Genomic DNA, 111691 nt, shown 5'->3' with positions numbered 1-111691 from the left:
CTTATTGAATGGCAGAGCAGGCTCGAGGGGCCGTATGGCCTACTCCTGTTCCTATTTCTTATGTTCTTATGTTCTAAATGGGTATTAGGCACACACAAGACCTTGGCTCGGTGACAGCTGGTGGCTCACTTGCTGCCACCCTCACCTCTGAGTGGGTTCTAACACCCCTCCAGAGACGAGCACAAAAATCTAGGCTGATGCTCCAGAGCAGTACTGAGGGAGCGCTGCACTGCTGGAAGTGCTGTCTTTCAGATGAGACGTTAAACCAAGGTCCAATTTGCTCTCTCAGGTGAACGTAAAAGGCCCCACGGCACTATTTCGAAGAAGAGCAGGGGAGTTATCCCCGGTGTCCTGGCCAATATTTATCCCTCAACCAACTTAACACAAACAGATTATCTGGTCACTAGCACATTGCTGACTGTGGGAGCTTGCTGTGTGCAAATTGGCTGCTGTGTTTCCCACATTACAACAGTTATTACACTCCAAAAGTACTTCATTGGCTGTAAAGCATTTGGGACGGCCAGTGGTCGTGAAAGGCGCTATATAAATGATAGTGTTTCTTTCTTTACACAAGCACTTTAGATATCAGAAGACAAGGCATGCTTTCTCCTCAAAGCACGTCAAACTCTTCCTGTTTATATTGGAAAGTCTGTTCCTTCAAGACACAAAGAAGTTCGACTTTTAACCCTCATCTCCCCAAGAAGTTCTGCATCCAACACATCTCTCCAGGATGTCCAACATCAGCCATTAAAACATAAAACAACACAGTGCATAGTGCTGAAGAAATAATTTTTATTGTTTCATAGTATAGCCAGATGGCCAACATTTGAGTATAATTAGAATTAAATATTAAACAATAATTAGAATGTGGAAAACGTGAAAAAGATCTTGTGTGGCAAAAGAGCTTAACAATTTATCAGTGCATCTATAAAATGGTATGTTGTAAAGCTTGCTGTTATAGTAGCTTAAAGCAGTTGATCAAGTAAGCCTCATAACTGCACGGAATGCAGGCTTAAGGTTGTTGAAGATGTGTTTTATCCTGCATATGAATATGGTGGTATTCCCTTCACCCCAAGTCCAGTAATCTGAAACAGAAAGGAATATGGACTCAACGTTAATTTTTATGTCCAGTTACCTCCTGTCTGCCGCTACAGATTCTGATTTGCGCTGGATATTGTTCCATGGGCATCGCTGCCCTCCATGACCTCTCTGATCATTATTTATGTCTGAGCAGAGATAGTGATAGCGTCGGGACCGAACCAGATCGACACATGCATTTTACAGCATCGATTATGTAGGGGAGGACGAAAACCCCCTCATTTTACCCAGAAGGAAAAGGGCTGTGGGATCAGTCTGTGCTGTGAATTGAAACCGATACAGTTTGACCTTGGCAGAGCAGTGATTGGACGGGGGAGGACATCGGAGGGCCAATGGTGAGACAGAGTCAGCCCGAAGCATGGGGCTTTCAAGCCAATGGGAGAGCACTTGCTCGAAAACTGGGACTGACTCACAGCCATTATTGGGCTATTGTCTTCCCCATGTTTACACTATGGAAGGAAATTATGCAGATCTTCAGAAAACTACGGAACCCAAAACAAACCAAGGGCCTACACAATGGCTACAGGAGGCCAACCCAATCAACCCCTACTCAAACCTTGAGTAGGTTAGAAAACCTGAATTGGAGGAAAATTATGCAGACCTTCAGAAACCAGGGAACCCAAAACAACCCAAGGGCCTACACAATGGCTACAGGAGGCCAACGCAATCAACACCCATTCAAACCTTGAGTAGGTTAACATCAGTGGAAAAAACCCGCAATAATCTAAAACTGCTGCATTTTTCAAAATCACAAAGCCCACCAATGGGAAGAATCGATTTCAGCAGGAGAGGCGGACTGTATAATCTGGCTATAAAAAGGGGTTTCTGACGTAGTGTGTGTGGTTCCGTGCTTTTGTGATCCAACAACCAGCAAGCCTCTCGACACTGAAGGAAAACCAGTGTCCGAAGACACCGAAGATAGAAGAAACAAACCACCAGACTGCAGAAAGGCACAGGAGTGAGTATAACCTCTGGTCCCCGGAACTCCCAACTCAGTTAGGCCAGGAAAGGTGGGAGGTTGGACATTGTACTGCTAAACTTGTGTAAAGATTTTCGTTGTGTCCGTTTAGTAGGATTTAGGGGGATTGTTTTGTTGATGTATTGCTGTTTGTTGAGATACACCTTGTCAAATAAATTGGAAGCCTAAAGTTCCTCTTGGAATCACCTTGTCTCAGTTCTATTGTATTACATCTCCTGATCGTGAGTCTTATGTCAGAACAGTGTAAGGGAAGCTAGGAGCAGCTCGAAAACGCTCAATTGTGTGTCACAGGCTAGGGAAGAAGGGGTTAGGAGTGTTTGACACTCACAGGTGCCTCACAGGCTAGGCATAAGCTGTGGGGATGCACGAATCTCAAAACCCCCCTTCATAAGCTGTGGACACAGTCTCTCCAGGGGTGCTCTTGCAGCACTCAGGGTACCTCACAGGCCAGGCATAAGCTGTGAGGGCAGAAGCCCAGAGAGAGACACCCAAGGCACAACAACACTCCCTGGGAACCCCTTACAGAACATGGTGACCGCGGCAAGACATAAGCAAACAGGAGATGTTAATATAACAGATGAGGTGATAAGAGAGGAAACTAAAATGGAGGAGAGAATTTCCTCATACATTTTTGGCAAGGTGAACCTCACCAAACCTTGGGTGCAAGCCCTCACTCGGGCAGAGCGCCCAGTGGATGCTGCTGCTCAGTGGACAGCAGGGAAGGACCACAACCACAGGGTGGAAAAGGCCATTTGGCTTATCTGCCTCACCCGCCAAGTCCGAAAGCTTGGAACAGAGTCCTCAGAAATCAGAGGAGCTCTCTGCTATCCGGCCTGCGGTTGGGGACAACCTGCTGGCCGAATTAGCTGAGGAGCAGCAAAGGAACAGGCAGTTGGAGGAGACCTTCCGAAATAGCCAGGACTATCTTCAGTGTCAGGTCACTGAGGCCAAGGGTAGTGAGGGGTCCCTCCGGGAACAGAACTCTCGGTATACCCAGAAAATTTGGGAACTCGAGAATAAAGTAAAAGATGTACAGACAGCCTATAAAGTGGCTAGTAGCAGTGAGTTTACAGATCACGGTACCTGCCAGGAAAGGATTAAAACTCTCACCCAAGCTCTATCCCAGGCAAAGGGGATGGTCGCCCTGATAGGACCCGGAGGGTCCACAGGGGACAAAGGAAAGTATTGGGGGGTAGAATCCAAAGGCAAGAGACGCCCGACCACCTCCTGAGGCACCGGTGGTTTGTCCGGTAGGGTACCAGGAGGAGCGGGGCACGCAGGTAGTAGCATACCCAGGGCTGGGGGCAGGACCAATGGGTCCCGCTCGGCAGCAGGGATGTGAGGCTCCAGCCGAGGATCAGTTAAAGGCTGGATCAGGCGACCAGGCACTGTCTGCTGCACCGGGTATGGTGGGACAGCCGGAGGTAGAGGGACCAGCGCAGAAAGATCCTGAACAAGGGCGGATGTGCCCGGTCAGGCAGCGCAAGTACGGTCCTCCACAGGGAGGTGGCCAAGGTCGGGGAGCACTGGAGAGCGACTTTATTGTTCCCCATGGAGTTCAATCACTCAGGGCCATGGTGGCCCATTTGGCCAAACTCACTAGCAGTGGGGACCCATCTATCCACTTCATGGAGGTGATGCAGGCAGTGGAAATTAATGGGTGCGATGAGGAAGAGACAGCCAAGCTGCTGCTCTTCTCTCTGGACAGCAAATTGTACCAGGCCCTACCGGCAGAATGCCGGAGGGGACAGCGTACATTTACTGAGGTCCAGAGGGCCGTCCTTGAGGCTATGGGCTTCGATGACGGCAGTCCTTTCGAACGGGTCGAAAGGACAAGGCAGCTCGCAGGGGAAACCCCGCAGGCGTTTGCGGACAGGCTGTGGGTGGTATACCACGCAGCCTGTGGGGAGCTCCTCGACCGGGCGAATCTTTCTGCGGTACAGACTGGCCACTGGCTGAGGATGCTGGTGGCAAACTGCTTGCCCCGGCTCAAGGCCAGGGCAGAACTGTGGTTCGATTCCTGGGACCCCAACCTCACCGAGGAAGCAGTGGTCAGGCAACTGGCACTGGTCCAACGGAATGGAGGAGGGGAGGAGGAGAAAACCTCCAAAGGTAGTGTAAATGAAGTAAAACCCAACTCCATTCCCAAAAGGGAATGGCACAAGGAGAGTGGTCGCTCGATTGATAAGGAGGGAGTGTGCTACGGGTGCGGGAAAGCTGGGCATTTTAAAAGGGATTGCAGGAGCCCAGTAAAGAGATATGGGGGGAGAAGTTCTTTAGGAGCCGCCCAGAGTGGGGGAAGTAGAGGGAGCTCCTCACCATCCCTTGATGAGATAGTAGCTGCAGTGAGGACAGCGCTGGAGGGGACTGGGAAGGTAGCCACGGCAATAGGCAGGGAAGCACCAGCAACCCTGCCAGTACAGAGGCCATGACTAGCCCAGACCCAGCCTATATACCCGTGCCCATTAGAATGCCCTGGGGACGGCCCTGGGTCAAGATGGAGGTTGAGGGTGTATTGGGTGCTTACCTTTTGGACACTGGTGCTTCCAGCACGATAGTCCATTCGGAGGACCCCGCAACCTCACCTCTATCAAACGGGGTGCCGTATCAACTAGTTGGGTTCACAGGAAATGAGAAGGCTGGGTTTTTCTCAGTCCCGCTCGCAGTTCGTTTAGGAGCACTCCAAACACAATGGAAGTGCGTCCTGATGAACTGGGAGCAGGTGGGAAAAGGGATCTTGGGGGCTGATTTCATCATCGCTCGCCAGATCCTAGTAGACTTGAGGAATCACTGTCTATGTGGCACAGTGGGCACGGGAGCAGAGGGAGAAGTCATGGTTATTGATAAGAAACAGGGAAAAGGGACTCTGTGTACAATGAAGCCAAAAGTGGGTTACGACCTGGAGGTTCTGGTCGGTAACCCCCGGCCGAGTACCGGGCCTATGTGCAAGCAAATCTTGCAGCATTTGCCACCCATAAACACGATTGTGGGAGAGTCACAGGAGTGGAGGTTAGAATAGATGGGGATCCCATGTCCCGCCCGCAAATGCAGTATGACTTTCCCCGAGAGGCAGAAGCAGACTTGGAGACAGCTTTAAGCTCACTTGTCGAGCAGGGTGTTTTGAGACCCATAGCCACCCATGTCAACTCCCCGCTTTGGCCGGTTAGGAAACCGGACAATTCTTGGAGGGCTACGGTGGATTATAGGGTGCTCAATAAAAACATCCCAGCTTGTGCTCCCACAGTAGCGGCGGTTGCGGATCTGATAGGGGAAATCCCTGCATCCGCAACCACGTTCACAGTGTTGGACATATCCAACGGGTTCTGGTCTATCCCTGTACGGAGGGAAGACCAGTACAAGTTTGCCTTCATCTTCCGGGAACAGCAGTATACATGGAGCTGCCTCCCACAGGGCTTTCATAATAGTCCCAGCATCTTTCACCAATGCATGGCGAACTGCTTAAAAGGCTTCAGCCAACCACACCAGCTGGTCCAGTATGTGGACGACCTGTTGTTGTTCACAGACAGCAGTGAGGAACACGGTCCACTGCTGGCCGAACTGCTGGTCTTACTGAAGGAAGGGGGTTTTAAAGTTAACCCCAAAAAAGCCCAGATAGGTCTAATGGAGGTAAAATTCCTGGGCCTGACGATAAGGGCAGGAGAAAGGGCCATTGATGAGGCTAGAAGAAAGGCAGTGCAGGAACTCCCTGTCCCTAGGGATGTGTCGGGGGTAAGTTCTTTCCTGGGAATCACTGGCTACTGTAGGGACTTCATCGAGGACTATGCAGCCACAGCCGCCCCTCTGCTCAGACTCCTACATAAGGGGGTCGAGTGGGAATGGGACGAGGGCTGTGAGGCAGCATTTGTCCATCTTAAGAGAGACCTGCAGGTAGCACCAGCCCTAGGGGCAATTGATGGGGGGGAGGAATTCTTCCTGGAGGTGGCAGCTAGTGGCGACAGCTTAAGTGCAGTGTTGCTCCAGGGGCGAAACGGTCAGCTGAGACCAGTGGTGCACTCTTCCAGGGTCCTCACGGAGGTAGAAAAGGGATACTCCAATTGTGAGAGGCACTTGCTTGCCACCCACTGGGCAGTAAAGAGAGCTTAGATCTTTACCGGAATATCCCCCATTACACTCCTCACCCACCATACCCCGACGCAGATGCTGTAGGACGGGAGGATTAAGGACGGGACAGTGAGCAGTGCTAGAATCACTCGCTGGACCCTCCTCCTCTCCCAAATGACTTTAAAGGTCAAGGGCCTTTGTGAGCCCAGGCTCGCAGAAAATGTAATCTATCCAGGGCAGCCGCATAGATGCTCTGTGGAGGGGGTATGGGACATCAACTTTGGATTTCGGACAGGGATATACCCCACAGGCCGCGAGATCTACATTGATGGCTCCAGTTCAGTGTCCGCGGGTACAAGACTCATGGGCTGCGGAGTTTGGGATCCCAAGGCAGGGATTGCCTTGGCTCTTAAACTCCCATGCACCCTGAGCGCCCAGCAGGCGGAACTCTCGGCGGTGATGTATGTGGTCACACACCCCGAGGAATTCCCTACCCCATACACGATTTGCTCGGACAGCATGTTCACTTGCAATTCGTGAACAGAGTATCTGGCGATTTGGTCACGCCGGGGGTACACCTCTGCGGATGGGAAGCCCCTTGTGACCAAACCCCTGCTAGAAAAGATCGTGGCTGCAGTGGGAGAAACCGGGGATGTATATATCCATAAGGTAAAGGCCCACTCCAAAACTGAGCCACGGGGGGAAGGTAACCAGCAGGCAGACCTGCTGGCAAGGGAAGGTGCTCGTACAGGTCGCCCATGGGACCCATACGAGGCAGGCAGGATAGCAGCAGCAAGAAGCAAGCCAGGGACACAAGGGAGCGTAGGGGCGGCTGCGGCCCCAGATCTTAAAGTAGTCCAGATGCAGGATCCGATCCTGAAGGCTGCCTTGGCTGCTATCAAAAAGGAGGAAAAGGCGGAGGGCCCATACAGTGCTGCAGATATTGCTGTGCGGGAAGGCATGTTGTTTAAAGGGGACAAATGGGTAGTGCCGCCACAACACCGGAGGGAATTCCTTCAGCTGGCCCATGAGGGTCAGGTGCGGGACACCCCGGGCCGGAATCTACCTGGCAACGGGTAGAAAAGGCAGGGTGGTGGCCAGGCCTCCGGGAAGACGTCCGCAACTTCTGTGCGGGCTGTCTGGTTTGCACTGCAAACAACCCTCAGTCCTCAGGCCCCGTAGAACACCTGAACCGGACCCTAAAGGAAAGGCTGCGGAAGGAGACGGGAGACTCACCGAACAAGTGGGTGGAAGTCTTACCGTTGGTCCTCATGGGAATCCGGGCCAGTCAGTCAAAGAGCACAGGGTACTCACCCCATGAGCTGATGACAGGCCGGATCATGAGAACCCCAGTGCATGTGTTGGCGCCGGTTCTCACCGAAGGGCAGCTTCGAGAAGTGAACCGGGACCACTTCGTCAGGAATCTGTTTGAACAGCTTCAACAGATTCACTGGCAGGCGGCCAACAACATGGGTAAATAGCACCGTGCCAATCAGGGACGGGTGGCGGTGTATATATTTTCCCTTCCTGTTTTGTTACTTTGTGTTCTGTGCATATGTGTTTAGGTAAGGCAGTGACGGTTGGGTACAGCATGTTATGTTCAGAACATGTTAAGTGGGCCGAGCCTGGAGAGGTCTCTCAAGGCAAGGCCATATTCTTCTTGCCTTTCAGATGTCAACACCTCCCTACTGGACGTTAGTGATGCTGGTATCGCTAAGGATCTGCACCGGGCACCGAGGGGACACCGAGGACTCCCTGGTTTTCGGATGCTCCGGGGGCAAAGCGCCGACAGTGACCACAGGAGAAAGGACTCCGGCGGCAGATGGCCGGGTCACCTACTCCCACGAGGGGAGATGGCCTGGGTGGTTGGGATCGAACTCCACCAAGTACTCCAACCATAAGGACTTTACCTACGGAGAGGTCTCCATCCAATTCCCGGAGATCACTGTGGCCACTTCCAGAGTGAGAGTGTCAGAAGGCAGGAAGGTATGCCTAACTTGGCAAGGGGACATACCTCTGAGACGGTGGTGGTGGCTCAGAAAGCTCAAGAGGGACGAGGGAGACCGACACTCGGACTGGAAACGTCTGGATAATGATACCTACCGAACCATCATGGGGTCATCTGGCGGGGTAATGGTGTGCTGGGAGAAATGGTGGGCGTACGACCAAGGAATTTATTTGTGTATGTGGGGATCCACTCGCGTGTGTTCAGAGGGGGTCTCCATTGCTTTCTATAGGTGGTGGCAGGATGTCGGGGATGGGGTGGTATGGGCGATTCCAAGAGGTCCCACCTTATGTCACAATGTGGGAGCACACTGTGACAGGTACAGACCTCTCGGGTTGTCGGAGCAGGGGAGCACAGGTAATCCTGTGCCCCCAGCACTTGAACGCTTTTGCAAGGCCACAATGCGGATTCAGCACTGCTGGGGCAGAGCCTATCAATTGCACAATGGAGTTAATGGCCCCTAACCACATGCCTCCACAGGTAGCATATGTAGGCGATGGGACATATTGTGTCACCACAAGTGCCCAATGGTATGAACACGGACTGGGAAGGTGGTGTCCAATACCGTACAGCAGCTTTTGCTTTAAACCCAGGGCAGAGGTTCAAGTGGCACACACCAGAATCACACCCATCCCTGAACCTTCCACGATTCACCTCACGGTACAAAACAACCTCAGCCACCTACAACAATATGCCGCCCAGTTTGGCTATCCCACTGCCCCACTACCTGAGAAACTTACAGCCCTCCTCCAGGCAGTGGATTTGTCGCAAAAACATTTTTACACCATGGAGCAGAAAACTGAAATTCTAGCAGGGGAGATTGCCCAGATTAAACCCCCAGCATGGTGGGATTTGGGGATACGGGCAGACATACCTGCATGGATCCGGGTGGGATCGCATGCCTTAGTAATCGGCCAACTCCTGATTGTAGCATATCTGCTAGTTACAAGCCGTAAGCTCAGGAGAAAAAGAAAAAGAAAGCAGTTCCTCAGGCTACTACACAGACAGGAGAGCCGTTGCTAAACACTCAAGGCGTGTAAACAAAGCTTGACCGTGACACTTAGGCGGTTTTGTTATTCCCAGGGATGACTGCGTTTTCATACATGGCCCCTGGGGAGTCAGCACATTTGTCAACATCAACATGTATCCATGAGATAACAGTAGTACTGTTATGTAGGCTGTTAATAAATTAGATCTACGCTCCTCAAATTCTGCCCTCTTGAGCATCCCTGATTATAAGCACTCAACCATTGGTGGCCATGCTTTCAACTGCCTAGGCCCTAAGGTCTGGAATTCCCTCCCTAAACCTCTCCGGCTCTGCTTCTCTCTTTCCTCCTTAAAATCTACCTCTTTGTCCAAGCTTTTGGTCATCTGCTGTAATTTCTTCTTATGTGGCTCAGTGTCAAATTTTTGTCTGCTAACACTTTTGTGAATCGCCTTGGGACGTTTTAATGCGTTAAAGGCGCTATATAAATACAAGTTGTTGTGTTGTACATGCACAATTTGGTAAAGTATCCTTTGCCAAAAAATATTAGAATCATAGGATTTTACAGCACCGAATACTTATCAAATTTGTATCCACATCCTTTTTAAAAGCTATTGTGGAGTTGTGTCCGAAGGAGTTCTAGAGCTAGCCGGGAAATTCTACCCAGTCGGCCCTCCATATGGTCTGGGCGGAACTCTCGCCAGCTGAGAGGGGAGTGGCATGGCAGATCAGAAAGTTTGCAATTGTGATTCACAGCTCCAGCACTATCGCGATATTATCGGCAATTATCGCATTCTATCGACCGACCTTAAAAATGCCGCCTGCTTGCGGCTGTCTCTGTTTCCATTCTTCATCCATCCCGTCCACAGCTGATGTTACATAAAGTTCGGAGTAATCCTTTCCTCCGAAGCAGCAAGATGTGGTCATGTCAACGGGCAGCTTCACTGTCTGGATCCTCTTACCTGAAGGAAAGATTCTTATCTGTGATTTCTGGGCTTTAGACTTCACTGTCGTTGTGAGCAAAACGACTCCCAAAGCAAGCGCTCTATTCGGAACTCCGACACGGCAAGCGAGCCCCAGGTGGGCAGAGGAAACATTTCAAGGATGCCCTCAAAGCCTCCTTGATAAAGTGCGACATCCCCAGATATACCTTGGAGTCCCTGACCAAAGACCTCCCTAAGTGGAAGATGTGCATCCAGGAGGGCGCTGAGCTCTCGAGTCTCGTCGTCGAGAGCGTGCAGAAATCAAGCGCAGGCAGCGGAAGGAGTGTGCGGCAAACTAGTCCCACCCTCCCTTTCCTTCAATGACTGTCTGTCCCACCTGTGACAGAGACTATAATTCCCGTATTGGACTGTTCAGTCACCTGAGAACTCACTTTTAGAGTGGAAGCAAGTCTTCCCTCAATTTCGAGGGACTGTCGATGATGATGACGATGAGCAAAATGAGGATTTGGATGGATTCAGACTGGATTCAGAGTCTCCTAGCATTGGATTTACTGAGTGTGGATCTAAGGGTGAAGGGGGAGGGGAGTTGCACTGGGTTCTCCCATGCTCCACCGTAACATAGGTGTAATCCCGAAGAAATATCATGAAGTGCCATTTTTAGATATTTATGTTATTTCAGTGTTAGGGGGAGATCGGAAGAGTAACCACGGAAATTCCAGGTGCAAAATTCTAAAATGGAGCGCAAACAAGGAACGAACTTTCTTTGACTGCAATCATCTGCCATAATAAGTTACTAGAGAACTCCGTTGTCTAGCTCCTTAAGGTAGACCTCATGTGATTCCACTGCAACCCGACATCTTCAGCAATGGCTTCTCTTCCCACCTACCACTTTCATCTCTTGAATCCTATGAGTAGCTTCCCTTGACCCTCTCCTCATCCTCATCTACATGCTGCCCCTCGGTGACATCTTCCTCAGCACAGAATCAGCTTTCATTTATATGCTGCTGATGTCCAGCTCGACCTCTTCACCACGTCTCTTGACTCCATAGCAGCCAGACTGTTCACCATGAAGTCATTGATGAGTCACAGCTTCCACCAACTGAGTATTAGTGAGTGATTGTATTCACCCGCTCCTGCCACAACCTCCTTTGCCACTGATTCCATCCCCTACCTCAACCTCTCACTCTGGTTAAGTCAGACTGAGCAAAATCTTTGGGCTGGATTTTTGGTTGGAGGCTTCTTCGGGCGCTAATGTCGGTGGGTCGGTAAATTTTGCGGCGAGAAATTGTTTGCGACGGCAGCCAGAAAATTCGGTTGCTGCGCCCTGATTCTGGAGCGGAGCGCTAAGGGAGGCGTTCCACACGTCTCTTAGGACGCTAGGCCGGGTGAGCAACTGAAAATCTGTTGCTGAAGAGCCAGCTTCGGACCGTCCGAAGAGAGGCCTCCCTGCGAGAAAAAAAAAATCGGGACAAAAAACACATAAAACATTCCCGACGAACTACTCCCCCCAAATAAAGGTGGATGGCAAAAAAAAACACAAAGCAATATCAATTTCACTTATCTTTTGCAATCATTTCTTCCCTTAGCGCCCCAGGACAGCTCGGACCGCCTGCTTTCTCTGGCGGTGTCACTAGGGAGCGCTACGAGTGCCGCTCCAAATAAATATCGCATCGCTGTCAAAACTGGGTTGTTGCAGAGCGGCGTGACACTCCTGGGCGGTACTGCTCAGTGCAGCCGCAAAACCGCCACCAAATTTGCCGGTGGGGTGCTGGAAGCTGGCCGTCCAGGTGCTCAGCATTTTGTGACCCATTACCGCCCCCTCTGGGGCGCAAACAGAGGCGCAATCAAAATGAAAATCCAGCCCAAAGTGTCTGTTCAACACAGAGCTGAGCTTCGAACCCTACCTCTTAACCATTACCAAGACCACTTAATTCACCTCTGCAACAATGCTCCATGTCAGTCCTTCCACCGAAACACTTATCCTTTCATCACTTCCACATTTGATTATTCCAAAGCCCTCCTTGTTGGTCCCCCATCCTTTAACATCCAGAAATTACAACTTATCCAAAACTAAGACACCCATCTCCTGTTCTAGAATATAAGAACATAAGAACATAAGAAATAGGAACAGGAGTAGGCCATACGGCCCCTCGAGCCTGCACCGCCATTCAATAAGATCATGGCTGATCCGATCATGGACTCAGATCCACTTTCCTGCCCGCTCCCCATAACCCCTTATCCCCTTGTTGTTTATGAAACTGTCTATTTCTTTCTTACGTTTATTCAATGTCCCAGCTTCCACAGCTCTCTGAGGCAGCGAATTCCAAAGATTTACAACCCTCAGAGAAGGAATTTCTCCTCATCTCTGTTTTAAATGGGCGACCCCTTATTCTAAGATCATGCCCTCTAGTTCTAGGCTCCCCCTTCAGTGGAAACATCCTCTCTGCATCCACCCTGTCAAGCCCCCTCATAATCTTACACGTTTCGATAAGGTCACCTCTCATTCTTCTGAATTCCAATGAGTAGAGGCCCAACCTACTCAACCTTTCCTCCCCTCATCCTCAGAATCAACCGAGTGAACCTTCTCTGAACTACCTCCAAAGCAAGTATATCCTTTCGTAAATATGGAAACCAAAACTGCACGCAGTATTCTAGGTGTGGCCTCACCAATACCTTGTACAGCTGTAGCAAGATTTCACTGCTTTTATACTCCATCCCTTTGCAATAAGGGCCAAGATACCATTGGCCTTTCTGATCACTTGCTGTACCTGCATACTATCCTTTTGTGTTTCATGCACAAGTACCCCCAGATCCCGCTGTATTGTGGCACTTTGCAATCTTTCTCCATTTAAATAATAACTTGCTCTTTGATTTTTTTTCTGCCAAAGTACATAACCTCTAGTCCCAATCTCCCCATTTTTGCTGGCCTACATTGGCTCTCGGTCCCCAATACATTAAATTTAAAATACTCATCCTTATCTTCATATCTTTTCCATGGTTTTTCCTCATCTTCTCTCTGCAACGTCCTCCAGTCTTGTAACCCTCACATATCCTTCAGCCCTCTGACTTTTGTAGCCTTCGTCTACCATGGTGGTGGAGTTTTAAGCCTCTCAGACCTTCTCTCAGTATCTCCCTCCCTAAACCTTTCATTTTCTCTCTCCGCCTTTGAAAACCTTTCTTCAACCCATCTTTTTTTAAATTATCCTTCCTAATCTTCTATGGCAAAGCATCCATTCCCCATAGCGACTTCCATTTGTGAAATGTCTTCAGACATTTTTTTCATTAATGGCACTTATATAAATCCAATTTTCATGACTGACTTATATAATGAACGACATGTTTTACCAATTATCTTTTCTTCCTGCATTTGAGGACGCTGTGGTACTCGGTATTGCAATCATGCAGGAATTGGCAAAATATACCCAATGCAGACAGTCAAAACTGGGGTTAAAATGGCGATCCTATAGATTATGATCTTAAAGTAGGGCAAGGTCTATAGATATATATGCATGAAGTAATTCTGATGAACTACAAAAGGCATTGTTGTTGTAATTGTAGATTTGCCTTGTCTGGTAGTACGGAGGGATGTATGAAACTACCATGGTGTGGTAGAACTTGGGTTAGAATCCACAATAGCCCACACGGTGAGTTAATGATCTCAGCCAAGTTAACCGGAGAAGTTTCCTAGTGGGGATGATGGGAAGAGATATTGGACATTGACATGTGGTTCAAAAGTGGCTTGTGAGTGGCTCACCCTCAGCACTAATAACATTCTGCATCAGACCAACAGATGCATTGCTGGCTAGAGAATGTTATGCAGAAGATTAAAGGAAAAAGATAACAATAAACTGGTGTAAAAAATATAATAATGAATTCTGATACTGGTATTGAAGTGTCAAAATGGGAAATTATAGTTTTTTCAAGCACAAAATTGGACATCGCCGTTTACATATTTAATTGATTTACCTGTTTCTGGGTCAATACGCAGGACTCGTCCACCCTTGTAACAGGCAACCCAAAGTTTTCCCTCTGCATCGATGCACTGTCCATCTGGAATAGCCTCCGCTTGTTCAAGCTTGTACATAAGTCTTCGATTTGCTATACAGTAATGTAAAAAAATAAAGTCTTATTCATTACGAACGCACATCCCTTCCTTTAAAGAATTACAATCTGAAACATGGCATCCATGAACAAGGTGGCGATGAGCAATGTTCCTGTTAAGCTGTGCGGCCGAGCAGTGCTCTGCAGGTCCCATGCAGGTCGCTTGCCAGCTTCACAATGGGAAAAGCTGTGCATGCGTGGAAATTTGAATGGGCTACTTGCCCACAAAAAATAATTAAAGGGAACATAGATGACAACAACAACAACTTGTATTTATATAGCGCCTTTAACGTAGTGAAACTTCCCAAGGCACTTCACAGGAGTATTATAAGACAAAAAATTTGACATCGAGCCGCATATGTACAAATTAGTGCAGGTGACCAAAAGCTTGGTCAAAGAGGTAGGTTTTAGAGTGTCTTGAAGGAGGAAAGAGAGGGAGAGAGGTGGAGAGGTTTAGAGAGGGAGCTCCAGAGCTTGGGGCCGAGGCAACAGAAGGCACGGCCACCAATGGTCGAGCAATTATAATCAGGGATGCTCAAGAGGGCAGAATTAGAGGAGCGCAGACATCTTGGGGAGTTGTGGTGCTGAGGGGAGAGATAGGGAGGGGCGAGGCCATGGAGGGATTTGAAAATAAGGATGAGAATTTTGAAATCGAGGTGTTGCTTAACGGGAAGCCAATGTAGGTCAGCGAGCACAGGGGTGATGGATGAACAGGACTTGGTGCGAGTTAGGACACGGGCAGCCCAGTTTTGGATCACCTCTAGTTTACATAGAGTAGAATGTGGAAGGCCAGCCAAGAGTGCGTTAGAATAGTCAAGTCTACAGGTAACAAAGACATGGATGAGGGTTTCAGCAGTGGATTAGCTGAAGCAAGAGCGGAGACGGGTGATGAGACGGAGGTGGAAATGGGCGGTCTTAGTTATGCTGCGGATATGTGGTCGAAAGCTCATTTCAGGTTCAAATATGACACCAAGGTTCCGAACAGTCTGGTTCAGCCTCAGACAGAAGTTGGGGAGAGGGATGGTGTCAGTGCCTAAGGAACGTAGTTTGTGGTGGGGACTGAAAACAATGGCTTCGGTCTTCCCAATATTCAATTGGAGAAATTACAAGTTGCCTCCTTCATGGGGGTAGAAATGCCCGTGTATTATTTTGACCATTTACCGTCAAATTCCTGTGCGTGCTACGGGTTAATGATGTTATTAAAATAACGGACACGAGAGCTTGATGTAAATGCGTTAACTGGTGCACTAATTATACGATGTAACTATTTGTACTGCACCTTTTTGACTGAGAGGCGACAAGCCCCGCCCCCTCAAACTCCGCCCCTCCCCCCCCTCCACCTCCCGGCCTGAATCATTCCATGCGCATGGTGCCGAGAAGCAGGACCTGAAGCTCTGACTCAACCCACCACCCCGGCCGGCCTGGGCCCGCCAGCGAAAGAGAGGCTGGGGGGAGGAGGAAAGAGAGGCTGGGGGGAGGGGAGAGAGGCTGGGGGTAGAGAGAGAGGCTGTGGGGGAGAGAGAGGCTGCGGGGGAGGGGCGGGGGGGGTGGGGGACGAGGGGAGAGAGAGGCAGGGGGGTGGAGAGAGAGGCTGGGGGGGAAGAGAGAAAGAGAGGCTGGAGGGGAGAGAGAGACTGGGGGGAGAGAGAGAGAAATACTGGTGGGGGGGTTGGGGGGGTGAGACACAGGTGGGGGGGATGACGGATCACGTTCATCCAAACCTCTATAAGGGACATCGTTGGCGTGGATGATATCCAGAAGTCATGACACTGTCACTATTCACTTCATACCCAATAAACCTGTTAACAATCCGTACACAATGCCTGCCCATCAATGTTGGGGTGGAGGGGGGCAGGAGGATGCACTTGCACTGAGATAAGGCACTTTGGCTGGCCCTTGCTGTCTTCTGGGGAGCTCTGTCCCCTGTCGCTTCAGAAAGTCAACGTGGATCGAGTTACAATTTGCAAAGTCAGTGAGATCTTGGGATGGACAGTTCCAGTTACACATTCCTGTGAAACCTCAGGGTGTGGCTTATCTTCCAAGGGGACCAATCAGAAACAAAGGGTGGAGCATGTTGGCCATTTTGCAGTACAAATAAGCACGTCGCTAATTATACCGCGTAGAAGAATTTCAACCGCCGTTGTCACATCAGCAAACACAGCGGCGCAATCTGTTTTAGTGATGTTGGTTGAGGGATGAAAGTTGGCCTAAACTCTGGCAGAACTGCCTATTCTTCTGAGATTAGTGCCATGGAGCCATTATCATCTACCTGAACCACTGGAACAAACAAGACAGGATTTTGGTTCAACACCTAATCAAAGGATAGCACCGCTGGAAGTATAGCACTCCCTCAGTCCTGCACTGGAATCCCAGCCTAGATCATATACTAAAGTCCCGGGCCCACAACCTGAGATACGAGTGCTACTAACGGAGCCAAGCTGACATAACATGGCAGGGCTGAAGTGGGGGCAAGTAAGCAAAAGAAACTTCAACAAAAGTTTGTCTAAAAAGTGTTTACATGTATGTGTCTGCTGTGGCTCAGTGAGTAGTGCACTTACCTCTGAGTCAAAAGGTGGTGGGCTCAAGTCCCACTCCAGGAACTTGAGCACTTAAAGCTAGGCTGACTCTCCAGTGCAGTACTGAACGAATGCTGTACTGTCAGAGGTGCCAGATGAGATGTTAAACCGAGGCCCCAACTGCTCTCTCAGGTGGATGTAAAAGATCCCATTGCACTATTTCAAAGATAAGTAGGGGAGTTATCCCTGGTGTCCTGGCCAATATTTATCCCTCAGTCAACATAACAAAACAGATTATCTGATCATTATCACATTGCTGTTTTTGGGAGCTTGCTATGCGCAAATTGGCTGCCGTGTTTCCCACATTACAACAGTGACTACACTTCAAAAGTACTTAATTGGCTGTAAAGCACTTTGCGATGTCCGGTGGTCGTGAAAGGCGCTATATAAATACAAGTCTTTAGTTAAAACCCTATTGCCATTAACAAAAGATGAACATTAGTCATGGACCAAATCAATGAATATAAGCAATATTAGGGAGCAGCACAGGGTGCTGGAGTCTCAATGTGCTGCCTGAGATCGGTAGGACTCAGGTTCCTACACACTAACCTTGCATTGTTGACTTCCCTATCTCAGCTGTGTCACTATAGCGAGACACCAAGAGGCAATCGGGCATTTCTCCCTGGGCATGGAGGGGCAAATCAGAGGAAGAGTCAACCCAGTGCTTTTCCCACACACACCCTGTCAGCACAGAGAGAGGCTCAGGAATAGCTTTGCCCATTTGTCCTTGCAGCCAACTATAATTTATTGCACAGCAACAGAGAGGCCAAGAATATACCTTTCTAGAAAAAAATGTACACATCACAAAATGGCTCATTCCAACATGTGACCAAGTACGTTTTAAAATATACTTACAGATCTTTCCTGAGTGTAGGTCATAGTCAAACGCATCCACAGCAAAAGATAAGCTGTCTATATAATAAAAGGTCTTGTGATCCAGTGACCAGTCCAGACCATTAGAAATGTCCACTTGGTCAAAGTGCTTGACCACAGAGTGATCAGACTGCAGAGCATAGAGAGATCCCTGCTGCCTTTCGACTTCAGCTGGACGAGTCTCAATTGCCATGGTCCCTGTAGCAGAAGTCAGTGTTAGCCCTGTAAATACTAACCATTGAAGTTTTCCTAATACATTAATAGCACATGCAAAGAGTATGCAGTAATTTCTGATATTGAGAATATAGGGATGATTCCACAATTCCATGCTTCCAATAGAGGAGTCACATTCATAGGGAGTGTGAGGTAGAGATAATATAAGTTGGGATCACAGAATAACTCCATTATATTCTATAATATGTCATAATCACAGAAACTGGCCATTCGGCCCAATCAGTCCATGTCGGTGTTTATGCTCCACTCGAGCCTCCTCCCATCTTTCCTCACCTAACTCTATCAGCTTAACTCTCTATTCCCTTCTCCCTCATGTGCTTGTCTAGCCTCCCCTTAAATGCATCTATACTATTCGCTTCAACCACTCCCTGTGGTAGTGAGTTCCACATTCTCGCCACTCTCTGGGTAAAGAAGTTTCTTCTGAATTCCCGATTGGATTTCTTGCTGACTATCTTATACTGATGGCCTCTAGGTTTGCTCTTCCCCTCAAGTGGAAACACTTGCTGTATCTACTCTATCAAAACCTTTCATCATTTTAAAGACCTCTATTAGGTCATACTAGGTCACTTTCAAGAGAAAAGAAACCCAGCCTGTTCATCCTTTCCAAATAGGTATACCCTTGCATTTCTTGATATATCAAAAAGGGTCATATCACCACCAGCAAAAAAATGGATTCAAGACTTAAGAACATATAAAAATTAAATTAAATCATATTTTGTATTCATTCACGGGATGTGGGTTTTGTCAACAAGGCCAAAGTTTATTACCCATTCCTAATTGCCCTTGAGAAGGTGGCAGTGAATCACCTTCTTGAACATAACCGTGTGGCTTGGTAGGCCATTTCAGAGAGCAGTAAAGAGTCAACCACATTGCTGTGGGTCTGGGGTCACCTACCTACAACCTCTTGCAAATCCACTGGGAGGGTAGGTAAATCAACGTCAGTGTTCTCAATCAGGCCAACATCCCCACCATCGAAGCACTGACCACACACGACCAGCTCCGTTGGGCGGGCCACAATGTCCGCATCCCAACACGAGACTCCCAAAGCAAGCGCTCTATTCAGAACTCCTACATGGCAAGCGAGCCCCAGGTGGGCAGAGGAAACATTTTAAGGACACCCTCAAAGCCTCCTTGATAAAGTGCAACATCCCCACTGACACCTGGGAGTCCCTGGCCAAAGATCGCCCTAAGTGGAGGAAGAGCATCTGGGAGGGTGCTGAGCACCTCGTGTCTCGTCGCCGAGAGCATGCAGAAAACAAGCGCAGGCAGCGGAAGGAGTGTGCGGAAAACCAGACTACCCACCCCACCCTTTCCCACCTGTGACAGAGACTGTAATTCCCATATTGGACTGTACAGTCACCTGAGAACTCACTTTTAGAGTTGAAGCAAGTCTTCTTCGATTTCAAGGGACTGCCTCTGATGATGATGGGCCAGACTGGGTAACGACAGCAGATTTTCTTCGCTAAAGGACATTAGTGAACCAGATGGGTTTTTACAACAGTCCAGTAGTTTCCTGGTCACCATTACTGACATTCACTTTTTATTCCAGATTTATCTAAATTTAAATTCCCCAGCTGCCGTGGTGGGATTTGAACTCATGTCTCTGGATCATTAATCCAGACCTATGGATTACTAGTCCAGCAACATTACCACTATGCTATCGTACCCCTTGTGTGTATGATACCTTTTTTTAAGTTAAAATATCAGAACATAATTTCAAGTCTGTCACATAATCTAGTTATTAGTCTAGATATTCATAGTCAATGGGTAGAAAATCTAGCAAGCTTTGTAATTTACTTGATCTTCAGAGTTGTGCTTTAGGAAATCACTTGTACCCTTTCATTACTGCCTTTTAAATTGGACTGTTCAGTCACCTAAGAACTCACTTTTAGAGTGGAAGCAAGTCTTCCTCGAATTCGAGGAATGTCTATGATGATTAAATTCTATGGATAAATCTTCGAAACCTCTTGATTAGTTTACTGCCCAAACCGGCAACCTCCACCATCTAGAAGGACATGGGCAGCAGGTGTATGAGAACACCACCACCTTCAAGTCACACACCTTACTAAGAAATAGGAGCAGGAGCAGGCCATAGGGCCCCATAAGCCTGCATCACCATTCAATAAGATCATGACAGATCTTCTACCTCAACTCCACTTTCCCGCACTATTCCCACATCCCTTGATTCCCTTAATGTCCAAAAATTTATCGATCTCTGTGGTGAATACACTCAACAATTGAGCTTCCACAGCCCTCTGGGATAGAGAATTTCAAAGATTCACCACCCTCTGAGTGAAGAAATGTCTCCACATCTCAGTCCTAAATTGGTGATCCATTCTGCCGTCATCCAACTGCCTTTTTAAGTCTAAAGTACCTTACCTAAGGTAGATTAAAGTAGACCTGATCAACACAAGGGTAAAATGGTGAAAGCCAATTTCAGCAAAGCTGTATGTGGACAGAGATGTAAAATGCAAAATTGGTTGTGACTAACCTGCAAAGAAACGTCCAGCAGGGTCCACTTTGCCATCATTAAATCTGTTGTTTGCTTTATCTTGGTCGACCAGGGCTATGTCAGTAACGGTTTCCTTTTCAAAGTCGAGAAAGGCAAACCTTTTTCCAACTGCTAGAACATATCCCCCTGATCTCCGAGGGACCACTGATCCAACAGGAGCATCTGAGGGAAGATAGACGTGTACAATTCAATAACGTGGCTCATCCTGCAAATACTGATGCTGTTATAGATGCAGCAACATCACTCAAGGTGCAGACGATTAAGAAGCAGCCCCGATCACAATAGACAATGGCTCGCATGCAGACTGTTCGTCTGGTGCACAGATTGAACAAAGGAACAGCCATCTCGAAACCAGACAATGCTGTTGAAAGCGAGACATGCCTACAGGCTACAGCCAATTCAAAACTGCCAACAGAGACTACCAGTCGTGCTCTAACAGGTTTTGGTGCCGTCGCCATAGGGAGCCATCAGGTGAAGCAATTCAGAGATTGCAATTATAAAAACAGAAAATGCTGGAAATACTCAGCAGGTCAGGTAGCATCTGAGAGAAACAGAGTTAACGTTTCAGGTCGATGACCTTTCATGAGAACTGGAAAAAGTTAGAGATGTAACAGGTTTTAAGCAAGTCAGAGCAGGTCTCCAATCGGCTTAGAAACATAGAAACATAGAAAATAGGTGCAGGAGTAAGGCATTCGGCCCTTCTAGCCTGCACCGCCATTCAATGAGTTCATGGCTGAACACGCAACTTCAGTACCCCATTCCTGCTTTCTCGCCATACCCCTTGATCCCCCTAGTAGTAAGGACTACATCTAACTCCTTTTTGAATATATTTAGTGAATTGGCCTCAACAACTTTCTGTGGTAGAGAATTCCACAGGTTCGCCACTCTCTGGGTGAAGAAGTTTCTCCTCATCTCGGTCCTAAATAGCTTACCCCTTATCCTTAGACTGTGACCCTTGGTTCTGGACTTCCCCAACATTGGGAACATTCTTCCTGCATCTAACCTGTCTAAACCCATCAGAATTTTAAACGTTTCTATGAGATCCCCTCTCATTCTTCTGAACTCCAGTGAATACAAGCCCAGTTGATCCAGTCTTTCTTGATATGTCAGTCTCGCCATCCCGGGAATCAGTCTGGTGAACCTTCGCTGCACTCCCTCAATAGCAAGAATGTCCTTCCTCAAGTTAGGAGACACAATACTCCAAGGCCTCACCAAGGCCCTGTACAACTTATAGTAACACTTCCCTGCCCCTGTACTCAAATCCCCTCGCTATGAAGGCCAACATGACATTTGCTTTCTTAACCGTCTGCTGTACCTGCATGCCAACCTTCAATGACTGATGGACCATGACACCCAGGTTTCGTTGCACCTCCCCTCTTCCTAATCTGTCACCATTCAGATAATAGTCTGTCTCTCTGTTTTTACCACCAAAGTGGATAACCTCACATTTATCCACATTATACTTCATCTGCCATGCATTTGCCCACTCTCCTAATCTATCCAAGTCACTCTGCTGCCTCATAGCATCCTCCTTGCAGCTCACACTGTCACCCAACTTAGTGTCATCCGAAATTTGGAGATACTACATTTAATCCCCTCGTCTAAATCATTAATGTACAAAGTGAACAGCTGGGGCCCCAGCACAGAACCTTGCGGTACCCCACTAGTCACTGCCTGCCATTCTGAAAAGTACCCATTTACTCCTACTCTTTGCTTCCTGTCTGCCAACCAGTCTCAATCCACGTCAGCACACTACCCCCAATCCCTTGTGCTTTAACTTTGCACATTAATCTCTTGTGTGGGACCTTGTCGAAAGCCTTCTGAAAGTTCAAATATACCACATCAACTGGTTCACCCTTGTCCACTCTACTGGAAACATCCTCAAAAAATTCCAGATTTGTCAAGCATGATTTCCCTTTCACAAATCCATGCTGACTTGGACCTATCATGTCACCTCTTTCCAAATGCGCTGCTATGACATCCTTAATAATTGATGCCACCATTTTACCCACTACCGATGTCAAGCTGACCGGTCTATAATTCCCTGTTTTCTCTCTCCCTCTTTTTTTAAAAAGTGGTGTTACATTGGGTACCCTCCAATCCATAGGAACTGATCCAGAGTCAATGGAATGTTGGAAAATGACTGTCAATGCATCTGCTATTTCCAAGGCCACCTCCTTAAGTACTCTGGGATGCAGACCATTAGGCCCTGGGGATTTATCGGCCTTCAATCCCATCAATTTCCCCAACACAATTTCCCGACTAATATGGATTTCCCTCAGTTCCTCCTTCTTACAAGACCCTCTGACCCTTTTGATATCCGGTAGGTTGTTTGTGTCCTCCTCAGTGAATACCGAACCAAAGTACTTGTTCAATTGGTCTGCATTTCTTTGTTCCCCATTGTGACTTCCCCTGATTCTGACTGCAGGGGAACTACATTTGTCTTTACTAACCTCTTTCTCTTTACATATCTATAGAAGCTTTTGTAGTCCGTCTTAATGTTCCCTGCTGCTTCCTCTCGTACTCTATTTTCCCTGCCCTAATCAAACCGTTTGTTCTCCTCTGCTGAGTTCTAAATTTCTCCCAGTCCCCGGGTTCGCTGCTATTTCTGGACAATTTGTATGCCACTTCCTTGGCTTTAATACTATCTCTGATTTCCCTTGATAGCCACGGTTGAGCCACCTTCCCTTTTTTATTTTTACGCCAGACAGGGATGTACATTTGTTGTAGTTCATCCATGCGTACTCTAAATGACTGCCATTGCCCATCCACTGTCAACCCCTTAAGTATCATTTGCCAATCTATCCTAGCCAAGTCACGCCTCATACCTTCAAAGTTACCCTTCTTTAAGTTCTGGACCATGGTCTCTGAATTAACTGTTTCATTCTCCATCCTAATGTAGAATTTCACCATATTATGGTCACTCTTCCCCAAAGGGCCTCGCACAACGAGATTGCTAATTAATCCTCTCTCATTACACAACATCCAGTCTAAGGTGGCCTCCCCCCTAGTTGGTTCCTCGACATATTGGTCTGGAAAACCATCCCTTATGCACTCCAGGAAATCCTCCTCCACCGTATTGCTTCCAGTTTGGTTAGCCCAATCGGTATGCGTATTAAAGTCACCCATGATAACTGCTGCACCTTCATTGCATGCACCCCTAATTTCCTGTTTGATGCCCTCCTCAACATCACCACTATTGTTTGGAGGTCTGTACACAACTCCCACTAACGTCTTCTGCCCTTTGGTGTTCTGCAGCTCTACCCATATAGATTCCACATCATCCAAGCTAATGTCCTTCCTAACTATTGCATTAATCTCCTCTTTAACCAGCAATGCTACCCAACCTCCTTTTCCTTTTATTCTATCCTTTCTGAATGTTGAATACCCTTGGATGTTGAGTTCCCAGCCCTGATCATCCTGGAGCCACGTCTCTGTAATCCCAATCACATCATATTTGTTAACATCTATTTGCACAGTTAATTCATCCACCTTATTACGGATACTCCTTGCACTAAGACACAAAGCCTTCAGGCTTGTCTTTTTAACACACTTTGTTCCTTTAGAATTTTGCTGTAATGTGGCCCTTTTTCTTTTTTGTCTTGGGATTCTCTGCCCTCCACTTTTACTATTCTCTTTTCTATCTTTTACCTCTGTCTCCCTTTTATTTCCCTCTGCACACCAGCCACCACACGGGCTTGACAGAGCTAGGCCTTGGTCGAATGGCAAGGATTACCCTGTACTATGTGGGAAGTCAGGGACGCTGACGACTACATATGCGGGAAGTGCATCCGCCTGCAGCTCCTGACGGACCGCATTGCGGCACTGGAGTTGCAGGTGGATTCATTCTGGAGAATCCACGATGCTGAGAATGATGTGAATAGCACGTTTAGCGAGTTGCTCACACCGCAGGCAAAGGGTACTCAGCCAGATTGCAAATGCGTGACCAGCAGGAAGAGCAGTGTAAGGAAGATAGGGCAGGGGTCCCCTGCGGTCAACCCCTGCAACACAGATACACTGCTTTGGGTACTGTTGAGGGGATGACTCATCAGGGGAGGGCAGCAGCAGCCAAGTTCATGGCACAGTGGGGGGCTCTGCTGCACAGGAGGGCAGGAAAAAGAGTGGGAGAGCTATAGTGATAGGGGATTCGATTGTAAGGGGAATAGATAGGCATTTCTGCGGCCTGCATAGGTTCCCATCCCCCTGCCATATTAGTTCAACTCCTCCCCAACAGCACGAGCAAACACTCCCCCTAGGACATTGGTTCCGGTCCTGCCCAGGTGTAGACCGTCCGGTTTGTTCTGGTCCCAACTCCCCCAGAACCGGTTCCAATGACCCAGGAATTTAAATCGTTCCCTTCTGCACCACTCCTCAAGCCACATATTCATCTGAGCTATCCTGCGATTCCTACTCTGACTAGCATGTGGCACTGGTAGCAATCCTGAGATTACTACTTTTGAGGTCTTACTTTTTACTTTTGCTCCTAGCTCCCTAAATTCGTCTCGTAGGACCTCATCCTGTTTTTTACCTATATCGTTGGTACCTATGTGTACAACGACAATTGGCTTTTCACCCTCCCTTTTCAGAATGTCTTGCACCCACTCCGAGACATCCTTGACCCTTGCACCAGGGAGGCAACATACCATCCTGGAGTCTCGGTTGCGGCCGCAGAAATGCCTATCTATTCCCCTTACAATCGAATCCCCTATCACTATAGCTCTCCCACTCTTTTTCCTGCCCTCCTGTGCAGCAGAGCCCCACACGGTGCCATGAACTTGGCTGCTGCTGCCCTCCCCTGATGAGTCATCCCCTCAACAGTACCCAAAGCGGTGTATCTGTGTTGCAGGGGGATGACCGCAGGGGACCCCTGCCCTACCTTCCTTACACTGCTCCTCCTGCTGGTCACGCATTTGCAATCTGGCTGAGTACCCTTTACCTGCGGTGTGAGCAACTCGCTAAACATGCTATTCACGTCATTCTCAGCATCGTGGATTCTTCAGAATGAATCCACCTGCAACTCCAGTGCCGCAATGCAGTCCGTCAGGAGCTGCAGGCGGATGCACTTCCCACATATGTAGTCGTCAGCGTCCCTGACTTCCCACATAGTACAGGGTAATCCTTGCCACTCGAACAAGGCCTAGCTCTGTCAAGCCCGTGTGGTGGCTGGTGTGCAACGGTCACCACACGTTAACAAAAATCCACGCACAAGCATCTTCCATCCTTCAAGATTCAGTTCGGGATCTGGACTATTAGGTCCTTCATTGAAACACCTGTGAACTTTTTGACGTGGAAGCAAGTCATCCTCGATTCGAGGGATTGCCTATGATGATAAGCAAGTGTACAGAGGCAGGGAAAGTGGGGAAGGGAAGGAAGGCAGGAGTGATTAAATAACAAAAGGAATGATGAGGCAAGCATCGATTAAGAGGCCACAGAAATAGTGGAGTCTGTCAACAAAAAAAGGTGATTGAAAAGAATGATTGGGCTGTAGAAATGTGAAACAGAGGCAGGACCTACCACAAGAGCAAAATACTGCGGACGCTGGAATCTGAAATAAAAACAGAAAATGCTGGAAATCTCAGCAGGTCAGGCAGCATCTGTGGAGAGAAACAGAGTTAACGTTTCGGGTCTGTGAGCCTTTTTTCAGAACTGGAAAAGTTCGAGATGCACAGATTCTTAAGGAAGTGCAGGGGCAGGGAAAAGGAGAGGGGAGGAAAGAACAAAAGGGAAGGTCTGTGATAGGGTGGAAGGCAGGAGAGATTAGAGAGACAAAAGGGTAGATGGGTAAAAATGAGATGGTAATGGCACAAGTTAGGCAACAAAAGATGAGTCAAGAGGGGGTGTGAATGGCGAAATTATCACCTGCTGCCCCAGGAAAGAGAATAAAAAGATGGCGTTTGTAAAAAGAAAAGAGGAATGGGGAAAAAAATATGGGAAGTAGTTCTGGTTTGAAATTGTTGGACTCGATGTTGAGTGCCTAAACGAAAGATGGGTTTGACATGTCAGTTTGATGAGTCACATGGAATTGGTGCACCAGGCCTCAATCGCCTGACCTGTCAACCATTTAAGGTAAGCTCATGATCGAAGCCTACTCTACCAATCATTGAGGCAGAACGAATGGTACTCACGCCCCAACCAGGAAGAATGTATAAGGAGAGGGCGTCGGGGACGAAAGAGCACTGCAGTCGGAGGTTAGAGCGGCAGGAGAATGGAAGAAGATGCAAGAGCCTTGAGTACGACGGACTGATCGCCCGGTGGAACTCAAAGACCACTCTCTGCTTCGGAAATGTGTGAAATCGGTTAAAGTTTTTTTTAAAACAGAAAATGCGGGAAACACTCAGTACGTCAGGCAGCATCTGTGGAAAGAGAAACAGATTTAATGTTTCAGCTCGATGACCTTCCATCGGAACAATTCTCTTTCTCTCTCCACATATGCTGTGCATTTACAGCATTTTCTGTTTGTATTTCAGATTTCCAGCATCGGCAGTATTTTGCTTTCGTATTTAAAGAAAGATGTTTAGCCTTAATCTGATTTGTTTGTGTAGTACTTGTCCGAAGTTACCCGACCAGAGATTATCAACCCTTTATAAGGGCTGGTATTTGGATTGTGAAGACAAGCCCTACAGTTGGTAACGGTTTCCTTCTCCCCATCTAGCAAGGTAAACCTTTTTCCAACTGCCAGAACATATCCCCTGATCGCCGAGGGACCACAGAGCCAACAGGAGCATCTGCGGGACGATAGACGTGTACAATTCTATAACGTGACTCATCCTGCCCTCTTCCCCACCTCATGTTCTTCCCTTTCCATGGGTATTGGCAGCCCTCCAGAACCTCGAATTATGTCAGCAGTGGCTCAGTGGGTAGCACTCTCGCCTCTGAGTCAGAAGGTTGTGGGTTCAACATAGAAACATAAAAACATAGAAAATTGGTGCAGGAGCAGGCCATTCGGCCCTTCGAGCCTGGACCACCATTCAATATAATCGTGGCTGATCATGCAACTTCAGTACCCCACTCCTGCCTTCTCTCCATACCCACTGATCTCTTTAGCTGTAAGGCCCACATCTAACTCCCCTTTGAATATATCCAACGAACTGGACTCAACAACTTTCTGTGGTAGAGAATTCCACAGGTTCACAATTCTCTGGGTGAAAAAGTTTCTCCTCATCTCAGTCCTATATGGCTTACCCCTTATCCTTAGACTGTGACCCCTAGTTCTGGACTTCCCCAACATCGGGAACATTCTTCCTGCATCTAACCTGTCCAATCCCATCAGAATTTTATATGTTTCTATGAGATCCCCTCTCATTCTTCTAAATTCCAGTGAATATAAGCCTAGTCGATCCAGTCTTTCTTCATTTGTCAGTCCTGCCATCCCGGGAATCAGTCTGGTGAACCTTCACTATCAAGAACGTCCTTCCTCAGATTAGGAGACCAAAACTGCACACAATACTCAAGGTGTGGTCTCACCAAGTCCCTGTACAACTGCAGCAAGACCTCCCTGCTCCTATGAAGGCCAACATAACTGCCTGCCGTACTTGCATGCCTACTTTCAATGACTGATGTACCATGACACCCAGGTCTTGTTGCACTTCCCCTTTACTCATCTGTCACCATTCAGATAATAATCTGCCTTCCTGTTTTTGCCACCAAAGTATCATCTGCAAATTTGGAGATATTACATTCAATGCCTTCGTCTAAATCATTTATATATATCGTAAATAGCTGGGTTCAAGCCCATATACCCACACTCTGCATGTTTAATAATTATGTTACCTACTTCTCCATGCACGATTTACTGCTGTTTTGTGAATATGAAATTTCAACCAATCAGGTGCCAGTGTGACACAAAATGAGGATATAAAAAGTTTGATGGGAAAAATGCATTTTAGATGCAATACTTTTATCGTCTAGCAGCTATAGAGAGGAGAGAATTCAATGGAGAGAATGTCCCAGGCAGTTTGGTTAGTCCTCCTATTCTTCATTTTAGAGGGAAAAAAATCTAAATTTCTATCACGGGCAATAACTGGGCTCCTATATCTCACCGTGTCCTGGCCAATATTTATCCCTCAATCAACATAACGAAAACAGCTTATCTGGTCATTATCACATTGCTGTTTGTGGGAACTTGCTGTGCGCAAATTGGCTGCCGCGTTTCCTACATTACAACAGTGACTACACTTAAAAAGTACTTCATTGGCTGTAAAGTGCTTTGGGACATCCGGTGGTCGTGAAAGGCGCTATATAAATGTAAGTCTTTCTTTCTTTCTGAAGGTGACGGTTTATGCACATTTTAATAAAAGGAAATAACAATTGCCATATATAAGGCTAGGAATGGAACTGTCCCATGTTAAGACAACCTTTGCTTACCAACGTGTACGGTTTTTACTTGTTTAGTGGCTGCATTCCAGCAGCACACCTTCTGTCCTGTGATATCCACATACACAAGGCAACCGTGCTTTTCTTCCCAAACTGGGCTCTCTCCAATTCTGCTCTTGTCCTTCACGACACACTCGATCTTAATGGAAGCCATTGCCTGTGAAAAATATTTAAAAAGTCACTTAATAATCAGGCTCCTTTTCAGCCAGCACAGACACAATGGGCTGAATCATCTTCTTTGCACCAATCATCTTCTGTGATACTAGAAATGCAAGATTATACCTATCAAGAAAGGATGAACAGGCTGGGTCACTTTTCTCTTGAAAAGAGAAGGCTGAGGGGTGACCTAATAGAGGTCTTTAAAATTATGAAAGGTTTTGAAAGAATGGGTACAGAGAGAATGCTTCCATTTGTGGGGACGAGCACAACTAGAGGCCATCAATATAAGATAGTCGCCAAGAAATCCAATAGGGAATTCAGAAGAAACTTCTTTACCCAGAGAGCGAAGAGAATGTGGAACTTGCTACCACAGGGAGTGGTTGAAGCGAGTAGTATAGATGCATTAAATGGGAGGCTAGACAAGCATATGAGGGAGAAGGGAATTGAGAATTATGCTGATAGATTTAGATGAGGAAAGATGGGAGGAGACTCGAGTGAAGAATAAACGAGTCATGGACTGTTTGGGCCGAATGGCTTGTTTCTGTGTCGTATATCCTACGTAATGAAATGGAGGAATCTACTTTTCCACGAATCCAGCACAGACTTAATTCTGATGATCCTACAGTTAGTGTTCCAGGTGTGGCCTTTCAGTAAATAGTTTGTGAGTACGTTTAGGACTAAAATTGGGTGCATTTGCACCTCCCGTTAACACCCCCGGGAAGGGGTAACGGGGCGCAAATGCCTTTGTGACCAGGCGTGGCGCTGTTAACGACTCCCGCCATATCGGGCGTGAGTTTAGCGACGGCGCTACAGCGTTGCGCCCCGATCTCCTGCGCCCGGAGATCGTGAAATCACCGGCGTGCTCATCGTCCCGTTAGCATCCCGGCCCCAAAATTCACTTCCGCCCCCTGCAGCAGCGCCGGTGAAAACACCGACAGCTGCAGGAGTCGTGGAGCGGCCGGCCACTACCGGGGCGATGGTTAAAGGCGAGGTGGCCAAGGTAGGTAAAAAAGAACGTGCATTTGTTGATACCGTTTTCTTAGCGGGTTCCTGCCCGCGATCGTTCTGCTTGAGTGGGGTTCCACAAGGCTCAGTACTAGGTCCCTTGCTTTAGTGCTATATATCAATTAATTAGACATCAATGTAGGGGGCTTGATAAAGAAGTATGTAGATGATGCAAAAATTGGCCATGTGATTGATAGTGAGGAAGAAAGCTATGGACTGCAGGAAGATATCAAGTGACTGGTCAGGTGGGCAGAACAGTAGCAAATGGAATTCAATCCGGAGAAGTGTGAGGTAATGCATTTGGGGAGGGTCAGCAAAGCAAATGAATACACAATAAATGGTAGCTAAGAAATTTAGAGGAACAGAGGGACATTGGAGTGCATGTCCACAGATCTCTGAAGGTAGCAAGACAGGTATACTTTCTTTTATTCATCATGGCATAGAATATAAGAGCAGAAAGGTTATGCTTGAACTGTATAAAACACTAGTTAGGCCACAGCTAGAGTACTGGATGCAGTTCTGGTCACCGCATTACAGGAAAGATGTGATTGCACTAGAGAGGCTAGAGAGGAGATTTACGAGGATGTTGTCAGGGCTGGAGACTTTTAGCTGTGAGGAAAGATTGGATAGGCTGGGGTTATATTCTTTGGAACAGAGAAGGCTGAGGAGAGATTTAATTGAAGTGTATACAATTATGAGGGGCCTAGATAGAGTGGATAGGAAGCTCCTTTAGCAGAGAGGTCAATAACCAGGGGGAATAGATTTAAAATAATTGGTAGGATGTTTAGAGGGGATTTGAGGGGAAATGTTTTCACCCAGAGGGTGGTGGGGGTCTGGAACACACTACCTGAAAGGATGGTAGAGGCAGACACCCTCACCACATTTAAAAAGTATTTGGATGTACACTTGAAGTGCCGTAACCTGCAGGGCTATGGACCAAGAGCTGGAAAGTGGGATTCAGCTGGATGGTTCTTTTTTGACCGGCGCGGACACAATGGGCCAAATGACTTCCTTCTGTGCCTTAAATTTCAAAGAGTTTATGATTTCTGAGTCCTGACCATTGATATCAGTCATAACATAGGTTAGTTCTATTATTTTCATGGATGCATCTACAGACTTATTCTTTTCTGTACATGTAAATATATATGTCGTTTATGATACGTCCCGAGACCATACTGTGTAGCCTTTTAAGCTTCTGACACCACGAGAAAGTTTGGCTTAGAAATTGGCCTCCTTAGTGCCTCCCATTACCGCCTCCGGGGGGCGCTAACAGGACACTAATGACCAACCGACCGGGCGCCGTGAGATGAACAACTCCCGCTAACTTCGGCGGGAAATTAGCACGCGGCGGGAGGGCGTTGCGCCTCGATCTCCTGCGCCCGGAAATTGTGACATCATTGCCTTGCGCATCGCCCCGGTAACACCCAGGACCCGAACTTGGGTTCCAGCCCCTGCAACAGCGCCAGGCGAAAACACCGGCAGCTGCAGGAGGCATGGATCAGGAGACCGGGTGCTTTGGGGTGAAGTTTAAAGGGGAGGTGGCCAAGATACGTGGAAAAAATGTTGAACTTCTGTTTTTCACTTTATGGGGGATTTTATTTTGGCCGCGATCCATCCGCCCGGTACTCTGCTGCAGTGCCTGGGGCTGATCAACCTGGCACTCTGCTGCAGTGCATGGGGCTGATCAGCCTGGCACTCTGCTGCAGTGCATGGGGCTGATCGGCCCGGCTGCAGTGCATGGGGCTGATCAGCCTGGCACTCTGCTGCAGTGCATGGGGCTGATCGGACCGGCTACAGTGCATGGGGCTGATCGGTCCGGCACTCTGCTGCAGTGCATGGGGCTGATCAGCCTGGCACTCTGCTGCATTGCATGGGGCTGATCAGCCTGGCACTCTGCTGCAGTGCATGAGGCTGATCGGGCCGGCTACAGTGCATGGGGCTGATCGGCCCGGCACTCTGCTGCAGTGCATGGGGCTGATCAGCCTGGCACTCTGCTGCAGTGCATGGGGCTGATCAGCCTGGCACTCTGCTGCAGTGCATGGGGCTGATCGGGCCAGCTACAGTGCATGGGGCTGATCGGCCCGGCACTCTGCTGCAGTGCATGGGGCTGATCAGCCTGGCACTCTGCTGCAGTGCATGGGGCTGATCAACCTGGCACTCTGCTTCAGTGCATGGGGCTGATCAACATGGCACTCTGCTGCAGTGCATGGGGCTGATCAGCCTGGCACTCTGCTGCAGTGCATGGGGCTGATCAACCTGGCACTCTGCTGCAGTGCATGGGGCTGATCAGCCTGGCACTCTGCTGCGGTGCATGGGGCTGATCAGCCTGGCACTCTGCTGCAGTGCATGGGGCTGATCAACCTGGCACTCTGCTGCAGTGCATGGGGCTGATCAGCCTGGCACTCTGCTGCAGTGCATGGGGCTGATCAACCTGGCACTCTGCTGCAGTGCATGGGGCTGATCAGCCTGGCACTCTGCTGCAGTGCATGGGGCTGATCAGCCTGGCACTCTGCTGCAGTGCATGGGGCTGATCAACCTGGCACTCTGCTGCAGTGCATGGGGCTGATCAGCCTGGCACTCTGCTGCGGTGCATGGGGCTGATCAGCCTGGCACTCTGCTGCAGTGCATGGGGCTGATCAACCTGGCACTCTGCTGCAGTGCATGGGGCTGATCAGCCTGGCACTCTGCTGCAGTGCATGGGACTGATCAGCCTGGCACTCTGCTGCAGTGCATGGGGCTGATCAGCCTGGCACTCTGCTGCAGTGCATGGGGCTGATCAGCCTGGCACTCTGCTGCAGTGCATGGGGCTGATCAGCCTGGCACTCTGCTGCGGTGCATGGGGCTGATCAGCCTGGCACTCTGCTGCAGTGCATGGGACTGATCAGCCTGGCACTCTGCTGCAGTGCATGGGACTGATCAGCCTGGCACTCTGCTGATCGGGCCGGATCGTGGCTGCCGTCGGGGACCAGCTCACTGTGCCCAATACAGAGCTGGCAGCAATGGGCCTTCCCTTTAAGGGAGGGAAGCAGCCTCGGAACACGACAGCACTGCACGGCCCATTGTGCAGCGCTGCACCATGACCGCCCCGCCTGCGGCCTGTAGCGCTCCAGGATGGAAGTGGATGGCTTGATTTAGCGCTCCACTTCCTTCCTGGAGCGCAAACACCTCATTTTTTTTCAGTTGAAAATCATTAGCGCCTGCCGCTAATTTTTTCAACTGTTAAAAGTTGGTGCTCCAAACGGGGCGCTCCCGAATTTCTCCCCTTAATTCTTTGTTATGTTGTGCTAATAATACTGAATGCAAAACCAAGAGTGGCGGTCATGGAGAAAGCCTTTTAGCTGAGCTTAAAAAGCACGACCATTGTAAGGAAGTGAGGGAAATCGAGCAGGTGCTGTCTTGCAGCTTGGGCTCAGTGACTGGAAGGTGTGAGTCTCCATGATGTTGTGGGCATCATTCATTATAAAACATGAACAACTAAACCTCTGCTTTTAGAACCTTAACTCCTGGCAAAGGGACAATGGTCTCTCCAGCAGTGTTACCCAACAATTGGCACCTGCAGTCAGAAACATCGAAACATAGAAACATAGAAAATAGGTGCAGGAGTAGGCCATTCGGCCCTTCGAGCCTGCACCGCCATTCAATGAGTTCATGGCTGAACATGCAACCTCAGTACCCCATTCCTGCTTTCTCGCCATACCCCTTGATCCCCCGAGTAGTAAGGACTATAGAAACACTATAGGAACTCGTGTTATTCAGATGGGAGACATGGAGGAAAGCACAACCTCAAGATGTTACGAAAGCAGGCGAAGTGCTTTGAACCAACTGTTGTTGGGTCCACCACTCTCCGCGGTGAAGGTTTTACATTTGAAATATTATTAATATTATAAAATGGCCACTTTGCACGTCAAAACGTGAAATCAACTTTAGCATTTAAAAGAGAGAACTTGATTTTAGGAAATAAATAAATATAGTGATTAATAAATATAAAGGTTTAAGGTGCCAGCTGTGGCTCAGTGGGTAGCACTCTTGCCTCTGAGTTAGAGGTCGTGGGTTCAAGTCCCACTCCAGGGACTTTAGCACATAAATCTAGACTGACACTCCAGTGCAGTGCTGAGAGAGTGCCGCACTGTCGGAGGTGCCGTCATTTAGATGAGATGTTAAATTGAGGTTCCGGTCTGCTCTGGAGGGAAAGGTAGAATAGTAGTTTTGTTATTGGACAGTAATCCGGAGATGTATGTTCAAATCCCATCATGGCAATTTGTGAATCAGTACTGGCACTGGAGTCAATCACCGCAAATCCCAAACCAAATTCAAAGTTTTCAGGTCATAGCCTTACCGTTAATTAAACAAACCCCCGAGGCAGGCAGCTGAGCTCTCTGGGTTGCCCGAAAGGCTTACACTTGCAATGTGTTCAGCCCTGGAATCCAATCCCCATTGATATCGCAGAAGCTGATCCGAAATCCTGGAACTGTGAGTTGGATTTGGAGGCCAGCGTTTATACCAGAACAACTGCACGTTTGAAAGATTTTGTACATTCACAAATACCACAAAGTATTTTTCTTGACACCGCAATTCAAGCTGCAGACTTTCTGCGATGATGATGGAGGGGTGGAAGGGAAGGTGAAGGTTCATATCACAAATCACTGAAAGTTAACGTGCGGGTGCAGCAAGCAATTAAGATGTTCGCCTTTATTACAAGAGGATTTGAGTATAAGAGTAAAGACATCTTACTGCAATTATATAGGGCCCTGGTGAGACTACACCTGGAGTATTGTGCACTGTTTTGGTCTCCTTACCTAAGGAGGGATATACTTGCCATCGAAGGAGTGCAACGAACGTTCACCAGACTGATTCCTGGGATGGGGGGATTGCCCTATGAGGAGAGATTGCGTTGACTAGGCCTATATTCTCTAGCTTTTAGAAGAATGAGAGGTGATCTCTTTGAAGCATACAACATTCTTACAAGGCTTGGCAGGGTTGATGCAGGGAGGATGTTTCCTCTGGCTGGGGAATCTGGAACCAAGGATCACAGTCTCAGAATAAGGGGTCGGTCATTTAGAACTGAGACGAGGAGAAATTTCTTCACTCAGAGGATGGTGAATCTTTGGAATTCCCTGCCCCAGAGGGTTGTGGAGTCTCAGTCTTTAAATATATTCAAGAAAGAGATCAATAGATTTTTGGATATGGGGATAGTGCAGGAAAGTGGAGTTGAGGTAGAAGATCAGCCATGATCTTATTGAATGGCAGAGCGGGCTCGAGGGACCGAATGGCCTATTCTTGCTCCTATTTCTTATGTTCTTATGTTGTAATAATGTGAAAAGGGCAGCTTTAACAAACAGAACAAAATGACATCCCTGATGGCAATCAGCACCAGTAGCAACCATTTACCTTTACCACTGATTCAACATAGCATGGCTAGCAAAGTTGGCAGAGAAAAAAATCTTTAAAATAAAATCTCCCACCTTGTAATAGACCCTTTACATTTGAACCCCTGCCCCACCCCATCCACGGCCTTAATAACACTGGATGTCAGTAATGGGCAATATGTCGGATGATGTATTCCCATCATTAATATATAATTTTGAGTACCATCAAGATAAAACAATACAGTGCTCTGGTCAGACTGAGTGAGTACTGTGTCCAGATGTGGTCACCAAGAAATAAGGGAAATGGTAGAGAGAATAACCACAAGGCTGACCCCTAGTTTCAAAGGTCTGAGTCATGAGGATAAGACAGAAGAAACCTACAATTTTCAGTCTGGAAATGAGATGAAGACATCTTATAGAGGTATATAGGATAAGGGAATACGATCATACACACAATGACAGACAGGTAAAGACACTCTGGCCCATTGCGATACCTTGTGTATCACAACATATACCCTCTACCCCACCTGAAACCATGTGATCTCCTGGGAGAGGTGAAAAACCAGATAAAAAACCCAGGCCAATTTGGGGGCGAAAAACTGGGAAATTCCTGTCCGACCCATCTAGGCAATCGAAACTAGTCCAGGTGATCAATCTGAATGGAAAAGGTTAATCCGGAATACTATTTTGAATTCAACTGTGGGAAAAGCATAAGGAGGTAGCGGTTCAAGCTAGGAAAAGACCAATTTAGGACTGATATCAGAAGGTCCTTCTTCACTCAAAGAGTGATCTATGAGACAAAAACTTTGGGATCTTTTGAGAAACAATCAGATGCTACAGTGGGGTTGGAGGCTGTAGCGTCTTTTTGGATTATGATAGGCCAAATAGCACTCCTCGTGTGTCAGCTGTGGCTCAGTGGGTAGCACCCTCGTCTCTGAGAAGATTGTGGGTTCAAGTCCCACTCCAGGTACTTAAGCATATAAATCTAGGCTGAAACTCGAGTGCAGTGCTGAGAGAGTGCTGCACTGTCAGAGGTGCTGTCTTTCGGATGAGCCATTAAACCAAGGCCCTGTCTGTCCTCTCAGGTGGATGTAAAAGATCCTCTGGCACTATTTCGAAGAAGAACATTGGAGTTATCCCTGGAGTCCTGGCCAATATTTATCCCTCAATCAGCATCACTAAAAACAGATTATCTGGTCATTATCACATTGCTGTTCGTGGGAGCTTGCTGTGTGCAAATTGGCTGCCTTGTTTCCCACATGACAACAGTGACTACACTCCAAAAGTAATTAATTGGCTGTAAAGTGCTTTGAGATGTCCGGTGGTCATGAAAGGTGCTATATAAATACAAGTCTTTCTTTTTTCCTTATCTGTATGTATCTTATGATCAGAGTGCCCAACAGCATCTTGAATGACTCCAGAATGCTGGCCTTTATTGCCCTACTCAGGGAAGTCATTCCCGGTATTTGTCAATCAACCCGGTTCCCTTCTCTCTGAAAGAAAGGGAAGTATTCACAGTTCATTTCATAGGGAAAACAGCTGCTATAGAATGAGTGATCTGAAAACAGATTAAACTGCCTCTACTCATCATCATAGGCAGTCCCTCGGAATCGAGTAAGACTTGCTTCCACTCCTGAAGCGAGTTCTTTGGTGGCTGAACAGTTCAATACGAGAGCCACAGACTGTCACAGGTGGGGCAGAGAGTCACCGAGGGAAGGGGGTAGGTGGGACTGTATTGCCGCACGCTCCTTCCGCTGCCTGCGCTTGACCTCTGCATGCTCTCGGCGTTGAGACTGAAATGCTCAATGCCCTCCCGGATGCACTTCCTCCACTTAGGGTGGTCTTTGGCCAGGGATTCCCAGGTGTCAGTGGTGATGTCATACTTTATCAGGGAGGCTTTGAGGGTGTCCTTGTAACATTTTCGCTGCCCCTTTGGCTCGTTTGAGAGTCTCGTGTCTGGCATGCGAACTATGTGGCCTGCCCAGCGAAGCTGATCGAGTGTGGTCAGTGCTTCAATGCTGGGGATGTTAGCCTGGACGAGGATACGGATGTTGGTGCGCCTGTCCTCCCAGGGGATTTGTAGGATCTTGCGGAAACATCGTTGGTAATATATCTCCAGCGACTTGAGGTGTCTTCTGTATATCGTCCATGCCTCTGAGCCATAGAGGAGGCGGCTATTACGACAGCGCTGTAGACCATGAGCTTGATGGTAGATTTGAGGGCCTGGCCTTCAAACACTCTTTTCCTCAGGCGGCCGAAGGCTGCACTGGTGCACTGGAGGCAGTGTTGAATCTCCACATCAATGTTTGTTCTTGTTGATAAGAGGCTCCCGAGGTATGGGAAATGGTCCACGTTGTCGAGTGCTGCGCCATGGATCTTGATGACTGGGGGGCAGTGCTGTGCGGTGAGGTCAGGCTGGTGAATGACCTTTGTTTTACAGATGTTTAGCGTAAGGCCCGTGCTTTCATATCCTTCAGTAACTACATTGACTATATCCTGGAGTTCAGTCTCAGAATGTGCGCAGAAACAGGCGTCGTCCGCGTACTGTAGCTCAACGACAGAGGTTAGGGTGATCTTGGACCTGGCCTGGAGGCAGCTTGGTTAAACAGCTTCTCACTGGTTATGTAGTTTAATTCCACTCCAGCGGGGAGCTTGTTGGCAGCGAGGAAGATTGAGAAGAGGGTTGGGGCGATGACGAAGCCCTGTTTGACCCTGGTCCGGACGTCGATTGGGTCTGTAATGGATCCGTTGGTAAGGATCACAGCCTGCATGTCATCGTGGAGCAGGCGAAGGATGTTGACAAACTTTTGGGGGCATCCGAAACAGAGGAGGATGCTCCATAGACCCTCGCCTTTGTAAGGTCGAAAAAGGCCGTGAATAAGGGCTGGTGCTGCTCCCTGCATTTTTCCTGCAGCTGTTGCGCTGCAAAAATCATGTCCATTGTGCCCCGCAGGGGACGAAATCCACACTGTGACTCCAGGAGGAGCTATTCGGCCACAGGGAGAAGGCGGTTGAGGAGAACTCTAGCGACAACTTTCCCAGTGGCTGATTCCCCTGTAGTTGCCGCAGTCGGACTTGTCCCCCTTTTTTAAAGATGGTCACGATCACTGCATCTCTGAGATCTCCTGGCACGTTCTCCTTTCTCAGATGAGAGAGATGAGGTCATGTATCCGCGCCAACAGCGCCTCTCCGCCATTTCGCACCTCAGCAGGGAATCCATCCACTCCCGTAGCCTTCTTATTCTTGAGCTGTTTTATGGCTTTTCCTACCTTGTGCAACGGTGGGGTTTCACTGAGGTGGTGGCGGGTCGCATGCTGCGGGATGGAGTTGAGAACACTCACAAACACTCACAAACAAATACATCGTCATCATCATCGGCAGTCCCTCGAACGAGGATGACTTGCTTTCACATGAGTTCACAGATGTTTCAATGAAGGGCCCGATATTCTAGTCCTGAACTCCAATTGAAGGAGTGGAAGATGCCTGTGCGTGGATTTTTTTAACATGTGGTGACCATTGCACATCAGCCACCACACGGGCTTGACAGAGCTAGGCTTTTATTCAGTAGCAAGGAATAACCAGGACAACTGGAAACCTGCTCTGCTGCAAAGACCTAGTGCGCACACATATCGCAGTGTGGGCTGGCCTGTGCTGCCCCTGGGCCCTCGGCTCTTCTGGGCCCCATACCCTCATTCACCGCACCTCTGCCATGATCTCTCACCGCACCTCCGCATCAAACATTCGCCGAACCTCTGTCACGATTACTCGCCGAATCTCAGCCATGACCTCTCTCCGCTCCTCCGCCACAATCTCTCGCCATATCTCTGCCACGATCTCTCGCCATTCCTCCGCCACATAAACATTCGCTGCACCTCCGCCACGATCTCTCACCACACCGCCGCATCAAACATTCGCCGAACCTCCGCCACGAACACTCGCCGAATCTCAGCCACGATCTCTCATCGCCCCTCCGCCTCAATCACTCGCCGTACCTCCGCCATGATCCCGCACCGCTCCTCCGCCTCAATCACTCGCCGTACCTCCGCCATGATCCCGCACCGCTCCTCCGCCTCAATCACTCGCCGTACGTTCGCCACAATCTCTCGCCGCTCATCCGCCCCGACCTTCCCGCTGTTCCGCTGTTCCAAGGCTTCACCAATGTTCCTGCCCACGCTCCAAACGGCGACCTGGGTTTTGATGACATACACACACAGTGGCAAAGAGGCCGTCCTGAGAGCTTGGACCTGGCCCCGAATCTTCCTTGGAGCCCAGGCCACCAATGCGGAACTCCCTTTTCAAGAGATGGGGGCTGCCTTCAACCTCCCTTGTTCGAGACACTCAGAGATTTGCTTTCAAGTCCATTGGGCAATTTTACTGTTGTTTAGTTGTGACCCCAGCCAGAGAATAGACACTGCCTCAGCCCACCAGTATCCACACAGTAACATTACAAGGGAAACACATGGGGAAACATGCCCCTGAACATTTACAGAAGGGGAGGAAAGAAAACCGAAAAGATAATGGTAAGTACCTGGTGGCTGTACGTTTCCTCCGCTGCTTTAGATCGATGTGAACAGATTTCAGTTGAAAAAACAAACCCATGAAGAGGTTGGTCAATCATTAATGGGAATATTTTGTTACGTTTATCCCTGTCAGCACTTTAGATTATCTTTTAGACATAGGTGACTTGGCCTGATTCTATGTCTGTCTGTGCTGGATCTCCGTAAATCTCACAGCACATTTATTGTCCAACTGGAACTGAAAAGACTTTTCTTATAAATGTAATTTTACACATTATCCCATGTTTGGAGCTTGAATTGTCTGGAATTCCCTCCCAACCTCTCCGCCTCTCTCTCCTCCTTTAAAACGCTCCTTAAAACCTACCTCTTCAACTGCCCTCATATCTCCTTCTGTGGCTCGGTGCCAAATGTTATTTACTAACGCTCCTGTGAAGCGCCACTGGGACGTTTTGCTACGTTAAAGGCGCTATGTAAATGCAAGTTATAGTTGTTGACCACATGACTCTGGAGTGCAAGCACACTATGACCGGTTGTCCCAGTAACGCTCCAGGTAACCAGTGAGTACCACACGGGATTGACTATTTCCTCCAACCTGAACTGACACTTGTGATTTTAGTTATTCGCCCCGAGACTCCATTCCCAGTGTGGAATCAGACCCGACGGCAGTTAACTGATCAGATAATCCCACAACATGGAGCTTACCATGCCTGATTTGAAGTATTTGCAATTTCTGGTCATTAAAAGGAATAGGGCATGCTGATCTTCCACCCTTCCCAGTCTTGCAATTTCGGAGCTGTCGTACATTCATAAGAAATAAGAAATAGGAGCAGGAGTAGACCATTTGACCCCTCGAGCCTGCTCCGCCACTTAATAAGATCATGGCTGATCCGATCATGGACTCAGCTCCACTTCCCTGCCCGCTCCCCATAATCCTTTATTCCCTCGTCCTTCAAAAATCTGTCTATCTCCGCCTTAAATATATTCAATGACGCAGCCTCCACAACTCTGCAAAGAATTCCACAGATTTACAAACCTCCGTTTTAAATGGGCGGCTTCTTATTCTAAGACTATGTCCCCTAGTTTTAGTTTCCCCTGTGAGTCGAAATATCCTCTCTGCATCCACCTTGTCAAGCGCCCTCATTATCTTATATGTTTTGATAAGATCATCTCTCATTCTTTTGAACTCCAATGTGTTTAGGCCCAACCTACTTAACCTATTCCTCATCTCTGGTATCAACTTAGTGAACCTTCTCTGAACTGCCTCCACTGCAAGTATATCCTTCCTTAAATACGGAGACCAAAACTGTACGCAGTGCTCTAGGTGTGGCCTCACCAATACCCTGAAAAGTTGTAGCAGGACTTCTATGTTTTTATACTTTATCCCAAATGTAATAAAGGCCAACATTCCAATTGCCTTCCTGATTACTTGCTGTACCTGCATACGAGCTTTTTGTGTTTCATGCACAAGGACCCCCACGTCCCTCTGTACTGCAGCACTTTGCAATTTTTCTCCATTTAAATTATAATTTGCTTTTCTATTATTTCTGCCAAAGTGGATAACCTCACACTTTCCCACATTATACTCCATCTGCCAAATTTTTGCCCACTCACTTAGTCTGTCTATGTCCCTCTGCAGATGTTTTGTCTTCTCCTCACAATTAGTTTTCCCACCCATTTTTGCGGGGGATTTTAGTTTGAGCAGACTATCTTTTTATTGGTGTCCTGATTGTTTGGAGGAGGTGGGGCACTTGTAGACATCCATGGTGACATTGGATTGTGCCTAATAAATTACTGGTCTAATACTCACTGAGAAGGCAGTAACCTGGCTAAAATAATTTACTGAACCAAATATGGACAATCCTCCAACATCAAGCCATCCAGTCTACAGCTGTTGATATATTATATCTCCATGATCACAACACAGTATGTGCACTTCAGCAAGCAACTTTTTATCTTATCTTTATTTGCACATGTGCTTAGGGTTTAGTATTTGACTTTTTGTACATTTTCTCGTTTGAGGCCTCCCTATGAATTGGATTTGGTTTGAAACCAGCACAGGCTTTAAAAACAGGAGTTAATAGATCTCAAATGTATGAGGACACAAAAAATCTGCAAAAGGACATAGACAGGCTAAGTGAGTGGGCAAAAATTTGGCAGATAGAGAATAATGTTGGAAAATGTGAGGTCATGCACTTTGGCAGAAAAAAATTAAAGAGCAAGTTATTATTTAAATGGAGAAAGATTGCAAAGTGCCACAGTACAGTGGGACCTCGGGGTACTTGTGCATGAAACTCAAAAGAATAGTATGCAGGTACAGCAAGTGATCAGGAAGGCCGAAGGTATCTTGGCCTTTATTGCATAGGAGATGGAGTATAAAAGCAGGGAAGTCTTGCTACAGCTATACAGGGTATTGGTGAGGCCACACCTGGAATACTGCGTGCAGTTTTGGTTTCCATATTTACGAAAGGATATACTTGCTTTGGAGGTAGTTCAGAGAAGGTTCACTAGGTTGATTCCGGGGATGAGGGGGTTGACTTATGAAGAAAGTTGAGTAGGTTGGGCCTCTATTCATTGGAATTCAGAAGAATGAGAGATGATCTTATCGAAACATATAAGATTATGAGGGGGCTTGACAGGGTGGATACAGAGAGAATGTTTCTACTGATGGGGGAGACTAGAACTAGAGGGCATGATCTTAGAGTAAGGGGCCGCCCATTTAAAACTGAGATGAGGAGAAATTTCTTCTCTCAGAGGGTTGTAAATCTGTGGAATTTGCTGTCTCAGAGAGCTGTGGAAGCTGGGACGTTGAATAAATTTAAGACAGAAATAGACAGTTTCTTAAATGATAAGGGAATAAGGGATTATGGGGAGCGGGCAGGAAAGTGGACCTGAGTCCGTGATCGGATCGGCCATGATCTTATTGAATGGCAGAGCAGGCTCGAGGGGCCGTATGGCCTACTCCTGTTCCTATTTCTTATGTTCTTATGTTCTAAATGGGTATTAGGCACACACAAGACCTTGACTCGGTGACAGCTGGTGGATCACTTGCTGCCACCCTCACCTCTGAGTGGGTTCTAACACCCCTCCAGAGACGAGCACAAAAATCTAGGCTGATGCTCCAGAGCAGTACTGAGGGAGCGCTGCACTGCTGGAAGTGCTGTCTTTCAGATGAGACGTTAAACCAAGGTCCAATTTGCTCTCTCAGGTGAACGTAAAAGGTCCCACGGCACTATTTCGAAGAAGAGCAGGGGAGTTATCCCCGGTGTCCTGGCCAATATTTATCCCTCAACCAACTTAACACAAACAGATTATCTGGTCACTAGCACATTGCTGACTGTGGGAGCTTGCTGTGTGCAAATTGGCTGCTGTGTTTCCCACATTACAACAGTTATTACACTCCAAAAGTACTTCATTGGCTGTAAAGCATTTGGGACGGCCAGTGGTCGTGAAAGGCGCTATATAAATGATAATGTTTCTTTCTTTACACAAGCACTTTAGATATCAGAAGACAAGGCATGCTTTCTCCTCAAAGCACGTCAAACTCTTCCTGTTTATATTGGAAAGCCTGTTCCTTCAAGACACAAAGAAGTTCGACTTTTAACCCTCATCTCCCCAAGAAGTTCTGCATCCAACACATCTCTCCAGGATGTCCAACATCAGCCATTAAAACATAAAACAACACAGTGCATAGTGCTGAAGAAATAATTTTTATTGTTTCATAGTATAGCCAGATGGCCAACATTTGAGTATAATTAGAATTAAATATTAAACAATAATTAGAATGTGGAAAACGTGAAAAAGATCTTGTGTGGCAAAAGAGCTTAACAATTTATCAGTGCATCTATAAAATGGTATGTTGTAAAGCTTGCTGTTATAGTAGCTTAAAGCAGTTTATCAAGTAAGCCTCATAACTGCACGGAATGCAGGCTTAAGGTTGTTGAAGATGTGTTTTATCCTGCATATGAATATGGTGGTATTCCCTTCACCCCAAGTCCAGTAATCTGAAACAGAAAGGAATATGGACTCAACGTTAATTTTTATGTCCAGTTATCTCCTGTCTGCCGCTACAGATTCTGATTTGCGCTGGATATTGTTCCATGGGCATCGCTGCCCTCCATGACCTCTCTGATCATTATTTATGTCTGAGCAGAGATAGTGATAGCGTCGGGACCGAACCAGATCGACACGTGCATTTTACAGCATCGATTATGTAGGGGAGGACGAAAACCCCCTCATTTTACCCAGAAGGAAAAGGGCTGTGGGATCAGTCTGTGCTGTGAATTGAAACCGATAACAGTTTGACCTTGGCAGAGCAGTGATTGGACGGGGGAGGACATCGGAGGGCCAATGGTGAGACAGAGTCAGCCCGAAGCATGGGGCTTTCAAGCCAATGGGAGAGCACTTGCTCGAAAACTGGGACTGACTCACAGCCATTATTGGGCTATTGTCTTCCCCATGTTTACACTATGGAAGGAAATTATGCAGATCTTCAGAAAACTACGGAACCCAAAACAAACCAAGGGCCTACACAATGGCTACAGGAGGCCAACCCAATCAACCCCTACTCAAACCTTGAGTAGGTTAGAAAACCTGAATTGGAGGAAAATTATGCAGACCTTCAGAAACCAGGGAACCCAAAACAACCCAAGGGCCTACACAATGGCTACAGGAGGCCAACGCAATCATCACCCATTCAAACCTTGAGTAGGTTAACATCAGTGGAAAAAAACCGCAATAATCTAAAACTGCTGCATTTTTCAAAATCACAAAGCCCACCAATGGGAAGAATCGATTTCAGCAGGAGAGGCGGACTGTATAATCTGGCTATAAAAAGGGGTTTCTGACGTAGTGTGTGTGGTTCCGTGCTTTCGTGATCCAACAACCAGCAAGCCTCTCGACGCTGAAGGAAAACCAGTGTCCGAAGACACCGAAGATAGAAGAAACAAACCACCAGACTGCAGAAAGGCACAGGAGTGAGTATAACCTCTGGTCCCCGGAACTCCCAACTCAGTTAGGCCAGGAAAGGTGGGAGGTTGGACATTGTACTGCTAAACTTGTGTAAAGATTTTCGTTGTGTCCGTTTAGTAGGATTTAGGGGGATTGTTTTGTTGATGTATTGCTGTTTGTTGAGATACACCTTGTCAAATAAATTGGAAGCCTAAAGTTCCTCTTGGAATCACCTTGTCTCAGTTCTATTGTATTACATCTCCTGATCGTGAGTCTTATGTCAGAACAGTGTAAGGGAAGCTAGGAGCGGCTCGAAAACGCTCAACTGTGTGTCACAGGCTAGGGAAGAAGGGGTTAGGAGTGTTTGACACTCACAGGTGCCTCACAGGCTAGGCATAAGCTGTGGGGATGCAAGAATCTCAAAACCCCCCTTCATAAGCTGTGGACACAGTCTCTCCAGGGGTGCTCTTGCAGCACTCAGGGTACCTCACAGGCCAGGCATAAGCTGTGAGGGCAGAAGCCCAGAGAGAGACACCCAAGGCACAACAACACTCCCTGGGAACCCCTTACAGAACATGGTGACCGCGGCAAGACATAAGCAAACAGGAGATGTTAATATAACAGATGAGGTGATAAGAGAGGAAACTAAAATGGAGGAGAGAATTTCCTCATACATTTTTGGCAAGGTGAACCTCACCAAACCTTGGGTGCAAGCCCTCACTCGGGCAGAACGGGTCGAAAGGACAAGGCAGCTCGCAGGGGAAACCCCGCAGTCGTTTGCGGACAGGCTGTGGGTGGTATACCACGTAGCCTGTGGGGAGCTCCTCGACCGGGCGAATCTTTCCGCGGTACAGACTGGCCGCTGGCTGAGGATGCTGGTGGCAAACTGCTTGCCCCGGCTCAAGGCCAGGGCAGAACTGTGGTTCGATTCCTGGGACCCCAACCTCACCGAGGAAGCAGTGGTCAGGCAACTGGCACTGGTCCAATGGAATGGAGGAGGGGAGGAGGAGAAAACCTCCAAAGGTCGGGTAAATGAAGTAAAACCCAATTCCATTCCCAAAAGGGAATGGCACAAGGAGAGTGGTCGCTCGATTGATAAGGAGGGAGTGTGCTACGGGTGCGGGAAAGCTGGGCATTTTAAAAGGGATTGCAGGAGCCCAGTAAAGAGATATGGGGGGAGAAGTTCTTTAGGAGCCGCCCAGAGTGGGGGTAGTAGAGGGAGCTCCTCACCATTCCTTGATGAGATAGTAGCTGCAGTGAGGACAGCGCTGGAGGGGATTGGGAAGGTAGCCACGGCAATAGGCAGGGAAGCACCAGCAACCCTGCCAGTACAGAGGCCATGACTAGCCCAGACCCAGCCTGTATACCTGTGCCCACTAGAATACGACCCCTGGGGACGGCCCTGGGTCAAGATGGAGGTTGAGGGTGTATTGGGTACTTACCTTTTGGACACTGGTGCTTCCAGCACGATAGTCCATTCGGAGGACCCCGCAACCTCACCTCTATCAAACGGGGTGTCGTATCAACTAGTTGGGTTCACAGGAAATGAGAAGGCTGGGTTTTTCTCAGTCCCGCTCGCAGTTCGTTTAGGAGCACAATGGAAGTGCGTCCTGATGAACTGGGAGCAGGTGGGAAAAGGGATCTTGGGGGCTGATTTCATCATCGCTCGCCAGATCCTAGTAGACTTGAGGAATCACTGTCTATGGGGCACAGTGGGCACGGGAGCAGAGGGAAAAGTCATGGTTATTGATAAGAAACAGGGAAAAGGGACTCTGTGTACAATGAAGCTAAAAGTGGGTTACGACCTGGAGGTTCTGGTCGGTAACCCCCGGCCGAGTACCGGGCCTATGTGCAAGCAAATCTTGCAGCATTTGCCACCCATAAACACGATTGTGGGAGAGTCACAGGAGTGGAGGTTAGAATAGATGGGGATTCCATGTCCCGCCCGCAAATGCAGTATGGCTTTCCCCGAGAGGCAGAAGCAGATTTGGAGACAGCTTTAAGCTCACTTGTCGAGCAGGGTGTTTTGAGACCCATAGCACCCATGTCAACTCCCCGCTTTGGCCGGTTAGGAAACCGGACAATTCTTGGAGGGCTACGGTGGATTATAGGGTGCTCAATAAAAACATCCCAGCTTGTGCTCCCACAGTAGCGGCGGTTGCGGATCTGATAGGGGAAATCCCTGCATCCGCAACCACGTTCACAGTGTTGGACATATCCAACGGGTTCTGGTCTATCCCTGTACGGAGGGAAGACCAGTACAAGTTTGCCTTCATCTTCCGGGAACAGCAGTATACATGGAGCTGCCTCTCACAGGGCTTTCATAATAGTCCCAGCATCTTTCACCAATACCTGGCGAACTGCTTAAAAGGCTTCAGCCAACCACACCAGCTGGTCCAGTATATGGACGACCTGTTGTTGTTCACAGACAGCAGTGAGGAACACGGTCCACTGCTGGCCGAACTGCTGGTCTTACTGAAGGAAGGGGGTTTTAAAGTTAACCCCAAGAAAGCCCAGATAGGTCTAATGGAGGTAAAATTCCTGGGCCTGACGATAAGGGCAGGAGAAAGGGCCATTGATGAGGCTAGAAGAAAGGCAGTGCAGGAACTCCCTGTCCCTAGGGATGTGTCGGGGGTAAGTTCTTTCCTGGGAATCACTGGCTACTGTAGGGACTTCATCGAGGACTATGCAGCCACAGCCGCCCCTCTGCTCAGACTCCTACATAAGGGGGTCGAGTGGGAATGGGATGAGGGCTGTGAGGCAGCATTTGTCCGTCTTAAGAGAGACCTGCAGATAGCACCAGCCCCAGGGGCAATTGATGGGGGGGAGGAATTCTTCCTGGAGGTGGCAGCCAGTGGCGACAGCTTAAGTGCAGTGTTGCTCCAGGGGCGAAACGGTCAGCTGAGACCAGTGGTGTACTCCTCCAGGGTCCTCACGGAGGTAGAAAAGGGATACTCCAATTGTGAGAGGCACTTACTGGCCACCCACTGGGCAGTAAAGAGAGCTTAGATCTTTACCGGAATATCCCCCATTACACTCCTCACCCACCATACCCCGACGTAGATGCTGTAGGACGGGAGGATTAAGGACGGGACAGTGAGCAGTGCTAGAATCACTCGCTGGACCCTCCTCCTCTCCCAAATGACTTTAAAGGTCAAGGGCCTCTGTGAGCCCAGGCTCGCAGAAAATTTAATCTATCCAGGGCAGCCGCATAGATGCTCTGTGGAGGGGGTATGGGACATTAACTTTGGATTTCGTGCAGGGATACACCCCACAGGCCGCGAGATCTACGTTGATGGCTCCAGTTCAGTGTCCGCGGGTACAAGACTCATGGGCTGCGGAGTTTGGGATCCCAAGGCAGGGATTGCCTTGGCTCTTAAACTCCCATGCACCCTGAGCGCCCAGCAGGCGGAACTCTCGGCGGTGATGTATGTGGTCACACACCCCGAGGAATTCCCTACCCCATACACGATTTGCTCGGACAGCATGTTCACTTGCAATTCGTGAACAGAGTATCTGGCGATTTGGTCACGCCGGGGGTACACCTCTGTGGATGGAAAGCCCCTTGTGACCAAACCCCTGCTAGAAAAGATCGTGGCTGCAGTGGGAGAAACCGGGGATGTATATATCCAGAAGGTAAAGGCCCACTCCAAAACTGAGCCACGGGGGGAAGGTAACCAGCAGGCAGACCTGCTGGCAAGGGAAGGTGCTCGTACAGGTCGCCCATGGGACCCATACGAGGCAGGCAGGATAGCAGCAGCAAGAAGCAAGCCAGGGACACAAGGGAGCGTAGGGGCGGCTGCGGCCCCGGACCTTAAAGTAGTCCAGATGCAGGATCCGATCCTGAAGGCTGCCTTGGCTGCTATCAAAAAGGGGGAAAAGGCGGAGGGCCCATACAGTGCTGCAGATATTGCTGTGCGGGAAGGCATGTTGTTTAAAGGGGACAAATGGGTAGTGCCGCCACAATACTGGAGGGAATTCCTTCAGCTGGCCCATGCGGGTCCAGGTGCGGGACACCCTGGGCCGGAATCTACCTGGCAACGGGTAGAAAAGGCAGGGTGGTGGCCAGGCCTCCGGGAAGACGTCCGCAACTTCTGTGCGGGCTGTCTGGTTTGCACTGCAAACAACCCTCAGTCCTCAGGCCCCGTAGAACACCTGAACCGGACCCTAAAGGAAAGGCTGCGGAAGGAGACGGGAGACTCACCGAACAAGTGGGTGGAAGTCTTACCGTTGGTCCTCATGGGAATCCGGGCCAGTCAGTCAAAGAGCACAGGGTACTCACCCCATGAGCTGATGACAGGCCGGATCATGAGAACCCCAGTGCATGTGTTGGCGCCGGTTCTCACCGAAGGGCAGCTTCGAGAAGTGAACCGGGACCACTTCGTCAGGAATCTGTTTGAACAGCTTCAACAGATTCACTGGCAGGCGGCCAACAACATGGATAAACAGCACCGTGCCAATCAGGGACGGGTGGCGGTGTATATATTTTCCCTTCCTGTTTTGTTACTTTGTGTTCTGTGCATATGTGTTTAGGTAAGGCAGTGACGGTTGGGTACAGCATGTTATGTTCAGAACATGTTAAGTGGGCCGAGCCTGGAGAGGTCTCTCAAGGCAAGGCCATGTTCTTCTTGCCTTTCAGATGTCAACACCTCCCTACTGGACGTTAGTGATGCTGGTATCGCTAAGGATCTGCACCGGGCACCGAGGGGACACCGAGGACTCCCTGGTTTTCGGATGCTCCGGGGACAAAGCGCCGACAGTGACCACAGGAGAAAGGACTCCGGCGGCAGATAGCCGGGTCACCTACTCCCACGAGGGGAGATGGCCTGGGTGGTTGGGATCGAACTCCACCAAGTACTCCAACCATAAGGACTTTACCCACGGAGAGGTCTCCATCCCCTGCCCGGAGATCACTGTGGCCACTTCCAGAGTGAGAGTGTCAGAAGGCAGGAAGGTATGCCTAACTTGCCAAGGGGACATACCTCTGGGACGGTGGTGGTGGCTCAGAAAGCTCAAGAGGGACGTGGGAGACCGACACTCGGACTGGAAACGTCTGGATAATGATACCTACCGAACCATCATGGGGTCATCTGGCAGGGTAATGGTGTGCTGGGAGAAATGGTGGGCGTACGACCAAGGAATTTATTTGTGTATGTGGGGATCCACTCGCGTGTGTTCAGAGGGGGTCTCCATTGCTTTCTATAGGTGGTGGCAGGATGTCGGGGATGGGGTGGTATGGGCGATTCCAAGAGGTCCCACCTTATGTCACAATGTGGGAGCACACTGTGACAGATACAGACCTCTCGGGTTGTCGGAGCAGGGGAGCACAGGTAATCCTGTGCCCCCAGCACTTGAACGCTTTTGCAAGGCCACAATGCGGGTTCAGCACTGCTGGGGCAGAGCCTATCAATTGCACAATGGAGTTAATGGCCCCTAACCACATGCCTCCACAGGTAGCATATGTAGGCGATGGGACATATTGTGTCACCACAAGTGCCCAATGGTATGAACACGGACCGGGAAGGTGGTGTCCAATACCGTACAGCAGCTTTTGCTTTAAACCCAGGGCAGAGGTTCAAGTGGCACACACCAGAATCACACCCATCCCTGAACCTTCCACGATTCACCTCACGGTACAAAACAACCTCAGCCACCTACAACAATATGCCGCCCAGTTTGGCTATCCCACTACCCCACTACCTGAGAAACTTACAGCCCTCCTCCAGGCAGTGGATTTGTCGCAAAAACATTTTTACACCATGGAGCAGAAAACTGAAATTCTAGCAGGGGAGGGATTTGGGGATACGGGCAGACATACCTGCATGGATCCGGGTGGGATCGCATGCCTTAGTAATCGGCCAACTCCTGATTGTAGCATATCTGCTAGTTACAAGCCGTAAGCTCAGGAGAAAAAGAAAAAGAAAAAGAAAGCAGTTCCTCAGGCTACTACACAGACAGGAGAGCCGTTGCTAAACACTCAAGGCGTGTAAACAAAGCTTGACCGCGACACTTAGGCGGTTTTGTTATTCCCAGGGATGACTGCGTTTTCATACATGGCCCCTGGGGATTCAGCACATTTGTCAACATCAACATGTATCCATGAGATAACAGTAGTACTGTTATGTAGGCTGTTAATAAATTAGATCTACGCTCCTCTAATTCTGCCCTCTTGAGCATCCCTGATTATAAGCACTCAACCATTGGTGGCCATGCTTTCAACTGCCTAGGCCCTAAGGTCTGGAATTCCCTCCCTAAACCTCTCCGGCTCTGCTTCTCTCTTTCCTCCTTAAAATCTACCTCTTTGTCCAAGCTTTTGGTCATCTGCTGTAATTTCTTCTTATGTGGCTCAGTGTCAAATTTTTGTCTGCTAACACTTTTGTGAATCGCCTTGGGACGTTTTAATGCGTTAAAGGCGCTATATAAATACAAGTTGTTGTGTTGTACATGCACAATTTGGTAAAGTATCCTTTGCCAAAAAATATTAGAATCATAGGATTTTACAGCACCGAATACTTATCAAATTTGTATCCACATCCTTTTTAAAAGCTATTGTGGAGTTGTGTCCGAAGGAGTTCTAGAGCTAGCCGGGAAATTCTACCCAGTCGGCCCTCCATATGGTCTGGGCGGAACTCTCGCCAGCTGAGAGGGGAGTGGCATGGCAGATCAGAAAGTTTGCAATTGTGATTCACAGCTCCAGCACTATCGCGATATTATCGGCAATTATCGCATTCTATCGACCGACCTTAAAAATGCCGCCTGCTTGCGGCTGTCTCTGTTTCCATTCTTCATCCATCCCGTCCACAGCTGATGTTACATAAAGTTCGGAGTAATCCTTTCCTCCGAAGCAGCAAGATGTGGTCATGTCAACGGGCAGCTTCACTGTCTGGATCCTCTTACCTGAAGGAAAGATTCTTATCTGTGATTTCTGGGCTTTAGACTTCACTGTCGTTGTGAGCAAAACGACTCCCAAAGCAAGCGCTCTATTCGGAACTCCGACACGGCAAGCGAGCCCCAGGTGGGCAGAGGAAACATTTCAAGGATGCCCTCAAAGCCTCCTTGATAAAGTGCGACATCCCCAGATATACCTTGGAGTCCCTGACCAAAGACCTCCCTAAGTGGAAGATGTGCATCCAGGAGGGCGCTGAGCTCTCGAGTCTCGTCGTCGAGAGCGTGCAGAAATCAAGCGCAGGCAGCGGAAGGAGTGTGCGGCAAACTAGTCCCACCCTCCCTTTCCTTCAATGACTGTCTGTCCCACCTGTGACAGAGACTATAATTCCCGTATTGGACTGTTCAGTCACCTGAGAACTCACTTTTAGAGTGGAAGCAAGTCTTCCCTCAATTTCGAGGGACTGTCGATGATGATGACGATGAGCAAAATGAGGATTTGGATGGACTCAGACTGGATTCAGAGTCTCCTAGCATTGGATTTACTGAGTGTGGATCTAAGGGTGAAGGGGGAGGGGAGTTGCACTGGGTTCTCCCATGCTCCACCGTAACATAGGTGTAATCCCGAAGAAATATCATGAAGTGCCATTTTTAGATATTTATGTTATTTCAGTGTTACGGGGGAGATCGGAAGAGTAACCACGGAAATTCCAGGTGCAAAATTCTAAAATGGAGCGCAAACAAGGAATGAACTTTCTTTGACTGCAATCATCTGCCATAATAAGTTACTAGAGAACTCCGTTGTCTAGCTCCTTAAGGTAGACCTCATGTGATTCCACTGCAACCCGACATCTTCAGCAATGGCTTCTCTTCCCACCTACCACTTTCATCTCTTGAATCCTATGAGTAGCTTCCCTTGACCCTCTCCTCATCCTCATCTACATGCTGCCCCTCGGTGACATCTTCCTCAGCACAGAATCAGCTTTCATTTATATGCTGCTGATGTCCAGCTCGACCTCTTCACCACGTCTCTTGACTCCATAGCAGCCAGACTGTTCACCAAGAAGTCATTGAAGAGTCACAGCTTCCACCAACTGAGTATTAGTGAGTGATTGTATTCACCCGCTCCTGCCACAACCTCCTTTGCCACTGATTCCATCCCCTACCTCAACCTCTCACTCTGGTTAAGTCAGACTGAGCAAAATCTTTGGGCTGGATTTTTGGTTGGAGGCTTCTTCGGGCGCTAATGTCGGTGGGTCGGTAAATTTTGCGGCGAGAAATGGTTTGCGACGGCAGCCAGAAAATTCGGTTGCTGCGCCCTGATTCTGGAGCGGAGCGCTAAGGGAGGCGTTCCACACGTCTCTTAGGACGCTAGGCCGGGTGAGCAACTGAAAATCTGTTGCTGAAGAGCCAGCTTCGGACCGTCCGAAGAGAGGCCTCCCTGCGAGAAAAAAAAAATCGGGACAAAAAACACATAAAACATTCCCGACGAACTACTCCCCCCAAATAAAGGTGGATGGCAAAAAAAAACACAAAGCAATATCAATTTCACTTATCTTTTGCAATCATTTCTTCCCTTAGCGCCCCAGGACAGCTCGGACCGCCTGCTTTCTCTGGCGGTGTCACTAGGGAGCGCTACGAGTGCCGCTCCAAATAAATATCGCATCGCTGTCAAAACTGGGTTGTTGCAGAGCGGCGTGACACTCCTGGGCGGTACTGCTCAGTGCAGCCGCAAAACCGCCACCAAATTTGCCGGTGGGGTGCTGGAAGCTGGCCGTCCAGGTGCTCAGCATTTTGTGACCCATTACCGCCCCCTCTGGGGCGCAAACAGAGGCGCAATCAAAATGAAAATCCAGCCCAAAGTGTCTGTTCAACACAGAGCTGAGCTTCGAACCCTACCTCTTAACCATTACCAAGACCACTTAATTCACCTCTGCAACAATGCTCCATGTCAGTCCTTCCACCGAAACACTTATCCTTTCATCACTTCCACATTTGATTATTCCAAAGCCCTCCTTGTTGGTCCCCCATCCTTTAACATCCAGAAATTACAACTTATCCAAAACTAAGACACCCATCTCCTGTTCTAGAATATAAGAACATAAGAACATAAGAAATAGGAACAGGAGTAGGCCATACGGCCCCTCAAGCCTGCACCGCCATTCAATAAGATCATGGCTGATCCGATCATGGACTCAGATCCACTTTCCTGCCCGCTCCCCATAACCCCTTATCCCCTTGTTGTTTATGAAACTGTCTATTTCTTTCTTACGTTTATTCAATGTCCCAGCTTCCACAGCTCTCTGAGGCAGCGAATTCCAAAGATTTACAACCCTCAGAGAAGAAATTTCTCCTCATCTCTGTTTTAAATGGGCGACCCCTTATTCTAAGATCATGCCCTCTAGTTCTAGGCTCCCCCTTCAGTGGAAACATCCTCTCTGCATCCACCCTGTCAAGCCCCCTCATAATCTTATACATTTCGATAAGGTCACCTCTCATTCTTCTGAATTCCAATGAGTAGAGGCCCAACCTACTCAACCTTTCCTCCCCTCATCCTCAGAATCAACCGAGTGAACCTTCTCTGAACTACCTCCAAAGCAAGTATATCCTTTCGTAAATATGGAAACCAAAACTGCACGCAGTATTCTAGGTGTGGCCTCACCAATACCTTGTACAGCTGTAGCAAGATTTCACTGCTTTTATACTCCATCCCTTTGCAATAAGGGCCAAGATACCATTGGCCTTTCTGATCACTTGCTGTACCTGCATACTATCCTTTTGTGTTTCATGCACAAGTACCCCCAGATCCCGCTGTATTGTGGCACTTTGCAATCTTTCTCCATTTAAATAATAACTTGCTCTTTGATTTTTTTTCTGCCAAAGTACATAACCTCTAGTCCCAATCTCCCCATTTTTGCTGGCCTACATTGGCTCTCGGTCCCCAATACATTAAATTTAAAATACTCATCCTTATCTTCATATCTTTTCCATGGTTTTTCCTCATCTTCTCTCTGCAACGTCCTCCAGTCTTGTAACCCTCACATATCCTTCAGCCCTCTGACTTTTGTAGCCTTCGTCTACCATGGTGGTGGAGTTTTAAGCCTCTCAGACCTTCTCTCAGTATCTCCCTCCCTAAACCTTTCATTTTCTCTCTCCGCCTTTGAAAACCTTTCTTCAACCCATCTTTTTTTAAATTATCCTTCCTAATCTTCTATGGCAAAGCATCCATTCCCCATAGCGACTTCCATTTGTGAAATGTCTTCAGGCATTTTTTTCATTAATGGCACTTATATAAATCCAATTTTCATGACTGACTTATATAATGAACGACATGTTTTACCAATTATCTTTCCTTCCTGCATTTGAGGACGCTGTGGTACTCGGTATTGCAATCATGCAGGAATTGGCAAAACATACCCAATGCAGACAGTCAAAACCGGGGTTAAAATGGCGATCCTATAGATTATGATCTTAAAGTAGGGCATGGTCTATAGATATATATGCATGAAGTAATTCTGATGAACTACAAAAGGCATTGTTGTTGTAATTGTAGATTTGCCTTGTCTGGTAGTACGGAGGGATGTATGAAACTACCATGGTGTGGTAGAACTTGGGTTAGAATCCACAATAGCCCACACGGTGAGTTAATGATCTCAGCCAAGTTAACCGGAGAAGTTTCCTAGTGGGGATGATGGGAAGAGATATTGGACATTGACATGTGGTTCAAAAGTGGCTTGTGAGTGGCTCACCCTCAGCACTAATAACATTCTGCATCAGACCAACAGATGCATTGCTGGCTAGAGAATGTTATGCAGAAGATTAAAGGAAAAAGATAACAATAAACTGGTGTAAAAAATATAATAATGAATTCTGATACTGGTATTGAAGTGTCAAAATGGGAAATTATAGTTTTTTCAAGCACAAAATTGGACATCGCCGTTTACATATTTAATTGATTTACCTGTTTCTGGGTCAATACGCAGGACTCGTCCACCCTTGTAACAGGCAACCCAAAGTTTTCCCTCTGCATCGATGCACTGTCCATCTGGAATAGCCTCCGCTTGTTCAAGCTTGTACATAAGTCTTCGATTTGCTATACAGTAATGTAAAAAAATAAAGTCTTATTCATTACGAACGCACATCCCTTCCATGAACAAGGTGGCGATGAGCAATGTTCCTGTTAAGCTGTGCGGCCGAGCAGTGCTCTGCAGGTCCCATGCAGGTCGCTTGCCAGCTTCACAATGGGAAAAGCTGTGCATGCGTGGAAATTTGAATGGGCTATTTGCCCACAAAAAATAATTAAAGGGAACATAGATGACAACAACAACAACTTGTATTTATATAGCGCCTTTAACGTAGTGAAACTTCCCAAGGCACTTCACAGGAGTATTATAAGACAAAAAATTTGACATCGAGCCGCATATGTACAAATTAGTGCAGGTGACCAAAAGCTTGGTCAAAGAGGTAGGTTTTAGAGTGTCTTGAAGGAGGAAAGAGAGGGAGAGAGGTGGAGAGGTTTAGAGAGGGAGCTCCAGAGCTTGGGGCCGAGGCAACAGAAGGCACGGCCACCAATGGTCGAGCAATTATAATCAGGGATGCTCAAGAGGGCAGAATTAGAGGAGCGCAGACATCTTGGGGAGTTGTGGTGCTGAGGGGAGAGATAGGGAGGGGCGAGGCCATGGAGGGATTTGAAAATAAGGATGAGAATTTTGAAATCGAGTTGTTGCTTAACGGGAAGCCAATGTAGGTCAGCGAGCACAGGGGTGATGGATGAACAGGACTTGGTGCGAGTTAGGACACGGGCAGCCGAGTTTTGGATCACCTCTAGTTTACATAGAGTAGAATGTGGAAGGCCAGCCAAGAGTGCGTTAGAATAGTCAAGTCTACAGGTAACAAAGACATGGATGAGGGTTTCAGCAGTGGATTAGCTGAAGCAAGAGCGGAGACGGGTGATGAGACGGAGGTGGAAATGGGCGGTCTTAGTTATGCTGCGGATATGTGGTCGAAAGCTCATTTCAGGTTCAAATATGACACCAAGGTTCCGAACAGTCTGGTTCAGCCTCAGACAGAAGTTGGGGAGAGGGATGGTGTCAGTGCCTAAGGAACGTAGTTTGTGGTGGGGACTGAAAACAATGGCTTCGGTCTTCCCAATATTCAATTGGAGAAATTACAAGTTGCCTCCTTCATGGGGGTAGAAATGCCCGTGTATTATTTTGACCATTTACCGTCAAATTCCTGTGCGTGCTACGGGTTAATGATGTTATTAAAATAACGGACACGAGAGCTTGATGTAAATGCGTTAACTGGTGCACTAATTATACGATGTAACTATTTGTACTGCACCTTTTTGACTGAGAGGCGACAAGCCCCGCCCCCTCAAACTCCGCCCCCCCCCCCCCCCTCCACCTCCCGGCCTGAATCATTCCATGCGCGTGGTGCCGAGAAGCAGGACCTGAAGCTCTGACTCAACCCACCACCCCGGCCGGCCTGGGCCCGCCAGCGAAAGAGAGGCTGGGGGGAGGAGGAAAGAGAGGCTGGGGGGAGGGGAGAGAGGCTGGGGGTAGAGAGAGAGGCTGTGGGGGAGAGAGAGGCTGCGGGGGAGGGGCGGGGGGGGAGAGTGAGACGAGGGGAGAGAGAGGCAGGGGGGTGGAGAGAGAGGCTGGGGGGGAAGAGAGAAAGAGAGGCTGGAGGGGAGAGAGAGACTGGGGGGAGAGAGAGAGAAATACTGGTGGGGGGGTTGGGGGGTGAGACACAGGTGGGGGGGATGATGGATCACGTTCATCCAAACCTCTATAAGGGACATCGTTGGAGTAGATGATATCCAGAAGTCATGACACTGTCACTATTCACTTCATACCCAATAAACCTGTTAACAATCCGTACACAATGCCTGCCCATCAATGTTGGGGTGGAGGGGGGCAGGAGGATGCACTTGCACTGAGATAAGGCACTTTGGCTGGCCCTTGCTGTCTTCTGGGGAGCTCTGTCCCCTGTCGCTTCAGAAAGTCAACGTGGATCGAGTTACAATTTGCAAAGTCAGTGAGATCTTGGGATGGACAGTTCCAGTTACACATTCCTGTGAAACCTCAGGGTGTGGCTTATCTTCCAAGGGGACCAATCAGAAACAAAGGGTGGAGCATGTTGGCCATTTTTGCAGTACAAATAAGCACGTCGCTAATTATACCGCATAGAAGAATTTCAACCGCCGTTGTCACATCAGCAAACACAGCGGCGCAATCTGTTTTAGTGATGTTGGTTGAGGGATGAAAGTTGGCCTAAACTCTGGCAGAACTGCCTATTCTTCTGAGATTAGTGCCATGGAGCCATTATCATCTACCTGAACCACTGGAACAAACAAGACAGGATTTTGGTTCAACACCTAATCAAAGGATAGCACCGCTGGAAGTATAGCACTCCCTCAGTCCTGCACTGGAATCCCAGCCTAGATCATATACTAAAGTCCCGGGCCCACAACCTGAGATACGAGTGCTACTAACGGAGCCAAGCTGACATAACATGGCAGGGCTGAAGTGGGGGCAAGTAAGCAAAAGAAACTTCAACAAAAGTTTGTCTAAAAAGTGTTTACATGTATGTGTCTGCTGTGGCTCAGTGAGTAGTGCACTTACCTCTGAGTCAAAAGGTGGTGGGCTCAAGTCCCACTCCAGGAACTTGAGCACTTAAAGCTAGGCTGACTCTCCAGTGCAGTACTGAACGAATGCTGTACTGTCAGAGGTGCCAGATGAGATGTTAAACCGAGGCCCCAACTGCTCTCTCAGGTGGATGTAAAAGATCCCATTGCACTATTTCAAAGATAAGTAGGGGAGTTATCCCTGGTGTCCTGGCCAATATTTATCCCTCAGTCAACATAACAAAACAGATTATCTGATCATTATCACATTGCTGTTTTTGGGAGCTTGCTATGCGCAAATTGGCTGCCGTGTTTCCCACATTACAACAGTGACTACACTTCAAAAGTACTTAATTGTCTGTAAAGCACTTTGCGATGTCCAGTGGTCGTGAAAGGCGCTATATAAATGCAAGTCTTTAGTTAAAACCCTATTGCCATTAACAAAAGATGAACATTAGTCATGGACCAAATCAATGAATATAAGCAATATTAGGGAGCAGCACAGGGTGCTGGAGTCTCAATGTGCTGCCTGAGATCGGTAGGACTCAGGTTCCTACACACTAACCTTGCATTGTTGACTTCCCTATCTCAGCTGTGTCACTATAGCGAGACACCAAGAGGCAATCGGGCATTTCTCCCTGGGCATGGAGGGGCAAATCAGAGGAAGAGTCAACCCAGTGCCTTTCCCACACACACCCTGTCAGCACAGAGAGAGGCTCAGGAATAGCTTTGCCCATTTGTCCTTGCAGCCAACTATAATTTATTGCACAGCAACAGAGAGGCCAAGAATATACCTTTCTAGAAAAAAATGTACACATCACAAAATGGCTCATTCCAACATGTGACCAAGTACGTTTTAAAATATACTTACAGATCTTTCCTGAGTGTAGGTCATAGTCAAACGCATCCACAGCAAAAGATAAGCTGTCTATATAATAAAAGGTCTTGTGATCCAGTGACCAGTCCAGACCATTAGAAATGTCCACTTGGTCAAAGTGCTTGACCACAGAGTGATCAGACTGCAGAGCATAGAGAGATCCCTGCTGCCTTTCGACTTCAGCTGGACGAGTCTCAATTGCCATGGTCCCTGTAGCAGAAGTCAGTGTTAGCCCTGTAAATACTAACCATTGAAGTTTTCCTAATACATTAATAGCACATGCAAAGAGTATGCAGTAATTTCTGATATTGAGAATATAGGGATGATTCCACAATTCCATGCTTCCAATAGAGGAGTCACATTCATAGGGAGTGTGAGGTAGAGATAATATAAGTTGGGATCACAGAATAACTCCATTATATTCTATAATATGTCATAATCACAGAAACTGGCCATTCGGCCCAATCAGTCCATGTCGGTGTTTATGCTCCACTCGAGCCTCCTCCCATCTTTCCTCACCTAACTCTATCAGCTTAACTCTATATTCCCTTCTCCCTCATGTGCTTGTCTAGCCTCCCCTTAAATGCATCTATACTATTCGCTTCAACCACTCCCTGTGGTAGTGAGTTCCACATTCTCGTCACTCTCTGGGTAAAGATGTTTCTTCTGAATTCCCGATTGGATTTCTTGCTGACTATCTTATACTGATGGCCTCTAGGTTTGCTCTTCCCCTCAAGTGGAAACACTTGCTGTATCTACTCTATCAAAACCTTTCATAATTTTAAAGACCTCTATTAGGTCATACTAGGTCACTTTCAAGAGAAAAGAAACCCAGCCTGTTCATCCTTTCCAAATAGGTATACCCTTGCATTTCTTGATATATCAAAAAGGGTCATATCACCACCAGCAAAAAAATGGATTCAAGACTTAAGAACATATAAAAATTAAATTAAATCATATTTTGTATTCATTCACGGGATGTGGGTTTTGTCAACAAGGCCAAAGTTTATTACCCATCCCTAATTGCCCTTGAGAAGGTGGCAGTGAATCACCTTCTTGAACATAACCGTGTGGCTTGGTAGGCCATTTCAGAGTGCAGTAAAGAGTCAACCACATTGCTGTGGGTCTGGGGTCACCTACCTACAACCTCTTGCAAATCCACTGGGAGGGTAGGCAAATCAACGTCAGTGTTCTCAATCAGGCCAACATCCCCACCATCGAAGCACTGACCACACACGACCAGCTCCGTTGGGCGGGCCACAATGTCCGCATCCCAACACGAGACTCCCAAAGCAAGCGCTCTATTCAGAACTCCTACATGGCAAGCGAGCCCCAGGTGGGCAGAGGAAACATTTTAAGGACACCCTCAAAGCCTCCTTGATAAAGTGCAACATCCCCACTGACACCTGGGAGTCCCTGGCCAAAGATCGCCCTAAGTGGAGGAAGAGCATCTGGGAGGGTGCTGAGCACCTCGAGTCTCGTCGCCGAGAGCATGCAGAAAACAAGCGCAGGCAGCGGAAGGAGTGTGCGGAAAACCAGACTACCCACCCCACCCTTTCCCACCTGTGACAGAGACTGTAATTCCCATATTGGACTGTACAGTCACCTGAGAACTCACTTTTAGAGTTGAAGCAAGTCTTCTTCGATTTCAAGGGACTGCCTCTGATGATGATGGGCCAGACTGGATAACGACAGCAGATTTTCTTCGCTAAAGGACATTAGTGAACCAGATGGGTTTTTACAACAGTCCAGTAGTTTCCTGGTCACCATTACTGACATTCACTTTTTATTCCAGATTTATCTAAATTTAAATTCCCCAGCTGCCCTGGTGGGATTTGAACTCATATCTCTGGATCATTAATCCAGACCTATGGATTACTAGTCCAGCAACATTACCACTATGCTATCGTACCCCTTGTGTGTATGATACCTTTTTTTAAGTTAAAATATCAGAACATAATTTCAAGTCTGTCACATAATCTAGTTATTAGTCTAGATATTCATAGTCAATGGGTAGAAAATCTAGCAAGCTTTGTAATTTACTTGATCTTCAGAGTTGTGCTTTAGGATATCACTTGTACCCTTTCATTACTGCCTTTTAAATTGGACTGTTCAGTCACCTAAGAACTCACTTTTAGAGTGGAAGCAAGTCTTCCTCGAATTCGAGGAATGTCTATGATGATTAAATTCTATGGATAAATCTTCGAAACCTCTTGATTCGTTTACTGCCCAAACCGGCAACCTCCACCATCTAGAAGGACATGGGCAGCAGGTGCATGAGAACACCACCACCTTCAAGTCACACACCTTACTAAGAAATAGGAGCAGGAGTAGGCCATAGGGCCCCATAAGCCTGCATCACCATTCAATAAGATCATGACAGATCTTCTACCTCAACTCCACTTTCCCGCACTATTCCCACATCCCTTGATTCCCTTAATGTCCAAAAATTTATCGATCTCTGTGGTGAATACACTCAACAATTGAGCTTCCACAGCCCTCTGGGATAGAGAATTTCAAAGATTCACCACCCTCTGAGTGAAGAAATGTCTCCACATCTCAGTCCTAAATTGGTGATCCATTCCGCCGTCATCCAACTGCCTTTTTAAGTCTAAAGTACCTTACCTAAGGTAGATTAAAGTAGACCTGATCAACACAAGGGTAAAATGGTGAAAGCCAATTTCAGCAAAGCTGTATGTGGACGGAGATGTAAAATGCAAAATTGGTTGTGACTAACCTGCAAAGAAACGTCCAGCAGGGTCCACTTTGCCATCATTAAATCTGTTGTTTGCTTTATCTTGGTCGACCAGGGCTATGTCAGTAACGGTTTCCTTTTCAAAGTCGAGAAAGGCAAACCTTTTTCCAACTGCCAGAACATATCCCCCTGATCTCCGAGGGACCACTGATCCAACAGGAGCATCTGAGGGAAGATAGACGTGTACAATTCAATAACGTGGCTCATCCTGCAAATACTGATGCTGTTATAGATGCAGCAACATCACTCAAGGTGTAGACGATTAAGAAGCAGCCCCGATCACAATAGACAATGGCTCGCATGCAGACTGTTCGTCTGGTGCACAGATTGAACAAAGGAACAGCCATCTCGAAACCAGACAATGCTGTTGAAAGCGAGACATGCCTACAGGCTACAGCCAATTCAAAACTGCCAACAGAGACTACCAGTCGTGCTCGAACAGGTTTTGGTGCCGTCGCCATAGGGGGCCATCAGGTGAAGCAATTCAGAGATTGCGATTATAAAAACAGAAAATGCTGGAAATACTCAGCAGGTCAGGTAGCATCTGAGAGAAACAGAGTTAACGTTTCAGGTCGATGACCTTTCATGAGAACTGGAAAAAGTTAGAGATGTAACAGGTTTTAAGCAAGTCAGAGCAGGTCTCCAATCGGCTTAGAAACATAGAAACATAGAAAATAGGTGCAGGAGTAAGGCATTCGGCCCTTCTAGCCTGCACCGCCATTCAATGAGTTCATGGCTGAACACGCAACTTCAGTACCCCATTCCTGCTTTCTCGCCATACCCCTTGATCCCCCTAGTAGTAAGGACTACATCTAACTCCTTTTTGAATATATTTAGTGAATTGGCCTCAACAACTTTCTGTGGTAGAGAATTCCACAGGTTCGCCACTCTCTGGGTGAAGAAGTTTCTCCTCATCTCAGTCCTAAATAGCTTACCCCTTATCCTTAGACTGTGACCCTTGGTTCTGGACTTCCCCAACATTGGGAACATTCTTCCTGCATCTAACCTGTCTAAACCCATCAGAATTTTAAACGTTTCTATGAGATCCCCTCTCATTCTTCTGAACTCCAGTGAATACAAGCCCAGTTGATCCAGTCTTTCTTGATATGTCAGTCTCGCCATCCCGGGAATCAGTCTGGTGAACCTTCGCTGCACTCCCTCAATAGCAAGAATGTCCTTCCTCAAGTTAGGAGACACAATACTCCAAGGCCTCACCAAGGCCCTGTACAACTTATAGTAACACTTCCCTGCCCCTGTACTCAAATCCCCTCGCTATGAAGGCCAACATGCCATTTGCTTTCTTAACCGTCTGCTGTACCTGCATGCCAACCTTCAATGAATGATGTACCATGACACCCAGGTTTCGTTGCACCTCCCCTCTTCCTAATCTGTCACCATTCAGATAATAGTCTGTCTCTCTGTTTTTACCACCAAAGTGGATAACCTCACATTTATCCACATTATACTTCATCTGCCATGCATTTGCCCACTCTCCTAATCTATCCAAGTCACTCTGCTGCCTCATAGCATCCTCCTTGCAGCTCACACTGTCAACCAACTTAGTGCCATCCGAAATTTGGAGATACTACATTTAATCCCCTCGTCTAAATCATTAATGTACAAAGTGAACAGCTGGGGCCCCAGCACAGAACCTTGCGGTACCCCACTAGTCACTGCCTGCCATTCTGAAAAGTACCCATTTACTCCTACTCTTTGCTTCCTGACTGCCAACCAGTCTCAATCCACGTCAGCACACTACCCCCAATCCCTTGTGCTTTAACTTTGCACATTAATCTCTTGTGTGGGACCTTGTCGAAAGCCTTCTGAAAGTTCAAATATACCACATCAACTGGTTCGCCCTTGTCCACTCTACTGGAAACATCCTCAAAAAATTCCAGATTTGTCAAGCATGATTTCCCTTTCACAAATCCATGCTGACTTGGACCTATCATGTCACCTCTTTCCAAATGCGCTGCTATGACATCCTTAATAATTGATGCCACCATTTTACCCACTACCGATGTCAAGCTGACCGGTCTATAATTCCCTGTTTTCTCTCTCCCTCTTTTTTTAAAAAGTGGTGTTACATTGGGTACCCTCCAATCCATAGGAACTGATCCAGAGTCAATGGAATGTTGGAAAATGACTGTCAATGCATCTGCTATTTCCAAGGCCACCTCCTTAAGTACTCTGGGATGCAGACCATTAGGCCCTGGGGATTTATCGGCCTTCAATCCCATCAATTTCCCCAACACAATTTCCAGACTAATATGGATTTCCCTCAGTTCCTCCTTCTTACAAGACCCTCTGACCCTTTTGATATCCGGTAGGTTGTTTGTGTCCACCTCAGTGAATACCGAACCAAAGTACTTGTTCAATTGGTCTGCATTTCTTTGTTCCCCATTGTGACTTCCCCTGATTCTGACTGCAGGGGACCTACATTTGTCTTTACTAACCTCTTTCTCTTTACATATCTATAGAAGCTTTTGTAGTCCGTCTTAATGTTCCCTGCTGCTTCCTCTCGTACTCTATTTTCCCTGCCCTAATCAAACCGTTTGTTTCCTCTGCTGAGTTCTAAATTTCTCCCAGTCCCCGGGTTCGCTGCTATTTCTGGACAATTTGTATGCCACTTCCTTGGCTTTAATACTATCTCTGATTTCCCTTGATAGCCACGGTTGAGCCACCTTCCCTTTTTTATTTTTACGCCAGACAGGGATGTACATTTGTTGTAGTTCATCCATGCGTACTCTAAATGACTGCCATTGCCCATCCACTGTCAACCCCTTAAGTATCATTTGCCAATCTATCCTAGCCAAGTCACGCCTCATACCTTCAAAGTTACCCTTCTTTAAGTTCTGGACCATGGTCTCTGAATTAACTGTTTCATTCTCCATCCTAATGTAGAATTTCACCATATTATGGTCACTCTTCCCCAAAGGGCCTCGCACAACGAGATTGCTAATTAATCCTCTCTCATTACACAACACCCAGTCTAAGGTGGCCTCCCCCCTAGTTGGTTCCTCGACATATTGGTCTGGAAAACCATCCCTTATGCACTCCAGGAAATCCTCCTCCACCGTATTGCTTCCAGTTTGGTTAGCCCAATCGGTATGCGTATTAAAGTCACCCATGATAACTGCTGCACCTTCATTGCATGCACCCCTAATTTCCTGTTTGATGCCCTCCTCAACATCACCACTATTGTTTGGAGGTCTGTACACAACTCCCACTAACGTCTTCTGCCCTTTGGTGTTCTGCAGCTCTACCCATATAGATTTCACATCATCCAAGCTAATGTCCTTCCTAACTATGCATTAATCTCCTCTTTAACCAGCAATGCTACCCAACCTCCTTTTCCTTTTATTCTATCCTTTCTGAATGTTGAATACCCTTGGATGTTGAGTTCCCAGCCCTGATCATCCTGGAGCCACGTCTCTGTAATCCCAATCACATCATATCTGTTAACATCTATTTGCACAGTTAATTCATCCACCTTATTACGGATACTCCTTGCATTAAGACACAAAGCCTTCAGGCTTGTCTTTTTAACACACTTTGTTCCTTTAGAATTTTGCTGTAATGTGGCCCTTTTTCTTTTTTGCCTTGGGATTCTCTGCCCTCCACTTTTACTATTCTCTTTTCTATCTTTTACCTCTATCTCCCTTTTATTTCCCTCTGCACACCAGCCACCACACGGGCTTGACAGAGCTAGGCCTTGGTCGAGTGGCAAGGATTACCCTGTACTATGTGGGAAGTCAGGGACGCTGACGACTACATATGCGGGAAGTGCATCCGCCTGCAGCTCCTGACGGACCGCATTGCGGCACTGGAGTTGCAGGTGGATTCATTCTGGAGAATCCACGATGCTGAGTTTGACGTGAATAGCACGTTTAGCGAGTTGCTCACACCGCAGGTAAAGGGTACTCAGCCAGATTGCAAATGCGTGACCAGCAGGAAGAGCAGTGTAAGGAAGATAGGGCAGGGGTCCCCTGCGGTCAACCCCTGCAACACAGATACACTGCTTTGGGTACTGTTGAGGGGATGACTCATCAGGGGAGGGCAGCAGCAGCCAAGTTCCGTGGGGGGCTCTGCTGCACAGGAGGGCAGGAAAAAGAGTGGGAGAGCTATAGTGATAGGGGATTCGATTGTAAGGGGAATAGATAGGCATTTCTGCGGCCTGCATAGGTTCCCATCCCCCTGCCATATTAGTTCAACTCCTCCCCAACAGCACGAGCAAACACTCCCCCTAGGACATTGGTTCCGGTCCTGCCCAGGTGTAGACCGTCCGGTTTGTTCTGGTCCCAACTCCCCCAGAACCGGTTCCAATGACCCAGGAATTTAAATCGTTCCCTTCTGCACCACTCCTCAAGCCACATATTCATCTGAGCTATCCTGCGATTCCTACTCTGACTAGCATGTGGCACTGGTAGCAATCCTGAGATTACTACTTTTGAGGTCTTACTTTTTACTTTTGCTCCTAGCTCCCTAAATTCGTCTCGTAGGACCTCATCCTGTTTTTTACCTATATCGTTGGTACCTATGTGTACAACGACAATTGGCTTTTCACCCTCCCTTTTCAGAATGTCTTGCACCCACTCCGAGACATCCTTGACCCTTGCACCAGGGAGGCAACATACCATCCTGGAGTCTCGGTTGCGGCCGCAGAAATGCCTATCTATTCCCCTTACAATCGAATCCCCTATCACTATAGCTCTCCCACTCTTTTTCCTGCCCTCCTGTGCAGCAGAGCCCCCCACGGTGCCATGAACTTGGCTGCTGCTGCCCTCCCCTGATGAGTCATCCCCTCAACAGTACCCAAAGCGGTGTATCTGTGTTGCAGGGGGATGACCGCAGGGGACCCCTGCCCTACCTTCCTTACACTGCTCCTCCTGCTGGTCACGCATTTGCAATCTGGCTGAGTACCCTTTACCTGCGGTGTGAGCAACTCGCTAAACATGCTATTCACGTCATTCTCAGCATCGTGGATTCTTCAGAATGAATCCACCTGCAACTCCAGTGCCGCAATGCAGTCCGTCAGGAGCTGCAGGCGGATGCACTTCCCACATATGTAGTCGTCAGCGTCCCTGACTTCCCACATAGTACAGGGTAATCCTTGCCACTCGAACAAGGCCTAGCTCTGTCAAGCCCGTGTGCAACGGTCACCACACGTTAAAAAAAATCCACGCACAAGCATCTTCCATCCTTCAAGATTCAGTTCGGGATCTGGACTATTAGGTCCTTCATTGAAACACCTGTGAACTTTTTGACGTGGAAGCAAGTCATCCTCGATTCGAGGGATTGCCTATGATGATAAGCAAGTGTACAGAGGCAGGGAAAGTGGGGAAGGGAAGGAAGGCAGGAGTGATTAAATAACAAAAGGAATGATGAGGCAAGCATCGATTAAGAGGCCACAGAAATAGTGGAGTCTGTCAACAAAAAAAGGTGATTGAAAAGAATGATTGGGCTGTAGAAATGTGAAACAGAGGCAGGACCTACCACAAGAGCAAAATACTGCGGACGCTGGAATCTGAAATAAAAACAGAAAATGCTGGAAATCTCAGCAGGTCAGGCAGCATCTGTGGAGAGAAACAGAGTTAACGTTTTGGGTCTGTGAGCCTTTTTTCAGAACTGGAAAAGTTCGAGATGTAACAGATTCTTAAGGAAGTGCAGGGGCAGGGAAAAGGAGAGGGGAGGAAAGAACAAAAGGGAAGGTCTGTGATAGGGTGGAAGGCAGGAGAGATTAGAGAGACAAAAGGGTAGATGGGCAAAAATGAGATGGTAATGGTACAAGTTAGGCAACAAAAGATGAGTCAAGAGGGGGTGTGAATGGCGGAATTATCACCTGCTGCCCCAGGAAAGAGAATAAAAAGATGGCGTTTGTAAAAAGAAAAGAGGAATGGGGAAAAAAATATGGGAAGTAGTTCTGGTTTGAAATTGTTGGACTCGATGTTGAGTGCCTAAACGAAAGATGGGTTTGACATGTCAGTTTGATGAGTCACATGGAATTGGTGCACCAGGCCTCAATCGCCTGACCTGTCAATCATTTAAGGTAAGCTCATGATCGAAGCCTACTCTACCAATCATTGAGGCAGAACGAATGGTACTCACGCCCCAACCAGGAAGAATGTATAAGGAGAGGGCGTCGGGGACGAAAGAGCACTGCAGTCGGAGGTTAGAGCGGCAGGAGAATGGAAGAAGATGCAACAGCCTTGAGTACGACGGACTGATCGCCCGGTGGAACTCAAAGACCACTCTCTGCTTCGGAAATGTGTGAAATCGGTTAAAGTTTTTTTTAAAACAGAAAATGCGGGAAACACTCAGTACGTCAGGCAGCATCTGAGGAAAGAGAAACAGATTTAATGTTTCAGCTCGATGACCTTCCATCGGAACAATTCTCTTTCTCTCTCCACATATGCTGTGCATTTACAGCATTTTCTGTTTGTATTTCAGATTTCCAGCATCGGCAGTATTTTGCTTTCGTATTTAAAGAAAGATGTTTAGCCTTAATCTGATTTGTTTGTGTAGTACTTGTCCGAAGTTACCCGACCAGAGATTATCAACCCTTTATAAGGGCTGGTATTTGGATTGTGAAGACAAGCCCTACAGTTGGTAACGGTTTCCTTCTCCCCATCTAGCAAGGTAAACCTTTTTCCAACTGCCAGAACATATCCCCTGATCGCCGAGGGACCACAGAGCCAACAGGAGCATCTGCGGGACGATAGACGTGTACAATTCTATAACGTGACTCATCCTGCCCTCTTCCCCACCTCATGTTCTTCCCTTTCCATGGGTATTGGCAGCCCTCCAGAACCTCGAATTATGTCAGCAGTGGCTCAGTGGGTAGCACTCTCGCCTCTGAGTCAGAAGGTTGTGGGTTCAACATAGAAACATAAAAACATAGAAAATTGGTGCAGGAGCAGGCCATTCGGCCCTTCGAGCCTGGACCACCATTCAATATAATCGTGGCTGATCATGCAACTTCAGTACCCCACTCCTGCCTTCTCTCCATACCCACTGATCTCTTTAGCTGTAAGGCCCACATCTAACTCCCCTTTGAATATATCCAACGAACTGGACTCAACAACTTTCTGTGGTAGAGAATTCCACAGGTTCACAATTCTCTGGGTGAAAAAGTTTCTCCTCATCTCAGTCCTATATGGCTTACCCCTTATCCTTAGACTGTGACCCCTAGTTCTGGACTTCCCCAACATCGGGAACATTCTTCCTGCATCTAACCTGTCCAATCCCATCAGAATTTTATATGTTTCTATGAGATCCCCTCTCATTCTTCTAAATTCCAGTGAATATAAGCCTAGTCGATCCAGTCTTTCTTCATTTGTCAGTCCTGCCATCCCGGGAATCAGTCTGGTGAACCTTCACTATCAAGAACGCCCTTCCTCAGATTAGGAGACCAAAACTGCACACAATACTCAAGGTGTGGTCTCACCAAGTCCCTGTACAACTGCAGCAAGACCTCCCTGCTCCTATGAAGGCCAACATAACTGCCTGCCGTACTTGCATGCCTACTTTCAATGACTGATGTACCATGACACCCAGGTCTTGTTGCACTTCCCCTTTACTCATCTGTCACCATTCAGATAATAATCTGCCTTCCTGTTTTTGCCACCAAAGTATCATCTGCAAATTTGGAGATATTACATTCAATGCCTTCGTCTAAATCATTTATATATATCGTAAATAGCTGGGTTCAAGCCCATATACCCACACTCTGCATGTTTAATAATTATGTTACCTACTTCTCCATGCATGATTTACTGCTGTTTTGTGAATATGAAATTTCAACCAATCAGGTGCCAGTGTGACACAAAATGAGGATATAAAAAGTTTGATGGGAAAAATGCATTTTAGATGCAATACTTTTATCGTCTAGCAGCTATAGAGAGGAGAGAATTCAATGGAGAGAATGTCCCAGGCAGTTTGGTTAGTCCTCCTATTCTTCATTTTAGAGGGAAAAAAATCTAAATTTCTATCACGGGCAATAACTGGGCTCCTATATCTCACCGTGTCCTGGCCAATATTTATCCCTCAATCAACATAACGAAAACAGCTTATCTGGTCATTATCACATTGCTGTTTGTGGGAACTTGCTGTGCGCAAATTGGCTGCCGCGTTTCCTACATTACAACAGTGACTACACTTAAAAAGTACTTCATTGGCTGTAAAGTGCTTTGGGACATCCGGTGGTCGTGAAAGGCGCTATATAAATGTAAGTCTTTCTTTCTTTCTGAAGGTGACGGTTTATGCACATTTTAATAAAAGGAAATAACAATTGCCATATATAAGGCTAGGAATGGAACTGTCCCATGTTAAGACAACCTTTGCTTACCAACGTGTACGGTTTTTACTTGTTTGGTGGCTGCATTCCAGCAGCACACCTTCTGTCCTGTGATATCCACATACACAAGGCAACCGTGCTTTTCTTCCCAAACTGGGCTCTCTCCAATTCTGCTCTTGTCCTTCACGACACACTCGATCTTAATGGAAGCCATTGCCTGTGAAAAATATTGAAAAGTCACTTAATAATCAGGCTCCTTTTCAGCCAGCACAGACACAATGGGCTGAATCATCTTCTTTGCACCAATCATCTTCTGTGATAGTAGAAATGCAAGATTATACCTATCAAGAAAGGATGAACAGGCTGGGTCACTTTTCTCTTGAAAAGAGAAGGCTGAGGGGTGACCTAATAGAGGTCTTTAAAATTATGAAAGGTTTTGAAAGAATGGGTACAGAGAGAATGCTTCCATTTGTGGGGACGAGCACAACTAGAGGCCATCAATATAAGATAGTCGCCAAGAAATCCAATAGGGAATTCAGAAGAAACTTCTTTACCCAGAGAGCGAAGAGAATGTGGAACTCGCTACCACAGGGAATGGTTGAAGCGAGTAGTATAGATGCATTAAATGGGAGGCTAGACAAGCATATGAAGGAGAAGGGAATTGAGAATTATGCTGATAGATTTAGATGAGGAAAGATGGGAGGGGACTCGAGTGAAGAATAAACGAGTCATGGACTGTTTGGGCCGAATGGCTTGTTTCTGTGTCGTATATCCTACGTAATGAAATGGAGGAACCTACTTTTCCACGAATCCAGCACAGACTTAATTCTGATGATCCTACAGTTAGTGTTCCAGGTGTGGCCTTTCAGTAAATAGTTTGTGAGTACGTTTAGGACTAAAATTGGGTGCATTTGCACCTCCCGTTAACACCCCCGGGAAGGGGTAACGGGGCGCAAATGCCTTTGTGACCAGGCGTGGCGCTGTTAACGACTCCCGCCATATCGGGCGTGAGTTTAGCGACGGCGCTACAGCGTTGCGCCCCGATCTCCTGCGCCCGGAGATCGTGAAATCACCAGCGTGCTCATCGTCCCGTTAGCATCCCGGCCCCAAAATTCACTTCCGCCCCCTGCAGCAGCGCCGGTGAAAACACCGACAGCTGCAGGAGTCGTGGAGCGGCCGGCCACTACCGGGGCGATGGTTAAAGGCGAGGTGGCCAAGGTAGGTAAAAAAGAACGTGCATTTGTTGATACCGTTTTCTTAGCGGGTTCCTGCCCGCGATCGTTCTGCTTGAGTGGGGTTCCACAAGGCTCAGTACTAGGTCCCTTGCTTTAGTGCTATATATCAATTAATTAGACATCAATGTAGGGGGCTTGATAAAGAAGTATGTAGATGATGCAAAAATTGGCCATGTGATTGATAGTGAGGAAGAAAGCTGTGGACTGCAGGAAGATATCAAGTGACTTGTCAGGTGGGCAGAACAGTAGCAAATGGAATTCAATCCGGAGAAGTGTGAGATAATGCATTTGGGGAGGGTCAGCAAAGCAAATGAATACACAATAAATGGTAGCTAAGAAATTTAGAGGAACAGAGGGACATTGGAGTGCATGTCCACAGATCTCTGAAGGTAGCAAGACAGGTATACTTTCTTTTATTCATCAAGGCATAGAATATAAGAGCAGAAAGGTTATGCTTGAACTGTATAAAACACTAGTTAGGCCACAGCTAGAGTACTGGATGCAGTTCTGGTCACCGCATTACAGGAAAGATGTGATTGCACTAGAGAGGCTAGAGAGGAGATTTACGAGGATGTTGTCAGGGCTGGAGACTTTTAGCTGTGAGGAAAGATTGGATAGGCTGGGGTTATATTCTTTGGAACAGAGAAGGCTGAGGAGAGATTTAATTGAAGTGTATACAATTATGAGGGGCCTAGATAGAGTGGATAGGAAGCTCCTTTAGCAGAGAGGTCAATAACCAGGGGGAATAGATTTAAAATAATTGGTAGGATGTTTAGAGGGGATTTGAGGGGAAATGTTTTCACCCAGAGGGTGGTGGGGGTCTGGAACACACTACCTGAAAGGATGGTAGAGGCAGACACCCTCACCACATTTAAAAAGTATTTGGATGTACACTTGAAGTGCCGTAACCTGCAGGGCTATGGACCAAGAACTGGAAAGTGGGATTCAGCTGAATGGTTCTTTTTTGATCGGCGCGGACACAATGGGCCAAATGACCTCCTTCTGTGCCATAAATTTCAAAGATTTTATGATTTCTGAGTCCTGACCATTGATATCAGTCATAACATAGGTTAGTTCTATTATTTTCATGGATGCATCTACAGACTTATTCTTTTCTGTACATGTAAATATATATGTCGTTTATGATACGTCCCGAGACCATACTGTGTAGCCTTTTAAGCTTCTGACACCACGAGAAAGTTTGGCTTAGAAATTGGCCTCCTTAGTGCCTCCCATTACCGCCTCCGGGGGGCGCTAACAGGACATTAATGACCAACCGACCGGGCGCCGTGAGATGAACAACTCCCGCTAACTTCGGCGGGAAATTAGCACGCGGCGGGAGGGCGTTGCGCCTCGATCTCCTGCGCCCGGAAATTGTGACATCATTGCCTTGCGCATCGCCACGGTAACACCCAGGACCCGAACTTGGGTTCCAGCCCCTGCAACAGCGCCAGGCAAAAACACCGGCAGCTGCAGGAGGCATGGATCAGGAGACCGGGTGCTTTGGGGGTGAAGTTTAAAGGGGAGGTGGCCAAGATAAGTGGAAAAAATGTTGAACTTCTGTTTTTCACTTTATGGGGGATTTTATTTTGGCCGCGATCCATCCGCCCGGTACTCTGCTGCAGTGCCTGGGGCTGATCAACCTGGCACTCTGCTGCAGTGCATGGGGCTGATCAGCCTGGCACTCTGCTGCAGTGCATGGGGCTGATCAGCCTGGCACTCTGCTGCAGTGCATGGGGCTGATCGGGCCGGCTGCAGTGCATGGGGCTGATCGGCCCGGCACTCTGCTGCAGTGCATGGGGCTGATCGGGCCGGCTACAGTGCATGGGGCTGATCGGCCCGGCACTCTGCTGCAGTGCATGGGGCTGATCAGCCTGGCACTCTGCTGCAGTGCATGGGGCTGATCGGCCTGGCACTCTGCTGCAGTGCATGGGGCTGATCAGCCTGGCACTCTGCTGCAGTGCATGGGGCTGATCAGCCTGGCACTCTGCTGCAGTGCATGGGGCTGATCGGGCCGGCTACAGTGCATGGGACTGATCAGCCTGGCACTCTGCTGCGGTGCATGGGGCTGATCGGCCCGGCACTCTGCTGCAGTGCATGGGGCTGATCAACCTGGCACTCTGCTGCAGTGCATGGGGCTGATCAGCCTGGCACTCTGCTGCAGTGCATGGGACTGATCAGCCTGACACTCTGCTGCGGTGCATGGGGCTGATCAGCCTGGCACTCTGCTGATAGGGCCGGATCGTGGCTGCCGTCGGGGACCAGCTCACTGTGCCCAATACAGAGCTGGCAGCAATGGGCCTTCCCTTTAAGGGAGGGAAGCAGCCTCGGAACACGACAGCACTGCACGGCCCATTGTACAGCGCTGCACCATGACCGTCCCGCCTGCGGCCTGTAGCGCTCCAGGATGGAAGTGGATGGCTTGATTTAGCGCTCCACTTCCTTCCTGGAGCGCAAACACCTCATTTTTTTTCAGTTGAAAATCATTAGCGCCTGCCGCTAATTTTTTCAACTGTTAAAAGTTGGTGCTCCAAACGGGGCGCTCCCGAATTTCTCCCCTTAAGTCTTTGTTATGTTGTGCTAATAATACTGAATGCAAAACCAAGAGTGGCGGTCATGGAGAAAGCCTTTTAGCTGAGCTTAAAAAGCACGACCATTGTAAGGAAGTGAGGGAAATCGAGCAGGTGCTGTCTTGCAGCTTGGGCTCAGTGACTGGAAGGTGTGAGTCTCCATGATGTTGTGGGCATCATTCATAATAAAACATGAACAACTAAACCTCTGCTTTTAGAACCTTAACTCCTGGCACAGGGACAATGGTCTCTCCAGCAGTGTTACCCAACAATTGGCACCTGCAGTCAGAAACATCGAAACATAGAAACATAGAAAATAGGTGCAGGAGTAGGCCATTCGGCCCTTCGAGCCTGCACCGCCATTCAATGAGTTCATGGCTGAACATGCAACCTCAGTACCCCATTCCTGCTTTCTCGCCATACCCCTTGATCCCCCGAGTAGTAAGGACTATAGAAACACTATAGGAACTCGTGTTATTCAGGTGGGAGACATGGAGGAAAGCACAACCTCAAGATGTTACGAAAGCAGGCGAAGTGCTTTGAACCAACTGTTGTTGGGTCCACCACTCTCCGCGGTGAAGGTTTTACATTTGAAATATTATTAATATTATAAAATGGCCAATTTGCACGTCAAAACGTGAAATCAACTTTAGCATTTAAAAGAGAGAACTTGATTTTAGGAAATAAATAAATATAGTGATTAATAAATATAAAGGTCTAAGGTGCCAGCTGTGGCTCAGTGGGTAGCACTTTTGCCTCTGAGTTAGAGATCGTGGGTTCAAGTCCCACTCCAGGGACTTTAGCACATAAATCTAGACTGACACTCCAGTGCAGTGCTGAGAGAGTGCCGCACTGTCGGAGGTGCCGTCATTTAGATGAGATGTTAAATTGAGGTTCCGGTCTGCTCTGGAGGGAAAGGTAGAATAGTAGTTTTGTTATTGGACAGCAATCCGGAGATGTATGTTCAAATCCCATCATGGCAATTTGTGAATCAGTACTGGCACTGGAGTCAATCACCGCAAATCCCAAACCAAATTCAAAGTTTTCAGGTCATAGCCTTACTGTTAATTAAACAAACCCCCGAGGCAGGCAGCTGAGCTCTCTGGGTTGCCCGAAAGGCTTACACTTGCAATGTGTTCAGCCCTGGAATCCAATCCCCATTGATATCGCAGAAGCTGATCCGAAATCCTGGAACTGTGAGTTGGATTTGGAGGCCAGCGTTTATACCAGAACAACTGCACGTTTGAAAGATTTTGTACATTCACAAATACCACAAAGTATTTTTCTTGACACCGCAATTCAAGCTGCAGACTTTCTGCGATGATGATGGAGGGGTGGAAGGGAAGGTGAAGGTTCATATCACAAATCACTGAAAGTTAACGTGCGGGTGCAGCAAGCAATTAAGATGTTCGCCTTTATTACAAGAGGATTTGAGTATAAGAGTAAAGACATCTTACTGCAATTATATAGGGCCCTGGTGAGACTACACCTGGAGTATTGTGCACTGTTTTGGTCTCCTTACCTAAGGAGGGATATACTTGCCATCGAAGGAGTGCAACGAACGTTCACCAGACTGATTCCTGGGATGGGGAGATTGCCCTATGAGGAGAGATTGCGTTGACTAGGCCTATATTCTCTAGCTTTTAGAAGAATGAGAGGTGATCTCTTTGAAGCATACAACATTCTTACAGGGCTTGGCAGGGTTGATGCAGGGAGGATGTTTCCTCTGGCTGGGGAATCTAGAACCAAGGATCACAGTCTCAGAATAAGGGGTCGGTCATTTAGAACTGAGACGAGGAGAAATTTCTTCACTCAGAGGATGGTGAATCTTTGGAATTCCCTGCCCCAGAGGGCTGTGGAGTCTCAGTCTTTAAATATATTCAAGAAAGAGATCAATAGATTTTTGGATATGGGGATAGTGCAGGAAAGTGGAGTTGAGGTAGAAGATCAGCCATGATCTTATTGAATGGCAGAGCGGGCTCGAGGGACCGAATGGCCTATTCTTGCTCCTATTTCTTATGTTCTTATGTTGTAATAATGTGAAAAGGGCAGCTTTAACAAACAGAACAAAATGACATCCCTGATGGCAATCAGCACCAGTAGCAACCATTTACCTTTACCACTGATTCAACATAGCATGGCTAGCAAAGTTGGCAGAGAAAAAAATCTTTAAAATAAAATCTCCCACCTTGTAATAGACCCTTTAAATTTGAACCCCTGCCCCACCCCATCCACGGCCTTAATAACACTGGATGTCAGTAATGGGCAATATGTCGGATGATGTATTCCCATCATTAATATATAATTTTGAGTACCATCAAGATAAAACAATACAGTGCTCTGGTCAGACTGAGTGAGTACTGTGTCCAGATGTGGTCACCAAGAAATAAGGGAAATGGTAGAGAGAATAACCACAAGGCTGACCCCTAGTTTCAAAGGTCTGAGTCATGAGGATAAGACAGAAGAAACCTACAATTTTCAGTCTGGAAATGAGATGAAGACATCTTATAGAGGTATATAGGATAAGGGAATACGATCATACACACAATGACAGACAGGTAAAGACACTCTGGCCCATTGCGATACCTTGTGTATCACAACATATACCCTCTACCCCACCTGAAACCATGTGATCTCCTGGGAGAGGTGAAAAACCAGATTAAAAACCCAGGCCAATTTGGGGGCGAAAAACTGGGAAATTCCTGTCCGACCCATCTAGGCAATCGAAACTAGTCCAGGTGATCAATCTGAATGGAAAAGGTTAATCCGGAATACTATTTTGAATTCAACTGTGGGAAAAGCATAAGGAGGTAGCGGTTCAAGCTAGGAAAAGACCAATTTAGGACTGATATCAGAAGGTCCTTCTTCACTCAAAGAGTGATCTATGAGACAAAAACTTTGGGATCTTTTGAGAAACAATCAGATGCTACAGTGGGGTTGGAGGCTGTAGCGTCTTTTTGGATTATGATAGGCCAAATAGCACTCCTCGTGTGTCAGCTGTGGCTCAGTGGGTAGCACCCTCGTCTCTGAGTCAGAAGATTGTGGGTTCAAGTCCCACTCCAGGTACTTAAGCATATAAATCTAGGCTGAAACTCGAGTGCAGTGCTGAGAGAGTGCTGCACTGTCAGAGGTGCTGTCTTTCGGATGAGCCATTAAACCAAGGCCCTGTCTGTCCTCTCAGGTGGATGTAAAAGATCCTCTGGCACTATTTCGAAGAAGAACATTGGAGTTATCCCTGGAGTCCTGGCCAATATTTATCCCTCAATCAGTATCACTAAAAACAGATTATCTGGTCATTATCACATTGCTGTTCGTGGGAGCTTGCTGTGTGCAAATTGGCTGCCTTGTTTCCCACATGACAACAGTGACTACACTCCAAAAGTAATTAATTGGCTGTAAAGTGCTTTGAGATGTCCGGTGGTCATGAAAGGTGCTATATAAATACAAGTCTTTCTTTTTTCCTTATCTGTATGTATCTTATGATCAGAGTGCCCAACAGCATCTTGAATGACTCCAGAATGCTGGCCTTTATTGCCCTACTCAGGGAAGTCATTCCCGGTATTTGTCAATCAACCCGGTTCCCTTCTCTCTGAAAGAAAGGGAAGTATTCACAGTTCATTTCATAGGGAAAACAGCTGCTATAGAATGAGTGATCTGAAAACAGATTAAACTGCCTCTACTCATCATCATAGGCAGTCCCTCGGAATCGAGGAAGACTTGCTTCCACTCCTGAAGCGAGTTCTTTGGTGGCTGAACAGTTCAATACGAGAGCCACAGACTGTCACAGGTGGGGCAGAGAGTCACCGAGGGAAGGGGGTAGGTGGGACTGTATTGCCGCACGCTCCTTCCGCTGCCTGCGCTTGACCTCTGCATGCTCTCGGCGTTGAGACTGAAATGCTCAATGCCCTCCCGGATGCACTTCCTCCACTTAGGGTGGTCTTTGGCCAGGGATTCCCAGGTGTCAGTGGTGATGTCATACTTTATCAGGGAGGCTTTGAGGGTGTCCTTGTAACATTTTCGCTGCCCCTTTGGCTCGTTTGAGAGTCTCGTGTCTGGCATGCGAACTATATGGCCTGCCCAGCGAAGCTGATCGAGTGTGGTCAGTGCTTCAATGCTGGGGATGTTAGCCTGGACGAGGATACGGATGTTGGTGCGCCTGTCCTCCCAGGGGATTTGTAGGATCTTGTGGAGACATCGTTGGTAATATATCTCCAGCGACTTGAGGTGTCTTCTGTATATCGTCCATGCCTCTGAGCCATACAGGAGGCGGCTATTACTACAGCGCTGTAGACCATGAGCTTGGTGGTAGATTTGAGGGCCTGGCCTTCAAACACTCTTTTCCTCAGGCGGCCGAAGGCTGCACTGGTGCACTGGAGGCAGTGTTGAATCTCCACATCAATGTTTGTTCTTGTTGATAAGAGGCTCCCGAGGTATGGGAAATGGTCCACGTTGTCGAGTGCTGCGCCATGGATCTTGATGACTGGGGGGCAGTGCTGTGCGGTGAGGTCAGGCTGGTGAATGACCTTTGTTTTACAGATGTTTAGCGTAAGGCCCGTGCTTTCATATCCTTCAGTAACTACATTGACTATATCCTGGAGTTCAGTCTCAGAATGTGCGCAGAAGCAGGCGTCGTCCGCGTACTGTAGCTCAACGACAGAGGTTAGGGTGATCTTGGACCTGGCCTGGAGGCAGCTTGGTTAAACAGCTTCTCACTGGTTATGTAGTTTAATTCCACTCCAGCGGGGAGCTTGTTGGCAGTGAGGAAGATTGAGAAGAGGGTTGGGGCGATGACGAAGCCCTGTTTGACCCTGGTCCGGACGTCGATTGGGTCTGTAATGGATCCGTTGGTAAGGATCACAGCCTGCATGTCATCGTGGAGCAGGTGAAGGATGTTGACCAACTTTTGGGGGCATCCGAAACAGAGGAGGATGCTCCATAGACCCTCGCCTTTGTAAGGTCGAAAAAGGCCATGTATAAGGGCTGGTGCTGCTCCCTGCATTTTTCCTGCAGCTGTTGCGCTGCAAAAATCATGTCCATTGTGCCCCGCAGGGGACGAAATCCACACTGTGACTCCAGGAGGAGCTCCTCGGCCACAGGGAGAAGGCGGTTGAGGAGAACTCTAGCGACAACTTTCCCAGTGGCTGATTCCCCTGTAGTTGCCGCAGTCGGACTTGTCCCCCTTTTTTAAAGATGGTCACGATCACTGCATCTCTGAGATCTCCTGGCACGTTCTCCTTTCTCAGATGAGAGAGATGAGGTCATGTATCCGCGCCAACAGCGCCTCTCCGCCATTTCGCACCTCAGCAGGGAATCCATCCACTCCGTAGCTTTCTTATTCTTGAGCTGTTTTATGGCTTTTCCTACCTTGTGCAACGGTGGGGTTTCACTGAGGTGGTGGCGGGTCGCATGCTGCGGGATGGAGTTGAGAACACTCACAAACACTCACAAACAAATACATCGTCATCATCATCGGCAGTCCCTCGAACGAGGATGACTTGCTTTCACATGAGTTCACAGATGTTTCAATGAAGGACCCGATATTCCAGTCCTGAACTCCAATTGAAGGAGTGGAAGATGCCTGTGCGTGGATTTTTTTAACATGTGGTGACCATTGCACATCAGCCACCACACGGGCTTGACAGAGCTAGGCTTTTATCCAGTAGCAAGGAATAACCAGGACAACTGGAAACCTGCTCTGCTGCACGGACCTAGTGCGCGCACATATCGCAGTGTGGGCTGGCCTGTGCTGCCCCTGGGCCCTCGGCTCTTCTGGGCCCCATACCCTCATTCACCGCACCTCTGCCATGATCTCTCACCGCACCTCCGCCACAATCTCTTGCCATATCTCAGCCATGACCTCTCTCCGCTCCTCCGCCACAATCTCTTGCCATATCTCAGCCATGACCTCTCTCCGCTCCTCCGCCACAATCTCTTGCCATATCTCTGCCATGACCTCTCTCTGCTCCTCTGCCACGAAAACATTCGCTGCACCTCCGCCACGATCTCTCACCACACCGCCGCATCAAACATTCGCCGAACCTCCGCCACGAACACTCGCCGAATCTCAGCCACGATCTCTCATCGCCCCTCCGCCTCAATCACTCGCCGTACCTCCGCCATGATCCCGCACCGCTCCTCCGCCTCAATCACTCGCCGTACCTCCGCCATGATCCCGCACCGCTCCTCCGCCTCAATCACTCGCCGTACGTTCGCCACAATCTCTCGCCGCTCATCCGCCCCGACCTTCCCGCTGTTCCGCTGTTCCAAGGCTTCACCAATGTTCCTGCCCACGCTCCAAACGGCGACCTGGGTTTTGATGACATACACACACAGTGGCAAAGAGGCCGTCCTGAGAGCTTGGACCTGGCCCCAAATCTTCCTTGGAGCCCAGGCCACCAATGCGGAACTCCCTTTTCAAGAGATGGGGGCTGCCTTCAACCTCCCTTGTTCGAGACACTCAGAGATTTGCTTTCAAGTCCATTGGGCAATTTTACTGTTGTTTAGTTGTGACCCCAGCCAGAGAATAGACACTGCCTCAGCCCACCAGTATCCACACAGTAACATTACAAGGGAAACACATGGGGAAACATGCCCCTGAACATTTACAGAAGGGGAGGAAAGAAAACCGAAAAGATAATGGTAAGTACCTGGTGGCTGTACGTTTCCTCCGCTGCTTTAGATCGATGTGAACAGATTTCAGTTGAAAAAACAAACCCATGAAGAGGTTGGTCAATCATTAATGGGAATATTTTGTTACGTTTATCCCTGTCAGCATTTTAGATTATCTTTTAGACATAGGTGACTTGGCCTGATTCTATGTCTGTCTGTGCTGGATCTCCCTAAATCTCACAGCACATTTATTGTCCAACTGGAACTGAAAAGACTTTTCTTATAAATGTAATTTTACACATTATCCCATGTTTGGAGCTTGAATTGTCTGGAATTCCCTCCCAACCTCTCCGCCTCTCTCTCCTCCTTTAAAACGCTCCTTAAAACCTACCTCTTCAACTGCCCTCATATCTCCTTCTGTGGCTCGGTGCCAAATGTTATTTACTAACGCTCCTGTGAAGCGCCACTGGGACGTTTTGCTACGTTAAAGGCGCTATGTAAATGCAAGTTATAGTTGTTGACCACATGACTCTGGAGTGCAAGCACACTATGACTGGTTGTCCCAGTAACGCTCCAGGTAACCAGTGAGTACCACACGGGATTGACTATTTCCTCCAACCTGAACTGACACTTGTGATTTTAGTTATTCGCCCCGAGACTCCATTCCCAGTGTGGAATCAGACCCGACGGCAGTTAACTGATCAGATAATCCCACAACATGGAGCTTACCATGCCTGATTTGAAGTATTTGCAATTTCTGGTCATTAAAAGGAATAGGGCATGCTGATCTTCCACCCTTCCCAGTCTTGCAATTTCGGAGCTGTCGTACATTCATAAGAAATAAGAAATAGGAGCAGGAGTAGACCATTTGACCCCTCGAGCCTGCTCCGCCACTTAATAAGATCATGGCTGATCCGATCATGGACTCAGCTCCACTTCCCTGCCCGCTCCCCATAATCCTTTATTCCCTCGTCCTTCAAAAATCTGTCTATCTCCGCCTTAAATATATTCAATGACGCAGCCTCCACAGCTCTGCAAAGAATTCCACAGATTTACAAACCTCCGTTTTAAATGGGCGGCTTCTTATTCTAAGACTATGTCCCCTAGTTTTAGTTGCCCCTGTGAGTCGAAATATCCTCTCTGCATCCACCTTGTCAAGCGCCCTCATTATCTTATATGTTTTGATAAGATCATCTCTCATTCTTTTGAACTCCAATGTGTTTAGGCCCAACCTACTTAACCTATTCCTCATCTCTGGTATCAACTTAGTGAACCTTCTCTGAACTGCCTCCACTGCAAGTATATCCTTCCTTAAATACGGAGACCAAAACTGTACGCAGTGCTCTAGGTGTGGCCTCACCAATACCCTGAAAAGTTGTAGCAGGACTTCTATGTTTTTATACTTTATCCCAAATGTAATAAAGGCCAACATTCCAATTGCCTTCCTGATTACTTGCTGTACCTGCATACTAGCTTTTTGTGTTTCATGCACAAGGACCCCCACGTCCCTCTGTACTGCAGCACTTTGCAATTTTTCTCCATTTAAATTATAATTTGCTTTTCTATTATTTCTGCCAAAGTGGATAACCTCACACTTTCCCACATTATACTCCATCTGCCAAATTTTTGCCCACTCACTTAGTCTGTCTATGTCCCTCTGCAGATGTTTTGTCTTCTCCTCACAATTAGTTTTCCCACCCATTTTTGCGGGGGATTTTAGTTTGAGCAGACTATCTTTTTATTGGTGTCCTGATTGTTTGGAGGAGGTGGGGCACTTGTAGACATCCATGGTGACATTGGATTGTGCCTAATAAATTACTGGTCTAATACTCACTGAGAAGGCAGTAACCTGGCTAAAATAATTTACTGAACCAAATATGGACAATCCTCCAACATCAAGCCATCCAGTCTACAGCTGTTGATATATTATATCTCCATGATCACAACACAGTATGTGCGCTTTAGCAAGCAACTTTTTATCTTATCTTTATTTGCACATGTGCTTAGGGTTTAGTATTTGACTTTTTGTACATTTTCTCGTTTGAGGCCTCCCTATGAATTGGATTTGGTTTGAAACCAGCACAGGCTTTAAAAACAGGAGTTAATAGATCTCAAATGTATGAGGACACAAAAAATCTGCAAAAGGACATAGACAGGCTAAGTGAGTGGGCAAAAATTTGGCAGATAGAGAATAATGTTGGAAAGTGTGAGGTCGTGCACTTTGGCAGAAAAAAATTAAAGAGCAAGTTATTATTTAAATGGAGAAAGATTGCAAAGTGCCGCAGTACAGTGGGACCTCGGGGTACTTGTGCATGAAACACAAAAGGATAGTATGCAGGTACAGCAAGTGATCAGGAAGGCCTAAGGTATCTTGGCCTTTATTGCATAGGAGATGGAGTATAAAAGCAGGGAAGTCTTGCTACAGCTATACAGGGTATTGGTGAGGCCACACCTGGAATACTGCGTGCAGTTTTGGTTTCCATATTTACGAAAGGATATACTTGCTTTGGAGGTAGTTCAGAGAAGGTTCACTAGGTTGATTCCGGGGATGAGGGGGTTGACTTATGAAGAAAGTTGAGTAGGTTGGGCCTCTATTCATTGGAATTCAGAAGAATGAGAGATGATCTTATCGAAACATATAAGATTATGAGGGGGCTTGACAGGGTGGATACAGAGAGAATGTTTCTACTGATGGGGGAGACTAGAACTAGAGGGCATGATCTTAGAGTAAGGGGCTGCCCATTTAAAACTGAGATGAGGAGAAATTTCTTCTCTCAGAGGGTTGTAAATCTGTGGAATTTGCTGTCTCAGAGAGCTGTGGAAGCTGGGACGTTGAATAAATTTAAGACAGAAATAGACAGTTTCTTAAATGATAAGGGAATAAGGGATTATGGGGAGCGGGCAGGAAAGTGGACCTGAGTCCGTGATCGGATCGGCCATGATCTTATTGAATGGCAGAGCAGGCTCGAGGGGCCGTATGGCCTACTCCTGTTCCTATTTCTTATGTTCTTATGTTCTAAATGGGTATTAGGCACACACAAGACCTTGGCTCGGTGACAGCTGGTGGCTCACTTGCTGCCACCCTCACCTCTGAGTGGGTTCTAACACCCCTCCAGAGACGAGCACAAAAATCTAGGCTGATGCTCCAGAGCAGTACTGAGGGAGCGCTGCACTGCTGGAAGTGCTGTCTTTCAGATGAGACGTTAAACCAAGGTCCAATTTGCTCTCTCAGGTGAACGTAAAAGGTCCCACGGCACTATTTCAAAGAAGAGCAGGGGAGTTATCCCCGGTGTCCTGGCCAATATTTATCCCTCAACCAACTTAACACAAACAGATTATCTGGTCACTAGCACATTGCTGACTGTGGGAGCTTGCTGTGTGCAAATTGGCTGCTGTGTTTCCCACATTACAACAGTTATTACACTCCAAAAGTACTTCATTGGCTGTAAAGCATTTGGGACGGCCAGTGGTCGTGAAAGGCGCTATATAAATGATAATGTTTCTTTCTTTACACAAGCACTTTAGATATCAGAAGACAAGGCATGCTTTCTCCTCAAAGCACGTCAAACTCTTCCTGTTTATATTGGAAAGCCTGTTCCTTCAAGACACAAAGAAGTTCGACTTTTAACCCTCATCTCCCCAAGAAGTTCTGCATCCAACACATCTCTCCAGGATGTCCAACATCAGCCATTAAAACATAAAACAACACAGTGCATAGTGCTGAAGAAATAATTTTTATTGTTTCATAGTATAGCCAGATGGCCAACATTTGAGTATAATTAGAATTAAATATTAAACAATAATTAGAATGTGGAAAACGTGAAAAAGATCTTGTGTGGCAAAAGAGCTTAACAATTTATCAGTGCATCTATAAAATGGTATGTTGTAAAGCTTGCTGTTATAGTAGCTTAAAGCAGTTGATCAAGTAAGCCTCATAACTGCACGGAATGCAGGCTTAAGGTTGTTGAAGATGTGTTTTATCCTGCATATGAATATGGTGGTATTCCCTTCACCCCAAGTCCAGTAATCTGAAACAGAAAGGAATATGGACTCAATGTTAATTTTTATGTCCAGTTATCTCCTGTCTGCCGCTACAGATTCTGATTTGCGCTGGATATTGTTCCATGGGCATCGCTGCCCTCCATGACCTCTCTGATCATTATTTATGTCTGAGCAGAGATAGTGATAGCGTCGGGACCGAACCAGATCGACACGTGCATTTTACAGCATCGATTATGTAGGGGAGGACGAAAACCCCCTCATTTTACCCAGAAGGAAAAGGGCTGTGGGATCGGTCTGTGCTGTGAATTGAAACCGATACGGTTTGACCTTGGCAGAGCAGTGATTGGACGGGGGAGGACATCGGAGGGCCAATGGTGAGACAGAGTCAGCCCGAAGCATGGGGCTTTCAAGCCAATGGGAGAGCACTTGCTCGAAAACTGGGACTGACTCACAGCCATTATTGGGCTATTGTCTTCCCCATGTTTACACTATGGAAGGAAATTATGCAGATCTTCAGAAAACTAGGGAACCCAAAACAAACCAAGGGCCTACACAATGGCTACAGGAGGCCAACCCAATCAACCCCTACTCAAACCTTGAGTAGGTTAGAAAACCTGAATTGGAGGAAAATTATGCAGACCTTCAGAAACCAGGGAACCCAAAACAACCCAAGGGCCTACACAATGGCTACAGGAGGCCAACGCAATCATCACCCATTCAAACCTTGAGTAGGTTAACATCAGTGGAAAAAACCCGCAATAATCTAAAACTGCTGCATTTTTCAAAATCACAAAGCCCACCAATGGGAAGAATCGATTTCAGCAGGAGAGGCGGACTGTATAATCTGGCTATAAAAAGGGGTTTCTGACGTAGTGTGTGTGGTTCCGTGCTTTCGTGATCCAACAACCAGCAAGCCTCTCGACGCTGAAGGAAAACCAGTGTCCGAAGACACCGAAGATAGAAGAAACAAACCACCAGACTGCAGAAAGGCACAGGAGTGAGTATAACCTCTGGTCCCCGGAGCTCCCAACTCAGTTAGGCCAGGAAAGGTGGGAGGTTGGACATTGTACTGCTAAACTTGTGTAAAGATTTTCGTTGTGTCCGTTTAGTAGGATTTAGGGGGATTGTTTTGTTGATGTATTGCTGTTTGTTGAGATACACCTTGTCAAATAAATTGGAAGCCTAAAGTTCCTCTTGGAATCACCTTGTCTCAGTTCTATTGTATTACATCTCCTGATCGTGAGTCTTATGTCAGAACAGTGTAAGGGAAGCTAGGAGCGGCTCGAAAACGCTCAACTGTGTGTCACAGGCTAGGGAAGAAGGGGTTAGGAGTGTTTGACACTCACAGGTGCCTCACAGGCTAGGCATAAGCTGTGGGGATGCACGAATCTCAAAACCCCCCTTCATAAGCTGTGGACACAGTCTCTCCAGGGGTGCTCTTGCAGCACTCAGGGTACCTCACAGGCCAGGCATAAGCTGTGAGGGCAGAAGCCCAGAGAGAGACACCCAAGGCACAACAACACTCCCTGGGAACCCCTTACAGAACATGGTGACCGCGGCAAGACATAAGCAAACAGGAGATGTTAATATAACAGATGAGGTGATAAGAGAGGAAACTAAAATGGAGGAGAGAATTTCCTCATACATTTTTGGCAAGGTGAACCTCACCAAACCTTGGGTGCAAGCCCTCACTCGGGCAGAACGGGTCGAAAGGACAAGGCAGCTCGCAGGGGAAACCCTGCAGTCGTTTGCGGACAGGCTGTGGGTGGTATACCACGCAGCCTGTGGGGAGCTCCTCGACCGGGCGAATCTTTCCGCGGTACAGACTGGCCGCTGGCTGAGGATGCTGGTGGCAAACTGCTTGCCCCGGCTCAAGGCCAGGGCAGAACTGTGGTTCGATTTCTGGGACCCCAACCTCACCGAGGAAGCAGTGGTCAGGCAACTGGCACTGGTCCAATGGAATGGAGGAGGGGAGGAGGAGAAAACCTCCAAAGGTCGGGTAAATGAAGTAAAACCCAACTCCATTCCCAAAAGGGAATGGCACAAGGAGAGTGGTCGCTCGATTGATAAGGAGGGAGTGTGCTACGGGTGCGGGAAAGCTGGGCATTTTAAAAGGGATTGCAGGAGCCCAGTAAAGAGATATGGGGGGAGAAGTTCTTTAGGAGCCGCCCAGAGTGGGGGTAGTAGAGGGAGCTCCTCACCATTCCTTGATGAGATAGTAGCTGCAGTGAGGACAGCGCTGGAGGGGATTGGGAAGGTAGCCACGGCAATAGGCAGGGAAGCACCAGCAACCCTGCCAGTACAGAGGCCATGACTAGCCCAGACCCAGCCTGTATACCTGTGCCCACTAGAATACGACCCCTGGGGACGGCCCTGGGTCAAGATGGAGGTTGAGGGTGTATTGGGTACTTACCTTTTGGACACTGGTGCTTCCAGCACGATAGTCCATTCGGAGGACCCCGCAACCTCACCTCTATCAAACGGGGTGTCGTTGGGTTCACAGGAAATGAGAAGGCTGGGTTTTTCTCAGTCCCGCTCGCAGTTCGTTTAGGAGCACAATGGAAGTGCGTCCTGATGAACTGGGAGCAGGTGGGAAAAGGGATCTTGGGGGCTGATTTCATCATCGCTCGCCAGATCCTAGTAGACTTGAGGAATCACTGTCTATGGGGCACAGTGGGCACGGGAGCAGAGGGAAAAGTCATGGTTATTGATAAGAAACAGGGAAAAGGGACTCTGTGTACAATGAAGCTAAAAGTGGGTTACGACCTGGAGGTTCTGGTCGGTAACCCCCGGCCGAGTACCGGGCCTATGTGCAAGCAAATCTTGCAGCATTTGCCACCCATAAACACGATTGTGGGAGAGTCACAGGAGTGGAGGTTAGAATAGATGGGGATTCCATGTCCCACCCGCAAATGCAGTATGGCTTTCCCCGAGAGGCAGAAGCAGATTTGGAGACAGCTTTAAGCTCACTTGTCGAGCAGGGTGTTTTGAGACCCATAGCATCCATGTCAACTCCCCGCTTTGGCCGGTTAGGAAACCGGACAATTCTTGGAGGGCTACGGTGGATTATAGGGTGCTCAATAAAAACATCCCAGCTTGTGCTCCCACAGTAGCGGCGGTTGCGGATCTGATAGGGGAAATCCCTGCATCCGCAACCACGTTCACAGTGTTGGACATATCCAACGGGTTCTGGTCTATCCCTGTACGGAGGGAAGACCAGTACAAGTTTGCCTTCATCTTCCGGGAACAGCAGTATACATGGAGCTGCCTCCCACAGGGCTTTCATAATAGTCCCAGCATCTTTCACCAATGCATGGCGAACTGCTTAAAAGGCTTCAGCCAACCACACCAGCTGGTCCAGTATATGGACGACCTGTTGTTGTTCACAGACAGCAGTGAGGAACACGGTCCACTGCTGGCCGAACTGCTGGTCTTACTGAAGGAAGGGGGTTTTAAAGTTAACCCCAAGAAAGCCCAGATAGGTCTAATGGAGGTAAAATTCCTGGGCCTGACGATAAGGGCAGGAGAAAGGGCCATTGATGAGGCTAGAAGAAAGGCAGTGCAGGAACTCCCTGTCCCTAGGGATGTGTCGGGGGTAAGTTCTTTCCTGGGAATCACTGGCTACTGTCGGGACTTCATCGAGGACTATGCAGCCACAGCCGCCCCTCTGCTCAGACTCCTACATAAGGGGGTCGAGCGGGAATGGGATGAGGGCTGTGAGGCAGCATTTGTCCGTCTTAAGAGAGACCTGCAGATAGCACCAGCCCTAGGGGCAATTGATGGGGGGGAGGAATTCTTCCTGGAGGTGGCAGCTAGTGGCGACAGCTTAAGTGCAGTGTTGCTCCAGGGGCGAAACGGTCAGCTGAGACCAGTGGTGTACTCCTCCAGGGTCCTCACGGAGGTAGAAAAGGAATACTACAATTGTGAGAGGCACTTACTGGCCACCCACTGGGCAGTAAAGAGAGCTTAGATCTTTACCGGAATATCCCCCATTACACTCCTCACCCACCATACCCCGACGCAGATGCTGTAGGACGGGAGGATTAAGGACGGGACAGTGAGCAGTGCTAGAATCACTCGCTGGACCCTCCTCCTCTCCCAAATGACTTTAAAGGTCAAGGGCCTCTGTGAGCCCAGGCTCGCAGAAAATTTAATCTATCCAGGGCAGCCGCATAGATGCTCTGTGGAGGGGGTATGGGACATCAACTTTGGATTTCGGACAGGGATACACCCCACAGGCCGCGAGATCTACGTTGATGGCTCCAGTTCAGTGTCCGCGGGTACAAGACTCATGGGCTGCGGAGTTTGGGATCCCAAGGCAGGGATTGCCTTGGCTCTTAAACTCCCATGCACCCTGAGCGCCCAGCAGGCGGAACTCTCGGCGGTGATGTATGTGGTCACACACCCCGAGGAATTCCCTACCTCATACACGATTTGCTCGGACAGCATGTTCACTTGCAATTCGTGAACAGAGTATCTGGCGATTTGGTCACGCCGGGGGTACACCTCTGTGGATGGAAAGCCCCTTGTGACCAAACCCCTGCTAGAAAAGATCGTGGCTGCAGTGGGAGAAACCGGGGATGTATATATCCAGAAGGTAAAGGCCCACTCCAAAACTGAGCCACGGGGGGAAGGTAACCAGCAGGCAGACCTGCTGGCAAGGGAAGGTGCTCGTACAGGTCGCCCATGGGACCCATACGAGGCAGGCAGGATAGCAGCAGCAAGAAGCAAGCCAGGGACACAAGGGAGCGTAGGGGCGGCTGCGGCCCCGGACCTTAAAGTAGTCCAGATGCAGGATCCGATCCTGAAGGCTGCCTTGGCTGCTATCAAAAAGGGGGAAAAGGCGGAGGGCCCATACAGTGCTGCAGATATTGCTGTGCGGGAAGGCATGTTGTTTAAAGGGGACAAATGGGTAGTGCCGCCACAACACTGGAGGGAATTCCTTCAGCTGGCCCATGCGGGTCCAGGTGCGGGACAGCCTGGGCCGGAATCTACCTGGCAACGGGTAGAAAAGGCAGGGTGGTGGCCAGGCCTCCGGAAAGACGTCCGCAACTTCTGTGCGGGCTGTCTGGTTTGCACTGCAAACAACCCTCAGTCCTCAGGCCCCGTAGAACACCTGAACCGGACCCTAAAGGAAAGGCTGCGGAAGGAGACGGGAGACTCACCGAACAAGTGGGTGGAAGTCTTACCGTTGGTCCTCATGGGAATCCGGGCCAGTCAGTCAAAGAGCACAGGGTACTCACCCCATGAGCTGATGACAGGCCGGATCATGAGAACCCCAGTGCATGTGTTGGCGCTGGTTCTCACCGAAGGGCAGCTTCGAGAGGTGAACCGGGACCACTTCGTCAGGAATCTGTTTGAACAGCTTCAACAGATTCACTGGCAGGCGGCCAACAACATGGATAAACAGCACCGTGCCAATCAGGGACGGGTGGCGGTGTATATATTTTCCCTTCCTGTTTTGTTACTTTGTGTTCTGTGCATATGTGTTTAGGTAAGGCAGTGACGGTTGGGTACAGCATGTTATGTTCAGAACATGTTAAGTGGGCCGAGCCTGGAGAGGTCTCTCAAGGCAAGGCCATGTTCTTCTTGCCTTTCAGATGTCAACACCTCCCTACTGGACGTTAGTGATGCTGGTATCGCTAAGGATCTGCACCGGGCACCGAGGGGACACCGAGGACTCCCTGGTTTTCGGATGCTCCGGGGACAAAGCGCCGACAGTGACCACAGGAGAAAGGACTCCGGCGGCAGATGGCCGGGTCACCTACTCCCACGAGGGGAGATGGCCTGGGTGGTTGGGATCGAACTCCACCAAGTACTCCAACCATAAGGACTTTATCCACGGAGAGGTCTCCATCCCCTGCCCGGAGATCACTGTGGCCACTTCCAGAGTGAGAGTGTCAGAAGGCAGGAAGGTATGCCTAACTTGCCAAGGGGACATACCTCTGGGACGGTGGTGGTGGCTCAGAAAGCTCAAGAGGGACGTGGGAGACCGACATTCGGACTGGAAACGTCTGGATAATGATACCTACCGAACCATCATGGGGTCATCTGGCGGGGTAATGGTGTGCTGGGAGAAATGGTGGGCGTACGACCAAGGAATTTATTTGTGTATGTGGGGATCCAATCGCGTGTGTTCAGAGGGGATCTCCATTGCTTTCTATAGGTGGTGGCAGGATGTCGGGGATGGGGTGGTATGGGCGATTCCAAGAGGTCCCACCTTATGTCACAATGTGGGAGCACACTGTGACAGGTACAGACCTCTCGGGTTGTCGGAGCAGGGGAGCACAGGTAATCCTGTGCCCCCAGCACTTGAACGCTTTTGCAAGGCCACAATGCGGGTTCAGCACTGCTGGGGCAGAGCCTATCAATTGCACAATGGAGTTAATGGCCCCTAACCACATGCCTCCACAGGTAGCATATGTAGGCGATGGGACATATTGTGTCACCACAAGTGCCCAATGGTATGAACACGGACCGGGAAGGTGGTGTCCAATACCGTACAGCAGCTTTTGCTTTAAACCCAGGGCAGAGGTTCAAGTGGCACACACCAGAATCACACCCATCCCTGAACCTTCCACGATTCACCTCACGGTACAAAACAACCTCAGCCACCTACAACAATATGCCGCCCAGTTTGGCTATCCCACTGCCCCACTACCTGAGAAACTTACAGCCCTCCTCCAGGCAGTGGATTTGTCGCAAAAACATTTTTACACCATGGAGCAGAAAACTGAAATTCTAGCAGGGGAGATTGCCCAGATTAAACCCCCAGCATGGTGGGATTTGGGGATACGGGCAGACATACCTGCATGGATCCGGGTGGGATCGCATGCCTTAGTAATCGGCCAACTCCTGATTGTAGCATATCTGCTAGTTACAAGCCGTAAGCTCAGGAGAAAAAGAAAAAGAAAAAGAAAGCAGTTCCTCAGGCTACTACACAGACAGGAGAGCCGTTGCTAAACACTCAAGGCGTGTAAACAAAGCTTGACCGCGACACTTAGGCGGTTTTGTTATTCCCAGGGATGACTGCGTTTTCATACATGGCCCCTGGGGAGTCAGCACATTTGTCAACATCAACATGTATCCATGAGATAACAGTAGTACTGTTATGTAGGCTGTTAATAAATTAGATCTACGCTCCTCTAATTCTGCCCTCTTGAGCATCCCTGATTATAAGCACTCAACCATTGGTGGCCATGCTTTCAACTGCCTAGGCCCTAAGGTCTGGAATTCCCTCCCTAAACCTCTCCGGCTCTGCTTCTCTCTTTCCTCCTTAAAATCTACCTCTTTGTCCAAGCTTTTGGTCATCTGCTGTAATTTCTTCTTATGTGGCTCAGTGTCAAATTTTTGTCTGCTAACACTTTTGTGAATCGCCTTGGGACGTTTTAATGCGTTAAAGGCGCTATATAAATACAAGTTGTTGTGTTGTACATGCACAATTTGGTAAAGTATCCTTTGCCAAAAAATATTAGAATCATAGGATTTTACAGCACCGAATACTTATCAAATTTGTATCCACATCCTTTTTAAAAGCTATTGTGGAGTTGTGTCCGAAGGAGTTCTAGAGCTAGCCGGGAAATTCTACCCAGTCGGCCCTCCATATGGTCTGGGCGGAACTCTCGCCAGCTGAGAGGGGAGTGGCATGGCAGATCAGAAAGTTTGCAATTGTGATTCACAGCTCCAGCACTATCGCGATATTATCGGCAATTATCGCATTCTATCGACCGACCTTAAAAATGCCGCCTGCTTGCGGCTGTCTCTGTTTCCATTCTTCGTCCATCCCGTCCACAGCTGATGTTACATAAAGTTCGGAGTAATCCTTTCCTCCGAAGCAGCAAGATGTGGTCATGTCAACGGGCAGCTTCACTGTCTGGATCCTCTTACCTGAAGGAAAGATTCTTATCTGTGATTTCTGGGCTTTAGACTTCACTGTCGTTGTGAGCAAAACGACTCCCAAAGCAAGCGCTCTATTCGGAACTCCGACACGGCAAGCGAGCCCCAGGTGGGCAGAGGAAACATTTCAAGGATGCCCTCAAAGCCTCCTTGATAAAGTGCGACATCCCCAGATATACCTTGGAGTCCCTGACCAAAGACCTCCCTAAGTGGAAGATGTGCATCCAGGAGGGCGCTGAGCTCTCGAGTCTCGTCGTCGAGAGCGTGCAGAAATCAAGCGCAGGCAGCGGAAGGAGTGTGCGGCAAACTAGTCCCACCCTCCCTTTCCTTCAATGACTGTCTGTCCCACCTGTGACAGAGACTATAATTCCCGTATTGGACTGTTCAGTCACCTGAGAACTCACTTTTAGAGTGGAAGCAAGTCTTCCCTCAATTTCGAGGGACTGTCGATGATGATGACGATGAGCAAAATGAGGATTTGGATGGATTCAGACTGGATTCAGAGTCTCCTAGCATTGGATTTACTGAGTGTGGATCTAAGGGTGAAGGGGGAGGGGAGTTGCACTGGGTTCTCCCATGCTCCACCATAACATAGGTGTAATCCCGAAGAAATATCATGAAATGCCATTTTTAGATATTTATGTTATTTCAGTGTTACGGGGGAGATCGGAAGAGTAACCACGGAAATTCCAGGTGCAAAATTCTAAAATGGAGCGCAAACAAGGAATGAACTTTCTTTGACTGCAATCATCTGCCATAATAAGTTACTAGAGAACTCCGTTGTCTAGCTCCTTAAGGTAGACCTCATGTGATTCCACTGCAACCCGACATCTTCAGCAATGGCTTCTCTTCCCACCTACCACTTTCATCTCTTGAATCCTATGAGTAGCTTCCCTTGACCCTCTCCTCATCCTCATCTACATGCTGCCCCTCGGTGACATCTTCCTCAGCACAGAATCAGCTTTCATTTATATGCTGCTGATGTCCAGCTCGACCTCTTCACCACGTCTCTTGACTCCATAGCAGCCAGACTGTTCACCATGAAGTCATTGATGAGTCACAGCTTCCACCAACTGAGTATTAGTGAGTGATTGTATTCACCCGCTCCTGCCACAACCTCCTTTGCCACTGATTCCATCCCCTACCTCAACCTCTCACTCTGGTTAAGTCAGACTGAGCAAAATCTTTGGGCTGGATTTTTGGTTGGAGGCTTCTTCGGGCGCTAATGTCGGTGGGTCGGTAAATTTTGCGGCGAGAAATGGTTTGCGACGGCAGCCAGAAAATTCGGTTGCTGCGCCCTGATTCTGGAGCGGAGCGCTAAGGGAGGCGTTCCACACGTCTCTTAGGACGCTAGGCCGGGTGAGCAACTGAAAATCTGTTGCTGAAGAGCCAGCTTCGGACCGTCCGAAGAGAGGCCTCCCTGCGAGAAAAAAAAAATCGGGACAAAAAACACATAAAACATTCCCGACGAACTACTCCCCCCAAATAAAGGTGGATGGCAAAAAAAAACACAAAGCAATATCAATTTCACTTATCTTTTGCAATCATTTCTTCCCTTAGCGCCCCAGGACAGCTCGGACCGCCTGCTTTCTCTGGCGGTGTCACTAGGGAGCGCTACGAGTGCCGCTCCAAATAAATATCGCATCGCTGTCAAAACTGGGTTGTTGCAGAGCGGCGTGACACTCCTGGGCGGTACTGCTCAGTGCAGCCGCAAAACCCCCACCAAATTTGCCGGTGGGGTGCTGGAAGCTGGCCGTCCAGGTGCTCAGCATTTTGTGACCCATTACCGCCCCCTCTGGGGCGCAAACAGAGGCGCAATCAAAATGAAAATCCAGCCCAAAGTGTCTGTTCAACACAGAGCTGAGCTTCGAACCCTACCTCTTAACCATTACCAAGACCACTTAATTCACCTCTGCAACAATGCTCCATGTCAGTCCTTCCACCGAAACACTTACCCTTTCATCACTTCCACATTTGATTATTCCAAAGCCCTCCTTGTTGGTCCCCCATCCTTTAACATCCAGAAATTACAACTTATCCAAAACTAAGACACCCATCTCCTGTTCTAGAATATAAGAACATAAGAACATAAGAAATAGGAACAGGAGTAGGCCATACGGCCCCTCGAGCCTGCACCGCCATTCAATAAGATCATGGCTGATCCGATCATGGACTCAGATCCACTTTCCTGCCCGCTCCCCATAACCCCTTATCCCCTTGTTGTTTATGAAACTGTCTATTTCTTTCTTACGTTTATTCAATGTCCCAGCTTCCACAGCTCTCTGAGGCAGCGAATTCCACAGATTTACAACCCTCAGAGAAGAAATTTCTCCTCATCTCTGTTTTAAATGGGCGACCCCTTATTCTAAGATCATGCCCTCTAGTTCTAGGCTCCCCCTTCAGTGGAAACATCCTCTCTGCATCCACCCTGTCAAGCCCCCTCATAATCTTATACGTTTCGATAAGGTCACCTCTCATTCTTCTGAATTCCAATGAGTAGAGGCCCAACCTACTCAACCTTTCCTCCCCTCATCCTCAGAATCAACCGAGTGAACCTTCTCTGAACTACCTCCAAAGCAAGTATATCCTTTCGTAAATATGGAAACCAAAACTGCACGCAGTATTCTAGGTGTGGCCTCACCAATACCTTGTACAGCTGTAGCAAGATTTCACTGCTTTTATACTCCATCCCTTTGCAATAAGGGCCAAGATACCATTGGCCTTTCTGATCACTTGCTGTACCTGCATACTATCCTTTTGTGTTTCATGCACAAGTACCCCCAGATCCCGCTGTATTGTGGCACTTTGCAATCTTTCTCCATTTAAATAATAACTTGCTCTTTGATTTTTTTTCTGCCAAAGTACATAACCTCTAGTCCCAATCTCCCCATTTTTGCTGGCCTACATTGGCTCTCGGTCCCCAATACATTAAATTTAAAATACTCATCCTTATCTTCATATCTTTTCCATGGTTTTTCCTCATCTTCTCTCTGCAACGTCCTCCAGTCTTGTAACCCTCACATATCCTTCAGCCCTCTGACTTTTGTAGCCTTCGTCTACCATGGTGGTGGAGTTTTAAGCCTCTCAGACCTTCTCTCTGTATCTCCCTCCCTAAACCTTTCATTTTCTCTCTCCGCCTTTGAAAACCTTTCTTCAACCCATCTTTTTTTAAATTATCCTTCCTAATCTTCTATGGCAAAGCATCCATTCCCCATAGCGACTTCCATTTGTGAAATGTCTTCAGACATTTTTTTCATTAATGGCACTTATATAAATCCAATTTTCATGACTGACTTATATAATGAACGACATGTTTTACCAATTATCTTTCCTTCCTGCATTTGAGGACGCTGTGGTACTCGGTATTGCAATCATGCAGGAATTGGCAAAACATACCCAATGCAGACAGTCAAAACCGGGGTTAAAATGGCGATCCTATAGATTATGATCTTAAAATAGGACATGGTCTATAGATATATTCTGGCCTGGACTGTATGCATGAAGTAATTCTGATGAACTACAAAAGGCATTGTTGTTGTAATTGTAGATTTGCCTTGTCTGGTAGTACGGAGGGATGTATGAAGCTACCATGGTGTGGTAGAACTTGGGTTAGAATCCACGATAGCCCACACGGTGAGTTAATGATCTCAGCCAAGTTAACCGGAGAATTTTCCTAGTGGGGATGATGGGAAGAGATATTGGACATTGACATGTGGTTCAAAAGTGGCTTGTGAGTGGCTCACCCTCAGCACTAATAACATTCTGCATCAGACCAACAGATGCATTGCTGGCTAGAGAATGTTATGCAGAAGATTAAAGGAAAAAGATAACAATAGACTGGTGTAAAAAATATAATAATGAATTCTGATACTGGTATTGAAGTGTCAAAATGGGAAATTATAGTTTTTTCAAGCACAAAATTGGACATCGCCGTTTACATATTTAATTGATTTACCTGTTTCTGGGTCAATACGCAGGACTCGTCCACCCTTGTAACAGGCAACCCAAAGTTTTCCCTCTGCATCGATGCACTGTCCATCTGGAATAGCCTCCGCTTGTTCAAGCTTGTACATAAGTCTTCGATTTGCTATACAGTAATGTAAAAAAATAAAGTCTTATTCATTACGAACGCACATCCCTTCCTTTATTTTGAAATCGAGGTGTTGCTTAACGGGAAGCCAATGTAGGTCAGCGAGCACAGAGGTGATGGATGAACAGGACTTGGTGCGAGTTAGGACACGGGCAGCCGAGTTTTGGATCACCTCTAGTTTACATAGAGTAGAGTGTGGAAGGCCAGCCAAGAGTGCGTTAGAATAGTCAAGTCTACAGGTAACAAAGACATGGATGAGGGTTTCAGCAGTGGATTAGCTGAAGCAAGAGCGGAGACAGGTGATGAGCGGAGGTGGAAATGGGCGGTCTTAGTTATGCTGCGGATATGTGGTCGAAAGCTCATTTCAGGTTCAAATATGACACCAAGGTTCCGAACAGTCTGGTTCAGCCTCAGACAGAAGTTGGGGAGAGGGATGGTGTCAGTGCCTAAGGAACGTAGTTTGTGGTGGGGACTGAAAACAATGGCTTCGGTCTTCCCAATATTCAATTGGAGAAATTACAAGTTGCCTCCTCCATGGGGGTAGAAATGCCCGTGTATTATTTTGACCATTTACCATCAAATTCCTGTGCGTGCTACGGGTTAATAATGTTATGAAAATAATGGACACTAGAGCTTGATGTAAATGCGTTAACTGGTGCACTAATTATACAATGTACCTATTTGTACTGCACCTTTTTGACTGACAGGTGACAAGCCCCACCCCCCTCAAACTCCGCCCCCCCCCCCCCCCCCACTCCCGGCCTGAATCATTCCATGCGCGTGGTGCCGAGAAGCAGGACCTGAGGCTCTGACTCTTCCCATCGACCCCCCCCCCCCGCCCGCCAGCCGGCCTGGGCCCGCCCGATAGCGAGAGAGAGGCTGGGGGAGGCAGGGAGGAGGAAAAAGAGGCTGGGGGGAGGGGAGAGAGGCTGGGGGTAGAGAGAGAGGCTGTCAGATCGAGAGAGAGGTTGTGGGGAGAGAGAGGCTGTGGGGGAGAGAGACGAGGGAAAAGAGAGGCAGGGGGATGGACAGAGAGGCTTGGGGGGGAGAGAGAGAGAGGCTGGGTGGGGAGAGAGAGACTGGGGGGAGAGAGAGACTGGGGGGAGAGAGAGAGACACTGGTGGGGGGATGGGGGGGTGAGACACAGGTATAAGGGACATCGTTGGAGTGGATGATATCCAGAAGTCATGACACTGTCACTATTCACTTCATAACCAATAAACCTGTTAACAATCCATACACAATGCCCCATCTATGGTGGGTTGGAGGGAGGATGCACTTGAGCTGAGATAAGGCACTTCGGCTGGGGGAGGAATGTACTTGGACTGGGGTAAGGCACTTTGGCTGGGGGAGGGATGTAGTTAGTCTGGGGTAAGGCACTTCGGCTGGGGGAGGGATGTAGTTAGTCTGGGGTAAGGCACTTCGGCTGGGGGAGGGATGTACTTGGACTGGGATAAGACACTTCGGCTGGGGGAGGGATGTACTTGGACTGGGGTAAGGCACTTTGGCTGGGGGAGGGATGTACTTGGACTGGGATAAGGCACTTCGGCTGGGGGAGGGATGTACTTGGACTGGGGTAAGGCACTTTGGCTGGGGGAGGGATGTACTTGGACTGGGGTAAGGCACTTCGGCTGGGGGAGGGATGTATTTGGACTGGGGTAAGGCACTTTGGCTGGGGGAGGGATGTACTTGGACTGGGATAAGGCACTTCGGCTGGGGGAGGGATGTACTTGGACTGGGGTAAGGCACTTTGGCTGGCCCTTGCTGTCTTCTGGGGAGCTCTGCCCTCTGTTGCTTCAGAAACTGAACGTGGATCGAGTTACAATTTGCAAAGTCAGTGAGATCTTGGGATGGACAGTTCCAGTTACACATTCCTGTGAAACCTCAGGTTGTGGCTTATCTTCCAAGGGAACCAATCAGAAACAAAGCGTGGAGCATGTTGGCCATTTTGCAGTACAAATAAGCACGTCGCTAATTATACCGCGTAGAAGAATTTCAACCGCCGTTGTCACATCAGCAAACACAGCGGCGCAATCTGTTTTAGTGATGTTGGTTGAGGGATGAAAGTTGGCCTAAACTCTGGCAGAATTGCCTATTCTTCTGAGATTAGTGCCATGGAGCCATTATCATCTACCTGAACCACTGGAACAAACAAGACAGGATTTTGGTTCAACACCTAATCAAAGGATAGCACCGCTGGAAGTATAGCACTCCCTCAGTACTGCACTGGAATCCCAGCCGAGATCATATACTAAAGTCCCGGGCCCACAACCTGATACGAGTGCTACTAATGGAGCCAAGCTGACATAACATGGCAGGGCTGAAGTGGGGGCAAGTAAGCAAAGAAAACTTGAACAAAAATTTGTCTAAAAAGCATTTACATGTATGTGTCAGCTGTGGTTCAGTGAGTAGTGCACTTACCTCTGAGTCAGAAGGTGGTGGGCTCAAGTCCCACTCCAGGAACTCGAGCACTTAAAACTAGGCTGACTCTCCAGTGCAGTACTGAACAAATGCTGTACTGTCAGAGGTACCAGATGAGATGTTAAACCGAGGCCCCAACTGCTCTCTCAGGTGGATGTAAAATATCCCATTGCACTATTTCAAAGATAAGTAGCGGAGTTATCTCTGGTGTCCTGGCCAATATTTATCCCTCAATCAACATAACAAAACAGATTATCTGATCATTATCACATTGCTGTTTTTGGGAGCTTGCTGTGCGCAAATTGGCTGCCGTGTTTCCCACATTACAACAGTGACTACACTTCAAAAGTACTTAATTGGCTGTAAAGCACTTTGCGATGTCCGGTGGTCGTGAAAGGCGCTATATAAATACAAGTCTTTAGTTAAAACCCTATTGCCATTAACAAAAGATGAACATTAGTCATGGACCAAATCAATGAATATAAGCAATATTAGGGAGCAGCACAGGGTGCTGGAGTCTCAATGTGCTGCCTGAGATCGGTAGGACTCAGGTTCCTACACACTAACCTTGCATTGTTGACTTCCCTATCTCAGCTGTGTCACTATAGCGAGACACCAAGAGGCAATCGGGCATTTCTCCCTGGGCATGGAGGGGCAAATCAGAGGAAGAGTCAACCCAGTGCCTTTGCCACACACACCCTGTCAGCACAGAGAGAGGCTCAGGAATAGCTTTGCCCATTTGTCCTTGCAGCCAACTATAATTTATTGCACAGCAACAGAGAGGCCAAGAATATACCTTTCTAGAAAAAAATGTACACATCACAAAATGGCTCATTCCAACATGTGACCAAGTACGTTTTAAAATATACTTACAGATCTTTCCTGAGTGTAGGTCATAGTCAAACGCATCCACAGCAAAAGATAAGCTGTCTATATAATAAAAGGTCTTGTGATCCAGTGACCAGTCCAGACCATTAGAAATGTTCACTTGGTCAAAGTGCTTGACCACAGAGTGATCAGACTGCAGAGCATAGAGAGATCCCTGCTGCCTTTCGACTTCAGCTGGACGAGTCTCAATTGCCATGGTCCCTGTAGCAGAAGTCAGTGTTAGCCCTGTAAATACTAACCATTGAAGTTTTCCTAATACATTAATAGCACATGCAAAGAGTATGCAGTAATTTCTGATATTGAGAATATAGGGATGATTCCACAATTCCATGCTTCCAATAGAGGAGTCACATTCATAGGGAGTGTGAGGTAGAGATAATATAAGTTGGGATCACAGAATAACTCCATTATATTCTATAATATGTCATAATCACAGAAACTGGCCATTCGGCCCAATCAGTCCATGTCGGTGTTTATGCTCCACTCGAGCCTCCTCCCATCTTTCCTCACCTAACTCTATCAGCTTAACTCTATATTTCCTTCTCCCTCATGTGCTTGTCTAGCCTCCCCTTAAATGCATCTATACTATTCGCTTCAACCACTCCCTGTGGTAGTGAGTTCCACATTCTCGCCACTCTCTGGGTAAAGAAGTTTCTTCTGAATTCCCGATTGGATTTCTTGCTGACTATCTTATACTGATGGCCTCTAGGTTTGCTCTTCCCCTCAAGTGGAAACACTTGCTGTATCTACTCTATCAAAACCTTTCATAATTTTAAAGACCTCTATTAGGTCATACTAGGTCACTTTCAAGAGAAAAGAAACCCAGCCTGTTCATCCTTTCCAAATAGGTATACCCTTGCATTTCTTGATATATCAAAAAGGGTCATATCACCACCAGCAAAAAAATGGATTCAAGACTTAAGAACATATAAAAATTAAATTAAATCATATTTTGTATTCATTCACGGGATGTGGGTTTTGTCAACAAGGCCAAAGTTTATTACCCATCCCTAATTGCCCTTGAGAAGGTGGCAGTGAATCACCTTCTTGAACATAACCGTGTGGCTTGGTAGGCCATTTCAGAGTGCAGTAAAGAGTCAACCACATTGCTGTGGGTCTGGGGTCACCTACCTACAACCTCTTGCAAATCCACTGGGAGGGTAGGCAAATCAACGTCAGTGTTCTCAATCAGGCCAACATCCCCACCATCGAAGCACTGACCACACACGACCAGCTCCGTTGGGCGGGCCACAATGTCCGCATCCCAACACGAGACTCCCAAAGCAAGCGCTCTATTCAGAACTCCTACATGGCAAGCGAGCCCCAGGTGGGCAGAGGAAACATTTTAAGGACACCCTCAAAGCCTCCTTGATAAAGTGCAACATCCCCACTGACACCTGGGAGTCCCTGGCCAAAGATCGCCCTAAGTGGAGGAAGAGCATCTGGGAGGGTGCTGAGCACCTCGAGTCTCGTCGCCGAGAGCATGCAGAAAACAAGCGCAGGCAGCAGAAGGAGTGTGCGGAAAACCAGACTACCCACCCCACCCTTTCCCACCTGTGACAGAGACTGTAATTCCCATATTGGACTGTACAGTCACCTGAGAACTCACTTTTAGAGTTGAAGCAAGTCTTCTTCGATTTCAAGGGACTGCCTCTGATGATGATGGGCCAGACTGGGTAACGACAGCAGATTTTCTTCGCTAAAGGACATTAGTGAACCAGATGGGTTTTTACAACAGTCCAGTAGCTTCCTGGTCACCATTACTGACATTCACTTTTTATTCCAGATTTATCTAAATTTAAATTCCCCAGCTGCCGTGGTGGGATTTGAACTCATGTCTCTGGATCATTAATCCAGACCTATGGATTACTAGTCCAGCAACATTACCACTATGCTATCGTACCCCTTGTGTGTATGATACCTTTTTTTAAGTTAAAATATCAGAACATAATTTCAAGTCTGTCACATAATCTAGTTATTAGTCGAGATATTCATAGTCAATGGGTAGAAAATCTAGCAAGCTTTGTAATTTACTTGATCTTCAGAGTTGTGCTTTAGGATATCACTTGTACCCTTTCATTACTGCCTTTTAAATTGGACTGTTCAGTCACCTAAGAACTCACTTTTAGAGTGGAAGCAAGTCTTCCTCGAATTCGAGGAATGTCTATGATGATTAAATTCTATGGATAAATCTTCGAAACCTCTTGATTCGTTTACTGCCCAAACCGGCAACCTCCACCATCTAGAAGGACATGGGCAGCAGGTGCATGAGAACACCACCACCTTCAAGTCACACACCTTACTAAGAAATAGGAGCAGGAGCAGGCCATAGGGCCCCATAAGCCTGCATCACCATTCAATAAGATCATGACAGATCTTCTACCTCAACTCCACTTTCCCGCACTATTCCCACATCCCTTGATTCCCTTAATGTCCAAAAATTTATCGATCTCTGTGGTGAATACACTCAACGACTGAGCTTCCACAGCCCTCTGGGATAGGGAATTCCAAAGATTCACCACCCTCTGAGTGAAGAAATGTCTCCACATCTCAGTCCTAAATTGGTGATCCATTCCGCCGTCATCCAACTGCCTTTTTAAGTCTAAAGTACCTTACCTAAGGTAGATTAAAGTAGACCTGATCAACACAAGGGTAAAATGGTGAAAGCCAATTTCAGCAAAGCTGTATGTGGACAGAGATGTAAAATGCAAAATTGGTTGTGACTAACCTGCAAAGAAACGTCCAGCAGGGTCCACTTTGCCATCATTAAATCTGTTGTTTGCTTTATCTTGGTCGACCAGGGCTATGTCAGTAACGGTTTCCTTTTCAAAGTCGAGAAAGGCAAACCTTTTTCCAACTGCCAGAACATATCCCCCTGATCTCCGAGGGACCACTGATCCAACAGGAGCATCTGAGGGAAGATAGACGTGTACAATTCAATAACGTGGCTCATCCTGCAAATACTGATGCTGTTATAGATGCAGCAACATCACTCAAGGTGCAGACGATTAAGAAGCAGCCCTGATCACAATAGACAATGGCTCGCATGCAGACTGTTCGTCTGGTGCACAGATTGAACAAAGGAACAGCCATCTCGAAACCAGACAATGCTGTTGAAAGCGAGACATGCCTACAGGCTACAGCCAATTCAAAACTGCCAACAGAGACTACCAGTCGTGCTCTAACAGGTTTTGGTGCCGTCGCCATAGGGGGCCACCAGGTGAAGCAATTCAGAGATTGCGATTATAAAAACAGAAAATGCTGGAAATACTCAGCAGGTCAGGTAGCATCTGAGAGAAACAGAGTTAACGTTTCAGGTCGATGACCTTTCATGAGAACTGGAAAAAGTTAGAGATGTAACAGGTTTTAAGCAAGTCAGAGCAGGTCTCCAATCGGCTTAGAAACATAGAAACATAGAAAATAGGTGCAGGAGTAAGGCATTCGGCCCTTCTAGCCTGCACCGCCATTCAATGAGTTCATGGCTGAACACGCAACTTCAGTACCCCATTCCTGCTTTCTCGCCATACCCCTTGATCCCCCAAGTAGTAAGGACTACATCTAACTCCTTTTTGAATATATTTAGTGAATTGGCCTCAACAACTTTCTGTGGTAGAGAATTCCACAGGTTCGCCACTCTCTGGGTGAAGAAGTTTCTCCTCATCTCGGTCCTAAATAGCTTACCCCTTATCCTTAGACTGTGACCCTTGGTTCTGGACTTCCCCAACATTGGGAACATTCTTCCTGCATCTAACCTGTCTAAACCCATCAGAATTTTAAACGTTTCTATGAGATCCCCTCTCATTCTTCTGAACTCCAGTGAATACAAGCCCAGTTGATCCAGTCTTTCTTGATATGTCAGTCTCGCCATCCCGGGAATCAGTCTGGTGAACCTTCGCTGCACTCCCTCAATAGCAAGAATGTCCTTCCTCAAGTTAGGAGACACAATACTCCAAGGCCTCACCAAGGCCCTGTACAACTTATAGTAACACTTCCCTGCCCCTGTACTCAAATCCCCTCGCTATGAAGGCCAACATGCCATTTGCTTTCTTAACCGTCTGCTGTACCTGCATGCCAACCTTCAATGACTGATGTACCATGACACCCAGGTTTCGTTGCACCTCCCCTCTTCCTAATCTGTCACCATTCAGATAATAGTCTGTCTCTCTGTTTTTACCACCAAAGTGGATAACCTCACATTTATCCACATTATACTTCATCTGCCATGCATTTGCCCACTCTCCTAATCTATCCAAGTCACTCTGCTGCCTCATAGCATCCTCCTTGCAGCTCACACTGTCACCCAACTTAGTGTCATCCGAAATTTGGAGATACTACATTTAATCCCCTCGTCTAAATCATTAATGTACAAAGTGAACAGCTGGGGCCCCAGCACAGAACCTTGCGGTACCCCACTAGTCACTGCCTGCCATTCTGAAAAGTACCCATTTACTCCTACTCTTTGCTTCCTGTCTGCCAACCAGTCTCAATCCACGTCAGCACACTACCCCCAATCCCTTGTGCTTTAACTTTGCACATTAATCTCTTGTGTGGGACCTTGTCGAAAGCCTTCTGAAAGTTCAAATATACCACATCAACTGGTTCGCCCTTGTCCACTCTACTGGAAACATCCTCAAAAAATTCCAGATTTGTCAAGCATGATTTCCCTTTCACAAATCCATGCTGACTTGGACCTATCATGTCACCTCTTTCCAAATGCGCTGCTATGACATCCTTAATAATTGATGCCACCATTTTACCCACTACCGATGTCAAGCTGACCGGTCTATAATTCCCTGTTTTCTCTCTCCCTCTTTTTTTAAAAAGTGGTGTTACATTGGGTACCCTCCAATCCATAGGAACTGATCCAGAGTCAATGGAATGTTGGAAAATGACTGTCAATGCATCTGCTATTTCCAAGGCCACCTCCTTAAGTACTCTGGGATGCAGACCATTAGGCCCTGGGGATTTATCGGCCTTCAATCCCATCAATTTCCCCAACACAATTTCCCGACTAATATGGATTTCCCTCAGTTCCTCCTTCTTACAAGACCCTCTGACCCTTTTGATATCCGGTAGGTTGTTTGTGTCCTCCTCAGTGAATACCGAACCAAAGTACTTGTTCAATTGGTCTGCATTTCTTTGTTCCCCGTTATGACTTCCCCTGATTCTGACTGCAGGGGACCTACATTTGTCTTTACTAACCTCTTTCTCTTTACATATCTATAGAAGCTTTTGTAGTCCGTCTTAATGTTCCCTGCTGCTTCCTCTCGTACTCTATTTTCCCTGCCCTAATCAAACTGTTTGTTCTCCTCTGCTGAGTTCTAAATTTCTCCCAGTCCCCGGGTTCGCTGCTATTTCTGGACAATTTGTATGCCACTTCCTTGGCTTTAATACTATCTCTGATTTCCCTTGATAGCCACGGTTGAGCCACCTTCCCTTTTTTATTTTTACGCCAGACAGGGATGTACATTTGTTGTAGTTCATCCATGCGTTCTCTAAATGACTGCCATTGCCCATCCACTGTCAACCCCTTAAGTATCATTTGCCAATCTATCCTAGCCAAGTCACGCCTCATACCTTCAAAGTTACCCTTCTTTAAGTTCTGGACCATGGTCTCTGAATTAACTGTTTCATTCTCCATCCTAATGTAGAATTTCACCATATTATGGTCACTCTTCCCCAAAGGGCCTCGCACAACGAGATTGCTAATTAATCCTCTCTCATTACACAACACCCAGTCTAAGGTGGCCTCCCCCCTAGTTGGTTCCTCGACATATTGGTCTGGAAAACCATCCCTTATGCACTCCAGGAAATCCTCCTCCACCGTATTGCTTCCAGTTTGGTTAGCCCAATCGGTATGCGTATTAAAGTTACCCATGATAACTGCTGCACCTTCATTGCATGCACCCCTAATTTCCTGTTTGATGCCCTCCTCAACATCACCACTATTGTTTGGAGGTCTGTACACAACTCCCACTAACGTCTTCTGCCCTTTGGTGTTCTGCAGCTCTACCCATATAGATTCCACATCATCCAAGCTAATGTCCTTCCTAACTATGCATTAATCTCCTCTTTAACCAGCAATGCTACCCAACCTCCTTTTCCTTTTATTCTATCCTTTCTGAATGTTGAATACCCTTGGATGTTGAGTTCCCAGCCCTGATCATCCTGGAGCCACGTCTCTGTAATCCCAATCACATCATATTTGTTAACATCTATTTGCACAGTTAATTCATCCACCTTATTACGGATACTCCTTGCACTAAGACACAAAGCCTTCAGGCTTGTCTTTTTAACACACTTTGTTCCTTTAGAATTTTGCTGTAATGTGGCCCTTTTTCTTTTTTGCCTTGGGATTCTCTGCCCTCCACTTTTACTATTCTCTTTTCTATCTTTTACCTCTGTCTCCCTTTTATTTCCCTCTGCACACCAGCCACCACACGGGCTTGACAGAGCTAGGCCTTGGTCGAATGGCAAGGATTACCCTGTACTATGTGGGAAGTCAGGGACGCTGACGACTACATATGCGGGAAGTGCATCCGCCTGCAGCTCCTGACGGACCGCATTGCGGCACTGGAGTTGCAGGTGGATTCATTCTGGAGAATCCATGATGCTGAGAATGACGTGAATAGCACGTTTAGCGAGTTGCTCACACCGCAGGTAAAGGGTACTCAGCCAGATTGCAAATGCGTGACCAGCAGGAAGAGCAGTGTAAGGAAGATAGGGCAGGGGTCCCCTGCGGTCAACCCCTGCAACACAGATACACTGCTTTGGGTACTGTTGAGGGGATGACTCATCAGGGGAGGGCAGCAGCAGCCAAGTTCATGGCACAGTGGGGGGCTCTGCTGCACAGGAGGGCAGGAAAAAGAGTGGGAGAGCTATAGTGATAGGGGATTCGATTGTAAGGGGAATAGATAGGCATTTCTGCGGCCTGCATAGGTTCCCATCCCCCTGCCATATTAGTTCAACTCCTCCCCAACAGCACGAGCAAACACTCCCCCTAGGACATTGGTTCCGGTCCTGCCCAGGTGTAGACCGTCCGGTTTGTTCTGGTCCCAACTCCCCCAGAACCGGTTCCAATGACCCAGGAATTTAAATCGTTCCCTTCTGCACCACTCCTCAAGCCACATATTCATCTGAGCTATCCTGCGATTCCTACTCTGACTAGCATGTGGCACTGGTAGCAATCCTGAGATTACTACTTTTGAGGTCTTACTTTTTACTTTTGCTCCTAGCTCCCTAAATTCGTCTCGTAGGACCTCATCCTGTTTTTTACCTATATCGTTGGTACCTATGTGTACAACGACAATTGGCTTTTCACCCTCCCTTTTCAGAATGTCTTGCACCCACTCCGAGACATCCTTGACCCTTGCACCAGGGAGGCAACATACCATCCTGGAGTCTCGGTTGCGGCCGCAGAAATGCCTATCTATTCCCCTTACAATCGAATCCACTATCACTATAGCTCTCCCACTCTTTTTCCTGCCCTCCTGTGCAGCAGAGCCCCACACGGTGCCATGAACTTGGCTGCTGCTGCCCTCCCCTGATGAGTCATCCCCTCAACAGTACCCAAAGCGGTGTATCTGTGTTGCAGGGGGATGACCGCAGGGGACCCCTGCCCTACCTTCCTTACACTGCTCCTCCTGCTGGTCACGCATTTGCAATCTGGCTGAGTACCCTTTACCTGCGGTGTGAGCAACTCGCTAAACATGCTATTCACGTCATTCTCAGCATCGTGGATTCTTCAGAATGAATCCACCTGCAACTCCAGTGCCGCAATGCAGTCCGTCAGGAGCTGCAGGCGGATGCACTTCCCACATATGTAGTCGTCAGCGTCCCTGACTTCCCACATAGTACAGGGTAATCCTTGCCACTCGAACAAGGCCTAGCTCTGTCAAGCCCGTGTGGTGGCTGGTGTGCAACGGTCACCACACGTTAACAAAAATCCACGCACAAGCATCTTCCATCCTTCAAGATTCAGTTCGGGATCTGGACTATTAGGTCCTTCATTGAAACACCTGTGAACTTTTTGACGTGGAAGCAAGTCATCCTCGATTCGAGGGATTGCCTATGATGATAAGCAAGTGTACAGAGGCAGGGAAAGTGGGGAAGGGAAGGAAGGCAGGAGTGATTAAATAACAAAAGGAATGATGAGGCAAGCATCGATTAAGAGGCCACAGAAATAGTGGAGTCTGTCAACAAAAAAAGGTGATTGAAAAGAATGATTAGGCTGTAGAAATGTGAAACAGAGGCAGGACCTACCACAAGAGCAAAATACTGCGGACGCTGGAATCTGAAATAAAAACAGAAAATGCTGGAAATCTCAGCAGGTCAGGCAGCATCTGTGGAGAGAAACAGAGTTAACGTTTTGGGTCTGTGAGCCTTTTTTCAGAACTGGAAAAGTTCGAGATGTAACAGATTCTTAAGGAAGTGCAGGGGCAGGGAAAAGGAGAGGGGAGGAAAGAACAAAAGGGAAGGTCTGTGATAGGGTGGAAGGCAGGAGAGATTAGAGAGACAAAAGGGTAGATGGGCAAAAATGAGATGGTAATGGCACAAGTTAGGCAACAAAAGATGAGTCAAGAGGGGGTGTGAATGGCGGAATTATCACCTGCTGCCCCAGGAAAGAGAATAAAAAGATGGCGTTTGTAAAAAGAAAAGAGGAATGGGGAAAAAAATATGGGAAGTAGTTCTGGTTTGAAATTGTTGGACTCGATGTTGAGTGCCTAAACGAAAGATGGGTTTGACATGTCAGTTTGATGAGTCACATGGAATTGGTGCACCAGGCCTCAATCGCCTGACCTGTCAACCATTTAAGGTAAGCTCATGATCGAAGCCTACTCTACCAATCATTGAGGCAGAACGAATGGTACTCATGCCCCAACCAGGAAGAATGTATAAGGAGAGGGCGTCAGGGACAAAAGAGCACTGCAGTCGGAGGTTAGAGCGGCAGGAGAATGGAAGAAGATGCAACAGCCTTGAGTACGACGGACTGATCGCCCGGTGGAACTCAAAGACCACTCTCTGCTTCGGAAATGTGTGAAATCGGTTAAAGTTTTTTTTAAAACAGAAAATGCGGGAAACACTCAGTACGTCAGGCAGCATCTGTGGAAAGAGAAACAGATTTAATGTTTCAGCTCGATGACCTTCCATCGGAACAATTCTCTTTCTCTCTCCACATATGCTGTGCATTTACAGCATTTTCTGTTTGTATTTCAGATTTCCAGCATCGGCAGTATTTTGCTTTCGTATTTAAAGAAAGATGTTTAGCCTTAAGCTGATTTGTTTGTGTAGTACTTGTCCGAAGTTACCCGACCAGAGATTATCAACCCTTTATAAGGGCTGGTATTTGGATTGTGAAGACAAGCCCTACAGTTGGTAACGGTTTCCTTCTCCCCATCTAGCAAGGTAAACCTTTTTCCAACTGCCAGAACATATCCCCTGATCGCCGAGGGACCACAGAGCCAACAGGAGCATCTGCGGGACGATAGACGTGTACAATTCTATAACGTGACTCATCCTGCCCTCTTCCCCACCTCATGTTCTTCCCTTTCCATGGGTATTGGCAGCCCTCCAGAACCTCGAATTATGTCAGCAGTGGCTCAGTGGGTAGCACTCTCGCCTCTGAGTCAGAAGGTTGTGGGTTCAACATAGAAACATAAAAACATAGAAAATTGGTGCAGGAGCAGGCCATTCGGCCCTTCGAGCCTGGACCACCATTCAATATAATCGTGGCTGATCATGCAACTTCAGTACCCCACTCCTGCCTTCTCTCCATACCCACTGATCTCTTTAGCTGTAAGGCCCACATCTAACTCCCCTTTGAATATATCCAACGAACTGGACTCAACAACTTTCTGTGGTAGAGAATTCCACAGGTTCACAATTCTCTGGGTGAAAAAGTTTCTCCTCATCTCAGTCCTATATGGCTTACCCCTTATCCTTAGACTGTGACCCCTAGTTCTGGACTTCCCCAACATCGGGAACATTCTTCCTGCATCTAACCTGTCCAATCCCATCAGAATTTTATATGTTTCTATGAGATCCCCTCTCATTCTTCTAAATTCCAGTGAATATAAGCCTAGTCGATCCAGTCTTTCTTCATTTGTCAGTCCTGCCATCCCGGGAATCAGTCTGGTGAACCTTCACTATCAAGAACGTCCTTCCTCAGATTAGGAGACCAAAACTGCACACAATACTCAAGGTGTGGTCTCACCAAGTCCCTGTACAACTGCAGCAAGACCTCCCTGCTCCTATGAAGGCCAACATAACTGCCTGCCGTACTTGCATGCCTACTTTCAATGACTGATGTACCATGACACCCAGGTCTTGTTGCACTTCCCCTTTACTCATCTGTCACCATTCAGATAATAATCTGCCTTCCTGTTTTTGCCACCAAAGTATCATCTGCAAATTTGGAGATATTACATTCAATGCCTTCGTCTAAATCATTTATATATATCGTAAATAGCTGGGTTCAAGCCCATTTACCCACACTCTGCATGTTTAATAATTATGTTACCTACTTCTCCATGCATGATTTACTGCTGTTTTGTGAATATGAAATTTCAACCAATCAGGTGCCAGTGTGACACAAAATGAGGATATAAAAAGTTTGATGGGAAAAATGCATTTTAGATGCAATACTTTTATCGTCTAGCAGCTATAGAGAGGAGAGAATTCAATGGAGAGAATGTCCCAGGCAGTTTGGTTAGTCCTCCTATTCTTCATTTTAGAGGGAAAAAAATCTAAATTTCTATCACGGGCAATAACTGGGCTCCTATATCTCACCGTGTCCTGGCCAATATTTATCCCTCAATCAACATAACGAAAACAGCTTATCTGGTCATTATCACATTGCTGTTTGTGGGAACTTGCTGTGCGCAAATTGGCTGCCGCGTTTCTTACATTACAACAGTGACTACACTTAAAAAGTACTTCATTGGCTGTAAAGTGCTTTGGGACATCCGGTGGTCGTGAAAGGCGCTATATAAATGTAAGTCTTTCTTTCTTTCTGAAGGTGACGGTTTATGCACATTTTAACAAAAGGAAATAACAATTGCCATATATAAGGCTAGGAATGGAACTGTCCCATGTTAAGACAACCTTTGCTTACCAACGTGTACGGTTTTTACTTGTTTAGTGGCTGCATTCCAGCAGCACACCTTCTGTCCTGTGATATCCACATACACAAGGCAACCGTGCTTTTCTTCCCAAACTGGGCTCTCTCCAATTCTGCTCTTGTCCTTCACGACACACTCGATCTTAATGGAAGCCATTGCCTGTGAAAAATATTGAAAAGTCACTTAATAATCAGGCTCCTTTTCAGCCAGCACAGACACAATGGGCTGAATCATCTTCTTTGCACCAATCATCTTCTGTGATACTAGAAATGCAAGATTATACCTATCAAGAAAGGATGAACAGGCTGGGTCACTTTTCTCTTGAAAAGAGAAGGCTGAGGGGTGACCTAATAGAGGTCTTTAAAATTATGAAAGGTTTTGAAAGAATGGGTACAGAGAGAATGCTTCCATTTGTGGGGACGAGCACAACTAGAGGCCATCAATATAAGATAGTCGCCAAGAAATCCAATCGGGAATTCAGAAGAAACTTCTTTACCCAGAGAGCGATGAGAATGTGGAACTCGCTACCACAGGGAATGGTTGAAGCGAGTAGTATAGATGCATTAAATGGGAGGCTAGACAAGCATATGAAGGAGAAGGGAATTGAGAATTATGCTGATAGATTTAGATGAGGAAAGATGGGAGGAGACTCGAGTGAAGAATAAACGAGTCATGGACTGTTT

The 111691-nt window shown here is 47.6% G+C and overlaps 3 protein-coding genes across 4 annotated transcripts; all 3 read right to left on the bottom strand.

The window, feature by feature from the left end:
• Nucleotides 1–772: 772 nt before the first annotated feature.
• Nucleotides 773–28896, bottom strand: LOC139274899 (regucalcin-like). 2 transcript variants are annotated; one of them, XM_070891624.1, is made up of 6 exons: nucleotides 28734–28896; nucleotides 20349–20531; nucleotides 17606–17821; nucleotides 14040–14171; nucleotides 9937–10091; nucleotides 773–1085 (listed from the first exon to the last, which is right to left on the bottom strand). In XM_070891624.1, the coding sequence occupies exons 1-6, from the start codon at nucleotides 28894–28896 to the stop codon at nucleotides 1035–1037; spliced, it is 900 nt and encodes a 299-aa protein (XP_070747725.1). In that variant the 3' UTR covers nucleotides 773–1034. The 2 variants fall into 2 exon arrangements, with proteins under 2 accessions (XP_070747725.1, XP_070747726.1); XM_070891625.1 differs by lacking the exon at nucleotides 17606–17821.
• A 14581-nt stretch (nucleotides 28897–43477) lies between these two features.
• On the bottom strand, nucleotides 43478–70391 carry LOC139274898 (regucalcin-like). The gene is made up of 6 exons (XM_070891623.1): nucleotides 70229–70391; nucleotides 61864–62046; nucleotides 59121–59336; nucleotides 55583–55714; nucleotides 51479–51633; nucleotides 43478–43790 (listed from the first exon to the last, which is right to left on the bottom strand). The coding sequence occupies exons 1-6, from the start codon at nucleotides 70389–70391 to the stop codon at nucleotides 43740–43742; spliced, it is 900 nt and encodes a 299-aa protein (XP_070747724.1). The 3' UTR covers nucleotides 43478–43739.
• A 13915-nt stretch (nucleotides 70392–84306) lies between these two features.
• On the bottom strand, nucleotides 84307–111164 carry LOC139274897 (regucalcin-like). Its single transcript, XM_070891622.1, has 6 exons — nucleotides 111002–111164; nucleotides 102617–102799; nucleotides 99874–100089; nucleotides 96445–96576; nucleotides 92326–92480; nucleotides 84307–84619 (listed from the first exon to the last, which is right to left on the bottom strand). Exons 1-6 carry the CDS (start codon nucleotides 111162–111164, stop codon nucleotides 84569–84571), a joined length of 900 nt encoding a protein of 299 aa, XP_070747723.1. The 3' UTR covers nucleotides 84307–84568.
• Nucleotides 111165–111691: the final 527 nt, after the last annotated feature.

The sequence above is a fragment of the Pristiophorus japonicus genome, chromosome 10 (assembly GCF_044704955.1).
Source record: "Pristiophorus japonicus isolate sPriJap1 chromosome 10, sPriJap1.hap1, whole genome shotgun sequence".
Lineage (NCBI taxonomy): Eukaryota > Metazoa > Chordata > Chondrichthyes > Pristiophoridae > Pristiophorus > Pristiophorus japonicus.
The sequence above is the reverse complement of the archived record's forward strand: the minus strand, read 5'-3'. Positions and strand labels throughout refer to the sequence as shown.

What these genes read in the sequence shown, in the direction of transcription:
- LOC139274897 (XM_070891622.1), bottom strand. Translation starts at nt 111,164, where the DNA reads ATGGCTTCCATTAAGATCGAGTGTGTCGTGAAGGACAAGAGCAGAATT. An exon ending in TGCTGGACGTTTCTTTGCAG is followed by an intron (nt 100,090 to 102,616) that starts GTTAGTCACAAC and finishes CTTCTGCTACAG; the next exon opens with GGACCATGGCAATTGAGACT. An exon ending in GCGTATTGACCCAGAAACAG is followed by an intron (nt 92,481 to 96,444) that starts GTAAATCAATTA and finishes TCTTTCCTTCAG; the next exon opens with GTAAGAGGATCCAGACAGTG.
- LOC139274898 (XM_070891623.1), bottom strand. Translation starts at nt 70,391, where the DNA reads ATGGCTTCCATTAAGATCGAGTGTGTCGTGAAGGACAAGAGCAGAATT. An exon ending in TGCTGGACGTTTCTTTGCAG is followed by an intron (nt 59,337 to 61,863) that starts GTTAGTCACAAC and finishes CTTCTGCTACAG; the next exon opens with GGACCATGGCAATTGAGACT. An exon ending in CCTACACTCAGGAAAGATCT is followed by an intron (nt 55,715 to 59,120) that starts GTAAGTATATTT and finishes ATTACTGTATAG; the next exon opens with CAAATCGAAGACTTATGTAC.
- LOC139274899 (XM_070891624.1), bottom strand. Translation starts at nt 28,896, where the DNA reads ATGGCTTCCATTAAGATCGAGTGTGTCGTGAAGGACAAGAGCAGAATT. An exon ending in GCGTATTGACCCAGAAACAG is followed by an intron (nt 10,092 to 14,039) that starts GTAAATCAATTA and finishes TCTTTCCTTCAG; the next exon opens with GTAAGAGGATCCAGACAGTG. An exon ending in AAGCAGGCGGCATTTTTAAG is followed by an intron (nt 1,086 to 9,936) that starts GTCGGTCGATAG and finishes TTTCTGTTTCAG; the next exon opens with ATTACTGGACTTGGGGTGAA.